General features: G+C 44.0%; 1 protein-coding gene and 1 long non-coding RNA gene across 8 annotated transcripts; one reads left to right on the forward strand and one right to left on the reverse strand.

Annotated features, from left to right (window-relative positions):
• Nucleotides 1–28,559: 28,559 nt before the first annotated feature.
• LOC102547718 (uncharacterized) lies at nt 28,560–34,040 on the forward strand. Of its 7 annotated transcripts, XR_015674354.1 has the most exons (8): nt 28,560–28,854; nt 28,938–28,998; nt 29,287–29,394; nt 29,862–30,026; nt 30,338–30,443; nt 30,686–30,812; nt 31,148–31,330; nt 32,620–34,040. It is a non-coding gene; the product is annotated as an uncharacterized LOC102547718 (long non-coding RNA). The 7 variants fall into 7 exon arrangements; XR_015674353.1 differs by lacking the exons at nt 30,686–30,812; nt 32,620–34,040 and having other exon boundaries at nt 31,148–31,432; XR_015674359.1 differs by lacking the exons at nt 28,560–28,854; nt 28,938–28,998 and having other exon boundaries at nt 29,925–30,026; nt 31,148–31,432; nt 32,620–33,297.
• An 8,325-nt stretch (nt 34,041–42,365) lies between these two features.
• Prkci (protein kinase C, iota) lies at nt 42,366–109,454 on the reverse strand. Its single transcript, NM_032059.1, is given in 18 exon segments — nt 42,366–45,004; nt 48,572–48,687; nt 49,014–49,103; nt 50,637–50,716; nt 51,707–51,832; nt 53,174–53,261; nt 55,157–55,292; nt 55,533–55,619; nt 56,108–56,205; nt 56,723–56,899; nt 59,087–59,145; nt 60,687–60,741; nt 62,869–63,009; nt 64,531–64,616; nt 67,623–67,673; nt 68,798–68,887; nt 83,371–83,492; nt 109,213–109,454. Coding segments are annotated over 18 exon segments (1,791 nt in total). The 5' UTR covers nt 109,314–109,454; the 3' UTR covers nt 42,366–44,916.
• Between the last annotated feature and the right edge of the window lie 25,478 nt (nt 109,455–134,932).

Genomic DNA, 134,932 nt, shown 5'->3' on the forward strand with positions numbered 1-134,932 from the left:
AATTCAAAAAAGGAAGAAAGGGCCCTTAGATAAACATCTTAATGTGTCCCCTCCAGAGCTCATCTAACAAACCTTTCTTGTGTCCCCTCTGGAGCTGTTCTTGCTACCAAAGCCCTGCTTGATGTCTGACATCTTTCTTCTTTAGGCTTTTCTCTGTAATAAAAAGTGCTTTTTAAACTCACTCGCCTTAATCTCTGAATTTCATTCTTTGACTTGGGGAGTCAAGAACTCTAACCACTGACTCAAAGGAAGTTTTGTCTGACCCTGAGTGCAGAACTCTAAACCCTGAGTAATGCACACCTGAGAAAGCAAGTCTCACGGAGACTCAAGGACAGCCCTTCTCCCTGCTTCACTGTGACTCGTTCAGTAGTTTGGGGCCAAGGCTTTCCTTTGTCATCATTAGTTCATCTATTGTCACTTTTCTTGGCCTTTCAGCTGAAGTCAAGCCTGCTGATCCATCAGTGCTGTAGATGAGGAACTGAGCCCAAAGGGGCACTCACTGAAACTCCCAGAATTTCGTATTCAAGAACAAAAATTTGGATCAGGGACTCACATGGGTATTGGCAGAAACCATATTAAATAAGAGAAAAGTTTTCCCCAAAATGGAAGTGAGCTAGAGAGGAAGGAAAGGTCCTTTTAGATCATTTGCATGGCACCTCCTCCTCCAGATGCCAAGGGCTCTAGATTACCCTGAGACATATAACCAGAGGGCTGTGGTTTCCAGTTGTCTGTCGGTCTGTCATAACTCTTGATGCCTCCCTCTACCTGCACTGCCCCACCACTTTAATATCCGCCTAGTAATGTTAGTTACCAGGAATAGGAAGTTGAGAAAGGACAGGGACGTGTGACATAAATCATTTTTATAATTGGGGGGGGGGGATTTAGCTCAGTGGTAGAGCGCTTGCCTAGCAAGTGCAAGGCCCTGGGTTCGGTCCTCAGCTCTGAAAAAAAAAATAAGAAAAGAAAGGAAAAAGAAAGTGACAGTGTACTCACATACATAAATAAATCTTTAAAAAATGAATGAATAATGGTGGGGGAAGAGAAGTAAATATTCACAACATAAACATTAATGAAGGTATATTTAAAAACATACCTTCTGCTCTTTTCCAAAAGAGAAGTCTGTTGAGGTTTGGTGTGTTGCTGTGTATTGTAATGCTAAGTTCTGTACCCAAAGTTCTAGGGGCCTACGAGTGAATTCTCACATTTACCAACTTCTGTTGTGCAAACCTTGTTCCTTAATTGAAAGCTATTGGTTACAACCAAGTACTGGAGGATTAGAGGTAGGTGGGTTTTGAGTTACCTGGTTGGAGGTGGAGAAGAGAGAGGGAGGAGTGAGGAGAGACCAGCAGGAGAAGGGGAGATGGACCATGAGCACATGGCCAGGAGAAGCAGCAATTATCTGGGGTACACCGGTGGTGAGGTACCTGCGCCGACAATTAGAAGAGTAGATTAGGGGTGACCCCCCAGTAATCATCAAAGCCAAATAAAATAAGCATAGTCTGAGTCTCATTTATTTGCAAGCTAGTCAGAGACAAGTTTAAATTGTTTCTACTACAGAAGTCAGCTGTGGCCTTGAATCCTCTTCCTCTTTCCTTGCTCCCCAAGGACAGCAGAACCCATTTGAAAGACTTGTTGGCAACAGGACATACCTGGGAGGTCCTCCATCATGGCCTTTGCCATCAACTTGATTTTCCTGTATCTTTTCCCTGATGACTTCCTTAGAAGAAAGAAGGAGGAGGGGGAGGGGAAGGAGAGGAGGGAGAGGGAGAAGAGGAGGAGGGGGGAGGGGAATGGGAGAAGGGGGAGGGGAAGGCAAGGGGAGGAGGGGGAGGATGGAGAGGAAGAAAAGGAGAGAAGGAGGGGGAGGGGGAGGAAGAAGAGGGGGATGTGCTCTGCCTCCTTTGCACATCCCCCACCCTTTTCCTTGCACGATCTTCTCTCCCATATTTGTACAGTGCTGCAATCCTCAGCAGCAAGAGATTCCCTCCTGTACCTGCCCAGGCTTTCTTCCCTTCATGGCCTCTCCCTCTGACCTGCCAAGTCAGTACTGGATTAACAAGCTCCCAGTCCTTACTTTCACGCCTTAAAAACAAGCAAATGATTGAAAAGTTAACCTCCTCCCCTGGATAGTGCCACAACGTGCTTTTTACTTTTTTGTTTCCAGGTTTTAACTAGACCTTATAAAACTGTATCGGAAAGAGAAGAAAACAAAGAAGGGATAGCCAAAAAGCAAAAAAGTCTTATTAGGCATTACTTCCCATTATTTTTTTTAAAAAGAAAAATTATTTTATGCGTATAAGTGTTTTGCCTGCATGTGTATCTGTGCATGCCACGCAAGCCCAGTGCCTGGGGAAGTCAGAAGAGGGTATCAGTTCCCTGGGACTGAATTAACACATGGTTGCAAGTGGTTTTGTTGGTGCCAGGACTCAAACTCCCCTTCCTCTAGAGTGAGCAGCCAGTGCTCTTGACTACTGAGCCATTTCTCCAGCCTCCAAGTTCTCAGTTTTTAAATTGAAGGGGGAAAAAAATCTAAAAGTGGTGTCACAGTCACATTAAACATATGTCAATTATAGGAGTTGCAAAAGAGATTAAGAAATTCGGCAAGGTGTACGTGCCTGTGTGCAGGCACATATGTGTGTGCCTGTGTGTAGAAGCCTGAGGTCAGCTTATTTATTTATTTTTTGAAGCAGGGATTCTCCATTGGCCTAGAGTTCACACATCACCACACCAGTGTTTGTCGTTGTACATTCAAGTCTTTCTGTTTGTAAGGAAAGCACTTCACCGACCTAACATGTAAATCAAACACATATCCCTGACTTGTGTTATCTGAAAAAGAGGGGGAGGGGTTGGGGATTTAGCTCAGTGGTAGAGCGCTTGCCTAGCAAGCGCAAGGCCCTGGGTTCGGTCCCCAGCTCCGAAAAAAAGAACCAAAAAAAAAAAAAAAAAGAGGAGGAATCACACTGAGCCCTATGCCAGTGCCGCATCTTACCATGCCACCTGCAGGCTGGGCAACGCCTTCTAGTTAATGGAGCAGGGCTCATAGCTCAAAATGCCGCACACATTGGTTTACTCCTCACACCACGAGGAAGGTGAGGGCGAGGTTAGGTCTTCTGCTGAGCCTCATTACTCCATGCTGGTGGCAAAGCAGGAGTTAGAGCCATGGGCTCTCAACCAACAGCAGGGCCGGCTCTGTTTCTCCTCCCTGTCCTCTTGGTGAGTGTTCAAATATGTGATAAGGACTGAGTCGGATTCGGCAAAAAGGCAAACACTGAAACTCCTGGGTCGCGCTCAGGTTTCATCGCCGTGGAGAGATGTACCCTTATTGTGTATTATGTATCAGCATTGCACTTTTTTTGTTTGAGCTCCTTTTTGCATTTTTTTTCCTCCCTGTATAGCTGGATGCTCACCAGGATGTGTAGACCCTGGGTGTGAGTGCTTGTTTGAAGAACCAGGTTAATCTACTGTGATAGTTTAGTCGCGATTATTTTACAATAAAAAAAATAGATTAAAAACAGTAGATTAAAAAGTTAAAATGAAAGACAGTTTCTCACTGTGGTGCCCCAGCTGGAAGGTGAGTTGCTGTGTAGACGAGGGTGGCCTTGAAATAATCCTCCTGCCTCTAACTCCCTAAGATCTGGAGTTACTGCAGGCCACTCGGAATGCTGCTCCGATCCATGCTTTGCGGCTGTGTTCGTCGTTTTAGTCTGCCTCTTTGTGTTTCATTGCATCACCACTTGAAACTTAAGAAAGCACACACCGAAAACTGATACTCATTAACGTTTATATGGTGTGCACTCCTGCTAGGCTGTATCCTAAGCATGTTACATTTAGGAACAAATCTAACTGCCATGACAACCCCACGAAGTAGTCGCTATTATTATCCCATTTTACAGGTCAGGAAAGTGGCAGGGTTGTAATCAAGATTGTAGAGTTTGGGGGTTGGGGATTTAGCTCAGTGGTAGAGCACTTGCCTAGCAAGCGCAAGGCCCTGGGTTCGGTCGCCAGCTTGGGGGAAAAAAAAAAAAAGATTGTAGAGTTTGGTAAATTTTTACCCTTGAAGTACAAAAATGGTTGAACCTTGCTTTTCCTTCTCTTGTTTTTAAGAACTACTGGTTTATTTATTATATATATTTATATAAATATGTTTATTTATTTACTTATTATTTATAAGTACACTGTAGCTGTCTTCAGACACACCCGAAGAGGGCATCAGATCTCACTACAGTGGTCATGAGCCACCATGTAATTGCTGGGATTTGAACTCAGGACCTCTGAAAGAGCAGTCAGTGATCTTAACCACTGAGCCACCTCTCCAGCCTGACCCTTTTCAAATATGGCTTCTAGGCAAGATAAATTTGGTTATATTTTCAAAAATGATACAGGGCTGGTGAGATTACTCAGGAGATAAAGACACTTAACCATGTACACCCATTGACCTGAGTTCAATCCCTGCAACCCATGTGAAGGTCAAAGGGGGACCAGCACCACAAGGCTGGCCTCTTGACCTCTTCATGTGTGTGTGGTACATACACACACACACATACACACACACACACACACACACACACACACACACACTATACATTCACATAATAACACATTAGATGAAGAGGACGTGGATCTCTATTCTCATAGCATCGCATGTCAGTTTCATTGCTATATAGATTAAAGTGAAACGTGTTTATTAGAAGGAAGTTAGTGTTCTTGGTAGTAACTTTTACTACTAGTCTCTAACCCCTCGTCAATAAGCCATTTTACCCTCACTTGTTCAGTGAGGAAACGGATGCTCTCTGCTCCTGAAGTGAGTTCTTCGTGTAGTCTGTTGCCTACAGCAGACTAATTAGTCACTGGGCAGCAGAGTCCTGCTGTAATGGAACGAAAGGTAAGCAAGCTTCTATCAAAGGAGGCTATGCAGACGGACTATATAACCTAGAGAAGGGGGACTCTAAAGGGCCAGGTCCCAAGGGTCAGAGTGAGAACGGTGGTTGCCCCCCTTGGGCTTCTCTACCCCTGCCCCTTGTTTTGTTTTGACTTGATTTTTCTTTTGTTTTTCGAGACAGGGTTTCTCTGTGTAGCAGCCCTGGCTGTCCTGTAACTCACTTTGTAGACCAGGCTGGCCTCAAACTCTCCACCTGCCTCTCTCTCTCTCTCTCTCTCTCTCTCTCTCTCTCTCTCTCTCTCTCTCGCTGGAGTTAAAGCCTTGTGCTACCATGCCCAGGTCCCAATTATTAGCCTGTCCCTTTCCCACCACCCTCTTTAGTCCCATGGCCATTCAAAACAAAACAACAACCACAGAGCTTCATACAGCTAAAGCTGACCTTGTTCTCAGTCCCAGGGAATCGTAGGAAGACTGCACACCTAAGCCACCTTAGGCCAGTGAGTACCTTGCCAGGAGAGTTGGGAATGAACACTGAGGAACGCAGCCTCGGCCTGGCTGGTGTGCTGAATGAAGGAAATAAGTCTCAAGGGCTTTCGGTGGTCAAGTTTGTTCTTGGGAGGTAGAAAGTAGTACGCTAGTTTGCCACAGACAACCACTGAGCAAGATGAGGGATAGAAACAGTAAAATCAGCATTCGTAAAGCGTAAATCTATCACGTGCCCAGGAGTGGAGCTGATTTTATGCATTTGGATGTTCCTGCTGCCTCAGACTGAATTCAAGTGACTTCCTGCTCTCTGCAGTCTGTAAAGTCCCAAGGGGCCAGCATCTGAGAAGGACCTGGAAGGCAGGGGTAATGACACAGTCCCCCCGCCCCACGTGGGTACTTTGGACCAAATGCAGGGTCTCCGGTGTGTTCAACAAGCAAGCCTACTGTGGCACTACTCCCCAACAGTGCCATTTGCTTCTGGTCACAGAAGAAACCTGTTAGCAATGACACCCAATGCCACCCAAAAACAGCTGCTTCAATTGAAATGAATGAAAGTGAAAAACCAAGTCTCTTCACCACACACCTGGAGTATTTAATGCCACACTTGGGCAAGCGGCTCTGGCTGATCAACACATAGGACACATTGTTATTCCAGGAAGTTCTATTGGATAGTGTTGGTTTGAAGATGTCTATATTTAAGAAGAAGCATGAGGGTTAACCAGAGAGCTTACAGCTAAAAGCACTTGCCGCCCTTGCAAAGGACTGAGTTTGTCTCCCAGTGCTGGTGCTGGGTAGCCCACAACCACCTGCAACTCCAACTCTAATGGCCTCTCCTGGCTTCCACGGTCACCTGCACGCATGTGCACACACAAATGCCGATATACACACATTAAAAAAAAATAGAACCTTTAAAGAAAAAAACACGAATATCCTGAAATATCCTGAATATGTTATATTCTATGCCAAAGGCAGAAGAAATGGGATACTATATTTTATTTGGTCTCCTTTTGTTTTTTTTTGTAAAGTGCGTATTTTGGAAATGCTACAGGATGACTGTGCACTTAATTGACCCAGTACCATTAGCTATGTTCCCAACTCTTAATCCATGTGGTAGCTTAGAAAAATGAATATTATAATGACCTCTCAAACACCTGGTGCAGTTCTCATCCATTGTGAGGTATTAAGAACATTACAATGTTTATGGTACTTTTGGGAGGGGGTTATTAGGCTTTTGTAATCTCCACTAGGGATGGGGTCTCCTGGGTGTGAATACTGATGGCTTTGTAAGAAGAGAAGGAGAAGCCAGGGGACACAAATGTATGCACTCTTGTCTCTTCCCATGTAGTTTTCTGAGTTGCCTAAGAACTCTGCCATTGTCTTAGTTAGGCTTCTACTGCTGTGAACAGACACTATGACCAAGGCAAATCTTATAAGGACAACATTTAATTGGGGCTGGCTTACAGGTTCAGGGGTTCAGTTCATTATCATCAAGGTGGGAACATGGCATCATCGAGGTAGGCAGGCATGGTGCAGGAGCAGCTTAGAGTTCTACATCTTCATCTGAAGGCTGCTAGCAGAATACTGGCTTCCAGGCATCTAGGATAGGGTCTTAAAGCCCACACCTACTCCAACAAGGCCACACCTACTCCAACAGAGCCACTACTCCTAACAGTGCCACTCCCTGGGCGGAGCATATATAAACCATTACAGCCATCATGAAGACCATCTCAACTAGATGCCCTTGACTGGAACTAAGAGCCAAAATAGATAAGTCCACTCCCCTCTGTTTCTCCTCCTTCTGGCCTAGAATTTGCCATGGGGATCAGGTTGGTCTCAAGCCTGCTGCAGTACCCTTACCCCTGCTCCAGAGGGCTAGATTTAAGTGTGTGCTATTTTGTTCAACTGAAACCCCCTTTTTTTAAAAATGATGTATCCAACCCGTGGTGTTGTGTTGTTAGTAACAGGGAATATGTTAAAAGATATGGCTCTCCAAGAAGTATCAGTAAAACTAGGAAAAAGAGAGAGGAAGCAGGAGAAAAAAAGGGGAGGAAATCAGAGAAGAAGGGTATGGGGGCGGTAAAGTCACTTTTTTATGTGTGTACCACCGTGCGCAGGTGTGAGATTAACTTTGGGCATAGCTCCTCAGGGGCCAAGCATCTTGGTTTTGACACAGGGTTCCATATGTATCTGAAACTTGCTGTGTGGGCTAGCCTAGCTGGGCAGGGGCCCTAGTGATCACCTCTCCCTCCCTCCCTCCCTCCCAGTACTGGGATTACAAGTGAGTAGTACCATGCCCATCTTTTTTATATGAGTTCTAAGGTTTGAACTCTGATCCTAAGGCCTCTCTCCTGGGCCCTGCAAAAATCACTTTGAAGAAAGAAGATGATAATGGGGTTGGGGACTTAGCTCAGTGGTAGAGCACTTGCCTAGCAAGCGCAAGGCCCTGGGTTCGGTCCTCAGCTCCAAAAAAGAAAGAAAAAGAAAGAAAGAAAGAAAGAAAGAAAGAAAGAAAGAAAGAAGATGATTTTCTTTTCTCAGTGAAATCTTACTCCTTTGCTTTAACACATTCACAAGATGAGTGAACTGTTCAGAAGGCTTAAGTCAGTCAGCAAAATCAGGAGTGTCATCTCACTCGTGGAAATTTATGAACCAGGCCCAATCTCCTCAGAAAGCAAATATTTAACTTCCCTTTCCTAACTTCTTGACCACAAAGTAGGCTCTGATTGTAATGGGGCTTCCCAAACCTCTAGTGTGCGGGGAGATTCCGTGTTAATGGCCGTAACTGCTTCTCTGATTCTGTGGTGAGTCTTGTGTAGTCGTGATGCTTCTTTTGAATTTGGTTAATGTGAACCTGGTCACAGACCAGATCCAATCTTGTTTGTTGACAGAGTTGGGTGTCAGAACCTAACAGGCAATGAGCCAGGTCCCAATAAACTCATAGAATGCTGGTTTTGTCAACCCCTGGACCTGTCTCTCAGGGACATACCCTCAAATCAATGCTTCCTAATGTGCTAGAGGGGGAAACTGGAGATTCTAGATGTATTCTGGAAGATCCTAAAAGAATTTAAGAGGAAGGGACTAGAAACGGAAAACTACCAGATCCACGGGCTAAGTAAAACGGGTGGCCGCCGTGGACATGCCCGTTATTCCAGCTACTCAGAGGGCTGAGGCTGGGGGTTTGCTGAGGCCAGAAAGTTGTGGCCAACTGGGATAACATAGGTAACAGAGGTGGAGGAGAAAGACAAGAAGGAGGAGAAGGAAGAGAGAAAGATGAAAGGAAGGAAGGAGAGAGAGAGAGAAAGAGAGAGAGAGAGAGAGAGAGAGAGCGCCAATGTATTACAGTCAATGTTTAAATTTGTGTGTGCTTACACATGTGTGCATGTTTGAGGACAACCTCAGGAGCCACCCACCTTGAATTTCTGAGGCAGATTTCTCAGTGGCTTTGTACTCCCCCAAGTAGTCAGTGAGCCTCAAGGACTGTCCTCGCCTCCCCAGAGCTGGGGTTGCCAGCCCAGGTCAGCACAACCTACTACTTACTTTAACCTGGAGTCTGGAGGTAGGACGCAAGTCCTCATGCTTCCAAGGCAAGTACTTCACTGACTGAGCCAACTTGGTGCCCCTTTTAAATATTTTGAGACAAAGTCTCACTATGTTGCCTGGGTAGCCCACAAACTCCTGAACTCAACTCTTAGAGACCTCAGCTTCCTGAGTAGCAGAGAGCACAGGTGTGCACTACCACACCCAGTGTTTAAAAGTAGAATTTAAAACTGGATGGAAAAAAAAACTATTGAGTTTCCAAACCAACATTTCTCAAAATGAGGTTTTCCAAGGACCCCCATCAAAACCCTCAGACGCCAGAAGTTCCAGATTAGAACCTCCAGAGTCAGGATGCAGGAATCTGCACATTCTGTTAGCTTCAGAGGCTCAGCACCAAGGGAAGGAACCTATAATAAAGAATATAATAAAATACGCACTGAGGAAAAAGCAGAGAAAGTTCTCGACCTGAAGTCTGATGGAAGAGGCTGCAGCACAGGACCACTCTCAGACAGGCGTCCTGGGCGGGCAAAACAGAAGTACAGAAACACTTACCTGAGGGTAGGGTGGGCTCTACAGCCGTGCTTCTGTCAAGTTGAGTTGCCTCAGTAGCATCTGCTGCACTTCTTCACAGAACCGGACAGTTAAGTAAGAAGAGGGCCTGGAATGGTCATGCTTCCCCCTGCCCTGAATGGATTCTTACCATCTTCCCAGTAGTCAAGCCGCTCTAACCTTTTCTTGGAATAGAAATGTTCTAGATACAAGAATATTTTTCCAAATATTATGAAACTTCTTTCCTAAACAAGTCCATAGAAAAACAAAGAACAATCCAGAGTGGTGGGGCACGTCTTTAATCCCAGTGGATCTTTGAGTTGGAAGCCAGCCTGGTCTACAGAGTGAGCTCCAGGACAGCCAGGAGACCCAGTCTCAAAACATCAAACAAACAAGCAAACAAAAACAAACTTAGATCCTAAGGTTTAACTACTATGTATGCAAATTGATTACCAAAGTGAAACTTTTGGTGTAGTTACAAAGTATTAACTTCGCTTATGTGACATCAGGGGTTTGATTCCCAGTACAGAAAGGAGGGCATAGGGAGAGGAGGAGGAAGGAAGGAAAGATAAAACTTCATTTTCTGCATGTTTTCTCACGTGGATAAAAGGGAATTGCCATCTTCATAGTATTTGATAAGTGGAACATGAATAGAAAATCAAGCAAACTTGGAGGGCTGGACAGACAGCACAGTGGGTAAGAGTAGCTTCCTATACACACACTGACTCTGGTCCCGCAGCGTCTGAAAAGTCACTCAACTCTCTGTATTCAGTGCTGGGGTATGGGGCAGGAGGATCCTGGGGCTTGTTGGCTACTTCCAGGTTCAGTGAGAGACCCTGCCTCAAAAGATTGGAGAGTGATGAAGCAGAACACTGATGTCCTCTTCTGACTCCTGTGTCTGCACACACGTGTGTATACACTACACATAACACACACACACACACACACACACACACACACACACGTAATTTAGAAAAATATGATGGTAAAAATCTAACTGAGTAGGTATCACAATTAGCATGTTTCCATAGCCTTTGTCCAATGGTCGCTCTTTTAGGACTCATCCTAACAACGTTAGTGGTGAGCAGAAACACTGGTGGACATCCCCCTGACTGCTCACTCCACTCGAGGAAACCAGCCTGGCCACAGTCCCTTGCCGAGTAAAGAATGGGAATTGAGGGGTTAGGGATTTAGCTCAGTGGTAGAGCGCTTGCCTAGGAAGCGCAAGGCCCTGGGTTCGGTCCCCAGCTCCGAAAAAAAGAACCAAAAAAAAAAAAAAAAGAATGGGAATTGAAAAGATCAGGGAAAGGGACCTGAACCCTAGGCTGGCCAGCAACCAGGGCTTAGTCTGACCCAGAAAGCCTGGCCAAAGGGTTCAGTCAGCCAACTAGACTTGCTCTTTATGACCTAATTACAGGAAATGATCTCCCCCCTCCCCTCTCCTCCCTTCTCCCCCTCCCCCATTCTTACTCTTTTCTCTCCTTTCTTTCCCTATGTGGGTGTACTTTTGAGTCTGTACTCTTGTGGGCACACATGCGAGGGTATGCACACGAAGGTCAGAGGTCAACCTCAAAATCGTTCTTTCTTCAGGAGCTGTCCACCAGCTCTCTCACTGAACCCGGATTACCCAACTAGCCTGGGCTGGCTGCCCAGGGAACCCAAAGGGATCCTACCTGTCTCCAACTCTCCAGTGGCAAGATTACAAGTTCTAACATTTTGATATCCATGCTGGGGTTTGAACTCAGTCTTGTGCTTACCCACTGAGCCATCTCCCTAGCGTAAAGCATACCTTTTATTTTTTTAAAAAAAAAATAACTTGTATGTTTATTAATGTCCAAGTAAAATAGTTACTTGTAAATATGTATATCTAATATATGTTTAAAACTTACTGAGGAAGATGCTAACAGCTCTGTTATTTTATCCGCCAACCTTGCATCTATCCCTTTCTAGCAATGGTGGGTGCTCAGCTTATGTTTTTGATGGACATTGTGGAAAATATGCGTGGGAAACGTGGTTCTTCTACTCATGAAGTTAACTGCACTGGATTTGTACCCTCGCTCAGCTTGGCCTTTGTAGGAAATGAATGTTGGCTCTGTACTCAAGTCAGAAGCCCAGTTTCCAATGAATAGGCTTCTTTACATAGGTAATATAGATTTTTAAAGAAACCACATGGGCTCATTAAAACTTAATAAAAATGTGAAATTAATATTCTGAAGATCCCCAGCCGCTTCGTTGATTTTTTTAAATAAATCTGTCTGTCAAATAAAGCTCTAGATGATGTTTTCCTCATTTGCTTCAGTCACCCTCTCTTGGAGGGACAAAAGACGACGGTCATTCAGTATTCAATATTTAAATCTCCATGTCAAAAATAGAATAAACACTGCATTGCTGTACTTTTAAGAGTGTGGAGAACTTTCTAATAAGTGTTAACATTTACTTAGCTGTAAACAGTGGTCTGCACTGAGAAACAACGCTCCCCACCCCCAGGGCCATGCATGAAATGTACACAGCAGAGATCACACCAGCCAAAGTAAATAGTAAAGAAGTGTCCGGTTCTCAACAGGCCTCTGTGACCTCACCAGCAGTGCCACACCTGCTCAGTGTCCACTGAGACCTTTTTCCTAACATGAAGTCCCTCTGCCATCACCTCTCCAAGTTTGCTGTCTTGCTTCCAGAAAAATGCCAGCCAGAGCGACTGCTACACTCAGTGTCCAGATCGCAAGCTACTAGAAACATGCAGCTGCCACCTATCAGCTGGGTCCATCTCTGGCCTTTCAGAATTGGTGGGTGCCGTGTGTGTGTGTGTGTGTGTGTGTGTGTGTGTGTGTGTGTGTGTGTGTGTGACTGCTGGAGCCAATGGGGGGCTGAAGTGAAATCAATATCAAATATCTTCCTCAGTCACTTCTCCAAGGTATGTTTGCTTGCTTGCTTGCTTTTCAGACAGAGCCTTACTACCAGAACTTGCTGACAGAACTCTCTCTGTAGACCAGGCTAGCCTCCAATGCATGGAGATCCTTTTGCCTCTGCCTCCTTGTAGGGTAAAAGGTCCAAACCCATTTCCAGGCTCAAAAACGTACTCAAACCCACCAATCCCTAAGCCCCAGTACCCACTAATCCCTGAGCACAAAAAACTCCTCAATCCCTGAGCCCCAAAACCTACCAGTCCCTGGACTTGGCTTAACATCTTACCAATCACCCTGGAAATCTCCACCCTAGAAAACTCCTCTCCTGAGAAACTCATGTATAAGCCCATCTCTGCCCCAGCTCCCAACTAGAGGCAGCCACTCTCTGTGCCTTTAATAATAAATCTCTAGTGTGAGGTTCATTGTGCAGTATGACTTTGTGGTATCCCTCTGCTCAACTGCCAGGAAACCTCTCCCCTCAAAGCTGTGACACTTCAATTGGGGATTCCCCCTCAGAGGTACAACACTCTTATGGGGGCAAACTGTCCCCTTAGAGCTGCAACTCTTACACTCCTGGGGCTTGAGGTGTGTTGCAGCATTTGGATTCCGCCTCACTTTTGAAGCAGAGTTGCTCACTGAATCTGGAGCTCACTGATCAGCTTGATTGATTGGCTAGCAAGTCCAGGAATCCTCCTGTCTCTGTCTCCCTAGTGTTGAGACTGTAGGCACTCACCTTGGTGCCCAGCTTTTTTACAATCTTTCTGGGGACCTGACTTTGAGGGCTTCACACTTTTGTGGCAAGAACTTTACCCACTGAACCATCTCCCCTGCCCTTGCTTTTGAAATCTTATAACACACATTTGTGGAGAAACGCTATTTGATTCATCAAGAATGCCCTGAAGAAAGGCCAGCTGGCCCTCCAGGCACAATTGTTTCCTGGCTGGAGTCTTTTCTCAGAACATCCAAGAGGTTCTTACTTAAAACCGAGAGCAAGAGAATCCGAGTCTTTGTATTCACTGTCTGGTGAGGGGCTTCCCAAGGGACTTCTGCCTATAACTCCATAGTTAGCCCCTTTTTGAGAGCTTGTGGGAATGTTTCCTTTGGTTTTTCAGTTACTTTGTTTCTGTCCTACACCTTCCTCAAAGGGTTGTCACTAAGCATATTTCTACCAAGTTCCACAGCTGTATGGTTCCCTTCTTGGATCGTCTCCCACCAACAGTTAAGTGTTCACTTCACCCAGGGAAGGTTGTATTCCCTACAAATAAAATTTCTGTTGCTCATTGTATCCACAGAGAGTAAAGAGGGAAAGGATGAAGAGGGGGAGGGGTGGGGAGGGAGGGAGGAAGGGAGAGGAAAGTCCAAGGTAGAAGAAAGGACAGCTTGAAATGCTGGTTAATGTATTATTTTGTTGGACCCTCTCACATGTAAATGGAGGACAATGTCCACCTTGTAAAGGCTAAGATGATTTTCCAGGCAGGGGTATCTCTCAAGAATGTCAAAGGAAGTCTTGTGGCATAAGGGTCTCAGAAGCAAACAAACAAAAAGTTTATTACCATTTCCGATCATGATCTCCATATCATGCAATGAGATAATCTGGTCAAAGTCACTTCAGGGTGGGGAATCATAAAGAGACTTGTAACTGGAACCAGAAAGTCTGCAGGCTCGCCGTGGCCTAGTACAACCTTCTGTTCTTTTTTTTTTTTTTTTTTTTTGGTTTTTTTTTTTTTTTTTTTTTTTTTTCCGGAGCTGGGGACCGAACCCAGGGCCTTGCGCTTCCTAGGCAAGCGCTCTACCAGTGAGCTAAATCCCCAACCCCCCTTCTGTTCTTCATTTATGTGTGGTATCTTTGGAACTGAATTCTGTCTGTGTCCCTAAATTTAAACTGTCACAGAGAGAGACTCTGATTGGATTGGAATGTAACTTGCTATGTCAGACCATTGTTATGGTAGAGATTGGTAGACTCTGGGTCACTCTTGCCTAACTCCTTGGGATTAATAGGGTATGGGCATTGAAAATGTGGTAGTGCCCAGCTAAGGACGTGATTCAACCATAGACCATTTGCTTAACTTGTACAGAGCCCTGAATTTGACCCCCAGCTTGGCAAGAAAACATTTTTTTTTATTATATAGACTGTAGCTGTCTTCAGACACACCAGAAGAGGGCATCAGATCCCATTACAGATGGTTGTGAGCCACCATGTGGTTGCTGGGAATTGAACTCAGGACCTCTGGAAAAGCAGTCAGTGCTCTCAACCACTGAGCCATCTCTCCAGCCCTTGAAACATTTTTTTGAAGGGGTTTCTCTGGAGGAAACAAAGGTGAGGAAGGCACTGGACATGCCCAATTACCATGAAGGAATTAAACAGGGGGGAGGGGGATTCCCCAACTTGGGGTTGGGGATTTAGATCAGTGGTAGAGGGCTTGCCTAGCAAGCGCAAGGCCCTGGGTTCGGTCCCCAGCTCTGAAAAAAAGAAAAAAAAAAAGAATTCCCCAACTTTAAATTTGCATGCTACCTTGCAAGGCTATAGTTAGCTCTCCCAGCCTGATCACCTTGAGCATCTTAAGACCCTATGTTAAAAAGGGGGGGAGAGGTATGTAACTAATATAAGTTATTTATGTAATTCTTCAGGGGCTATGGTATAAAAATTTACCAGAGCAAAAGTTAAATCTTCCCCACAACCAGGCCCTCCACAGGCTTGGCCTGGTTCCTTCACAGGCAGGCTACTCTCAATAATGTATTTGGTCTTGATAATGCAAAATTTAATGCAGTCAGCTTCTGTGCAAATCCAACACATAACTAACAATTCCTATCCGGTCAGACAGCAAAAGTCCTAATTTGTTGGTAGTGGTTCCAGGCTGCTTTCTGCTGTTTGGAATGTTTGAAAGAGTCTCATCCTCCTGGTAGATTTGAGAGATTCAGTTTGGGTTGTCAGGCTTGACGGTGAGCAAACACCCTTACCTGCTGAGCCGCCTTGCAGGCCCAGAACCGTCTTAAACGAAACAAAAACCAACCGCTCGTAGGCACGAAGAACTAAGGTTCCAGCCTCTTTCTTCCACTTTTAGTCCTTGCCCTTCGCTCCCATTCGGAAGTCAGGAAGGCCTTCTGTGACCCAGACAATCTAGATAGGCCGCCCTTTGCCTGTGTCTAAGAGATGCCCTTTGGAATCAATCAATGCGGCCGGAGGCCATCCGTCCCGACTGAGAAGCCTGCTCTCCACCAGGAGACATTTCCTGTGTTAGCTGACAACCTTAGTGTACAGATTCTTATCACTAGATCAACATAGCCAGGCTCCCCAAGGGGCGGCTTTTTTCCTGGTAGAGCGTTTCCAACCGGTTCTTACTCTCACATTGGTAAGTGTGCTAATTCTTTTTTATGCCACCTTGACTAGGAACTGGAGCGTTCTAGCAACTGTCAAAGGTGCATGTGTGCAACCGCTGTACTTCAAAAAAAATATGGATTTAATTCAAGTATAATTTTATCTCTAAGTAGGGATCGTGAATCCTGCTAGAAGGCATAACCTGGGGCTGTGTTATCTCCAGCCTAGCTGTACCTGACTCTCTCTGTCCTTCTCTTTCCTTCTCTTCCTTTTCCTCTTTGTCTCTGTTCTCTTCCCCCTCATTCTTCCATTAACCCTGAATGCTTTCACATGGAGATTGTTTTTGATTTGCCCTGGCCCCACCAATCCCTGTCACTGGCCCAGGCAGACATGTTCATACCCAGCAATTAGCACAAACCATAATAGCCAACCACTCTGGATCTTCTTGGCTCTGCAGGCCTAAGGCTGAGCCTCTATCTTTGCAGGCCAACAAAGCGAACTCTCTGACAGGTCAGAGGGGCCTGAGGCTCAAGACAGCTTTCTGGTTCCGTTGTGACACTTGGGACCAGAGTGCCAGGTCACACAAGCTTCTCTGTACTCTGGGATATCCAGAGTGCAGGAAGTGTCCATGAACACATGCACAATGCCAGTGCTACCTACAGTGGTTGATAGGGACTCCGTAATATCTTCGTGTTTCTTCTCAGAGTTCAGTGTTTGAGCTGTCTCTAGAAGACTTCCTTACTCGTTCGTGTGGTTTGTGTGTTCGAATCAAACACACACACTACCTACCCACACGTTCCTTAAAGATCTTTATCTATCTACCCACCTTCTTTTCCTTACATTTTCTTTACGGGAAGAGTCACCGTTGTCCTGTAGAAGTCCCTGTATTCTGGGCTGGAGAGACGGCTCAGAGGTTAAGAGCGCTGACTGCTCTTCCAGAGGTCCTGAGTTCAATTCCCAGCAACCACATGGTGGCTCACAACCATCTGTAATGGGATCCGACGCCCTCTTCTGGTGTGTCTGGATTTACAGTGTACTCATACATAATAAATAAATGAATATATCTTAGAAGTCCCTGTGTTCTGAGCCTGGATAGCTCTGTGGGTTGCTCCTTGTGATATCAGGAGCCATTGCATCTGCCTCAGCCGTCGAGTGCTTGCCTAACACCCAAGAACTCTGGGCTCCATCCTCGGCAAGGCCGATACAGGACTTGGTGGTATACACTAATAACCCCAGCAATTGGAACATGGAGGCAGTGGGGTCAGAAGCACAAGGTCATCCTTGGGTACATGTTTTTGGTGCCAGCCCAGGATCTCTTACAGTACTGTTTTCAGAAAAGGTTAGAAACTTTGTCAGATTACCTGCCATTTGAAGAGCAAGAAAATTCAACTTGAGTATGTTTACTTCCTCACTGTTACAAAAGACACACAGTGGCTCCTGCCTCCCTCTCTGTTCTGTGCTTCTGAGATTGATCAGTATGCTCAGGCGTGGTCAGGCTGAATCCATTAGAAAATGCCATCGGAGCCAGATGGTGGTGGCACATGCCTTTAATCCCAGGAGGCAAAGGCAGGCCGATCTCTGTGAGTTTGAAGAGAGTCTGGTCTGCAGAACAAGTTCCTGGATAGCCAGGGATACACAGAGAAATCCTATTTAAAAAATATAATAATAATAATAATAATAATAATAATAATAATAATAATAATAATAACAACAAGAACAACAACCATCATCATCATCATCATTGCCATCATCACCATCTCCCATTGGCTTTTCAGCTGCAGGTTCAATAGCCACTGATGGTCATAACCTGGATTCAACTGATATTTTCCCCAAGTTGGCAACATCATCTGTTCCCACTTCACCGATTAACTAGAACTCGTTTTTTCTTCTTTTTTCTCTTAATCTTTTTCTTTTATTGGATATTTTTATTTACATTTCAAATGTTATCCCCTTCCTTGGTTTCCCTCCAGAAACCGGCTATCTCCCCCTGCTTCTATGAGGCTGCTCTCCCACCTACACATCCACACCTTCCCACCTCCTCCCTCCCCCCGCGCTGACATTCCCCTACACTGGGGCATCGAGCCTTGACAGGACCAAGGGCCTCTCCTCCCATTGATACCCAACAAGGTCATCCTCTGCTACATAGGAGGTTGGAGCCATGGGTCCATTCCTGTGTACTCTTGGGATGGTGGTTGGTTGGTGGTTTAGTCCCTGGGAGCTCTGGGGTGTCTGGTTAGCTGATATTGTTGTTCTTCTTATGGGGTTGCAAACCCCTTCAGCTCCTTCAGTCCTTTCTCTTAACTCTACCTCATTCTCAGTTCAGTGGTTGGCTGCTAGCATCCACCTCTGCATTTGTCAGACTCTGACAGAGCCTCTCAGGAGAGATCCACACAAGGCTCCTGGCAGCATGCACTTCTTGGCATCTGCAATATTGACTGGGTTTGGTGGCTGTATGTATATGGGTTGAATCCTCAGGTGGGGCAGTCTCTGGATGGCCTTTCCTTCAGTCTCTGCTCCACACTTTATCTCCATAGTTCCTCCTGTGAGTATTTTGTTCCCCCTCCTAAGAAGGACTGAAGCATCCATACTTTGGTATCCCTTCTTCTTGAGCTTCATGTGGTCTGTGAATTGTATCTTGGGTATTCAGAGCTTTTGGGCTAATATCCACTTTTTTTTTTTATTAACTTGAGTATTTCTTATTTACATTTTGAGTGTTATTCCCTTTCCCGGTTTCCGGGCAAACATCTCCCTAATCCCTCCCCCTCCCCTTCTTTATGGGTGTTCCCCTTCTCATCCTCCCCCCATTGCCACCCTCCCCCCAACAATCTAGTTCACTGGGGGTTCAGTCTTAGCAGGACCCAGGGCTTCCCCTTCCACTGGTGCTCTTACTAGGATATTCATTGCTACCTATGAAGTCAGAGTCCAGGGTCAGTCCATGTATAGTCTTTAGGTAGTGGCTTAGTCCCTGGAAGCTCTGGTTGCTTGGCATTGTTGTTCATAAGGGGTCTCGAGCCCCTTCAAGCTCTTCCAGTTCTTTCTCTGATTCCTTCAATGGGGTCCTATTCTCACTTCAGTGGTTTGCTGCTGGCATTCGCCTCTGTATTTGCTGTATTCTGGCTATGTCTCTCAGGAGAGATCTACATCCGGTTCCTGTCAGTCTGCCCTTCTTTGCTTCATCCATCTTGTCTAATTGGATGGCTGTATATGTATGGGCCACATGTGGGGCAGGCTCTGAATGGGTGTTCCTTCTGTGTCGGTTTTAATCTTTTCCTCTCTATTCCCTGCCAAGGGTATTCTTGTTCCCCTTTTAAAGAAGGAGTGAAGCATTCACATTTTGATCATCCGTCTTGAGTTTCATTTGTTCTAGGCATCTAGGGTAATTCAAGCATTTGGGCAAATAGTCACTTATCAATGAGTGCATACCATGTGTGTTTTTCTGTGATTGGGTTACCTCACTCAGGATGATATTTTCCAGTTCCAACCATTTGCCTACGAATTTCATAAAGTCATTGTTTTTGATAGCTGAGTAATATTCCATTGTGTAGATGTACCACATTTTCTGTATCCATTCCTCTGTTGAAGGGCATCTGGGTTCTTTCCAGCTTCTGGCTATTATAATAATATCCACTTTTTAGTGAGCGCAAACTATATGTATTCTTTTGTGATTGGATTACCTCACTTAGGATGATATTTTCTAGTTCCATCCATTTGCCTATGAATTTCATGAAGTCATTGTTTTTGATAGCTGAGTAATATTCCATTGTGTAGATGTACCACATTTTCTGTATCCATTCCTCTGTTGAAGGACATCTGGGTTGTTTCCAGTTTCTGCCTATTATAAATAAGGCTGCTATGAACATAGTGAAGCATGTGTCTTTGGTATATGTTGGAGCACATTTGAGTATATGCCCAGGAATGGTATCGCTCAGTCCTCAGGTAGAACTATTTTCAATTTTCTCAGGAACTGCTGAATTGATTCCAAAGTGTTTTATCAGCTTGCAATCCCACCAGCAATGGAGGGATGTTCCTCTTTCTCCACATCCTTGCCAGCATCTGCTGTTACCTCAGTTTTTGATCTTAGCTATTCTGACTGGTGTGAGGTAGACTCTCAGGGTTGTTTTGATTTGCATTTTCTGTTGACCAAGGATGTTGAACATTTCTTTAGGTGCTTCTCAACCATTTGATATTCCTCAGCTGTGAATTCTATGATTAACTCTGTACCCCATTTTTAATAGGGTTATTTGATTCTCTGGAGTCTAACTTCCTGAGTTCTTTGGATATGTTGGATATTAGTCCTTTATTGGGTATAGGATTGGTAAAGATCTTTTCCCAATTTCTTGGTTGCCGTTTTGTCTTATTGACAGTGTCCTTTGCCTTACAGAAGCTATGCAATTTTATGAGGTCCCATTTGTCGATTCTTGATCTTAGAGCATAAGCCATTGGTGTTCTGTTCAGGAAAATTTCCCCTATGCCCATGTGTTCAAGGTTCTTCCCCACTTTCGCTTCTATTAGTTTCAGTGTATCTGGTTTTATGTGGAGGTCCTTGATCCACTTGGACTTAACCTTTTTACAAGGCAATAAGAATGGATTGATTTGCATTCTTCTACATGCTGACTGCCAGTTGAACCAGCACTATTTGTTGAAAATGCTGCCTTTTTTCCATTGGATAGTTTTAGTTCCTTTGTCAAAGATTAAGTGACAATTCTGGTGTGGGTTCATTTCTGGGTCTTCAATTCTTTTCCACTGATCTACCAGCCTGTCTCTGTACCAATACCATACAGTTTTTATCACTATTGCTCTGTAATATGGTTTGAGGTCAGGGATGGTGATTCCCCCAAAAGTTCTTTCATTGTTGAGAATAGTTTTTGCTATCCTGGCTTGTTGTTGTTGTTGTTACTCCAAATAAATTTGCTAATTGCTCTTTCTAATTCTGTGAAGAGTTGAGTTGGAATTATAATGAAGATTGCATTGAGTCTGTAGATTGCTTTTGGCAAGATGGTCATTTTTACTATATTAATCCTGTCAATCCATGAGCATGGGAGATCTTTCCATCCGAAATCTTCTTGAATTTCTTTCTTCAGAGACTTGAAGTTCTTGTCATATAGTTCTTTCACTTGCTTGGTTAGAGTCACACTGAGGTATTTTATATTATCTGGGACTATTTTGAAGGGTGTCGTTTCCCTAATTTCTTTCTCAGCCTGTTTATCCTTTGAGTAGAGGAAGGCTACTGATTTCTTTGAGTTAATTTTATATCCAGCCACTTTGCTGAAGTTGTTTATCAGGTTTTGGAGTTCTTTGGTGGAATTTTTGGGCTCACTTAAATATACTATCATATCATCTACAAATAGTGATATTTTGACTTCTTCCTTTTCAATTGGTAACCCTTTGACCTCCATTTGTTGTTTAATTGCTCTGGCTAGGATTTCAAGTACTATATTGAATAAGTGGGGAGAGAGTGGGCAGCCTTGTCTAGTCCCTGATTTTAGTGGGATTGCTTCAAATTTCTCTCCATTTAGTTTGATGTTGGCTATTGATTTGCTATATATTGTTTTTACTATGTTTAGGTATGGGCCTATAATTCCTGATATTTCCAAGACTTTTACCATGAAGGGGTGTTTTCTTTGAGTTTGTTTACATAGTAAATTATGTTGATGGATTTCTGTACATTGAACTATCCCGGCATCCTTAGGATGAAGCCTACTTGATCATGATGGATGATCGTTCTTGGATTTGGTTTGCGAGAATTTTATTAAGTACTTTTACATTGATATTCATAAGGTGAATTGGTCTGAAGTTCTCTTTGTTGGGTTTTTGTGTGGTTTAGGTATAAGCATAATTGTGGCTACATAGAAGGAATTGGGTAGTGTTCCTTCGTTGCTCTAAAATTATATATAAGCTTTCTTTTTACCCCGCACTAGATCCAGCACTGCAGTGCCCCAAGATATCTGGTAGATATCTTCATCTCAGTCATCAAAGCATCTCACAAACTCTGCTCAATCCCATATCACACTGCTGATGGCTTCTCTCTGAGCCTGGCAGCAATATCTCTACCCGTCCAGTTCCCAAGGCAGGCTGCCACCATGCCAGAAACACATCCAAATTCCGTGGCGGCCCAGTGTCTCCAGCCACCACAGATTCTCTTAAACTTGAATCGCAACATGAAAGAACACACAACACAATCACCTCTGATCCAATTGATAAGATGTAATTGCCCACCTAAACATACAAAGCCCTGTACACATCCATCCCTTAAGAACATTCATAACAACCTGTAAATGTGCAGAGAGGAATCTTAACATCAGCCTCCATGTTCTCTTGCCTGCTTCTTCTGCCTCCTCTAGTCTCCTCCTCTCTCTAAAACTTTTCTCCCACCCTTCCTTCCTTCTTGTCCAATGACAGGCCTCGTTCTATCTTGTACCTGCCTTACCTGTAGGACATCCTACACTCCTTCTGTTTATATTTTGTGGAATAGTTTGGACAGTATTGGTATTAGGTCTTCTATGAAGGTCTGATAGAATTCTGCACTGAACCCATCTGGTCCTGGACTTTTTTTTGGGGGGGAGGGGACTTTTAAAGACTGATTCTATAGGGGTTATGGGAGAGTTTAGATGGTTTATCTGATCCTGATTTAACTTTGGTACCTGATATCTGTCTAGAAAATTATTCATTTCCTCCAGATTTTCCAATTTTGTTGAATATAGGCTTTTGTAGGATTTTTTTTATTTTCCTCAGTTTCTGTTGTTATGTTTCCCTTTTCATTTCTTTTTTTTTTTTTTTTTTTTTTTTTTTTTTTGGTTCTTTTTTTCAGAGCTGGGGACCGAACCCAGGGCCTTGCGCTTCCTAGGTAAGCGCTCTACCACTGAGCTAAATCCCCAGCCCCTCCCTTTTCATTTCTTATTTTGTTAATTTGGATACTGTCTCTGTGCCCTCTAGTTAGTCTGGCTAAGGGTTTATCTATCTTTTTGATTTTCTCAAAGAACCAGCTCCTGGTTTTGTTGATTCTTTGTATAGTGCTTTTTGCTTCTATTTGGTTGATTTCAGACCTAAGTTTGATTATTTCCTGCCTTCTACTCCTCTTGGGTGTATTTGCTTCTTTTTGTTCTAGAGCTTTTAGGTGTGCTGTCAAGCTACTAATGTATGCTCTCTCCAGTTTCTTTCTGCAGGCACTCAGAGCTATGAGTTTTCCTCTTAGTACAGCTTTCATCATGTCCCATAAGTTTGGGTACGTTGTGCCTTCATTTTCATTAAATTCTAAAGTCTTTAGTTTCTCTATTTCTTCCTTGATTAGGTTATTATTGAGTAGAGCATTGTTCAACTTCCATGTGTATGTGGACTTTCTGTCATTTTTATTGTTATTAAATACCAGCCTTAGTCCACAGTGATCTGATAGGATGCATGGAATTAATGCAATCTTCTTGTATCAGTTGCTGCTTGTTTTGTAACTGACTATATGGTCAATTTTGGAGAAGGTACCGTGAGGTGCTGAGAAGAAGGTATATCCTTTTGTTTTAGAATGAAATGTTCTATAGATATCTGTTAAATCCATTTGGTTCATAACTTCTGTTAGTTTCACTGTGTCTCTGTTTAGTTTCTGTTTCCATGATCTGCCCTTTGATGAGCAGAAATGGTGGTCTTACATGTGCTCTCAGGTGTGTCAGCACTCCTGGGGGAGCAGCTCTCTCCCAGTGGATTCTGGGTACAGAGAGCTGTGGCACAGGGTCAGCTGGAGGTGCAGATGGTAACCGGAAGGATCTAGAATTCATTTTTTTTCAAAGTATGCTTCCTTATCATCTACTGGTTGCCATAAAATATAATTGTTCCTATTTCAGGAGAGGAAGAAAGTTTGGCTTTTCCCCTTTGTTTATTGGTTTCCAAAGTCTCCGAGGATGACCAAAGCACTTTTTAATTTTTTGTTGTTGTTGATATGGGTTTTCTTTGCTTGTTTTTTTTTTTTTTTTTCCAGAGCTGGGGACCAAACCCAGGGCCTTGCGCTTGCTAGGCAAGCGCTCTACCACTGAGCTAAATCCCCAACCCCTCTTTGCTTGTTTTGAGCTTTTTTGTGTGTGTTTTTTGTTTTTGTGTCTGTCTGTGTGTGCCTGTGTGTGTCTGTGGTGTGTGTCTATGGTGTGTATTTGTGTGTGTCTGTGGTGTGTGTCTATGGTGTGTATTTGTGTGTGTCTGTGGTGTGTGTCTATGGTGTGTATTTGTGTGTGTCTGTGGTGTGTGTTTATGGTGTGTATCTGTGTGTGACTATGGTGTGTGTCTGTAGTGTGTGTCTATGGTGTGTGTATCTGTAGTGTGTATGTAACAATTAAGCAGGAATGTTTGCCCTTCTATCATGTGGATTCTGGGGACCATGCCAGTGATCCCAGCTGCTTGGGAGGGTGTGCCAGTCTGTCTGGTTTATATAATGAGACCCGGTCCACAGAGGGAAAGGGAGCTGGTGAGAGAGGGATGGAAGATGAGGAAGGGTGGGAGAGATGGAAGGAAAAAGGGAGGAAGAAACATGAAAGAAAGGAAGCAGGAAGGAAGTCCTGTCACCCGGGGGACCCAGCTTTTCTCCTCAGGCTCTGGTCACTTTTTCCTCAGCCCCTCCCCATCTTACCTTCATCCATGGAGATCCAGGTCCCCATCTACCTGGAGAGACTCAGAACAAACCTATCTCTGAAATTTCAGAGACCCAGAACTCACATCATTTTACTACAAGAAAGTGAGGGAAAGCAAACGGTACTGTGGGCTTACCCTTGCCCTTGTCCCACATGGCCACTTCTTGATCCTCTGCAGGGCTGTGTTTACAGAGGTGAGAGTGGCTTCCCTGTGCAGTCCTTGCTCATTGCCACAGCCAAGTGCCACGGAGGGAACTCTAGGGACTCCAGTCCTCTCATCCGGTTACTTCTGTAAAGTTTGGCTTCTGCTGTACCTGACTGATCTATATGCTGTCACACTTAATTTTTTTTAAGTTTATTTATTTATTGAGGAGCATGCCACACACACAAATGGTAGTCAGATGACAACTTGTGAGAGTCGGTTCTCTCCTTTCAGTCTGAGGGTGTCTGACATGGAACTCAGGTCATCGGCCTGGAGCTTGGTGCTTAACCTGCTGGGCAACCTACAAGTCTCTTACAGTCGTTACTAAGTTGTAAGTGCTTCTCCAGGTACAATCACTGAATCACAGAAACAGAGTGTGACAAACAGGGTGTTGGCCTCCTCCAGAGTCATTTCTAAGGGAGCAGTCTCCAAGGTGGTCTGTATACACCCCAGGGGTACACATGAAGATTCTGGAGAGGGTAGGGAGAGAGGAGGCCTAGTTGTGTATTTTCTTTCATTCTTGTTCTTGATTCCAGGTTTTCTGATTACGTAAGATATATTTCCAAACATAAAATCATGTAGCAGTGAGTGTGTTTTCAGACTTTTTGAAGATCAGAGATATTTGAGGGCAGTACGTGTCAACAAACACATGGGCTATCACCTGAGCTGCATGTGCATGTAACTTTAAACCTTCCATAGGCACACGTGCACAGCACTGTGCATGCTAAGCAAGCCCTTTACCGAGTGAGCTGCAACTCCATCCGAAAGTTGCAAAATGTAAATTACATGGAGAGTAGTGTGTTTAAATCCTTTTCATTTGTTACTTTTGTTTTGATGAGGGTGCGTTTGCTTGCGCGTACCCTGAGGTTGGCAGGTAATCTCAGATGACATCCCTTTGAAGAGATCCACCTTGGGCTTTGAGATAGGATCCCTGTTTGTCCAGAGCCTATTAGGCTAAACTGGCTGGCTAGCCCCAGGGATCTGCCTGCCTCTGTCTCCCCAGAGCCGGGTTTACAGGTGACAATGCCCTGGGGATTGGACTGGGTTCTTGTGCTTGCATGGTAGCACTTTACTAAGGAAACTATCCCCCATCATCCTATTTTATTTCCTTTTAACGACAGGGCTTTGATTCTTCGTGAAAACCAGCATCAGACAAACGTGGCCAGTACTTTATTTCTTTGCTACCAAAAAAACCCTAAAAGTTGATGAACATGAAGTGTGAAAATATGAACATTGTACCTTAAACTGGTGTTTATTGGGTAGCTAATGGCTAAGTGCAGAATCTTCTGAGCGACGTCTGTTGCCTCGTTTAGAAGCTACAGGACTCAGTTTACTGACCACCGTGTGTCAGCAGCACTCTATTAAGAACACTTCTAAAGAAAGGTCCAAGGAAGTCTGTGCAGTCAGAACCGGGGAGGTCACTTTGTCCTCATCTATGCCCTGGCCTCCTAGAAGAACAATCAATCAATCAATCAATTGATTGATAAAGATTATCCTTGGACTTCTTTTTTTTTGGGGGGTTCTTTTTTTCGGAGCTGGGGACCGAACCCAGGGCCTTGCGCTTCCTAGGCAAGTGCTCTACCACTGAGCTAAATCCCCAACCCCTATCCTTGGACTTCTTACCTTCTCTTAAGTCTCACCTGTGCCTTGTCTGGTTTCCCAGCACGGCACTTTCCTACTTGGTCTTCTCTGCATGATGAAGTCCATCTGTAGTCGATTAATTAAACCCTGTATTGATTTTACATCCTCTGGGACTCCTTGAAGCCTCTAATACGAGTTAGTAGAACATTTCCCCCTTGCAAATGTGATACCTGGAATCATTCCGGTCCTCTGAGTTATCTCCATGCAGGCGACAGCACCCACCCACACAAACACACACCGTGACATAAAATAGAAAGTTAGGACTTTCCCCAAAGACCTCAGCGCAAGAAGAGAGAACGGCGCCTTAGGCCACGCTGCCTTAACCACGCACCGTTTGCGCGCCCTGGCTGTCTTGCTTGTAGAGTTTCATTTTTGCAACTTGCTAAGTAACTCGAAGAAGAATCGTTGCTCTTAATTACTTAGTGTTTATAAAGGCACCACGCAGAACTCTGTGCAGTGTCCGGCTAAGTGCGGACACTGTCTCTGTTCTTTATCTAGTTGCATCAGTACGTCACAAATCCTGAAATATCAGAGTTGGAGGAAAACTTTCGTGTCCCCCCTACTGGGCTAGACTGCTGACACACATGTTCTTGAGGATGAAGAGTACCGCTTTCTAACCCGGAAGAGTGGTTTTCTAACCAGATGAGGCAGGAAGTGAAAACGGTGCATCCCTTGGGAGGGTGTTATGTTTAAGGCTGGTCCTTACCCTTCCCAAAACACAGCAAACGGAATCTAGCTGATCTTCCTGTTGTGGTTTGTGTTTCTGCATGATGGATGGGTAGTGGGGTACAGCATAGCGACATTTCCGATGTGTCTGAGAAGGGGGAAAAGAGGTTCATTTTAAATTATAGTATGTTCAATTACATGTTGAATAATGCTTCACCAAGAAACATTTTAAATCCCAGTTTCATTTGCTTCTGCTAGCATGCTCACCAAGATTGGATTTATTAAATTTTCCAATGTGTAAAGAATTGTGTTATGCATCCTTAATAAGGGGTCTGATTTCAGTAGACTGTCTTTACAAATGTATGTGTTAAGCCTGGCTTTTTAAGAAGCCTTTTTATCCTTCCTTATTCTCCTATTTTCTAATAAAATTTCTAAACTAGGTTGACATTTAAAAAAAATAAGAAAACTGATTGAAATGAAGCAGAAAACACTCAGATTTTTTTTTTTTTTTGGTTCTTTTTTTCGGAGCTGGGGACCGAACCCAGGGCCTTGCGCTTCCTAGGTAAGCGCTCTACCACTGAGCTAAATCCCCAGCCCCACTCAGATTTTTTTATTATTATTATTTTACTTACCAACGAAGATCTATGAAAAATGTGAATTTGGTATATATTTATTTTTTCAACAAATAAAAATGTTAAATTTAAGCCCAAAAACCACTTGATATTTCTTGTCAATATCACAAAATGGCCCTTATCTGCAAAAAAAAAAAAAAAAAAAAAAGGAAAAAGAAAAAAGAAAAAAAAAGTACGGTGATGTGGTGTTACTTTGACCCATCCATATCTTGTTCTAAGACTGATAGCAAATTGTACTTCATCTTTTTTAACTACTTTTCAATGTAAGGAAATTCTCGTTTTATTTTGATAATCAAGATTCCTGTCCCAGCAGGATCCTCAGTCGATGTAGATTTACATAATTCATCTTCGGTTGCTTTTCTATAATGAGCGCAGCTGTCTCCAGGGAGCCACAGCCTTGTGGGCAGGTAGCTATGGGTACAGCATGCAAGCTCGACTCAAACATTTCCTTTTAAACCATTCTATTGGTTTTTCCTCTCATTTCAAATGGCTCAGGTTCTCTGAAGAGGAATTTTTTTTCTTTCCTAACAGGTTTCTCCTTACCAACTTAGGGTTTCTTCTCCAGGTCCTGTTTTCCAGGTGACATGAGGAATTTCTTTGACGGATCAAGGTTTAGGACGTATTTATGACGTGTCTCCTTAAAGCTTCCGTGTTTTAAGCGAGACAGGTTCTCGTTGTATGTGAGAGTTCAGAGCCTAAGGATCTGACCAAGTGCGCATGCTTGCCTAAGGTGTCCGAGGCTCTGGGTTCCAGCCCAGGACCAAATAAACAGGGTGTGGTAACGTGTACCTATAATCCCAGCACTTTGAACGTGGAGGCAGGAAGATCTAAAGTCCAAGGTCATCTTCAGCTAAGACTCAAGGAATTTATGGCCAACCTGGGCTACTCGAGACCTCATCTCAGAATATCAACAACAACAAAGAAGTGTAGTGATAATGCTATTAAAAAGCCCTGAACTGGGGTTGGGGATTTAGCTCAGTGGTAGAGCACTTGCCTAGCAAGCGCAAGGCCCTGGGTTCCTTCCTCAGCTCCCGGGGGGGGGGGGGTAGGTTGGGGGGTGAGGGGGGTGGGGGGCAGGGGACGGGGTGGGGTGGGGGGCAGGGGACGGGGGGGGTGTGGCAACCAACCAAAAACCCTGAACAGAGCAACAAGGGCTGGGGTGGAGCTCAGTTACTGAGAACTTGCCTAGCACATAGAAGGTTCTGGGTTCCATACCCAGCCCAAAGGATCTTCATAATAGGACAGTAAATATCTCGCTTTCTCTTTTTCTTCTATACCTAGTACATAAGTCTGGTATTATATTTAAAAGAAAAGAAAAAACAAGGCAGGCTTGATGGTGCAACCCTTTGATCCCAGCACACAGGAGGCAGAGGCAGAAAGATACCTGCAAATTCAAGAACAGCCTGGTTTACACACCAAGATCCAGGACAGCCAGAGGTACATAGTGAGACCCTATTTCAAAATAAATGAATAAATTAAATGAAAGAAAAACAAAATGTTTTTGTACTCTTAATACACAGTTAATACAGTACTCAACACAGATGTGTCTCCTCTGGGCACCAACGCGTGTGGTCCTTGCCAGTAAGTAGCCAGCCCGTGGGCATCGATAAGTCCTGGCCAGTATGTAGCCAGCCCTTGCTTCACGCCCCTCCTTGCCCCCTTACCCTTTATTCCGTCCCCAGTTCACACAAGATAAGGGCTCAGTCTAATAAGTTTGTTCCCACTTCAGACACCAGTAGCAAACTCCAGGTTGTGGACCAGGCTTCTGATAGACCGGCTACAAACTGGGTGTTCCCACTGGTTGACTAGGATCAGTGATATGTTATCATTAAGAACTCAGGCTGACACTTGTGCTTCCTCCTGTATCAGCAGGGACATTATCGGTGCCAGGGATGTGGCTCCGTTGGCAGAATGCGTGTTTAGCGCACACAAAAGCTTTTGTCTCATCCGCAGCTCTGCAGAACACCAGGCATAGAGGTACAGTAACCTCAGTAACCCCTGACGTAGAGGCAGGGGGATATGAAGTTTGAGTTTTTTTTATGGCTACATATGAGTTTGAGGCAAGTCTGGAATATCTGAAACCATGTGTCAACTCGATACATAGAAAAATAAATACGTAGGAAAGAATGGGCATTGCAAGGAGTACAGGTAAACAGCCGTGAGAGCATGGGAAGGCGGGCGGTCTGGGGCATATGGCTGATGACCCTCCTAGGCACCTTCACATGCTCAGCTCCTCAGATGGTCTTTGAGCCATTGGATTTTCTTGGAGGCTCCATTACTTAAGCAGGATTGATTTACTCTGGGCCACTGGCGATCAACTGAAGGGCAAGCTGAAGGCCCAGCCCCTGGACATGCTGCAGGAGTCCGAGCCAGGACAGATGTGATGGCTTGAATGCTTGGCCCAGAGAGTGGCACTATTTGGAGGTGTGGCCTTGTTGGAGCAGGTGTGATACTGTGGCTTTAAGACCCTCCTCCTAGCTGTCTGCCAGTCAGTATTCTGCTAGCAGCCTTCAGGTGAAGACGTGGAACTCTCAGCTCCGCCTGCAACGTGCCTGTCTGGATGCTGCCATGTTCCTGCCTTGAGGATAACGGACTGAACCTCTGAACCTGTAAGCCAGCCCCAATTAAATGCTGTCCTTTATAAGACTTGCTGTGGTCATGGTGTCTGTTCACAGCAGTAAAACCCTAAGACAATGGATCATAGAAGGGTTGTTCAAAATGAACAGAAACTGGTTCCTCATATTTCCCAAGGTCCAGACTTCCAAGATCCAAGGTGGCCTAGGCAGGGGTGGGGTGTGTGTGTGTGGGGGGGTGTTCTTGTTTAATGGTTACAGGGCTTACCGGATGGGGAGAGCTGGAGTTTGCATCCCCAGATTCTGAAAGAATCCCAGGTGCCAAGGAGACCTGCTTGTAATTCTAGCTTCAGAAGGCAGAGATGAAAGATCCCACAAGCAAGGTGGCCAGCAAGACTAAGCCGTATCTCGAAGCTCTGGGTTTGATTGAGAGGCCCTGCCTCAAAGAATAAGGTAAGAGAATGTGATAGTTTGCATATGCTTGGCTCAGGGAGTGGCACTATTGGAAGGTATGGTCTGGTTGGAGTAGGTGTGTCACTGTGGGGGGTGGGCTTTAAGACCCTCATGGGGGGAGGGAGTGGGGGTGAGGTATGAAATGTGGAACTCTGGGGGGAGGGGAAGGTGGACTGGGAGGGGAATAAAATCTGGAGTGTAAAAGTAAATAAATTAAAAAAAAAAAAAGACCCTCACCCTAGCTGCCAGGAAGCCAGTATTCTGCTAGCAGCCTTCAGATGAAGATGTAGAACTCTCGGCTCTCAACCATGCCTACCTGGATGCTGCCATACCCCCACCTTGATGATAATGGACTGAACCCCTGAACCTGTAAGCCAGCCCCAAGACTTGCCGTGGTCATGGTGTCTGTTCACAGCAGTACAACCTTAACAAAGAGTAAAGAATAAAACTGATTCCTGACACCAAGCTCAGGTCTCCATTTGCATGCACACATATGTCACCATTCACTTGCGTGCTACACACAAGCAACAAGCATGCATGCACGTACACACACACACACACACACACACACACACACACACACACGACAAAAGGCTTAGGGAATGTTACTCAATGGCAGAGAGCTTCCCCAGTTTATACAGGCCCTGTGTTCATTCCTTAGCATCCTAAAAGTTAAAACTAATCAAAGTCAAATCAAACCCCAGACAGGAAGAAGAAGAAGGTCAGATGGTGGTAAGAGAAATGGGAGACATTCTACGGATGCTCTAAAGAGACAGTCCTGAGTATGGAAAGAACAACCGTTCAGACTGAGCGCTGCGGTCAAAGGACAGATATGTGAGCCAAGAGTCAAGGAGGCCAGTGGAGGCTGAAGAGGACACCTGGAAATGGTTGGTGGATCCTGAGTAGCAGGAGGAGACTTCAGTCCAGGATGTAGTGCTGTGCTCACTGGGGCAGGCAAGGGAGGAGCTGCAGAAGGAAGCCAAACTGGGGTAAGGCAGAGAATAACAAGCAAGAGGGAGTCTGGTCTCTCCTTCCACTCCTTAGATCCAGGATCAACTAAAGGTGGTAGGAGTGAGTGGTAGCAACCTTTTACTTGATAAGCCAGTCATCTTGCTGTGCCCTTGTTTCTCTTGTCACTGGAATACTCAGAAGATCGTTGACCATGTAGCTGGTGTTAGATACGGCAGTGGGCTCCATTCTCCTGTTTCTGTGCCCCTGGCAGCTGTCCAGTACACTCTTCAGTACCTGTGTATCTTCCTGCGGCTTATGAGGAAATAAAGAAAACAGGAAAACGGGAAGGGACAAACAGAAGTAACTTCTGCCAAGTCAAAATGCTTCTCTTGGTTTTTGGTTTGTTTTGGCTTTTCCAAACAGAATTTCTCTGTGTAGCCCTGAACTCACTCTGTAGACCAAGCTGGCCTCAAACTCAGAGATCTGTCTGCCTTTGCCTCCTCGGTGCTGGGGTTAAAGGTGTGTGTCACCACTGCCTGGCATATTTCTCCCTGTGTAAAAGGAGGCAGCAAGAATCATGCAAGTGTGGATTTAAATTGTAAATACAGCCATGGCTCGAGCTAGCACAAGACGCACGTCCCAGTGATGCAAGGTGGTTTTAAAGAAATTTATGGGGTGACCAAAATTTCTTTTAAAAATCACAAATAAAACTAGGGCAATCCCATGATTCCTCCCTCCTTTTCAAGCTGACAGTTTACCCTACCTGCCCTGGAAGCAGAGCTGTGCGTTGTGGGAGATTAGACATGTTTGTAATGCCAGAACTTCAGGAGACTGAGACAGTACAATCACAAGCTCAGGGCTGGACAGGGTGCTAGGCTAGACCCTGAGAAGAAAGAAGAGGTGGGTAGGGAGAGAACAGAAAGTGTAGGCCATGGGTGGGGGCGTTCAGTGTGGAGGGGGTGGGTTCTGAACTGGATGCTGAGACTCTTTAATACAGCTCCTCATGTTGTGACTCCCAATCATAAAATTAGCTTCATCGCTACTTCATAACTGCAATTGCTTGCTACTGTAATGTAAGCATTGGTGATTTTTTGATGGCCTTCGGTGACCCTGGTGAAAGGGTCATTCCCCAAAGGGGGAACTGCTGGTCTAGGCTATCTTAGACAGCATCCCTGTGAGAACCGTAAGTCCTGGGTTAACACTCTGCCGTTTGCTTTGCTTCTAGAAACAAAAGATCCTGAACCAATGTGCAGAGCTTCCTTTCCAATGCCACCCCAGCCCTGGAGTAGAGACCAGGCAAATACTCTTCTGGCTCTGTGAACACTGGCCTGGAAGAACGACAGCCCCGCCCCCCCACGGCAATGTCTTTAGTGGGCTGTTGGCAGAGACCAAGGCTCTGCTTTTGAGACTAACCGTTGGAGGAAACGGGTGTCTGCTGGGTCAACATCTCCTCTCTGAGCAGAAATGAAGTCTGGGGGCTGAGACCAAGAGCAGGAGGCCTGGTTTACTTCCAGAAGTCGTCTCAAGAAGTCACAGGAGGGTGGAGGCCAGAGAGATGGTTTAGTGGTTAAGAGCACTGGCTGTGGGCTGGGGATTTAGCTCAGTGGTAGAGCGCTTACCTAGGAAGCGCAAGGCCCTGGGTTCGGTCCCCAGCTCCGAAAAAAAGAACCAAAAAAAAAAAAAAAAAAAAGCACTGGCTGCCATTCTAAAGGACCTGGGTTCAATCCTAGCACCCATATGGAAGCCCAACCCTTGTCTGTAACCTCAGTCCCTAGGATGGTCCGACGCCCTCTACAGGGACTGCACAGAAAGCCAGGCACCAGGCAGGCTAAGTACCCAAACACATAAAGTAAAACAAGAATTTAAAAATTAAAAAAAAATAAATATATATTTTTCAAAAGAAGCCACACAGGCGGGAGGGAGGAGGATTTATGTGCAACTTCCAAGAGCCAGTATTCCCGAGATGTTCTACCCACATCGGGTTCAGTCTGAGTGGCCTTGCAGACTTCTAAGAACTGCACCCACCGCTGACGGAGGAAACACCTGCCGCTGCGGGGTTTCAAGTGCACTGATCTGGTTAATATACCACAGGCAATCTCGATCCTGAAATAGCTCTGCTCCAATATTCATATTATAAAAGAAAACAGAAACTAATCGTCCCTAACGTGTCACAGCACAAGGCAAAACAGGAAGCTACCAAGAAGTGAGAATCAGGCTGCCCTTCAGCCAGGGGCTCCTTCCCCTTGGTTTCCCCTTTACCTGGGTCACCTCGGCTTGGCTGGGACATGCATTTGCCTCAGTGCTGCGGAATGCCACAGAAACCCACAATGACTCACTTTCCGGGCAGAGGCAGGTCTAGCCTAGGTCAGCACTTAGTGTGTGGGTGAAGGAAGGCCTTCTCTTTGTGCAGCGTTTCCCCAAGCATTATCAAATTATCCAAACCGTCTGGGTGGTCCGTCAAGGCTGCAGCTTCCGCAAGTTCAGCCCAGCTGGAGCAGTGAAGGCTTTCTGTGCTGAGCTCTGTTCCTGGCAGAAGCACAAGACGTGGGCTCTCTTCCCATGATGTATTTGGTGGGAATATGACACAGGAGGCTCAAACGACTTCAAGATCAGGTGTGGGACAAGACAGGCAGATCTGAGGCCATGCAGCTCCAAAAGAAGGACTGAGGTTGGAGCAACCCACAGGAATAGGCATCAGGAGTAAATGGGCTGGAGAGACGGCTCAGTGGTTAAGAGCACTGGCTGCTCTTCCAGAGGTTCCGAGTTCAAATCGCCACAACCACATGGTGACTCACAACCATCTGTAATGGGATCTGATGCCCTCTTCTGGTGTGTCTGAAGACAGCTACAGTGTACTTATAGATAACAAATAAATAAAACTTAAAAAATGAAAGAGTAAACAGGGCGAGAGTTTAAGACTGTGGTCCGATTGTGTGTTGCACTCTTGAAGAGGAAGACAAAATGGTCCATAGCGAACCTGATGTTCTTTTGAGAGCTACTGGGCATAGCTAGAGCCACATTGACCCCTGAGTCAGTTACAGCTTTCTGCTTCTCCATGTGTACAAGGAGAATAACAGGACATGTCAATGCCTGAGATGCTACAGCGCCCAGTGAAGACTCAGTAGTCCTGCAGCGAGGGATACTTGTCAGCATCTTTAAGGCTAAATGAAAAGTGTGTAAACTGTGTAAGAAGTCATTCAGCACCGCAAATTCTCTCAGAGGGTGACTAGGATCTGGCCTGCTTAGGACTTGGATGGAAAGATGTTATTCAGAATGGAATGAAATGCAAGGCACAGTGTTGTAATGACGAGGGCAAAGTAATTCTACAGAAAGCAAACCTAATAGGGGTAGAGATTTCTTCCTGAAGAGCATTTCAAATGGCACTTTGATTTAAAATATTCATTTTTAATATATCTCAGCATCCTGGTCATTAGTGTAGCTCCCAGGGCTCATAGCTGGGTAAGACTGTTGATGCTTCCCAACCCCATTAACCTACAAAACACCTTCCATTACTGTGAGAGCTAGCCACAGGGAGGAAGCTTCCCAGTCAGTACCAACTCCATGTTGTCATGTCCTGTGACCAAAGTGTAATGTCTTCAGCAATAGGGTCTCACCTTTACTGTTGAGTTCTGGTGGGCAACCAATACCAGTTGTAAGAGCTGGGGGAGAGGGGTCTCTAGGACACTGTTAAACAACAACTCAAAGAGCTATGGCCATCCCTGGCATTGAGTTTTTCATTCGGCAGCCGTGATTTCTGGGAGGAGCAATATCCCGTGTAGGGTAATTCAGCTTCCCTTCTGTAACTACGTCCTTAGTCGTCCCTCCCACCCTTCTGCCCACCCCTCACCACTCCTATGTGAATCCCCGTGTGGAGTCTTCAGATTGGTGTCTTTAACTAGGAGTAGTTTAGAATGCAGGGTCCTGGAAAGAGGTACTGGTGGGGAGGGAGAGGCACGATCACGGGGGTGGGGGACTAGTAACAGAACACAGGTGATATGACAGGGGTAACAGGATAATGGGGAGGGGGGTTTAGGTGGAAGTGGGATAAAAATTCTCCTTATTTTTTTTTTAAAGATTTATTTATTTATTATATGTAAGCACACTGTAGCTGTCTTCAGACACACCAGAAGAGGGCATCGGATCTCTTTACAGATGGTTGTGAGCCACCATGTGGTTGCTGGGAATTGAACTCATGACCTCTGGAAGAGCAGTCGGGGGCTCTTAACCACTGAGCCATCTCTCCAGCCCAAAATTCTCCTTATTATTCTTGGTTGCAGAGGGCCATCTTCTCTGTGCCTGGTTCACACTGGTTTTGAACAGTTGTTTAGAATGCTTACAGACAGCTAACACATGCGGGGTCCAGGTCAGCAGTCATCATCTATTGTAACATTTCTACTTGGGTGGCCCCGACGTGAGGCATGATATCCTTTGGGAAAGTCTTGCCTGTTTAGCATCTCTGAAAATCAAATATAAGCAAAAATTCCAGGCCTTGATAATAAAATACACGTGCTACCCTCTATTTTTAAAGGACAAAACCCTTTTATACTTTCAAGGATCCTCTGTAAGGGAACACGTGGTTCGTAGTTTTTCACTGACTCCTCACAGTGTGTGTCCGCAGCACAACAAACCTAAAGCTTTGTGACGAGAAACCCTTGAGAGAGGAGGAGTGCTGCTGTGTGCAGCGACTTGCAGCTCCTTTTGCAATCAGCCATTCTGGCCAACGAAGTAAGTTACCGCTTTAAGAGAAGCCGCAGAAATAATCAACAGGGTTAGGAAGAAAAGTATCATTTCTTGGCAGCTGCTTTAAGCCGTTCGCCTCCAGCCTCCACATCAGCATCTCACACTTAACAACTATTAACACAGCCATTGGCACGGCAGCCCAGTCAGCAAGTCACCAGGCAAGCAAGCCTGGTGGTTAGAGTTCCAGCCCTAAACGCTCAGTGAAGCAGGGAACCATCTCCTGCAGGTTGTCCTCTGGCTGCTGCACGTGCACCATGGAATGCTCACGCCCACACCCATGCTCACGCCCACACCCATGCTCACGCCCACACCCATGCCAACATGCCATCATGATTAAATGAAACTTTAAAACCCCAGTTGACGCTTCTGAAATCCTGTGGGATTTTTTTTCTTTAAGTTTTTACTTTTATTTTTACGTATATGACTGCTTTATGTATGTCCACCCCATGAATGCCAGGCGTGTAGGTGAGACGAGGGCATCAGTTCTCCTGGAAATGGGGCTGTGAACGGCCATGAGCCACCATGAGGGTGCCGGGAACTGAACCCAGGTCCTCTGTAAGAGCAATGAGTGCTCTTGATCATCTCTCCAGCTCAAACCTCATTGTTCCTCTTAGGCTGTTTGGTTGTTTTGGGGTTTTTTTTTACACCTATCAGTCCCAGGGATTCAAACTAGAGCCTCATGCAACCTATGGCCCTAGTTAAAATCATGTTTGCAAGGGACAATCTAAATGTCTTAATTATAGATTAAATCAATAAAGGACACCGCTTTAATGTCCTGTAACATTTGATACAGAAATAACTAAATTCCTGTGCACATTAATAACCATGTCAGCTTTAATTTTACTTGTATTTATTTCTATTTATTTGAGACAGGCTCTCCTTTAATGCAGACCGGGATTAGAGGTACCTGTCATGGCTGCCTCTGCTTTTAGTCTCACTATCAACTAGAAGTATTCTTCACAGGAGAAATGTGGCCTAATTAAACCCTCACATATATTTCCTCACTGCCTGACACAAAGGAGGTTCTCAGTCGCAGTCCATAAACATAGAAGTTACAGTACCTACAGAGGGAAAGAATCCTACTTAAGCCAAACTCCCAAATAACGCAGCTTTCACTCTGAAGAACAATTTGAATAATATGTTGACTTGATTAAAATCGAGACACAGGGGTTGGGGATTTACCTCAGTGGTAGAGCGCTTGCCTAGCAAGCGCAAGGCCCTGGGTTCGGTCCCCAGCTCCGAAAAAAAGAAAAAAGAAAAAATCGAGACACAGATGAACCCCAATAAAATCTTGAACTTCTTGGTCACTGGGTGCTTGCTGGTTAAGACTCTTCTGCAGGATATCTCTGACCATCCTTAGGCAAGAGACTGACCCCTGGTGGTGAAGCATAGCATCATCACTCAGCCAACCAAGACCAAAATTGTCAGCCCCACTTCCGATCTCCCACAAGCGCAAACCACACTGCGAGCTAGGGAGAGACCATTTTAACCCAGGAAATCTACATAAGCACATGCGTATGCTTTTTTTTTTTTTTTAATTCTAAGCCAACTTTTTCTGAAATACAGTTGTTCATAATATCAAACAGAAATTTCCTTAAAATTGCACTTTTCCAACTCCTGTAGAACTATGGTGCCTCCACTCGGCTTGCACCGCCACAGTGGAGTTCCGATTTACACACCCGCCCCTCCCTCCGCATACACACACACCAGAACCCCGGGAACCCTGCTGCTGCTGCTGCTGCTGCTGCTGCTGCTGCTGCTGCTGCTGCTGCTGCTGCTGCTGCTGCTGAGAAAAAAGTTCTCACTCTCCCCTCCCTACACAGTGCAACACGGAACCTGCTGAGAGCCGAGGGATCTTCCACCTTTCTGCTCAGCGCAGCCGTGCCAGCAACTCTCTCCGTAAATGTATCTGCTCTCTACTCTCCATCTTGGCTGAGAAACTTCTTTTTCCTACTGGGCAGCAGTTAATGTGAACTCCAAATCCATCATGCTAAGAATAAACAATAGGTGTGCTCAGCCATACGAATTTGACATCTATCCAGAGGATGAGCAAACACCTTAGAAGAGGACGTAAAGCCAGGGGATGGGGAGGAGAGCTGCGAAACGCTGTCTTTTGAACGTGACCGGGCTATTGTACCCATGCGCCCGGCTGCTGTGGTTGCCTGCCTGTACGAGTTGCACAAAATGAAGCCAAATTCCAAAATGAATTGAAGGCGCGGGTGGGGAGGTAGGGGGTTGGGGACGGACTAAAGGACTCACTCCTAGGGGAGGAGTTACTGGCAGCTGAGGGAAGTGGGGGCGGGGCGGGCGTGTCATCTTTCTTAAGGAGACTACGGGTAGGTTGCTCTGTGCTCCTGTGGAAGGCTCCGCAGCGTGCGCACATGGGCAGCTCTGATTGGCTGTGAGTTATGAAGACAAAACAACTGTCTGCTTCGAGGAGGGGGAGGGTCTAGAGCTGAAATGAAGAATGTTGGGTGGATGACCAAATACATTGTATACATGCACGAAATTCTCAAAAACATATTTCAGAATCTTCCAATCAACGCTTGAATTATACTCTTAAGCTTAAAATAAGGAAAGTTTAGAAAAACATCAAGGCTGACATACTGTTTCTCAGCCCTTGCCTTGTATGTATGAAGCTGTGGGCCCAATCCTTAACAAAAACCAAAACCAAACCAAACAGTAAAACGGAGCCAAACCAGCCACAAATACAGATCCTTCGGTTCACGGAAACATCTGTGCTAAGTAAAACCTCAGTGATGAGAAAAGTTGCTCACATTTTCTAGGATACAGCTCAGAATTAAGAAGCAAGCCCTGGTTTCGAGCCCCCTCCGACTCTGACTCTGGCTTTCCACCCTCCCTCCTTCCCTCTCTCTTTCTGTATTGAGTCCATTAAAATGTAAAGTTAAGGAGCTGGGGAAAATAGCCGTACAGCTATGCCTGAGTTTGATAAACATGCAGGGCAGGTGGTATGTGTCTGTGATCCCAGCTCGGGGAGATGGAGACAGGATGATCTTTGGGACTCACTGGCCAACTAGACCAGGCTACTCTAGTTTAACAACAAAAATAACAAACAAAAGATGGACCACTTGAGGCCGCCTGAGGCCCATGTACCCACAAGCACACCCAAAATTCCAAAGTTATGTTTCTGTAATATACATTTTATTCCTAAGTGTTAATATAAAGTCAGAAAACTACTCACAAACAGAAAGTTCTTATAACATTTTTCTTTAAAAACATATTTATTATATATGAGTGCACTGTAGCTGTCTTCAGATGCAACCAGAAGAGGGCATCGGATCCCATTACAGATGGTTGTGAGCCACCATGTGGTTGCTAGGGTTTGAACTCAGGACCTCTGGAAGAGCAGCCAGTGCTCCTAACCATTGAGCCATCTCTCCACCCATAAAAATTTTCAAATTGTTATTTATCAGGAGACAGTGCTGTTGCACTTGTGTGGCAGTCAAAGGACAACTTTCAGGAGTGGCTTCTCTATTTCTACCACGTGGGTCCCAGGGACCCCATTTATGTTGTCAGGACTGCTGACAAGGGCCTGCACTACTGAACCATCTCGCCCCCAACTTTCTTTCAAGACAAGCTTTGATCATGTTAATCTGGAATTCTCAGTACAGCCAAGGAGGATCTTGAACTCCTGATCCTCTGGTCCCCCATGTTAGGAGGTGGGATTTTGTGTTTGCCACCATACCCAACTGGTGTTAAGAGTTAAATCTAGCCCTGTGGTCCTAGCCATGCCTCCCTTATTTATTTTAAACCACATTACAGAACACTCTGCAAATAAAATACACCGTATGCTGAAACTAACTAGACCCAGCCCATGCCGCTGTAATGAACGTCTGTATTTGGAATAGCCATTTGGAACAGAAACAGTGGCGCTTTGAGCTGGATTTTGTTCGCTATCGAGTCTATTTTTATTCACGTACCCACCATCAAACATGAAAGAAACCCAGGGCAAAAGTGGAACTAGAAAAACAAGATTTCTATGCTTGCGTAACTCATCTTCATTACCTTCATCCCCTACGCCTTAACCTGTTCTCTTTCTACATGCCAGTCTCTACCAGAGACGCACTGTTTGCATCTGTGCACGGCATATTGGCTGGATTCCGCCTGAGGGAGAAGATGCCGTTCTTTTCTGAGATTGTGACTTCATTGCCTATCCATTCTCCGATAAATTTTGTGATTGCATGTTTCGTTAGAGCTGAATTGAATTTACCACTACCCCCAAGTTTTCATTATCATCTGTCGGTGGATGAATAGGTTGACTGATTCCAACCATGGGGTGCAAACCCCTAAAGTAGGGTATCGTGTTCTCTGGGTTGTATGCCCAGGACTGAAATAGTGGGGTCGCATGCTAATTCTATTACTTATTTGAGCAACCACAGAGCTGATCTCTGTAATGGCTAAGTGGCTTTGCACCTCCACTCACAGTGAATAAAGGTTCCCTTATCTAAACCTCCTCTCTACACTTGTAACAGCCATGCTGACTGGGATAAGTAGTTTTAATTTGCATTTCCCTGAGAGCTAGGGACATCGAACACTTCCCAAAATGGTTACTGGCCATTTGTTCCTTTTTCCAAAGACTACTGGCCAATTCGTCTGCCCATTTGTTGACTGGCAGCTTTATTATCTTTTCACAGGGAAAAACAGAAACCATGGCACTCAACTACTTCAAGGACGCTGTTAAATTTCCAGAAGCTCCTTCTCACATTTCCATTCCTACTGACAGGCTAGCCTGTGAGTGTAATGAGCTAACAAACTCTCAAGTTCAGTGGTTGCACCTGATAGTTTTCAATTCCCCACACTCTGGAAAACACCATACCAAACATCTCTTCATTAAATATACATTTATTTTCTCCAGTACTAAAAGCAACTGGAGTGAATGCATGCGAGTCTCAACAGGGCCTGGCCTTCCACGAGACGTTGTCCCTGTCACATTTCATCCCCAAATCTCATTCTGAGCTGCAAAAAACCAAAAAAACTGGTCCAGACAGAAGCATCTGACAGCTTGCTCTCAACTGCACTGGTGGAAGCCAAATGCCATTTCTCAGTGCAAACTGCAAAGCCAATCTTAGTGTGGGAGAGAACAGCCTTGCCTTGACCCCCCCCCCCCCCCCCCCCCCGGAGCTGAGGACCAAACCCAGGGCCTTGCGCTTGCCAAGCGCTCTACCACTGAGCTAAATCCCCAACCCCATGCCCTGACCTTTCTATGGATATTCAAAATACAGGAAACTTGTGGAACCTACTCTAAGTTTGAAAGTGCCAGTCATAAATCGTCATAAAAACTCATCTCTTCATTAAGACATGACAGCGGCATGGCCCCACTGTGTGTTTTTACTGCATTTCCTTGGTTGAGTCAAACACTGCCAGCTTGTCAGCTGCCTCTCCTGGGTGTAAATGGCAGAGGTCAGCTTTATCACCTGTATTTAGCATGATACACAATACACTGCAGTAGATTTGTGGCTGACTGCTGGGACTAAAGAAATGGACTCATTTGATTCCTCTTTCCTAGAGTAGATCTAGGAAAGATTCCAGCTCTACTCAGGGCTTGTTGTTGTTCAGAAACAAACTGCCAATGCTTCAAGGGCTGGAGACCTCTTTTACCTTTGGGGGAAGGAAGCTGGCTGTCCCAGGGACTCAATGATTTATATGCAAAATCCCCCTAAAACTCCAGGGTCCTTTCGACTGCCCGGAAATCTCACTAATGCTCAGATAGCTAAACTGATGCTGTGGAACTGCCTGGACGGCTCCTCACTGGCCCCACCTATAACTGTTCCGAGCAAGGGTGAAATCTGGGTAAATATAGGGAAGGGGTTTCCTATACAGTTCCCTGCTCTGCCCAGAGAGGCACTGAGGATGCAATGCCCAGGGGAGAAGGGGAAGCCATGGTGAAGACTGTATTTGTGGGATACCAGCTACTACCCAGAGAGGAAGCTCCAGCCTTTCAGAACACAATAAATCAACATGAGGCCTAACACAGGAACGACCTGCTCTGAAAGACTGAATAAACTTCAGTTTGATGCACAGTACAATGTTCTACGTTTAGCTGATTTCTTGTTTTTCACATGAAAAGACCCAAAGAGGAATAGGTTAAAATGTACTAGAATCTTTAGTCATCAGCACTAAAACATTGTCTGAGTTACAGAAATTCTGTAACGAATGCTGACAGTCTTGCTCTGGAACTTTTTTTTTTAAAGTTGAAAATGGTCCACTCCTCATAGGTATTAAACATTTTATTTTAAGATCTTAATGTAAAAAAATTATACAAATACAGTTACATTATAGTGAACAAGGCAGTGTTCTACATGACAAAAATCAAAACAAGTTTCTAAGGTGAGTACCGACAACAAGAACACAGGACTAGATATCCATCCAGCTACACGTGATAACCGATCCAACCACGAGCTTATGCAAGGTAAGTAATTTCTATGACACCAAGTGCCAATCACTGCCCGTCCACACTGCATTCCCCTGGCAGGATTCTGAGAACATTTCCATAACATACAGATTTGGCATGGCTCGGAAGGACAGAAAACGAGAACTGAACTAAAATCATTGTAATAATTCTGTATAAAGCATACATAGTACGTTGTCTTATTAGTTATCAACAACAACAGAAAGATTTAAAAACAAAGACCACCTTAATTATGGTGAGAACCTCATCATAGAAAAATGTTCATCATTTGTATGGTATTGGCAGAAACGGATAAGTTTTGTTGGGGATGAGGGCAGGGAAGACATATAACTTGAATTTATTCATCTAAATTTGTTGATAAATGCATGATAATTCACTGATTTCCCCTTCTTAAAATGTTTTATCACAAAAAACACAGACTCACACTCCAGTAAGAAATATGGCCACAAGATAAAGAATACCTTGACGAAAATGCTTCTCACGATGAAATATCAAGTCCCAGAAGACTCCCAGGCAGGCTCGGCACTGCACTTTAACAAGGCTCAGTCTGAAGTGCCCCAAGGGAGAAGCCCCACTTAGGTCATAGATATCTCAGAACTCCCCACAAGCTTAGGACGTGAACACTGCCTTTTGATTTAAGAATGTTCTAGATCTCAGGGAAACCCGCGCTTCTTAAACATGAAGTGTGCACAAACATCTGCCTCTAGGTGTGCATTCACTGCACTCCCTTGTCTGCTCCCTCACAGTTATGTCCTGCAGGGAGGGCCTCGTGCGTGCCACGGGTGCCAGCCTGTGGGAGCTGGTCTGTCCTTCCTCTCAGCTTGTGGGTTCCAGGCATCAGGTCATCAGGTGCTGAGCTGCCTCGACCGACTGATGGTCCCTGGTTGGCTTTCCTCAGTGGAGGTTTTCACGGCTCCCAGTCTTTCATTATTTAAGAAAATGCACGACCCAACTTGACACAACTTACACTTGTAATGAAATGTGGCATCCTCAGAGATGTCTTCAATGACTACGTGTTTGAAGCCTTATAAGCTCAACACCGTACAGCATTCATGAAACTAAGTCTACTGATTTGACAATGGTAGCTTGTTTAGGTGACCATTTTAAAGTCCTTTATATAAAAATATTTAAAATAAACAGCAGAATGGTGCTTAAAATGGTGCTTCTTTAAATAAAAGATTGCTAAATACTACTGTTAATAAAAATATTGTGGAGAACTGAAGACTCTGCCCTGAATGGACTGTACTGTATCACACTTGTTACCTAGACACAAAAACTCAGGAAGAGCCCGAACTGGGATGTGTTACACAGCTATCAAGTCACCAGTACTGGTCTGTACTGGATGTGTCACACAGCTATCAAGTCACCAGTACTGGTCTTGAGCTTCACTGCAGACTCCACGAAAAGCTCTCAAAGTACAGATAATGTACTCTGGGGAAGGAATCACAAGTAGTTAAGACATTCTACTTAGCAGATAAATTATTTTCCCATATACTAAATAATAAAAATATATTCACTCCGCCTCCCCTGAAGACATGGAATGCTTTTCTAAGTAGGGTAAGAAGCGAGAGCCTCCTCATTATTTACATCAAATCTTAACCACCAGCTACAGGACTCATTCTCCAGAAGAGACAGAATACTACCATTGTTCTTTCTGCAGCTACGGTACACTCCTCCTTTCTCCTTTACCTGAGCAGCTGCCTATTCCCATGCAGCCTGGGTCTCTGCACGTCAGGTATCATTATGCTAGTATTCACGGAAGAGGCAAGCTCAGAAGCTAACCCCTTATTGTAAAAAAAAAGAAAAAGAAAAATTAAAAACACAAAATAAATCACTGTGTTAGTTTTTGAAACACAGATAATAACTTAGAACCCAATTCTTAATAAAACAAGTCAATTGTGTATCAATTTGATAACTGCTTCTTTAAATTACCCAAAGTAATGAGAAGATTTATAGGAGGATTCAAACTGAGGGAACTCAGAAACCAGTAACACTAGCAGATATACTTAGCATGGCCCTCCACTCTACAATTAAGCCTTCCATGCCTTAACCCAAAGTGACAACTGTGGGAGACTGATGATGTCATCCCACTGAGTGTCACAACGCAGCAGAGGCTTTCTTTGACAAGCTAGGCTGTTTCCTTTACACAAAGACACTGTCCTTTCTCATTAGGAGCCTCTGGAGAGCAAGCATAACTGGAGTTTGACATGACTGTTTTTTTAGCTCTGCTTAGCTATATGATTCCTATAGTCGCTAACAGGATATTGAGAGAGATTTCTGTAGGGACAACATAAAATGCTAACTGTGACCGGGCTAACGGTTGATCCATGCACTAAATGGCAGTAAGCAGAATCAGACACACTCTTCTGCAGACATCAAGAGAGGGTTGATATACTCGAAACCTTCAAATTCAGACTGATCAATCTTCCTCACGATGTCACTGTTGAAAGACAAACACAAACATTCATCATAATCAGATGTCTTCACCCTTTAAACAATGAAATACAACCAAAAAAGAAAAAATAGTGCTAACTGACATTAACTCCGGAAAGACAAGTTCTTAGATTAATCAAGTTATTAGAATTAAATTGGTTCCAGAAGAAGCAGGGGGAAAAAAGCCTCACAGGAAGACTAAGAACCCCACAAGCAACCTTATCACCAAGATGTCCCAGAGTCACCAAGATGTCCCAGAATCAGATTGGGATTTTTTTTTTTTTTCCTTTTCTTTTTTTTCGGAGCTGGGGACCGAACCCAGGGCCTTGCACTTGCTAGGCAAGCGCTCTACCACTGAGCTAAATCCCCAACCCCCAGACTGGGATTTTTAAAAGGCAGAAATGATCACAATGTCAGTTATTTTAAGTTCTAACCTGAATAACTCTCTTGATTAAGGTAAAGTGGGGTCTAAATTAACATCTGGTTTGGTAATCACCTCAAGAGCCAGGCAGATGGTGAAGAGAAGGAAGCTAGGCAAATGAGAAAGCCCTAGTGTAAGTCCACTGAGACGGGAGCAAGGAGACCCTGAGTCACAGAGAGGGGAGGCTGGCACTGTGCTGCACTGCTCATCTAGTTTAAACACAGTAGGGCTGAACTATCAAACACTCCAGTACCCAAACGAAGGAGACATATGCTGAGCAGAATTACAGATGGCACAGCTCCCTCCTTACAGGAAAGCCCTAAGAGAAAGCAGCACACATACGTATGGATACAAGTACATCTGTGGACACAAACGTGTGGAGGCTGGAGGTCGACATCAGGGGTCTTCCTCGATCACTCTCCACCGTACTTTTGGGTAACGAGCGTCACAGGCACGCGCCATCACGTGTGGCTTTGCTATGGGTGCATATGCTGGCATGGCATCCCCCAAAGCCCACGGTCTGCCAAATCTCATACAGCGGGAGCTAAGCACACCTATGAAGGGAGGGTGACGTCTAGCTGCAGAAATCAAGGAAACCAGCATTCATTATACAAGTGGAATTTGAAAGACTGGTAGAAATGCAAGAAAATCATCAAAGAGCTCAGGAACAGAAGGGCCCTAAGCGGTAGGTGATACTGGGAGGAACGCCATGGTTAGGTTTAAAACTCTAGTGCTGTTTCCATGAAGGTATTTCACTGCCGCTAGTCAAAGATCTAGCTGCATTTCTGGTATGTCTGAAATAAATGCAATCATTTCAATTGATAAAACCGTTAGAGGAGAATAGACACAGACAGAGAGTGGCACCCGCTGTCAGGGAATGGGAAATGACAGGCTGCTCCAAACACCTTGGTCTCTTAGTGATATGGCTGAGAGTCTGGCAGAACAGTGCTGGCTGGGGTGGTGCTGGGGTGAGTGGGTTTAAAATGCCAGGCAAGAGGACAGCTGTTACCCGGAAGGTTTTTGATTTAGGGCTGAAGAACTGGAGCAGTCCTTTGTGAAGTATACCGTCTAGGATGTATACTTCCTAGGAGCACAGTAAAGGATGAAGCAATCAGCTGGCAGGCACTTTACTTTTGGTTTGATTTGCATGAGTCTGGATCTAGGGTTAATTCGACAGGATACGAAAAGGATCCAATAGTTAAATGAAAACCACACAAAGCTGCCCCCCACCCCCTATCAGCAGTGGGCACTGTAGAGTCTGAGGAATGAGAGACATCAACAAGTACAGACTGACTCTGTGACAGGAGTAGATGGCGGGACAACAGGCAGACATGAGGTGTCACAAGCACAGAAAAAGAGTCAAAGGTTACTACTACTTTGGTTCTTAGACTCCAGTTATCTGAGGGGTTTATCTGACAAACAGGGAGATGCTAAACAGATGGAAAGGCTCAGGAAAGCTGTGGAGGGGTGGTGGGAAGCTTCAGAAACCGTTATCTTGCACTAACTTCTTCACAGCACCTTAGGAGGTAGAGACAGTGAGAAGGAAGAGGCTGGGAGAAGTCATACGATTCTACAGAAGGGTGCAGAGCTGGTTAGAGTGACATGGATTTGAGCATCTCTCTTCTGATGAACTCCCTGTTCTTTCTAACACACAGCTCTGTGAGGAATGACTGCTATAGCTCTCCTATAGACAAAGCTTTGTGTGAAACCAGACTATTTTGACCATGAACGTCTAGCACTTAGCCATGCCTTTTGCTTTATCTGTCGACTTAGTAATCCCCTAAACAGCTAGTATCTCCATACAGGGCCTCCTGAATCTCTGCGGTACAAACTGAGTATTGCAAACAGAGGGTTGGCAGGTTCTGAGCCCAGGGCATCCTGGTGTCACACAAAGGGGAAAAGATGACAGGCAGTTTTTACAGAGATGAAACTGGCACTGCTCAGGATGTCAAACCTTCCACAGACGTCAGGGAGAAGAGGACTAGCCAAACAATGTTCTGAAACTTAGAAATTAAGAAATCAGCCTGACCTGCCAAAGCTTAAAAAGCAAACATCTGTGGTAAGAATACAGAAGGCAGTCAATGCTCACTGCCCTGACAAGAGTCTGGTAGACACCGCCTATCCCTCTATTACTAAGAACATCAGTAACCATTTCTTTACATGTCTGAAGATGAAAAGAAATAACAAAAAAGGGATACCTCAAAGAAGGGGTAACATTCTGTGGAAAAGCAAAACTAAGCAAGCTTTTAGGTAGGGGAAGTGTTGGAAAAAAATTCCAGAGGTGAAGCAATGAGATAGCTGGCAAGGGAGAAGGCAGACGCAGACCAGGGCTGTGTGGTCTTCCCTCCCAGAAGGCAAAATAAGGCCCAGAGTAGTAAGGCCCAGTCCTGAGAGTCCTGGGACACAAAGGTGCCTGAGGTCATCTGAAAGGGAGCAAGCTACATCAGGGAGGTCTCGATTCTTGCAGTTAAAATCAAGGACTGATTACATTAAATCCATTGAGAGAAGGCTTCCAACCCTGAGACCATAAGGGACAGCTTTGAAGGATGCCAGGACTAAGATCTGAGCAAAGTGAATGCCGGGAGCAAAGCCCCTAAGGATAAGAGAATGTATCTTTGGGGGGAGGGAGGGAGGGAGGGAGGGAGGGAGGGAGGGAGGGAGGGAGGGAGGAAGTGAACGAGTCAAAATAATCTCAAATCTCTCTAAACTATATTTTTAAAAGATGTGACACAGACATCATTCCAGCCCTGCTGGCTAGACTAGAAACTTGCTGTTTCTTCCAAAGAACACCCAGACACTCAGAGAGATGGCCTCATTAAAATGGAGTAGTGCAGCCCACAGGCCTTGGTCGGTCGGCCGGGGTGTGAGCTCTGACACCTGCATGACGCTTGCTCTCTCCCTGAGATGGTTCGTCTGTAAGGTGAGGATGACAACACCCACTTGACGAGGCTGTTGTGGGAACTGGGAGGACACATCCAAAGTCAGTAGACATAATCACTGCTAGAGAGACTTTAGCAGGTAATGGATGCTGATGCCCAGCAATGTAATAATTACACATACATCACAGAATATTTCCATAAACAGTTAAGTATCTTTACGGTAGGAGAGTTCAGAAGAAGCTTGGAAACGTGTTTAGCGTGTGGAATCACTTACTCATCATCTGGAGTGAGCTGGACTGGTTCGTTGGTAAACTGGGAGTCAAAGTTATCCAAACCAAATTCTCCAGAAATGTTTGGTTTAAAGGGCGGAACCACTTGCTTCTGCTCCATCTATAAAGACATGACAGTTGAGGTCTGCACACAGGAACTGCACCTCACACTTCCCTTTTCTCTTCCTCATCTCACCAGGTACGCTGCTGCGGCAGCCACCGCCACATCTTATAAAGGGGAACACTGCTATGGGCCCCAAGAATATCCCCACCTCCTCCGGTACACTAACTACTATTCTGTTTCTAAAGCTTTTTATAAGTGCTACACAGTAGTTTCCAGTTACTTAAGCTATAATTTATTCTTAGTTTTTCAATAACATATTAACATAATAAAAATTGGCCTTTGATTACACGAAAACCCAGGCTAGGAAAATAAAATTTACATACCATGTCCCAATCCACATTACGGAAGAATGGGTGTCCTTGGATGTCAGCAAATCCAGTTTGAGGGTGACAACCCAATCGTTCCTTTGGGTCCTATGGCAGAAGCAGTGTTTCAAGAACTAGGCAAGTATAATTCCTGTTTTATGATGGCTTCATTTGTCTAGCTATTTCTAGAAAGCATGCCCCAGACTCGGGTGAGCAATTAGAGGTCACAGCAGGTAAGGCTTCCTCCTGGCTCTTTATCAGCTCGCCCTGTCAGTACGAAGAGAACCTACAGCAGCCATGGTGGGGCACAGTACCCACAATCTCAGAACTCAAGGTAAGCCTAGGTTACAGAAGGCCCTGTCTGTAAAATGGTGGAGTGCTTCATCACTCTTTGCTAAAGGAGGAATGTGGAAATAAGAGCAGCGTTTAGTTATTTCTTTCTGTGGGTCAGAGTTTAGTAATTAAACGCAGAAACCTCTGAACGTTCCCACACACTTATGTTCAGCCATTGTTCCAGCCTCCGAAGCACAAACCTTAATTTGTCTGAGACAGTGACACAGCAATTGTCTGATCGCTGACTCATAAAGCCTTGGCTTTCGTTCCCACTAGAAATTACAATGCTTCCTTTTTGATAAAAGGCATTTTATTTTATACATTGGCATCTCTCAACTTCACTTTTCATACTACGAAACATAAGCCTCCAGTTTAAATATTTGCTGTTGTAAAATATCTGCAAATCTGCCTTTCCAAAATGACTGAAACGATAAGATTCAGTACATTTTTAGCTCTTATGTGGCTTGAATCTTTTACATTTTTTCTTTAAATCCCAAGATATTTAAGGCATCCTAGCAGGGTCAGCGAGATGCTCAGTGGTTAAGAGCACAGCAGAGGACTCAGGTTGGATCCCTAACACCCACGGCCGCTCACAGCCATCTCTACTCCAGGTCCAGGAGATGCGACGCCCTCTTCCACCTTCCTTGGGCACCAGGGATGCATGTGCTACAGATTGCATTCTGGCAAAACACCCGCACACGTAAGATAAAGACACAGCCATCTAAACTAGGTGCAATCTTCCAATTTTATAAAATTCATCCTCTGTGCCCACAGTGGTAAATTTTCTACCTTCATTTATTTGGAATAAATTTTATTCATCCCAAATTCACAATCTTAGAACCTAAATGCTGCTGGCTTACCAACTGCCACAAGCAATTGAATGATGCTTATATTTTTAAGATGTCATTTCATTTCTTCTGAATTTTATCTAAATATAGAATTCTTACTATGAAATGGATAGAAAACATTCTTGGCCACATGGTGAGAGAAGGGCTTTATAGATAATGACAGAAACACAGCTGAAAATGGCACCATAACGAATTACAGACTCCACTTCCCTCCGCTGGGGAGAGCGAGCGTGTGGACCATTCACATTCACACGCAGTGTCAGCTGGGGGTAAATAACTGACATTGGCCAAGGACAATCGGTCAGCATTTACTCTGGTCTCTGGTTCTGAAACACAAGTCCAGTTCTAACTGAAAAGCACACATCGCTCTCTGAAGCACTGCAGCATCCGAGCCTCCACCCGCAGGCTCTCTCCTCTTCTCTCAGGAGGGGGCGCAGGAGAGCTCGCAGGCAGCTCCTACCTTGTTGAGGAAACTCTTCAGCACACTTGCTGCTTTCACAGACAGGGAGCGCGGTATGCGAATCTGCTTCTCCAAAATGACTGAAAAGAACCACAGGGTCACAGGGTCACTTTGGTTTTGTGTGGCTTCATCACGTCTTCCTCTAGATCCCAAGGTATTTAAGGCATCCTCGCAGAATGCACACATCCACATAACTGAAGCACTCCATGCATTTTCCCTGGCTCTCCTCAGATCGGCCCCTTGCCTGAGTATTGTACTTATTATTTACAAGCATGTTTTATTTTTACCACCTTAGTGTGCCTCAGTTTCCTCCTCCGTAAAAAGAAATACAAACAATGCCTGCTTCACAGGGTTTATGAGGCATAAAAGTTAACACTGTAAAGCACCTGCATATATATGTAACACAGAACTGTACTGGAAAATGTGAAATTACTCTGCAAAGCTCCTGTCCACTTCACCCCACGAGCAGTCCTGAGGACCTGCCACTACTCCAAACCTTGTCAGCACCAGGCAGTTACTCTCAATCTCAATCTCTGTCAAGTGCACAGGCACGAAACGACAGCTCATTAACACTTAGTGTGTATTCTCTTTCCATAATCTTAATGGCGCTTTGGTTCCTTATTATATGGAATACTTCCTTGTATTCTGTGAGGGTCTGAATTACTAAGTGCAGAATTCTGTGGCCGCTGCATACTTTATGGGAGGGTCCTGTGCTTGGCCTCCTCCCTCTGTTCTGTTGACTCTCAGCACTCCTCACCGTGACACCCTCTTCCTGAGCCTTTAACACCTCTCTGATCTCTCTGATCACATCCACACTCCAGTCTTCCTGAACCCGGGCACTGGGTCTGGGGCTCATGTGCAAAGATTAGTCTCTCTAATAGATGCCTCCGGTCACTCCAGTAGATCCGTGTCTATATGTAAGACAGACATGCTTAGATGCTTGTTATGAGCTGAGGAGGGGAGGAAACTACAAAGGAAGCTACAGGCTAGAAATTACTCTGGCTCTTACTGAGAACAGTAATTTGAGAGCCCTTACTTTGCTCTAGATTTCCACAAAGTACTGTAATTACCTTGGAACAGATAATCCTCTGTGTTTTGGTCAGGATTGTCAGAGCTCCCAACGATATCAAATGGAGACCTTCCCGCCATCATCTCAAACATGAGTACTCCAAGAGCCCACCAGTCAACGCTGAAGCCTTTAGAGAGAAGTTTAAAATGATAAATCTTCTCTGCGCGCGTGAAAATCCAGCAAGCAGAAATTTATTTTATCATGAGATGGAAATATAAACATAATGGAAAAGCTAATTCTAATTAGATTATAAATAACACGGTAGGCACTAAAAACTACAGAAATACTTGGTCCAGCCAACCCTAAGGAGATATCTATACGATCCTCCTTCCAAGCACAGCGGTCACTGGAGAGAAGGGGGAGGACCGAAAAAACCAGAGGTGGAGGAGGAACACAAGCAACAAGTCTCCAGACATGTGGGGCAGTCGTACATATGAGCTCACAACAATGGGGACAGCATGCACAAGCCCGGTAAACAAGTCGGACCAAACCCCAGCACGGTAAGCGGACAGGAGGAGCTACGGCAGGCAGGTTAAGTGATAGCTACAGGAGAGGAGTGTTTCTCTAAAGGAGCTGTTCCTTACAGCTGACCATGCTCCCGTGGGTCCACAGACCCAGGACCATAAGCACGGACGAGCTGGGCAAAAGGGAAGAGGAGGCAAAGCTGGATGAGTGGAAGTCGGGGCAGGGGATCTGGGAGAACAGGAAATATGATCAAAATATATTGTAACGCAGCTTCAAACAACTAATAAAACTAGTAAAAATAAATGTAAAGAAAATTAACGGAAGCCAGGGGTAGTGGGGTATACTTTAAATCTCAGCACTAAGGAGGCAGAGACAGGAGGATCTAGTTCAAGGCCAACCTGGTTTACAGAGCAAGTTCCAGGACATCCAGGATTATGTAGAGACATCCTAACTCTATGGAAAGAAAGAAGGAAGGGAGGGAGGGAGGGAGGGAGGGAGGGAGGGAGGGAGGGAGGGAAGGTAGGTAGGTATTTCTAGCCTTTAGGACCGTCTAGAACACTAAGGGAAATAACCCAGGAATCTGAGCGATCTCCTGGAAGTCTGTGATAGTGGATTCATACAGCTGATGCGTTAAGAGCCTTCCTACCTGGGCACTTCCTTGGCTTTTGTGACCGAAGCGTATAGCTTAAGCTTTTCTGTATATTTCTTCCTGTCTTTGTTAACACTACGTACCTCAGAAGGTTTGTGGGGGAGCTTAGAGTGAATTGTTTACAACAGTTCTTGCCACCGCTTGTCAGTGTTTGTCACTAGTAAAGTATTTAAATGTAACTCTCCCAAATGCTGAACCTTTTTTGGGCTCAATTTCAGAATTTGAGGGTTTTCACGTAGATTAACAGAACGAAGAAAAGTTTATATATTAATGAATATTAAGATGATATAGTATATTATGTTATAGTTGGCACCAATTATAGTAATTGCTAAAATATCACCTATTAATTATTACCATAGTCTTCTCCTCTTAAGATCTCAGGAGCAATGTAATTGGGAGTCCCACAGAAGGTGCTGGTTGTATCTCCGGGCCGTAATCCTTCCTTTCATGGGGGAAAAAGGGAAGGAGAAGGGGAAAGATCAGAGGCAAAACTACATTTACTGCTTCCACTTCATGTGTGTAAACTCAGCGTGTATAATAGGTTAACCCTGAACAGCATCACTAGGACAGTGATTATTACTAAATATCTTATTCACACTAGATGTTGCTGAAGTCAATTCAATTAAGATAAAACTGCCTTTAAAATAACATTTATTAAACTTTACTACAAAAATAGAGATTGTGTGACTCCAGTGAATATCTCATGGCTGTGAGACTGCACTGCTGTGCTTCTGGCCATTTTTCCTGTGGAGCGTGTCTTCTGCTTTGCTGTTTAATAATCGTAGGAAGGTGAACTATGAAGGCACAATGCACAAAAAAGCTAAGTAGAGAAGATTCCCAATAATAAATGGAGCAGCCAACAAGAGCTGTAGCAAATATAAGTTTCTGTACACCTGGTAACATATTTTCTAAAAAAGAGTAAAAAATGGAGAACACATTAGGAAATTTTCATGGTCTCTGATTATGAGACTTTAATATTCAGAAAAGATCAGTAACTAATAAACAGGGAAATTTTAGATTAAAAAGCATGGTAGTCCATATGTAATCCCAGCACTTGGAAGACTGAGGCAGAATTGTTAATTCAGGGTCACCCTCAGATACAAACCAAGATTTTGTTTCAAAGGGATAAAACCAAGCCAAACAGAAACACCAACCAAAACAAAGACAAAGTAAAACCATGACAACCACCAAATGTGCCACATATACCCATATCGCAGTATAAATATGGCCATATATGTTTGGGGGACACAGGAAGGACAGAAAGTCATAAAAGAAAGGCTCCTTCCTGTGCTGGGGGGATGGCTCGGTGGGTAAACTCTTGTGGTCTAGCCCAGATTGGCCTTGAATTCATGACCACCTTCTCCCCACAAAGGTGCCTCTGCCTCTCACGCTACCCATAATTTTAACCAATATTCAGATACTGACTCAAAAAAACAAAACAAAACAAAACACAAAACCCCAAAACCAACCACTGTTGTAATTTGCAGATTACTCCGCATACTTTCATTTGCTCTTAGACCTTGTAAGAATCTATTATTATTGTGATTAGTTTTAAAACCAGAGAGAAAACACTATAGGAAAAACCATGGCAGAGCAAAAAGGTATCCTGAATATAAACGAAGCATGCAGGGGACCCAGTGACTAACTCTTCACCATTAAATAAATAAACTCTTCACAAATAAAATTCACATAGGGAATGATTTAAGGTGCATCATAGGAAAAATGGTCTTGAGTTTTATACACTGCATGACGACTTTACTGTTAAAACCTCGATAACATTTCGGTGTTTATGGTACTCCTCCTGATGGATGGGGACAGAGTGCACATCATACACTTGTGGATGCTTTGTTAGGGCAAGGTTAATAAGTGGAATAGGTCTCTGAACGCTTTGTGGGGAAAGATCAGACCTCTAAATAAACACCGTTGCCAAAGGAATAAATCACCACTGAAAAGACATATTCTGAGATAAAGTAAAATGCTTACTTGATTTTTACAATATTGTATGTAAGAGATTTGACATTTCAATATAAAAATACTCCTAGGAAAAATTTAAAAGTAGGTTCAGGTCTAGCAAATGGTAAACTTGGACAGTGATATGCAAATACTGTTAACAGAATGGGACTGTAAGATTTATTTCCAAATTCTCTTCAAAAGTATAACAAAAAAAAAGTTACAACTAATTTAAAAAAAAAAGTAACCCATAAAACACAGGTCACAGAAGACATGGAGTTCTGCAAATGGCCGGGTGGCCAGGGAATATACACACTTGTCTTCAGACTAGAATTCGAAGACATCCTGAACAAGGCAGTGGTCTTTCCCGTCTGGAGGTTCTCTCACCTTACACATGCCGTAGTCAGTGAGTTTGATGTGTCCTTCAGAGTCCAGCAGTACATTGTCCAACTTCAAATCTCTATAAATTATCCCTCGCTCATGAAGATAATTTAGTGCTAGACTGATTTCTGCTGAGTAAAACCTTAAATTGAAAAAAATACGGCTTTGCTATGAATAATAACCACCTGAAAAACCCTAAATATATAATAAACACAAACAAAAGATTATAAAAGATCTACTATAATTTATTATGTAACTTAACCACCTCATGACTTAGAATGAATAAACTATAACAAGATAATTTATGTTAACTTGTTTTTAACGTCAACATAAAAGGTCAGGGAGCCCTGAGAAAAAAATCCAACTCAAACAAAACACTTACCTGGCATGTTCTTCAGGAAGTTTTCTTTGCCGCTGCATATGAAACATGAGATCCCCTCCATTCACATATTCTATGACAAAAAACAGCCTGCAACAGTCGCAAGAGTCACATGTCACAGTGAGTCGTCGCACAGGTTTTGGCCATTTCCCACAGCAACAGCAACAGCATAAAGGCCTTTTACCTTATCGGACACAAGCGACCCAGTGTGACCCAACTTCTACACCGATTCCCCTCTAGAGTGGTGCCAGTGCAGTCCAGAGCTACTCACGCTGGTGCAATCTTATGAACTGGTTAGTCATGTTTAAATGTCACTCCAGGTAAAGAGACATTATGTCTTAAGATGAGAATACCGAGGATATTTAAAGGGCTGGCTAGCTACTGCTGTTTCTGAAGAGCCCTTCTCTCTCCCTTTGTCTTCCTTGTATGTCTGAGTGACAGGTGTTAAATTGGTATCACTGACTACAGCAGGAAATTATAAGTAGTCCTCCTACTTCAAGAATTATGGAACAGATTCTTCTTATAGAACATGCCAAAAAGTTGGAAGCCCAGAGACCCTTGTCATCCTTTCACCTTACCTGCTTTCTGTCTGGAAGCAGGAATGCAGACCAACAAGGAAAGGGTGATTGGACGCCTGCTCAAACACATGCTTCTCTGTCTGTACCCAATCAATATCCTATTTAAAATATCAAAGACACCTACGTCAGATGAAATGAGCAAAACCAGTAATAGCTCGTTCTTAGCAAGTCAATAATCATAAATGTTAACTAAACAGACCAAAAACCACTCAACAGATCAAAACCACTCCAAGAAAAACAAAAAAAAAAAACAAAAAAACCCACTCATTGTCACAAAACAACTCTTACACAAAGAGAAAATACCATTAACAAAATGTCCAGTATTATGAGATAGTCTAGAAAACAAGGAAAGCTCAGTACTTCCTTTGATAATAATAGCTTTGACTTAAAGCATCTGCTTAGAAAAGTAGATCAAAATAACCCACAAACACTGAAATAACATGATTTGTGTGTGTGTGCACCTGTACGCATGCCTGTGCATGTGTGTACATGTATGTGTGGCACTCTGAATTACACCTGTGTGTGTGTGTGTGCGCGCGCGTGTGTATGTGTATATGTGCATACTCTGCATTACTACACTCGGAGCCTCGTGCATGTGAAGTCTGTCTAGCTTACCTCATCGTCATTGACGAGCTCTTTCTTCACAACCTTCATTGCATAAATGCGATCTGTCTTTTTTAATCGAACCAGCAGTACTTTGGCGTAACTTCCTCTCCCTATAACTCGAAGCAAATCGAAATCCTGGAGACCTAAGCTTGATGACGCCTTCCCACTCTCCCTGGTGTTCATTGCCTGTGGAGAGCATTTACAGCAGCAACATCTCAATATTTTTTATTTCTAACCGTTATCTAATGATAATGATTTTAAAGCATTTTCTTAACATAAAATAGTTTAAGTTCTTAACTCTTTTCTTATATATATATATTCTAAAACATTCCATCTTTAAGAGACACCATGAGCCTGTGAGTAAAGAAACTGTAAGGACCAAGTTGAAATCTGTGGGCTGTTAGGACCTGACCAATTTTAAGTTAAGCACCATAGAGATACATGAATGTAAGGGACGTTGACTGTCATGACTGCAGAACAGAGGTAGCACTGATAAAGAAATAAAACACGTGGACAGGATAACACTGTAGTTGTGTAGATCTCTGGTTTTCCAAATGGAATTTAAGTTAAAATAGATGAAGAGTCTGCTAGGATCTGGTAGAACCTACATGAGTGAAATCTAAGCTGCTGAGAGGACACACACTCCAGGGTCTACGAGATGCTACAGGCAGCAAAGAGACATGAAGCAACATGTGGGCCCAGGACAGAGGTCTCAGGCTTTATTATTAGGGCTTTCTTCCTTTGTCTGATTCATTTAGCTATGAACAAAACAAGGAAGGTTTGGCTACAGTGGCAGAGTGGCCTACAATGTTAACAACCCTGGCAATGTAAAAGTAAACATGTGGTCTTAGAAAGAAGGAAAAAGAAAGGAAGGAAGGAAAAGGAAAATAAAAAAAAAAGAAAAGAGGGAAGGAGGGAGGGAGGGAGGGAGGGAGGGAGGGAGGGAGGGAGGTGGGGAGGAATAAAAAGCAGAGTGGAGATATGTGTGCAGCTGGCTGGGCAAGGTGCTGCACATCTGTAATCCCACATCTGGGAGGTGGAGTGAGAAGGATCAGGAGACTGAGCCATCTTCAGATATGCATGGAGCTCCAGGCCAGCCTGGGCTACATAAGAACTTGTCCCAAAAAAAAAAAAAAAAAAAAAACAAAAACCCAGAAGAAAACAAACAGAAAGCAACTGACTATATTAGAAAAGAGAATGTAATTGTCATATTAAAAATTTGGGATCAACAAATTTACTTCACAACTGTGCTGGAGTAAAGCAAGTGGGTAGACCGATTAAGCAGTATGTGCTCAGAATGAATTTAACTGGGCAGTGCATAATGCTTTGCTACAATATTCTGTCCATAATTTCCATAATAAAAAGTTGGAGTTAAACAAGAGAAGCCCAAAATAACAAGACCCATCAAACACTAGAAAGAGATAAGAAAAAAGGTAAGGAATAATCTTCCATGGCCGGAAATACACACCTTGGAAAAGCAGAGCCTTAAGTAACCACTAGAAATGGCTAAGAAGGTTGCCTCCCTGCCAATAGGTAACAAATGACTTCTTCACCAAACGCTTTTCTAAAACTGGTTCCTGTTTTAAATAATTTCTGTCTCAGAAATAAACAGACTGGGCTGGAGGAGCAGCTCAGCATTATGAACTCACTGCCCTTGCAGGGGATCGGAGCTCAGCGCCCACAGGCAACTCAGAGCAGCCTGACTGCCCCTCTCTAACTGATCGGACACACCTCTGCTCCTGGCATCCATGACTGCCCGCACATACATGGCATTTTCTTACACAGATACACATAAAAGTACACATTAAAACCCAGAACACTGCCTAGTAGGAAAGAAAACAAAAAGCAGGCGGCCTTAGAGCAGTGGAATCAATAGTGTCTGGCACACAGGCCTTGCAACCTAATTTGGACCCCAGGAGCCAGTTCCAAGTGGACTGAGAGTAGCTACTCCACAAAACTGTCCTTTGACCTCCACAAGCACAGAGCAGCATGCCTACCCACCCCTGCACACCTACACAGATACTAGTGAACACATTTAATCATTTATACTTAAAATACACAATCAAGCCACAAAATGCAAGAGTCTACAATATGTTTCAAATAATATTATCAATTACTAAATGCTATGCATATTATATATATTGTAATTTTGTTTACGCTATCTTAAAGTGAATATAAAATTTCAGTTTATTTCATAATTAAAATTATTTCATTAAAAACTTAAATCGAAATAAAACTGTACAATCATCAGACACATTCCTTATATTTACCATTATGATATAATACATAAGCAGGTCAAAGTGTTATATTCTTAAAGATTATACCTTTTGAAAAAGCTAAAGACTTTGTATATAGTAAGACAAATTATCTTACCTCCTTTTCTTCACCAACTTGGTCCAAACTCTCATGACTTGAAGGATTATATGGAATTACTGAAAATTCAAACCCAAATATTAAAAAAAGAAAAATAACAATGACGAATTTTACTTAAAATTTTTCTTTTGCTGGCTTTTCTTAGCTTTTACATGTGAGTTGGTTAATTAAAGTTTAATATTTGTCCTAAATTATATATTAAGAGTTGTGGCCCAGGCAATGGTGGTTCACTCCATTAATCCCAGTACTTGGAGAGGCAGAGGCAGGTAGATCTGAGTTCCAGACCAGCCTGGTCTATGGAGCAAGTTCCAGGCCAGCCCCAAAGGCAGAGAGGAAGTCCCACTTGGCGGCCAGCTCCTGCCCTTCCTCTTTATGATTAACTTGTTCTGTGCATGTAACTACAAGTCCTATGTAAACGCTTTCATACCCTAAGACAGATGGTGGGCCTATGGTTTTCAGTTCTTGTCTCCAGTTTAAAAGCACCTGACTATCAGAGATGAAGAACTGACAAAGCTGGGCTCTACTCCTCAAGGCTGCTGGTACTGGGGAGTAACAAGGCCTTAGCTCAGCTCAGACTTTTCAAGTTTCTTTTATGACCAATGGATGGACCCATCTGCCCTTCCAGAAAGATTGTTTTAGCTTCAGAATTTCCCAAGTACACGCTTAAGATTTCGTTCCTGTTTCACACTAACCTCATCTCACACAGTCAGTCTGCTGCGCTGTACCTCCTTATTTCCAGAATAAAGATTTGAATAAGTCCAAGATGCCTCAACACTCACCATGGCTCCAAACACCTTTGTACTTTCTCACTAGGAAAAACAAACTAGGCTTGCTGAAGTTAAAGGATTCTCAAAAGAATGTATTTGAACTGGGAAAGCCAACTGTTAGTTTACACAGTTGGTTTTTCAAGTGCTAAATATGCATATTAAAATATTGTGACAAATTTTACCATCACAAAGTTTCTTAGGTATGTTAGGCTTTTAAATGTAGACTTAAAAAAAGTTACCACTGGGGTTGGGGATTTAGCTCAGTGGTAGAGCGCTTGCCTAGCAAGCACAAACAAGGCCCTGGGTTCGGTCCCCAGCTCTGAAAAAAAGAAAAAAGAAAAAAAAAATGTTACCACACAACAGTGGAAAGGAGGCTCCTGGAGGCAGAAGGGCTTAAGATAGGGGAAATGCAGGAGAAAACAGCAGATTATAATGAAATCTAACATTCTGTATGCTAATTCAAAAGAAGAAGAAAGAATGAGCCAGGGGGTGCTAGTACACACCTTTGGTCCCAGCACTTGGGAGGCAGAGGCAGGTCTTAAGCCAGCCTGGTCTACAAAGTGAGTTCGAGGACAGCCAGCGCTACACAGAGAAACCCTGTCACAAAAAATGAAAGAATGAAAGAAAAGAACAAAAGAAAGAAGAAAGAAAGGAAGAAAGGAAGAGAGGAGAGAGGGAGGGAAACAGAGGAAGGAAGGAAGGAAGGAAGGAAGGAAGGAAGGAAGGAAGGAAGGAAGAAGGAAGGAGGGAGGGAATGAAGGAAGGAAGTCGCCCTACTATGAGAAAGGACCCTTTAAGAAAGCGCCCACAGTCTGTCTGCTACTTGCACTCACCTGTCTGTGTGTGGTCTGGGTGCATGGATGACTGGTCCATTGGCATCATGGGTTCCTACAAACATTTCCAAAGACAGTAACTTAGAAGATTTTTTTTCTTAAGTTCCCAAAACTTCTATAAATCCAGAAATGACAGTATGTCAATGATATGTCGCATACTAAGACGTAAATGTGAATTACCTTATTGTTATAATAGTTAACTGTATAAAGTCATACAATCCTATGAAAAAAAGGTCAACTGAAAACAAAACTGAACTATATACTGTGATTCCCCTTTCTAAATTTTCCTTTTTCTCTCTGAGGTGCATTTTAAACCTTTAGGAGGAAGGTTTTAGAATAGCTATAATCCAGAGGTTGACTTTAAGATTCTGTAAACCTCTTAAATATATAAGCAATATTTTATAGGTTTCCTATTTTTCTGTATATTCTCACAAATATCAATGGGCCAGAAAACAAGAACAAATATCTCTGGGACAGGGACTCAACCAAGTCCCTGCCAGCACCCTAGGCAATAAGGCTTGACCAGCCCAGCTGTCCCCAGTCCTAAGGTGCAGGATTAGGAAGCTTCAGGAACACGCCAACTAGAGGCAGAGCATCAGACATGACTTCTAGCTTTAGGATGCCTTAGTGCCAACCATGCGTTCGGTACCCCGACATCTCATACCCTTGCTCACTCTGGACACCTCCTTCCTTCCACACCTGTGCACACCAACTAAGACTATTCAGAAAACAGAGTTTCATTTTTGTTGCTGTGATAAAATATACTGACAAACGCAGCTCAGCTGAGAAAGGTGACAATGAAGTTCAGTCTGCTGTCCACCATTGAGGAGAAAGTCAAAGGAAGGCACTAAGTGGCTAGCGACACGACAGTCACTGTGCAAAGCAGAAGAGGAATGAACGCAGGCGGGCCTGCGGCCTTCTTCTCGTATGCACCCAGGCCCGCTGCTTGGTGGGTCGTCCTGCTTCAATTACCAGGCAAACAACTCGTCACCTAAAACTCCATCTACACAGATCCTCACTGAGACTTCCAGGTAGTTCTACTTTGTGTCAATTGACAGCTAGTAACCAGAACAAACAGAAAGTGGGTAAATTATGTTTACAATTTTTAGTATTTCTTTTCTTCCCTAACCTGGAGCTCCCCCAAACTATAAATACATTCTTAAAACATGAAAAAATTAGCCAAATGATCCTCACAAAAATGAGCCACCCATAATAATGACCTATTTTTACAAACAGGCTGGTTGTCCACTTGAAACTGGGAAGACGGAACCTCTGATAAAGAGCTGCCTCCATCAGCGTGGACATTACCTGCGCAGGTTCTTCAGGAGAGCCACCCCGCTGTACGCGGCACTCTCCTGGCCAAGTGGGCCTGGCTGTGTAAGAAAGGAGGCTGAGCACCCACACAGAGGGGGCGGCGAAGAGCTTGGCTCTATAGTTGCTGAGTTCTTACTCCTGCCTGGCTTCCCTTACTGATGGACTGTTGCCTGTTAGCGCAGGCCGAGTAAGTCCTCTCCCCCCAAAAGCATCTGCTAGTCATGGTGTTTAGCACAACAGAAAGGTTCCAAGAACAAGGTTCTATGATAAACATGGGATAATCATTTGACTGGACAATATAAAACACACCCTGATTTTTCTAAAATGTATACCTTTTTAAAAAAGATTTATTTACTTATTTTATGTACAGATGAGTACACTGTAGCTGTCTTCAGACATGCCACAAGAGGGCATCGGATCCCATTGCAGATGGTTGTGAGCCACCATGTGGTTGTTGAGAACTGAACTCAGGACCTCTGGAAGAACAGTCAGTGCTCTTAACCACTAAGCCATCTCTCCAGCCCAAATGTGTATCTTTTAATCTAGTAACTCTACTACTGGACCTTTAAGGAATTAAATTTATTTGCCAGAAGTTCACTGTAATTTTGTTTATAGGAACACCTAGAAAACGATCCAAATGTTGTCATAAGAACAGAATAAACAATGTATGGCCAAGATATATACTATTATGCTAAAAATGCTAAGGCTGTAGACAGTTCCAAGACTTGCTTGGCTTCCTTAAGTGGAATGTAGAGGATTCCTGCACACTGTATTTTCTGAGATGTAGTTCTATAATACCTTCCTGTCTCAGCCTGGTTAAATGAAGCACATGGCACACATATATAACAAACAAAGCCCCAAGCCTTACCGGTGGCAAAGAATGCCGCCCACACTCAATTGTGACAAGCTTGTGGCACTTCTTATGAACCAGCAGTTTGCAGTTGATGCATTTATATCCTTGTCGTCCAAGTCCCCAGATCCTGTCTGTGCAGATGGCACAGTGGGCACGCTGCAAAGAGTAAATTCAAGATTATTTTATCACAGCCAGGCGTGCTGGCCCTCACCTTCAATCCCAGGACTCAGGAGGTGGAGGCAAGTGGATCACTGGGAGTTCCAGGCCAGCCAGGGTTACATAACCTGTCTCCCAGTTATTTCCTAACAGTTTCCTCATTCTGCCTTTGATCCCAGCATTCATGAGGCAGAGGCATACAGAACTCAAGGCCAGCCTGGTCTACACAGTGATCCCAGGATGGTCAGGGCTATAGATTGAGACTCTGTCTCAAGAAAAGCCAAACAAATAAACCTAAGATATTAAAAATAAGTGGATTTTCTTCTCTAACTAAATGTCTCTCATCATTACATTAGTTGTCAGCCTATGGCAAAAATCAGACAAAACAAAATTTTTTCATGCGTAATTTTTCTTCAAAGACTTGAAGAAGACGAGTGAAAAATAAGCAAGATTGTGGGTTTCAAAGAGATAGTGAACACACAATCACGCTGCTTCCCAATGTCACACTCAAGAAATTCTCATCGTCACAGAAATGTCGCAGTAATGAACAGAGAAAGCGTGGCTAATAAAGCCTGCAGCCTTGCAGACTGCAGAGGGCAAAGCGAGTCCTGTTCTCCTGACAGCTTGGTACCCAAAGCCATGGGCAGTGAGAGTGGGGGCTCCCAGGCATTCACTGCGTTGGCACTGATGAGTTTAGGACACGATGTTCATTGTGGAAATGAAATCTACAATGAATGGCTATCAGAGATGTTCGCCAGGCTCCCAGCACTGAGGGACACAGGAACGACTGCCAGAGTTCTAGGCTGGCTCCAGTGCTATACTAAGTATCAGGCCAACTGCAGCAACAGAGTAAAGGACCTGTATTGGAAAAGGGCTGGGGTGGGGTGGTTCTAACACAGGCCGTGTCAGCCGACTGCTTGCTCTCAAGCCCCAGTTTTGCACTTACTGGCTGAAACTCCTAAGGCAAGACTCAACCTCATTTTTCTCTTCTGTAAACTGGGAGTACATAGCACCTCTATCGCAGGGTTGTTTCGAGGATTCAGTGAATCAATACAGGTAAAGCCCTCAGGAAACGGACTGATACAGAGTAGGAGCTGGGCAAGTGCCGGACTACCACTGTTCTGAACAGTGAGAGTAAAGGCTTACATGATAAACTTTGATCATTTCTGCCTGTTTTGAATGTATTTAAACATGGTTTTCTTGTAAGTTTAAAAACCTACTTTTTTTCAGACTCATTTGACAATAAGGAGCGGACATTAGGAGTTTAATCTAAGACTAATGACATTCATTCGCAGAACTTAAAAAGGTCCTGAGTGCAGCAGAGTGAAGCACCGTGCTGGGCACTGAGAGGAAGTGCTATGAAAACTGGAGGCCCTGCCACAGGACTGGCGAGAAAGGCCCTGCTGCTTACTGCTGTTAAAAGGGCTATCAAGACCTAATAACAAACTACCTTTCCCTCATAGAAAGGAAAAAACAAAAATAGACATCTCAGAATATTAGAATCCAACAAAGTAAGTTTACCCTGTTAAAGCGTTTGGCTTGAAAAGTGTGGCCATTTGCACAATACAGCTTTCTCCACCTGCGCGCCCCTCTGCGGTAAATGGACTCTGAGGAGAGATTGAAAGTTTAAAAAGAACATGTTTGAATAAAAGCCACTTAAGCAACTCTGGGTTCTCCATGATGCTTATTGCTGGGAAAAATACAGTAACACAACTAGAAACTGAAACTGGAAAACGGGTCCGCTAAAGGACTGCATGGGACAAGCGCCAGGGCTCCGACGCTGCAGGAGTGGTACTGCTTTCATAGAGACTCCCTTCTGAGGACACTGGACTCACGGGCAAGCTGGAGGAGGAAGTGGCTGCTCGCATCTTCACCTGATTTTACAGCTACTGCTCTTCTGTCCAACCACCTTCTCAACACATAAGTACCAGGAAAGGCCAACAAAAGCCCCTTTTCCCCTCAGAAAAGTAAGATCTCAGGGCATCCACTCTAGCCATCCACAATGACAATGTAACTGCTGTTTTAGAAAATTAATTTCAGTATCACTCTAGCTGTTTCAAATGTGCCTTTCAAAGCGGCTGCTTTTCTAGTCAAGAGTAAGTGTCTCAGTCCAGGCACTGCCCGTGGACTCTCGCCTGTCTCCACATAACCAAAGCCCTCGCTCCACTCCCTTTTCTTCACACCTTAGACAGTGCGTTTAAGTTCCACATCCAGGTTTGATCACAGTCTCCCTTCGTGATCACAGTCAGTGCTAAATACTTTTGCCACAAATAATACAGAGATATCTTTAAAGGGAAGAGGGGCTAGAGAAATATCTCTGCTGTTAAGTGCTCCTCAGGCAGAGGACCTGAGTCTGCTTCCTAGACCCGAGACAAAAGCAGTTCACAACTGTCTGTAACTCCAGTTACGGCACGCAGAGAGGGAGATTACGGATCTAATGCTCTCAAATTCTCAGACATTGATCTATACACACACACACACACACACACACACACACACACACACACACACACTTAAAAATAAAATATATCCTAAAAATACAAATAATAAGATAGTTATATTTTTCTTATGGTATTACATCAAAGCGCCACACCAATGTCAGAATGTTAGAGCCCACTACAGATAATTATCTTTACAAGTAGTGAGGTACATTTTACTTCATGTGAGTTATTAGTAAGTGATATTTTACGTAACTTCATCTACAACAAACTTTTATCCTTTTGGTTCATTTCTGGTACCATACTAGGTGTTGAACCCAAGACCTCACATGTGTTAAGTAACCATTCTACCTCTGAGCCACACCTAGCCCACTCCTAAGGTTTTATATGAATGGCATTATTCCTGTTTCTTTTTTTTTTTTTTTTTTTTGGGAGCTGGGGACCAAACCCAGGGCCTTGCACTTGTTAGGCAAGTGCTCTACCACTGAGCTAAATCCCCAACCCCTGTTTATTTTTTATGTGCATTAGTGTTTTATCTGGATGTGTATAAGTATACCTAATGTGCATGCCTAGTACTCTGGAGGCGAGGAAAGGAAATTGGGTCCCCTGGAACTACAAATAGCTGTCATCCATCACGTGGGTCCTCTGGAAGAGCAATGTGGGCTCTTAAGCTGAGGCAGGTCTCATTCCTAAGCACACAGGCAGATCTACTCCATCTGCAGTCTGGCTCTCCAGCACTAGGACGTGCACTGCCTACCAGACACTGTGGACACAGTAGTGTGCACAGTGAGATTCCTCAGTGGTAGGTAAGAGTAGGAATGTTTCTAAACGACTCACAGCAGATGCAGCACTGAATTCCCTACTTCACGTTGGAGTAGAACGTCCCAGCTACAACGCTCTTAGAACTCTTTTGTCTCGTTGCAGAGCTGGGGGAGAAAGTCTTGAACTAGAGGCCTTGTGCAAAGCTGCTAACACTCAACACGCTTTTGCAAAAACCAACACTTCCTACCGCGAGCCAGCACATGTTAGCTCACCACACACACTACGAACTAGCTTATATACCCCAATTAAACATTTTACTGCTGTCTAAGAATTTAAATGACCAAGAGACCTCAGTCATAGTTATCAATTTTCCTCTATACTTTAGTCTAATATTTATTTTGTTGGGGAAAAGGTGATACTGGACCTCCACCACTAAATTTTAAAAGGTAAATAACACTCAAAATGTATATAAGAAATACTCAAGTTAATAAAATAAAAAAAAATTTTAAAAGGTAGAAGAAGGGTGAAGTATAGTGGAAGGTCTAGGAACTGTACTTTACATGGGAAGTATGCCATGAACCTAAAATGGACTGAAATGGACATGGAACTCAGAGAGGATAGGCTACAAGGTCAAATCTTTCACCACTCTGGCTCTAGGCAGAGAAGACAGCCACTGTGTCCAGCAGCTCTGTAAAGACGCCAATGTGGCTTTTACTCTCCTTCCACTAGAACCAGCAGGATTCAACACTGATTCAAAGCACTTCCTAGCTTTCCTTCTGTAGTCGTGGATGTGTGCTGAAACCATAATAACAATACACAAGCATTCCTAACAGTGTGGCGTCTCCAGTCCACTTTCTCACATGATGTAGTAAGCATAGGCAGTGACGGAGTGTTTGCTGAGTGAGTTCGAGGTGTCGAATGCAAGCACATGTGCACACGCAACAGGCACGTGGAAAACGCTAAGTACTGTTATCTGGACAAGTGATATGCAGGCATGTTTTTTTTCAAAGATGTTTCAACATTCCACAGATTTGAAAACATCCCAAATTTAAAATCATGAAGCCACATGCCCTCATATACGCACAACAGACCATTATGTAATATATAGCTAGGCGCGTTCCATTTGTCAAAAGGATAGCTTAGGCAGTTGTAATATATTCTAAAGCAGAGTGAAGGAACAGAATAAATCAAACAAACTAAAAGTTCTATTTCTTAAGTCAGGTGTGGAAGTACACGCCTAACACTTAGGAGGCAGAGGCAGGCAGATCTCAGAGTTGGAGGCCAGCCTGGTCTTAGAGAGTTTCAAGACAGCCAGAAACCTTGTCCCAAAAAACAAAACAAAAGAAAACAAAAAGGTTTTATTTTTTTCACTGTGAGTAACTCTCCAAGTATACAGAGCACTAAAATACTCACTGTCTTCCCCTGGGCAAGGCATTCCAGGACGCTCTGGTACACACGGGAACACTGAAAGAAAGTAAACGAATTAATTAACAGCATATTTACAAAATACTCACTATATGGAATTAAAATTAAGGCAAATTCAAAGTGCTCTGAGACACCGGTGGCAGAATTTTAGCATATGGCCAATATTAGTGTCTTTTTTTTTTTTTTTTTTTTTTTGGTTCTTTTTTTCGGAGCTGGGGACCGATCCCAGGGCCTTGCACTTCCTAGGCAAGCGCTCTACCCCTGAGCTAAATCCCCAACCCCCCAACATTAGTGTCTTAAGGCTCCCACTTTTACCAAGTCTATATAAAGTACGTGTCTGTGAAAATAAGTGTGTCTATAGGTAACACATTAGAAGCTTGAATTACTAACTCTAGTCCCTTGTGAATAGTCACTTTTTAAATTCTGGTCCATAAGAAACTATTACTTGTAAATCTTCATTGTAGAGGATTTAATATATACAACACACAACAAAGCAGTAAGTGACGGAACCAGAGTGTTTAAAGATGTGCACTCAATCAGAGAATGAATTTGTACCAGGAATAGTGCAACCCCAAACATAAGTGTATATTCCAGGCTGGAAATTTATCAACACAGCAAATAAACCACTTCATTAGGAATAGCATCTTGTTAGCGAACATTCTCTGTGGTGAACTAAGGGCCACAACTGAGGAGAGTACCCAGAAGAGAATGGGTTATCAGTTCTACACTGCGCAGCAAGCACTCTACAGCTGAGGTAAAGCTCAGTCCCCTTTGTTTCAGATGTGGTCTCACTGTGTAGCTCAGGCTGTGGGACATCTTGGCTCCTTCTGTCTCTGCCTCCCAAGCTGTAAGACAACAGGGAGGTGCTACCTGCCTGCATAACTGATCATTTCTCTCAGCATTCTACAATTTTACACTAGAAAAGGGTAGCCACTCCCCGCACCCCAAATAGACTTCTAAAGCTGCGCAGGAATGTCTAAGTTGTGAAACAATGGGAGATTGCACTTTTTTTATCCTAAAAGACTACATATAGATATATATTCCTGCTAGAGTAAAGCATAATCATTTTACCTGCACTAATACAGGAATAAGAATCTGAAGGACAATCACATAGGGATGAGGGCACACACTAGAACTTTGGGAGTCAAGTGACATGATCTTACCGTGGATCAGGAGTTCAGAATCCTTGTTCAACTCATACAGCCTGAAAGCCTCTTCCAACTCCAACTGAGAAGACACTGTGCACGGGTCTCCTAACAACACAGAGTAAAGCTCAGTCTTCAAACTCTAAGTGCCGTAACAGTAAGCAAATTCTATAGATAGCAACTGAGGGAGCATGGACAAGGACAGATGCTTAGACACTGGCCTAGGCATCCCTTCCCTCTGTGCTAGAGGATTTCACAGCCACTTCTAGCTGCACAAGAGGGCACATAGGACTCAGACACACAATTTTCTACACACACACACACACACACACACACACACACACACACACACACACAGAGAGAGAGAGAGAGAGAGAGAGAGAGAGAGAGAGAGAGAGAGAGAGAGAGATATGGATAGAGGAAGGGAGGGAGAGAGGGAGGGAGGGGTACTCAGCCACTTTCAGACAGGCCTGGTTCACTCACGTTTCCCCAGTAATGTGGATGGAGCCCAGGACCAGGCCTGGCGTGCACTCCAACACTGAGTGCACAGAGCCAGCCCCAACCCTGTTGTATTCTAGATGTGCATAGGATCTCAGTAACTTACTCAGGCTGTTCTGGAACTCGTTCTATAGCTGGGCTGGCTTTAGACACACAATCCTCCTGCCTCAGTCTACCAAGTGCTGGTATTACAAGCTAATACCACCAGACCTGGCTGCTAGTTTCTTTAAAAAGGGAGTTAAGGCAGTTCCACTGCCACACTAATGGATGGGTAGGGTTTCCAGGTGAGAGGCCTGAGTTTGCCAGAGTCAGGCTGACTCTATGACTAGGCTGCAAACTGGGAGTTTGGGAGAGTAGGCCTAAGTTTGTGTTTCCCAGAAATGAGAACTCAGATCCAGGAACCTGTGGTCAGCCGGCCACAGCCACAGGCAGCCAATCTGAGGACACCTTGTCATTTGGCCTAAAGAAAGAATAGGTAGCTAGAATGAGTAAGTGACCACCCTGGGAAGTTTCCAGAGCCTAACCAATGTAGAATCAGTCAGAGCCCTAGAGACAGAGCTGACCAATCAAGGTAAAAGGGCACATACTGTTCCCTGGAATTCCCCTGACCATAAAAGCTGGGCCTGAGAGCCCACTGGGTGTCTCTATTCCCGAAGGGGGAGACCCCTGCATGCAGGAAATTCAGTTGAAAAAACGCTCTTTGCTTTTGTATACTATTTGAGTCTGGGTATCATTCTTCGGCCATTCTGGGACCCTAACACAGGCAGTGACTATCATAGATTTTCTTTCCCATTACAACCTTGGTCAATTAAGTCACAAGAAAGAAACCACTACAGTACTCTGGACTAAGAATAGTCCAGCTGAGCTACTAAACATTTCTTTTAGATTTACTTGATAAATGTTTTGCTCGCACATCTGTCTGTGGACTATGTGTGTGCCTATGACAGGTCAGAAGAAGGCATAGATCCCCTGGAACAGACGTTCCAGACAGTTGTGAGCTACCTTGTGGGATTGGGACTTGAACCTTTGCAAAAAAGAGCCACAGGTGCTCTTCACTGCTCACCCACCTCTCCATCCCCGAATTTGTTTCTTCTTCTTTCCTTAAACAAAGCATCTTGTTTTCTCTGATAACTGCATAGGTATAAACAATGCATCCTGATGGCGTGTACTCCAACCGCCACCACACCCCCACACTCCTCCGAAGCACCCCACAAGCCCTTCTCCCCCTCATGGCATCTGACTGATCTCACCGACTCGATCGCATGTATGTGATCACAGCTGCAAAGGCCACGACACAGCCCAAAGCCAGCATTCCACAGCACTCCCCGCCTTCCGCATCTCTTACACTCTTTGCACCCCTGTTCTGAGATGCCCTCCTCTGACCTGTTCCCTGAGTCTTTGGTGGAAAGGATGTCCTGCTTAGGGCTGGACCCCAGCTCGAGCTACTTTTAGATGTAAGTGGTTAACTTCAGTCGCACACACAGGGAGGAGGAAGACACACTTCTCTCAGTTAACCAGCCAAAGTGCAGAGTCATCCCTGGTCGAGAGGTGCATTCCTCAGTGAACAAGTCACTTAGAGCAAAGTTGGGGCCTGACCCGGATCCTCCCCTCTGCTACTCTACAGCTCATTCCTGCAGTTATGCGACACATTCCTGCATGCTAGGAGCCACTGACTCTGTCTAATCTTCAATCACACCATGCACACAACCCAGCTTACTACTTGAGAGGAACTGTGAGATCATTTCCTATCTACATGGTCTCAAAGAAAACAGTGTCTGTTCTCTTCTCCAACTCAGCTGCCGAATCCTCACTCCCTCTTCTGTGCACATTTATTTATTTATTTATTTATTTTGGTTCTTTTTTTCGGAGCTGGGGACCGAACCCAGGGCCTTGCGCTTCCTAGGTAAGTGCTCTACCACTGAGCTAAATCCCCAGCCCCTTCTGTGCACATTTATAACATAAGCTCTGATAAGTCACAGAGCTGTGAAAGTAAGTTTTCAAATCAGTAAATTATAAGGCAGGGTTGCACAGAAATAGATAACCAAACCAGAAACTGGCACAAAAGGAGGAAGACTTGTAGAAGATGGCAGTCACGGACTGCTTGTGAAGGACAGAGGACAGAGAAAACGGTTTGGACAATGGACAAAATGAGGGAACGAGGCAGCAGCCCCTCACTTAAGGGAACACAGCAAACAGAGAACACACCTACAGAACCAGTGGCCGCAAATACAAAGATCAGAAGACTGGGTAGGAGGTTCAAAGTAGCAAATGGATCTTTTTCTAAAATAATTTATGTTTACTTTATGTTCACTGGTGTGCGGCCTCCTTGAATGTGTATATGTGAAAGTGTCGATCCCCTGGAACTGGAGCTACAGACAATGTGAGATGCCATGAAGGTGCTGGGAACTGAACCTGGGTCCTCTGTAAGGACGGTCGGTGACCTCAACTGATGAGCCATCTCTCTAGCCCCCAAATGGTTTCTTTCAACAACCTATATAGATGTGGACACAGAGAAATGTTAAAATGGAATCATTTTTTTAAAACTTGGTTTTCAAAAAGTGTCTAGAAGAACATTTCCCTGCCAAATCTTACATGCCTCTCTCTTCCATTTCCACCTATAAGTCAAAAAAATAAGAAACACACTAAGGCCACAAATCAATGCATGGAGTTCCTAGTAAACACCAAAACTTAAAGAAATGAATATGAAGGGCTAGGTCTGTGCGTTTACAGTGCAGGCTATTGATTGCCCTAGGGTTGGAGGTCCAGGCAGTCATAAACTGCCCCATATAGGCCCTGAACTTGGTACAAGCTGAATCCACTATTACCTATGAGCCATCCCCCACCCCCACACCAGGACCTTAAGTAACCAGAAGAGTCCCCCAAACCTCAGGCACCAGTAGACCTTGTCTAGAAGAGATTGATGTGGGTCTGGCTTTTATCTAGTGTAACAAATATAACTTGATGCATAGGTCTACAGTGTGCAAAATGAAGTCTTACAACTTTCAACTATGGGAGAGAAACCAGGCAAGTTACTGAACTACAAAACATTACCTAGGAAGAGAGAAGGATGAATCAGAAGCAACAATGTTAAGAGTCATGGGAACCACGCCCAGAGAGCAGCAGTGAGCCTTCCTGAGGGAATGACAACATATACCACTATAGTTCAGAATCAGCACCTTCCCCTCTTTGTGAGTAGGAGTAGCTGCTATACTTCTACTGTCTCTAGTTTATTATTCCGTCAGCATTTCACAGGTTCTCAGAAATAGCAGAGAGGCAGTCAGGAACCTAAACCATAGTCGGGAAGACACAGGATCGGATGATCATCTTTGGACTGTGAACCTAATGTCATAATGGGTTAGGCTCTGGGTGGTTTGTGAGAGTATATGCCCTTCTGTATAATCCTAAGGAAGCAGGAAGGTGAGTTAGTCATATTAACTTACTCATGCATAGACACTACATACATTCAATCTCTTTTGTTTTTTTTGGACTGCATGCCTGAGTGACAAATGTGACCTTTTTTGACCGTATGTTTGATGCATGTAAGTCATCATAAAACAAAAATGGCCAGGAAAGCTATTTTCAAAGCTAACTCTATTAACAAATTCTAAATGTCTAGAATAAAACTCAAATACATTTTGAGTATTTGCTCACTGCAGTTAATTTTGAGGTAATTAAATAATTAATAAAATCTGAATATTAACCAGTAGCCTTGTTCTTGTTTTCAATACACCCCTGTTTTTTGTTTGTTTTTACCTATAAAAGGAAGCAAATAATGTTAAATATGAAAGATCCAACTGTGTGTAACCTGACAAGATGCAGAAACAAAACTTAGGTCACAGTTCATTATATTTAAATCCACTTTCCTCTCCCTGGCCCCCTTGGGTCCATGGCCATATCATAAGGCAAATGCATTTAACCCAACTTCAAAGGTCCCCAAAGTCTTTCAGTCTCAACCTTGTTTAAAGGTTGAGAGTCTTGAGTCTTCTGAGACTCAAGTCAACCTCCTAACTGAAACCCTCTGGGAAAAAAAAATCAACAAATTTGCATATTTCTAATACACAATAGCACAGAATATATATTATCATTCAAAAAGGGAATAATCAAGGCATAGAGAGGAACCACTAGACCAAAACACAGCAGGGCAAACTGCAAGTCTTGAATGGGTCAGCCCTTCTAGCTTTGTTGCCTACAAGATACTCTTGGGCTGGCTCCACTCCCTGTGTGCATTTCTCCTGGCAGACATCCCATGGCTCAGGCACTTCTCACATCAAGGGGTCTCTAACAATCCAGTCACTTTTACAACCTCACACAATGACATCTTGTGGCTTCCATGCAGGAACACCCCTGCCATGGTGGCCTCAAAGGTTCTCCTTAACTGTGGAGAAGATTCCATAACCCTTTCCTCAGGTATTTTTCATTACTCTAAAGCTGGAACCACAAGGACAACAGTGAAGTCCACTTGCCGCGCCCCCGCCCCCCAAATCATATTTGCAGAAATGCTCCTTTCTTTTTTTTTTTTTTTTTGGTTCTTTTTTTCGGAGCTGGGGACCGAACCCAGGGCCTTGCGCTTCCTAGGTAAGCGCTCTACCACTGAGCTAAATCCCCAGCCCCGAAATGCTCCTTTCTTATAGCTTTTTTTTTTCCCCCCCGGAGCTGGGGACCGAACCCAGGGCCTCACTGAGCAGAAAAGAGCAGAAAATTCCTCAGATCTTTCTTTTCGGTAGAAAGCTTAACTGGGTGGGGTCTTGCTCTGACCCCTGGTACCAGGGAAGATGAGGCCTCTTTTTAATCCAATCCCCTTTCAGCACACGCCTTGGCCTGAACATTTCCTCCTGCTTTTCTCTTCACACAGTAGTTTTGTATCTCTCTTGCCCCACTTGCTATTTTTTTTTAAAGATTTATTCATTTATTATATATAAGTACACTGTAGCTGTCTTCAGATACACCAGAAGAGGGAATCGGATCTCTTTACAGATGGTTGTGAGCCACCATGTGGTTGCTGGGAATTGAACTCATGACCTCTGGAAGAGCAGTCGGGTGCTCTTAACCACTGAGCCATCTCTCCAGCCCCCCACTTGCTATTTTTCACTACAGACCTGCACAAAAGCAGTTACTAATAACCACATGACAGCCGATATTAGGTCGGGCTACAATCTCATCCTCCAAGAAGTTTTCTTTTCAAGTTAGCCCCAGGTAAATTCTTAAAACTACAGAACAGGCCACATTCTTTGCCAAAATAGGCACAGGAATAGTCTAGCCCAGTTGTTAATATTGCTTCCCTCTGGGGTTGGAAAGATGGCTCAGTGGTTAAGTGCACTGACTGCTCATCCAGAGGTCCTGAGTTCAAATCCCAGCAACCACATGGTGGCTCACAATCATCTGTAATGAGATCTGATGCCCTCTTCTGGTTTGTCTGAAGACAGCTACAGTGTACTTATATATAATAAATAAATAAATCTTAAAAAAAAAATACTGCTTCCCTCTGGACCGTTTTGAGTTGGGTCTACACAGTTCACAATGCTCTGAGCACTACTGTCTTCCAAGCTCCTACTAGGATGGCCTCTTTAACCCTGCTTACGGCATTCAAATGTAACTTTTCTAGTGCAAAATTCCAAAGTCTCTTACAATTCTTCACAAAACAGGTCAAGTTTGTCCCAGAACCAGCCCCATTCTGGGAGGACCTAGGCTCTATGTCCAGTAACCACATAGTGGCTGAAAACTTTAACTCCAGTTCCATGGGACTAAAAACCTTCTTCTGGCTTGCTCAGACACGGTATGCACATAGAGATACAGGTAAGCAAGACATCTATATACATTAAAAACACACACATACAAAACAAAGAAAAGGCAACATACTGCACCTTGGAATCATACATACTTTCAGTTTAAAATAACTTTAAAACTATACAGAGAACTAAAATAAGATACTCACATCCATCATTCCCTGCTCTGTGCAAGAATGAATGCAGTGATGGTTACAGAATACTGTGCACCTTTGCTACTGTGGCTTACTAGCTCACTCACATCACCAAAGAAGCAGGGTCAGGGTGGGGTTATCACTCCAAGTTCCAGGTCAGTCAGGACCACATAACAAGACTTGCTTTTACTAAACAAATGAACAAGCCAACTTAGGGGCTGGCAAGATGGCTCAGCAGTTAAAAGCACTCACGATTGCTCTTACACAGGTTTAGCCCCCCTGACAGAACTGGTTACAGATGGTTGTGATCTACCATGTGGGTGCTGTCATTTGATTAGACTTAAAAAGTGCTAACTATGGGGTTTACATCTCTCAGGACCTTCTTCTGTGGTTATCAATTTCTAATATCCCCATAACTTAGTGGGGATGTTGCTAAAACAGACTGAGTGAGTAGACGGGTAGGAACTGAGTATCTCTGAAAAGTCCTGAAGGGTTAAAATTTCTAAAAGTTAGTCATGAACAAAGTCCAGACATGCCTGAGAGAATTTGAGATAGGGCTCACTGGCCCGACTATCAACTCCCAAGGACACTGGCCATCTGGAGCCACCCCCTCCCCTTCCTTCACTCCCTGAGGATGGGTCATCCCCCTGCTGCAGTGAGATGAGTTGCCCTGCCCACATTGCTGAGATGCTAGATTACACGTATGCTTTGTTGATGTAACTCCGTGCCAAAAGTAACTGTGCACCCTTTGTATTAGCCAATTATGTGTATCCACACGAAACCCCTGGTTTTCCCTATATAAGCTCCTGCCTAGAGAGGCTCGGGGCTGGACTCAATCTCCTGTGTGAGATACGTGTCAGCCCGAGATCTCGTAAATAAAACTGCCTCTTGTTGATTACATCAAGACCGGCTTCTCGTGTTTCCTGGGGGTACCTCAACCCGTGACTGGAGCGAGAGTCTCCCCAAAATCTGGGGGTCTTTCATTGGGGGCTCGTCCGGGATAGGAGCGTAACCCCCGGAGATCCGAATGCCTCTTGGAGGTACGTTAGTGTGAGTGCTGGAAAGCGGCCGCTGTGTGAGTGTGAGAGTAGTGTGTGTGTGAATTAAGTCCTGTAGTCTGTGTTTTTCAGTACCGGTTTAAGGTCTTGGTGCACTGTCTGGGCAGAAGAAGATTCCCCACTCCGTTGTTTTTGAGTGCACTCGAGTGGATGGGCTTCCCACTCTGTTGTTTTTGAGTGTACTCGGGTGGATGGGCTTCCCACCCTGTTGTTGTTGAGTGCACTCGGGTGGATGGGCTTCCCACCCCGTTGTTTTTGAGTGCACTCGAGTGGATGGGCTTCCCACCCCGTCGTTTTTAAGTACACTTGGGTAGATGGGCTTCCTACCCCGTATTTAAGTGTGCTTGGATGGAAGGGCTTCCCACCCTGGACAGACACCTGTGAGTAGGTACTGGGTTTCTACTTCGAATAGCTGTTTTCTTTTTGTTCTTTTTTTAGATAGTGGAAGTGAGGACGCCCCAGCTCTGGGAGACGTCCCACGAGCCGACTTTTGTCGGGAGGACCCGGCAGGTGACAGTCAAAGAGATCTGACTGTGACTTGACTTCGGAGGTTGTGTTCGGCTGCCTATTTAAGTATAGGCATGGACAAGTGTGCTTAGATGTGTTAGTGTCTGTTGTCTGTATTCTGTTTCTGTGTTTGGTATCCCAGAAGCAGCTAAGGTTAAGCTGCAGTTTGGGCCAGGTACTGAAGGTACCAGGCATCTGTGGAAATTGGTTATAGGATGCTTTGTCTTGGTCTTGTTTGTCTGGTTTGTTTTCTGTGGTATTGTCGAGTGTCTTTTTGGCTTTTGTTTCGTTTTTGAATTTGGACTGACGACTGTGTTTGAAATCTTGGACTGACTGTGTTTGAAATCATGAAACTGCTTTGTTCGTCATAGAGTTTTACTTGGTCCTCTTGGTGCTTAACTTAAAAGTTAAAAATAATTTGCTTGAGAGAAATTGTTTTCTGCCGGGGAGTTTTGTCTTTCTCTCTTGAGCCTCCTCCCCAAGGAGAGCTGCCCCTTTCTTTACTCCCATTGTCCAGCCCAGCTGCTGTTAACCGTTGTGTATGAAGGATTCCAGGTTAGCGAGTGATCCGTCTGAAGCAGGCATTAACAAGAACCTGAAAACTTTACCTTAGATCCTGAAGAAAAATTCTCCCTGTTGCTTAAACATTCACAGCTTCTAAGGAAGGGACAGCACAGAGTAGGAAAATGTAGGGGCTGAGGGTGGCAAGCATGCAGGCCTACTAGCAAGCTACAGGCTGCGAGTGGGCAACAGCGCAGCTCTGGCCAAGTCAGCGCAAGAGGAGTTTCAAGGTAAGGAGGCTGGCTGGGGTTGGCACTTTGACAACAAAGATAGCGTAGAGTTAGTGGTTGTATTTTGGCCCTGAAAAAAAAAAAATTCCAGTTGCTGCCTTCAGTGGCCAGACCTTCAACACTTGCTCACAAAAGGAGAGTGTTCATTAAGAGAAGTTCTTTAAGGGAGCCTGCCTTATCTGCTGGCCCTATTCCAAGAGAGGAGTTGATCTCCAACACTAAGTAACCTTCCCTGTTAGTCATCATTGACATGGAGAGTGCCTTTGATCCTATCCCCACAGCAGCCAGTTCCTGCCCCTGTGGTCAAAATGCCCCAGGTTGGGGGGCAGAGAAGCCCCTAAAATAGTTTTAAAGAATCTGCAACAAACTGTGAAGAACTTTGTTTTGCCAGTCAAAATTTAGAATTCAGTCTTTGGCTGTGGCCAAGGTCAGGATTAATGTTTTCTTTTCCATGGGCCTTTAACCCAGTGAGACAGCTTGGTAAAGGACTACTACTACAGTCCTGATAGCCCCAGGTGAACTGGTTACAATTCTTTTGTCAGCCACTTAGTATCTAACACCCAGGTTCTAACGTCTCTCCATCCTTTTGTTATTGTTACTGGAAGCCTAGTGCCATTTAGAGGATGGGTCTCTTGAGCGATAAAGCCACTGAGCTGGCACTAAAGGAAGGTACTCCTTAAGGGAAAATCTAAGTCCAGAGAGATAGTCGATAACAGATCAGCTGCCTCTCTGCTTGCCTTTCTGTTTCACAGGAACAAAGCTTGTGCTTATTTCTACAACGGCCTTTTTGTCCCAAGAAGGCCTCCTGGTTTAGCTGTGTGACTAAATGCTATTTGTCCTCTTCAGTGGACCTCTATTCTCAAGATTCCCTTGTTTTCTCACCATCCCATTTGAGATGCTTGTTAGTAACTGTTACAGGTCTTCTTTATCACCGAGGAAAGACAGAATCCTACTAGAGGCCAGACACGGATGGAAGGCCCTCACTTCTGCCTGTTGACTTCAAAACGCCTAAAGGTAGGGAGTGCCAGGTCTGCCGCCAGGCTCCAAGGGTGGGTCTCAGAGGGGCTAGAAAATGCCCCACCAATTTGGCTAAAGTAAGAAAAAAATATAAAGAAAAAGTTACAGAAACTTGAAGGGTTAAGCTAAGTCACTGAGAGAGTTGTTGTAAGTTGCAGAGAAAATAAGGTTGATATATGGTTCAGGGTCAGTGCACAAAAGTAGACAGCAACTAATAGCTGTAGAAGAAGATACAGACAGAGAGACTGAGGAAGAGAAAGAGACAAGAGAGGAACATATACTGGCCACAGTAGTTAGGGAACCTAGGAAGATAGTACCTGGCAACAGAAGAGAATTCCTGGCTAAAGATCGGTGTGCCTAATACGAAGAAAAAGGACACTGGGTCAGGGACTGCCCAAGAAAGAACAAGAGGGGACACTGGAGAGCTTCTTGGTCCTAGAGTGCTGGCTATGTACAGAGATAGAAGGGAAGTGTGGATACAGGGACCCAATGCTCTGTGCTCCTATGCCCCCACCCCCCAGTGGGTCAATATCCAAAGACCTTGAGTGCAAGGGGTTACTGGCAACGAACAATACTTATGGACTGCCCGAAGAACAGTGGACCTTGGCGTGGGCCGGGTAACCCACCCACTAGTTCATGGTCATCCCTGACTGCCCCTATCCCTTGCTCATTAGAAAATTGCTCTCCAAAATGGCTTGTGTGGGCTAAAATGGCTGGGTGAGGCCATGTGTATGCATATCTACAGACTGTGTATGTGGAGCTTAAGACCTGTCTCAGTGCACCAGTACCTGATGCTGGGAGATGTGTGTGTGTGGCTTAGTGCCGTTCTGCCTGGAACACATCATTCCTGCCAGCCGGGCTCTGACAATTATCACCCAATCCAGGACTTAAACTGTGATAGAGTGGCTGATAGAGTGTCCCAAAAGATGGGACCACTGGTCAGCGCCATGGACTAGATTCTCCACCTGTTGGGGGCAATCTGGTCACCTTGCTGCCCAATCCTGACCTGGAGCCACCACAGCACAAGTGTCAAGCACTGGCAGAAGCCCATGGGTGGAGGAAAGACCTCTGCGACTGGCTGATTGACCCCTGCTGAAAGCCGAGGACCTTGTCCACAGACGGGAACAGTTCTCTTCATGAAGGTCAGAGATAAGTGGGTGCTGCCGTGGTGGACAACACAATGTCATCTGGGATGGCTGAACTTCTACCCCCCAGCACATCAGTGCTGCAGATGCCTTTACCATCTCTTGGATGCCCTGGTGAAGCCAACAACTGCCTACAAGAGACAGCCACTGGGAACTGGGATTGGACTAAGAGACGGCCTCTACAATCATCAAGAAGATACTGGAAGAAACTTTCCCCCGATTTGGAATGCCCAAGGTAATCTGGTCAGACAATGGCCCTACTTTCGTTGCCAAGGTAAGCCAGGGTGTGGCCAAGTATTTAGAGGTTGATTGAAAATTACATTATATTTACAGACCTCAAAGTTCAGGACAGGTAGAGTAAATAAATAAAACTCTAAAAGAGACCCTGACCAAATTAAATTGACCATGGAGACTGGCGCAGACTGGGTGACACTCCTTCCCTCTTGCTCTCTTCAGAGCAAGAAATATCCCTTCCAGATTCAGCTTTACCCCCTTTGAGATCTTATATGGGGCCTCAGATCCTCTGACTGTATTAGATGATGTTACTGAACCAACACGTCATAGTAATAATGATTTATGTGTCAGGCTAAAAGACCTACAGGTGATACAGAAAGAAATCTGCTCACAGCTGGCAGCAGCCTATGCCCCAGGGACCTCCGAGACATCTCATCCGTTCCAGGTCAGAGACTGTAGGTACATACAATGACACGGAGCCCAGACACTCGAGCCTCGCTGGAAAGGACCGTACCTGGTGCTGCTGACCACCCTGACAGCCGTCCATTCTCAGCCCTCACCAGCCGCATACTAGCCGTTGGGGCTGAGAGCTGGGACCTAGAGGGACACTCAGATCTTCAAAAAGCTCCCTAGACTTGCACATCAGATAAGTGGATACATCAGAGACGTGACTGGGATGTTGCTATAATGCTCACTTGAGGAGTGTGCTTTAGAAACAAGAATTTCATGTTTGCCCTGGGTTCCATCGAGAAAAATATAGAGATAGGCTTGATTTCTATTACAAATGATGTAACATTACATATGTTAATACTCCTAACACTTCTTGGGACTGTGCCTCAGGGACCATAAGTTTAAAAGTTCTAAGATAGTCATGACCTTGGTGTATAGGTTTAGATAGTGTTCAGATTGGAATCCTAAAGACTTTTTAGCTGACCTCCAAGAATACCTAACCTCCCTCTCAGAGGTAGTCCTTCAAAATAGGAGAAGATTAGACCTGATATTCCTTAAAGAAAGAGGGCTATGTGCTGCTTTGAGAGAAGAATGTTGTTTTTACCTCGATCACTCCGGGACCATTAAAGATTCTATGGCTAAACTTAGGGAGAGGTTGGACAAGAGACGACGAGAACGAGAAACCACTGATAACTGGTTTCAGAGCTGGTTCGATAGGTCCCCATGGCTTACCACCCTGCTGTCAGCCTTAGCTGGTCCCTTGATTATCCTCCTCCTTTTGCTCACTTTTGGGCCCTACATCATTAATCGCCTTCTAGCTTTTGTCAGGGAGCGGATTACTGCTATACATGTCCTTATGTTGAGACAACAGTATCGGGCTGTATCGGGCTATACGGGGTGAAGAGCCTCTAGACGCTAGACTCGTAGTCCTAAGATTAGGACTATTCACAAGGAGTAGAGGGGAATGAAGGGTTAAAATTTCTAAAAGTTAGTCATGAACAAAGTCCAGACATGCCTGAGAGAATTTGAGATAGGGCTCACTGGCCCGACTATCAACTCCCAAGGACACTGGCCATCTGGAGCCACCCCCTCCCCTTCCTTCACTCCCTGAGGATGGGTCATCCCCCTGCTGCAGTGAGATGAGTTGCCCTGCCCACATTGCTGAGATGCTAGATTACACGTATGCTTTGTTGATGTAACTCCGTGCCAAAAGTAACTGTGCACCCTTTGTATTAGCCAATTATGTGTATCCACACGAAACCCCTGGTTTTCCCTATATAAGCTCCTGCCTAGAGAGGCTCGGGGCTGGACTCAATCTCCTGTGTGAGATACGTGTCAGCCCGAGATCTCGTAAATAAAACTGCCTCTTGTTGATTACATCAAGACCGGCTTCTCGTGTTTCCTGGGGGTACCTCAACCCGTGACTGGAGCGAGAGTCTCCCCAAAATCTGGGGGTCTTTCAGTCCCACACTCCCAACAATGGGTAACAAGGCCCCAGCCAAGTTCACAGCTCACCACAGTCTACTTCAGCTTCATGGATGAGTTCATGGTCTACTCTCAAGGTTCTTCATATGGTCTGCACCTTTTTCTTTTTTAGACAGGGTCTTACTGTGGCGTTCTGGCTGTCCTGGAACTTGCTCTGTAGATCAGGCTGGCCTCAAACTCACAGAGCTTGGCCCCACTTTTGGAGTGCTGGAATCAATGTGTATGTACCATGCCTGGGCCACCAGTGCCTTTCCATCTTGCTCTTTAGTCTGTATAGTTTTCTCTTTATGTTCACCACCTCAAAAACTTTACTCTTTGTTGACAGGGTTAGGTCATTTCAGGCAGACATGGATGCTGCTTCCTTCATTACCTGGGGCCTGAGTTTTTGCATTCTAGAACTCACACATCTGGTACACACACGATGGCCAATCTCAGTTGTCATGTAGCCAATGCCGGCTACATCTGGAATAAACAAAACCCCAAGCAGCTGGTACAGCTGTGTGGGATTTTTCTTGACTGATCATCTGAGATGGGAAGGCCGAGCTTACATCTAGAAGATGCTCCCACGTCTTCTGGTGGCAGCCAACATGAAAGAACATACAAGTAGGAAGCGTTTGCTTTTTTGCCTACCTGCCTTCATTCTTGTTAGCAAATTCGCCTACCGTGCTGCTGAGGCATTCCTTCGCTAGCACTAGAATCTTCAGGATTCTAACTACATTGAAGACCAGCAGCTCTCTAAGAATTCTCCAGGACTCGAGAACCAGATTGGCACTGCTCAGACACCCAGTTCTATGGACTCAGCAACTAGCAGATCCAACTAGCTTTCTGCCATTGCTGGACTACCCAGTCCACAGCCCGTGAGCCACTCTAACAAACTCCTTTTGCATGTGTGTATATACCAAAATTAAAATACCAGTGAATTTATAATATGAAATGAACTGAAAAGAAAAACAGTGGACTGTGAGAAGCCTTCAGTCGATGTCTCCACACTGAGGAGGCCGCCCATTCTATCATTGTTAGTCCTGGTCCTTAAAGGAACACGGACAAGCGTACACGCCCAGTTGTGATGAGCTTCTGGAGTGTGGGTACAGGCACTGTCTATCCTCAGACAGCTCATAGTGCTTTGTGAGTACATGTCACTAGGTGATATCATTAAGGCTCTGACATCACCCTAAAAGAACACAGTCACTAGGACTGGTCTACAATTCAGTCAAGAACAGGAAAACTCTTATATTAAAATGTCACATTGATAAAATATTCACCCTAACTGCCCAGGGCTGGGGGGTGGGGTGGGGTTAGTTTTGCTTCATTTTGAAGAGGCGAAAATAAAAGATTATATGCTCTGATTTAAATTTTCTATCTTGATATATGTGCATGGCATTAAGTTTGTGCCTTACCCCTCCTTCTTGAATTTCCTAGAAGTCCTGCTTTATCTTAAAGCACTTGTTCACGAGCACCCGCCCCTCTCCCACCCGGCCCAGTCACTCACCTTCCTCATCTATCCATTTCATGGTGAATGGCTGCTCATTGTCAAAAGAACACATATCTCGAACCTCACTGCAAAGTCCTTCAAAGGAGATGGAAGGCTCGAAGTGTGTTATCATAATATCCCTGAAAAAGAAAGTGTTTCATGTTTAAAGCCATACTGATCTGCACGTGACTAAATGCCTGATGTGACAGACTAGCTGCATGAACAACGTTAATGAAATAAAGTTGCAGCATGAAATAAGCTGGAGACAAAATCAACGGGTTCATGAGGAGCCCTAACTCCATGTCCTCACTGAGGAAGCTGCCTTCACTGCTCTCTCTCCTCTGGGAGGACTTGCAACCCACAACCACTCCCTGCAAGCATTTGCCTTGTACTCCTCCAAAATCTGTTTCAATCCCCATCCCAGGTTTTCCCGCCCTCAATCTACCATTCATCTAAGACACTGTCCTCCTGTACCCTGGCTCCAGCAATCTGTCACTCACTCCTTGTAGAGCATAGTTCCACATCTCTTTTCTCACTTTTGGCTTTCTCCCAAAGAACTAGTTTTCCAAAAATTGCTTTAAAGTAGCTTCCTTTAGTATAAATTGTCCTCCCCAAACACAGGAATACGTTTGTTTTTTTTTTTTTTCCGGGGCTGGGGATCGAACCCAGGACCTTGCGCTTCCTAGGCAAGCATTCTACCACTGAGCCAAATCCCCAACCCCAGGAATACATTTTTATTAATGGGCATGATAATAGAGAATATAAAATAGTAAGTAATACATATCGGTGCACACTTCCTTTGACTTAGCATTAGATGAACAAACTAAATACATCCAATAAGCAGATATTCAGTGTAACCTCTACTGCTGTTCAGTGTTTTCTAGTAGATGCCTGGTGTTCCGTCTAAGCTACCCTGCAAAGGCTGTCAGAGCTCTAACCTCTACACAGAATCCACTTTTACACAGCACTCCACTGCTGGACTATCAGAATCAACATAATTTATGCCCTTCCTGTTGTAAACCCACATGCTTCTATCATGCAGAGTAAGCATTAATGTCCCTAGGCCGGTGGGACGGTTTTCTATCTAGTGGATGTGATGACATCTGGAATCACCAGGGAAGAGTGGCAATGAGCGAGTCCAGCTTAGGCTGGTCTGTGGATATGCCTGTGTGACATTTTCTTTTAAGTTAATAGAGATGCAAGAAATCGAGGTGGGAATATTCACCCTCCACATGCCCCCCTCTACAATGAACTGTACCTGAAACAGTGAGCTAAAATAAGCCCCTTCTCCTCTAGATTGCTTTTATTGGGGTGTTTGACCACAGCAACTGGGAAGAAAACTAGAACATCGGAGTGTACAGGTTCCTCACGAACTGTCCCAGGCCTACTTCTTCAGTGGCAGACAAACATGTGCTTGTATTTTACCCCCTGTCCCAACTGGAACACAATGAAACTTGGGGAAAGTGAAGGCAGAGACTGGGTTCTTTCATTATACTCCTAGAGGTCAATGCAGTTCCTAGCACAGAATGATACTTTACTGTCAAAACACAGCTCTCACAGCAAAATAGGTAAGAGATGCTTATTCTGGAGCTAAATATGAGTGCCATGCCCAGGGTCAGAGATTCAAGTTACCCCAAATTCCATGTTCCAACATGGGAACATTTTTGTCAAGTTCTCATAGTAAAAGAAGAAAGAAAATCTTCAATGTAATGCACGTTTCAAATACAGCAGAGGACCATCAAAGAAGGAGTTTATAACAAAATGGGGAAACCCCTTCTCTCGGCCTCAGATGCCAGCTGAGGACATTCTTAGCCTCCCGGATGATCAAAGTTAGTTAGTGGTCATCAAGTTAATATGTTCCAAAATGTTTTGCTTGCTAGACACAGGATGTGAGGTCAGACAAAGAAATGGACAAGGAATTGTTGTTTAGGGAGCTAAAAAGAGCCCAAGATAAAGTGTTATTAGGCTCAATGCTCCAACCTCTCCACCACTGGAGGCTTCATCAGTTAACAGAGGCTTGCAGAAGGCGAGGTGGAAGGTACTGTTCTTTCCAGGAACTCTCTCTCACACAATAGGTAAGTGTTCACGGTGAAAGGAAGGAAATGGCAACAAAAAGGAACCATGAAAACAGACTTGGGTAGTCGAGATACAGAACACAAAGGGCCTTTTTTATTAAGAAAAAAGTTAGAGGCCTGCTGTTGCCTCCAAGGAACCACAGAGAGCCACGTGTCATCTGCCAAAAGAAGCTATAGCTCGGTCTTCAGGAGCACAGAGGGGAAGCAGAGAGCCGAGGAGACACAGGAACGGGATGGCCACTCTGTGGACTCCATGACCGTCTCTCACCACGACCTTCCTAACAATACGCTTGCTTTTTGGCACTCCAGGTAGTAGTCTAAACACTCTTGTCCTTTTCTTTTTACTCACAAAACACTATTTTTATTAAAATATTTTAAATATATTTTGATCATGTTTCCCCTCCCCCACGTCCGTCCCACCTAATTTCATGTTCTTTCCGTTTCCCATCCATGCCCCCCTCAAACAACATGAAAAAACGAAACCAGTAAGACAAAACACCAAAACCAAGCTGCACACAGATAATCATGGAGTCCATCTTATTCCTCCAGCTATCGTAAGCATGGGGCCGGCCTGGAGTGTGGTTGGTCTGCTGATAATCCACTGGAGAAACTAATTTCCCTTTCCCAGTTGTCAGCTGCAAACAGCTTCTCAGTTACGGCTGGGACTGTGCATCCACTCCCCATCTCAGTGTTGAGATTTTTGTCTAGTGTAACCCTGGGGTGCAGGTCTTAGGCATGCTACCACAGTCTCAGTATCTGTGTGGCTGTGTCTGAAAAAAAGAATGTCCTTGGATTCATCCACCACCTCTGGAAGGGGTCTGATAAAGACATTTTGGAAGGGTACGCTCCAAAGCCTCCTCTTCTCTGCATTTTGACACAAAACCATCTCAGTGATATTGTTATGGTATTCTCCTCCTCCTCCTCCTCCTCCTCCTCCTCCTCCTCCTCCTCCTCCTCCTCCTCCTCCTCCTCCTCCTCCTCCTTTTCCTCCTCCTCTTCCTCCTCCTCCTCCTCCTCTTCCTCCTCCTCCCCCTCCTCCTCCCTTCCTCCCCGCACCACCTCTGAAATTTAGTTCAGATTCTATATTTACTCTTTATCTCCATATGCATGTCTCCTGTGGTTATAACTATGATATTTAAGACTCTAGATCTTGAGGGGTGGTTATGGTGCACACTTTTAACTCTGGCACTCGGGAGGAGGCAGATGGATCCCTGTGAGTTTGAGGCCATCCTGGTCTACAGAGTGAATTTGAGGATAGCCTGAGTTACACAGAGAAACCCTGTCTCAGAAGAGATGGATGGATGGATGGATGGATGGATGGATGGATGGATGGATGGATGGATAGATCTGGATCTCATTCTAACTTCTTTTTTTCAACTTGATCATACCACCAAATACAAATAATCTACTATAGACTCTAGTCTACTCACAACCTCACAGACCTAAGGTCTTGATTACACAAGTCTACTCCTGACAGTCCCTCAAATTAAGGCTCAGTTTACGCAGAAAGAGAGAAGTACCACCAACATCACATTCCATTCAGTTTGCCACACACAGTGTCTTCTAATTCTAAACCTCTTTTTTATTCTATTAATTAATTAGTATATCAATAACACATCTACAAGTTATAAACAACTAAAAGCTAAATTTCTTAGACATGTAAATACATTCATATTACTATTAACACAACAGGGGCTCAAGATTGTTGTACTATAGAAATGCAGAAAGAAGTTTCTATAGAAAGTCATTTTCCATCAAATACAATTTTGACAAGGAAATCTTTTTATTATTATTATAAACATTCATAGAATTGCTTCATTTTTTTATAATAGGGTCTCAAAATGTAGCTCTGCCTGCCTGGAACTTACTATGTAAAACAGGCTGGCTTAGAGATGTGCCTGCTTGCCTCCTGGGTGCTTGGTGTGTCCCACTATATCCTATGTCCAGCTTTATAGGACAATGTGTCACAAGTATTTAAGCAGTCATATCTTATTCAAACTTTATAATTGTCTATGTAAACATTATATCTCACCTGACAGAATTTAAAAGGCAAACCACAGGGCCATAACAGTGTTCTTGACAATAGCAAAGAATTCAAATCTAAAGGATCCTGAGAGTCTGTGCTGGCCCGCTGTCTCCTCAGTCACCAGCAGATGCCCCCACAGCAATGGAGGACGGAGGATTTGAGCGCTGCTGGTGCTTCCATCCAACCATCTCCTGTTATCAGCCCCTTCAAAGATCTGACTCCTTGACTGCAGACACGCAGACCAACCCCCATTCTTGGAGCAGCCTTATGGAATATGAAGGCCCTAGATCCAACTCAGAAGACCTCTCCAGGGCCAACTCATCCTGGAAAGGTCCTGGAGAATGCTGGGATTTCAGTTCAGGGCAGCTTGATTTTTTTTCTACCCATGCCTGCTCTGACTTGACTGTATGTCCCCTCCAAAATTCATAGTGGAACTTAATCTCCAATGTGGTGGTTCTAAGAAGAGAGAACATGCTAGGTGTGGTGTTGAATGCTTTTCATCCCACTCAGAACTCTGTGAGTTCAATACTAGCCTAATCTATATAGTAAGTTCCAAGCAAGCCAGAGCTACATAGTGAGACCTAGTCAAAATGAAAAGAACAGAAAAGGAAGAGAAGGGGTTGGGGATTTAGCTCAGTGGTAGAGCGCTTGCCTAGCAAGCGCAAGGCCCTGGGTTCAGTCCCCAGCTCCGAAAAAAAAAGTACCAAAAAAAAAAAAAAAAAAAAAGAAAAAGAAAAAAAAAGAAAAGGAAGAGAAGTGCCTTCAGGAAAAGTGATTAGGATACAGTTTGATTAAGGTTTGTTCAGTCCTCATGAATTAGTTAGTGCCTTTAAAAGGCTGGAGGCAACTACTGTGGGCCCTGTTGTGCCCTCTGTGCCTACCACTAATGTGAGGACATCACCTTCACTGGAAAAAAGAGAAAAACAGTGCTATCCTGGACAGAGAAATAAGAGCTTTAACTAGACAGCAAATCTGTTTGTGCCATACCTTCCGGCTTCTGAACTGAGACATTACTGTCCTGTGTAGGTTATGCTTTCTGTAGCACAGACAGACTCTCAAAGCCTCCTTCCTTCACCCTTCTCCAGAACTGCCCATCATAGGAGCACTCCTCATCCATGCTCATACCCTGAGCTATGTCTTTCCACAGCAGATGCCAGGCAATGTTCAGTTCTCTCTGACTTAATAAACTCTACACACGCGATACTCACAAACAACAAGAATGAGTTTATTATGTCTCTCTGTCTGGAGATAGAAGTCCAAGGTGAAAGCACCTTAGCTTTATTGTCTGGTCAGCTCCAACTTCTGTTTCAAAGACTTGCAGTTTCTCGTTGTGTGACAGGCCTAACCGCGTCACTTCACACAGGTATTAATCCCATTCACGAGAGCCAATGCAACTTCCAATAGATCCCTCACCTTCTAAGGCCTTTTGTGTCAATTTCAACAATAAATTCTAGGGGGGTGTGGAAACAAATATTCAGACCACTACAGTATATAAAAGATTTATATTTATATTTTTCAACAAAAAGTGTAATTGACACAGCTCTGTTTTTAAGAGCCTGGCTAGTGAACAATTCTGGGTTTAAACCTTAGTTTTGGGCATGAAGAGATGGCTCAGTGGTTAGGAACACTTGTTGCTCTTCCAGAGGACTCAGGTTGGTTTCCCAGGACTCAAAACTGCCGGTAAGTAATTCTAGGCAATCTGATGCCTCTGGTCTCTTCATGGGCACAGATAAACTCATTAGGCATGTACACATACATAAATAATCAAATAAATATTAGGGCTCAGAGAGCGGTCAGCAGTGAGCACTTGCTGCTCTTGCAAAGGACTTGGGTTCAGTTCTCAGCAACCACGTGATCATCTCTAACTCTAGTTCCAGGTGAATCTGATGTCTTCTTTGACCTCCAGGCATTCACACAGTACATATACATACACACACACACACACATACATACATACACACACACAGGCAAATATACTTTTACACATATAAAATAATCTAAGTGTTTTAAATAAATCTTTTAAAAAATAATTTAGTCCATTTAAATACATGATGCTAATCTTTATGCTTAAGGTAAAATAAATCACACACACACACACACACACACACACACACACACACACACACACACACAGTTTCTAGTGTCTTCTCTAACTAAACATACTATCCAGGAGGACAGGCATCTTGTCCTATATTACCAACACCCAAAGCAATGTCTGCCTGCAGCAGATCCCCAGTGAATGTATGCTGAGCAAACAGGCCTCCATAGTGACCGAATAGAACACAGTAAGTAGTCACTGTAAGCAGGTAAGACCCTGACATGCAAACCCAGGATACTATGTTTAAGTCTAAACTCTATTATTTTCCATATTGCTGTGTGACCTGAAATGAGTTATCTGCCTTCCTTGTGCCTTGTCTCATCCATAAAATGGGATAATACCTCAGATGCTGTTATAGATTTAATAGATTAAATTAATGAATATTTTTCATTGTTTATTGTGCTGGGCTTTGAACCCAGGGTCTCAAACATGTTGAACAAGCACTCTGTCACTCAGGTATAAATTTCGACCTATAATTAATATGTTAGTAGTTAAAATAGTACTAAGATATAATACACTATGTATGTATTTAATTTTAATTACAGATTCATACAGTACTTTAAACAGAGGTGAAATGTCATTAGAAAAAGTACCGCATCTTCAGAAAGGTAAAACAGGAATGCACCTACTTAAGTTAGTAGAATGCAAACGTATTTATTCCCCACTTTCTCCTTCAGAGCCCACCTGTGTGACAGAAATAGGAGACAATAATTAGCAAGGTTGCAGTAAACTAAAAAGCATCAGCATTAGACCCGAGTATGAGACAGGTCTGATGACTCATGGCAGCCGGAACTCATTTAACCCAGATTTAGACCAGGCCAACCCATCCAGGTAAGAAGAATCAGAGAGGCTTCACTGACACAGAAGTACTCCTTCCTCTCAGTAAGTCCAATACACTCAGAACACAGAACACAATTGTTCAATATACTTTAAAAATCATGTTAAAAAAACCCAAGCTGGCTTGAATTCCTGACCCACCTGCCTTAGCCTGCAGTGAAAGGTTACAGGTGGGGATAACCACAGTCTTACATACTTTCTGTGTAATATTTAAAAAGCCTAAGTACGCATTTCCTTAAGAGACTAAATGAAGGCTGTGGTTTATCAACTATCATTCCTTAAGTTCCGGGAACTAAAACATTTAAGGAACGTTTGTGTAAACACTGCTCCGCTTGGGAAAGCACCATGTTTACAACACTCCACAATTACCAGATCACGATTACAATAACCAAGCTAAAAATAAGCCAAGGATGAAGACACTGCATACAGAAGGTGGAAAACAAATTATACACACGCGATTTGTCTGTCTCTACTCTGTCATTAGCATAAATTATTTTATTGTTGGCCAACAGATCAGTGTTTTACTGCAAAGAATCCCTAAATGGCAAATTTAGGCATAGTTTGACTTAATTTTTAAAGGAAAATAGGGGGGGACATCGTTAACTGTGTTAGTGGGCATCAGAAGACTAACTGGTCAGGAGCTCGACAAACTATTTTGTAAACTCTACAGTCTGAAGCTTTCCTGGGGGCTGATTTTAAAGAAAATGTAAGAAGAAGCAACATGGAGTTCTGCAACCTAAACATAAACTTTTCTTCTGAAATAGAAGTTACTTAGAAAATGTTTTATTTGAACTTATCAATAATAATTGGCCTCACAGGATTGCCCACAGAGGTAAAACCATTGGATAAAAGGGTCAGAGGTAGGGAAGAGTCACATAATCTCAAGTTAGTAATTATTTTAAGTCATTGATGCCTTCTAAGTAAGACAACAGAGTAGGGCTGGGGAGATGGCTCAGATAAAGACCCAAGTTCAAATCTCCAGAAAGCAGGCTTCCTAAAGCAGGTCATGGTAACCTATATCAAGACTGGAAATGGGAGAAACCTTGGAAGCTGGCAGGATCCAGGAGTACACAGGAGTGATGAAGAGACTCTGTCTCTCTAAGTGTGGCAATGCACCACTTTAATCCCAGCACTTGGGACAGAGGAAGATGGATCTCTTGTCAGTTCAAGACCAGCATGGGGGCACCTGTCACCAATGAAGTTGAAATTTAATACTAACACCCAATGCTGTCCAAAGGAGCATTGTAGAATATACCCACTTATATGCAACCGCACACAGATTAAAAAATAGTAAGAGTCTGGCAGAAAAGCTCAGGAGTTAAAAGTACTTGCTGCTCTTGCAGAAGACCCAGAGCCGCTCTTTAGCACCCATATGGTGGAGGCTCATGGCCAACCAAAATTCCAGCTCCAGGACATCTAATGATGCCCTTTTCTGACCTCTGTAGGCAGAAGGCACGCATGTGGTGTGCTTCCATAATACATGCAGGCAAAATATACATACAAAGTAAAATTAAATAAATCTTTAAAGCAAACAAACAAAACAGACAAACTAAAAGCTGCCTTCGTAGGACGTGACTAAGAAGAATCAGTAGGAAAAAAGACTGTTCAACAGTAGAAAAGGCTCTTCAAACATTCAAATAGTGACAGAATAGCAGAAAGGTATGGAAGTTAGTGCCACCCTTAACAGGAAGCAAGGAAACAGAAGCCCCATTCAGAAAACACTGGCTGTTTGCCCACAGGCTTCACTCACAAGCCTCAAATGCACTTGCAGGTTTTGGTGAAACAGGTAAGACTATGGCAGACAGGTTGGCTGTGGAAAGAAATCCCACTTCTCACTCTAGAGTTTGCGTGATTTAGAGGGCAGAGGCAAGATGCTACATTAAGAGGGAATTTGCTGATTGAAGCTCAGTTACCGTGGTGATCTAGACCAGAGAACTGGGAACAACCACAGTCAGAAAGCCTGGGTTTAACCTGTTACAACTCAGGACTCATTAGTGGAAAGCGAGTGTGTGTAACTGTCCCGATATCAGATAAGTAGACTTCAGAGCAAAGTTAAAGATAAACAAGGCCACTACATATTAATAAAAGGACTACCTCATCAAAAGGATAAAACAAGGTTGGTGTGTAGTTGAGTTGGTAGTGTTTAATTAACACGCACTAAACCTTGAGTGGAGAGCTGGCTCTGCCCTAAGAGCATTTGCTGCTCTTTCAGAGGAGCAGATTTCAGTTCTCAACACCCATACCAGGTGACTCACAGATCTAGAGGATCTGACACTACCCTGTTCTGGCCTCCCTTGGGACAACAGGCACACATGTGGTGTGTGTGTATATACAAAGGAGGCAAAATACTCATACACATAAAACTTAAAAACATACTTTTCAAAGCCCTAGATGTAGTACCCATACCACACAAACCAAGGCAAGGTGGGTGAGGTAGAGACAGGAAGGTCAGAGTCAAGGTCACCTTCAGCTTCAGCAAGTTTCCAGATCACCCTGGGATACCTGAAACTGGGTTTAGATGGATGCATGGATGGCTGTATGGATGGCTGGCTGTATGGGTGGCTGGCTGTATGGGTGGATGGCTGTATGGGTGGCTGGCTGTATGGGTGGCTGGCTGTATGGGTAGATGGCTGTATGGATGGATGGCTGTATGGGTGGCTGGCTGTATGGGTGGCTGGCTGTATGGGTGGATGGCTGTATGGGTGGCTGGCTGTATGGGTGGCTGGCTGTATGGGTGGCTGGCTGTATGGGTGGCTGGCTGTATGGATGGATGGCTGTATGGGTGGATGGCTGTATAGGTGGCTGGCTGTATGGGTGGATGGCTGTATGGGTGGATGGCTGTATGGGTGGATGGCTGTATGGGTGGATGGCTGTATGGGTGGATGGCTGTATGGGTGGCTGGCTGTATGGGTGGCTGGCTGTATGGGTGGCTGGCTGTATGGATGGATGGCTGTATGGGTGAATGGCTGTATAGGTGGCTGGCTGTATGGGTGGCTGGCTGTATGGGTGGATGGCTGTATGGGTGGATGGCTGTATGGGTGGATGGCTGTATGGGTGGATGGCTGTATGGGTGGATGGCTGTATGCATGGATGGCTGTATGGATGGATGGACAGGTGTAAAAATTGTAGCCACATATGCACTAAATACCAGAGTTCCCAACTTTATAAATAATACTGTTGGGTGTGAAAGGTCCCAGAAGTCTTGATATAATAATAGACTTCATTACTCCAATGGCATCTTTAGAGAGCTCATCCAAATTAAAAATCACCAATACACTTCAATTAAACTAGACTACAAAACAAATGGCCTTCACAGATGTATAGACTAACCCATCAAACAGAAAACATTCTCAGAAATGGACTACGACCTAGACCACCAGCAAGTGTTTGGGTTTTTTTTTTTTTTTCCATATCATAGTGAAATAAAGTAGAAATCAGTAGCAAGAGAAACTACAAAAAGTACTCAATTATTTGAAAACTGAACAATATACTCTTGTATGACCAGTGAGATACTGAGGAAATCTAGGTGATGTTAAAAATTACTAGAATCAAATAAAAATAAAAGCAATGATTTACCAGAACATCCAGGAAAGACATAAGAAAGTCTATAGCTATGAATACTTACATTAAAAATTAGAACTATCTGCTAGACAATGGTGGTGCACACCTTTGATCCGAGCACTCAGGAGGCAAAGGCAGGCAGATCTCTGTGAGTTCAAGGCCAGCCAGATCTACTGTTCCAGGACAGTCAGAGCTACAGAAAGAACTGTCTCAACAAAAACCAAACCAAGGGGTTGGGGATTTGGCTCAGTGGTAGAGCGCTTGCCTAGCAAGCACAAGGCCCTGGGTTCGGTCCCCAGCTCCGAAAAAAAGAATAGGAAAAAAAAAAAAAACCAAACCAAACAAACAAATGAAAAATCAGAGCAATCAGAAAAAATAAATAAGACTGACAACAAATCAACCAAGTCTCAAATTAATAAAACTGAGATAAAACAGGGCAATGTTAAAAAAAAAAAACAGCTTTCCTAGAAATCTAGATAAAGGATGGAAAACCTACAAGAAATGGATAACTAGGCACACATGACCTATCAAAATTAAATCAAGGAGATACAAACAGATTAAGCAACCAGACTGAAGCAGTAATAAACATTCTCCAGCAAAGAAAAGCTCAGGAGTGGGTGGACTCCCTGCTCAGTTCTATCAAACCTCGGAGCCGGCTCCCTCCATGCTCTCAGAACCTGCTCACATCTGGAAACATTTGGCCCGCTACCATACTCACTCACGCTAGGAGGCTGGTCGTGTAGTACCACCCTGACAAGTGCGCCACAGTGCAACAGTGAAGACTGTAAACCACTTTCCTTGATGAACACACATAAGAATTCCCAACAAAACAGCTGTATACTAAATCTAAGGACACATTAAGATCAGATGCTGTGAATCTGGTTTAATCCCAAGGATGCAATGTTGGTTCAGCACACCCAAACTATTAACTAATACAACACATAAGTCACACGATCACTTCAATAGATGCGGAAAAAGGCCCTCAACAAAGTTCAACACACCTTGATGATACAAGGCCTGAGGAAACTAGGAGTAAAAGAAACGAATCCTAACATAATAAGCCTGTAAATGGGGTCTGTGAAGATGGCTCAGTGGTGTCTGCTCGCAAGTAAGAGGACCTGAAATTTAGTACCCAGCACCCACATTAACAAAACAAAACAAAAGCCTGCTAATGACAGTAAACACCTGTCACTCAACCATCATGGAGAAGAGGACCAAGTACCGACAGGAAGTCCACGGGTCTGCTGCTCTACCACTCTACCAAAATGACATGCTTCTAGGTTAAGTAAGACCCTGTCTCAAAAATGAGGTGGCAAGCAATCAAGAAAGCTACTTGACCTCATCCAAACCATATACATATGCATAGGTGAACATACTCTCACATATACACATTTACACACACACACACACACACACACACACACACACACACACGAATAAGAAACGAATGAATGAAAGGGGGCTGTGTATTACAAATCACCCAATATTATACTAAATGGGGAAAAACTGAGAGCATTTCCGCTAAAATTAAGAACAACATATATGCTCTTATTTCTATTCAGTAGTATTCGATCTTTAAGCTAGAGCTGTAATGATAACTTTAATATAAATGCATGCAATAAGTTAATACAGCGGCTGTTTTTCTTTATCCTAGCTAGTTCCCCAATAACGGCACTGATTTATTTTCAATGACCAATATTTATTTTCAAATTAAAAGCCCAATAACTAGGTATTATGACTCTATTATAATCTTCTAATCTAATCTGGCTACCTCCCAGCCAAAATCTTCAGGATACTGGCATTTTTGTATTGGTCTGTTCCTTTGAGCTTCAGGTGTGTTCTGCCTTGATGTCTCCCTGGACCCCTTCTTCATGGTGACATCCCTCTTCCTCTCTTTCTCTCCCACCTCCCTTGGCTAGCAGAAGTCCTGCCCTATTCTCTTTATTGCATAGTTATTGGCTTTTCTAGCTTTTATTGACAAGGCAGAGAATGATGAGAATTGTTTACACAAAGTAGAGACAGGGGATTCTTGATATGAGCATTACAATGGTGTGTCCAGACTGCAGCAAGGCATGAGGGCAGAGAAATCAGCATTTGAGAATGCAATGCTAAACTTTACACAGTGCACAATAACATTATACCTACATAGAAGCCATAACAGAAAAAAGTGACCCAACCAGGAGTCAAAATCCTATCAATTATAGCATTTCCACAACAAAATAGCAGAAATTTAACTACAAACCACAAAATCAGCTGTTTTTCTACATATCAGAAATAAATCAGGAGGGGGATCCCATTCTCAGTATCTTCTAAGTGAGTAAACAAGTAAATAATCCTAATAGTAATTTTAGGCAAGGACGTGAAAGCCTTCTACAGTCAACACTGAAGGTGGCCTGAGAAGACGGGAAGCCTCCCATCCTCACAGACCTGCAGAATTAATAACTGGAAATGACTGCATCACCAAGAATAATCTCCAGATCCAACAGAATTCCATCAACTTCCAGTTACACTTCTTCACACAACTAGAATCCACAGTCCTGAAATCCACGCTTGCTCAGCAAGTAAAGGGGCGTGCTGCAAAGCCTAAGTCTAAAGAATTACACGACAGGGAGAACTAACTCCTGAGAGCAGTCCTCCACCTGCACACACCCACAACAGCATGTGTGCCCCGCTCCCACACACACACCAAGAATTGATAGGCAGGGATACACGAAATAAAACCCTTCTCCTTAACAACGGAAACAATCACCAGAGTAGAGACGCAACCCACAGAATGGAAAACAACAGCCTTTGCTGACAACACATCGGACAGGACAGGAGATTAATATCTAGAATATATGAGGATAAACAAGAATTAAACTTCAAAAAAACCAGCCCATCAAGAAAAGGGCTAATGGGGGCTGGAGAGATGGCTCAGAGGTTAAGAGCACTGTCTGCTCTACCAGAGGTCCTGAGTTCAATTCCCAGCAACCACATGGTGGCTCACAACCATCTATAATCAGGTCTGGTGCCCTCTTCTGGCCTGCAGGCATACATGCAGGCAGAAAAGCTGTATGATGTATGCATAATAAATAAATGTTTAAAAAAAAAGAAAAGAAAAGGGCTAATGATCTGAACAAAGTTCTCAGAAGAAATCAAGATGACCAGTAAGCACATAGAAAATGCACAGCATGCTTAGCCATCAAGGAAAATGCAAATTAAAGCTGCTTTGAGATCCCAGTCACCCTAGTCAGCAATGCCACCATCAAGAAACAAGCAACAGGGCTAGAGAGATAGCTCAGTGATTATGAGCACTTATTGAGCTTACAGAGTTCCTGGGATCCCATCAAAGTACCCACATGGTGGCTCGCAACTAACCTAACTAACTAACTAACTAACTAACTAACTCATCTTCCAGTTATCTGACCTCTTCTGACCTCTATGGGCCCATACAGGCAAGACACTCACACACATAAAATAAAAATAAATAATTTACATATTTATATATAAATAATAAATATGCCACACCCAGAACTTGGGAGGTGGAGCCAGGCAGTGTCAAGGTTAACCTGGTCGACAGAACCCTGTCTCAAAAACAACAATGATTTAATTAAAAAAAAAAAATCATGATTCAGTAGGCTTCATTCCAGGGATGCAGGGATGGTTCAATATACAGAAATCCATCAATGCGTTTCACTATATAAACAAACTCAAAGAAAAAAACACATGATCATTTCATTAGATGCTGAGAAAGCATTTGACAAAATTCAACACCCCTTCATGGTAAAAGTCTTGGAAAGATCAGGAATTCAAGGCCCATACATAAACATAGTAAAAGCCATATACAGCAAACCAGTAGTCAACATCAAACTAAATGGAGAGAAACGAGAAGCAATCCCACTAAAATCAGGGACTAGACAAGGCTGCCCACTCTCTCCCTACTTATTCAATATAGTTCTTGAAGTTCTAGCCAGAGCAATCAGACAACAAAAGGAGATCAAAGGGATAAAGATTGGAAAGGAAGATCAAAATATCACTATTTGCAGACGATATGATTGTATACCTAAGTGACCCCAAAAATTCTACCGGAGAACTCCTAAACCTGATGAACTTCAACAAAGTGGCTGGGTATAAAATTAACGCATACAAATTAGTAGCCTTCCTCTACTCAAAGGATAAACAGGTAAGAAAGAAATTAGAGAAATGACACCCTTCACAATAGTTACAAATAATATAAAATACCTTAGTGTGACTCTAACCAAACAAGTGAAAGATCTTCAAGTCTCTGAAGAAATCGAAGAAGATCTCAGAAGATGGAAAGATCTCCCAAGCTCATGATTGGCAGGACCAATATAGTAAAAATGGCCATCTTGCCCAAAGCAATCTACAGATCCAATGCAATCCCCATCAAAATTACAACTCAACTCTTCACAGGGTTAAAAAGAGCAATCTGCAAATTCATTTGGAATAACAACAAATCCGGATATCGGGGCTGGGGATTTAGCTCAGTGGTAGAGCGCTTAGTAAGCGCAAGGCCCTGGGTTCGGTCCCCAGCTCCGAAAAAAAGAACCAAAAAAAAAAAAAAAAAAAAATCCGGATATCGAAAACTATTCTTAACGATAAAAGAACTTCTGGGTAAATCACCATCCGTGACCTCAAGTTGTATTACAGAGCAATAGTGATAAAAGCTGTATGGTGTTGGTACACAGACAGGCAGGTAGATCAATGGAATAGAATTGAAGACTCAAAAAGGAACCCACATAACTATAGTCACTTGATCTTTGACACAGGAGCTAAAATCATCCAATGGAAAAGAGACAGCATTTTCAACAAACGGTGGTCAGCATGTAGAAGAATGCAGATCGATCCATTCTTATCACTTTGTACAAAGCTCAAGTCCAAGTAGATCAAGGATCTCCACATAAAACCAGACACACTGAAACTAATAGAAGAAAAAGTGGGGAAGAGCCTCAAACATATGGCACTGGGGAAAATTACCTGAACAAAACACCAATGACTTATGCTCTAAGATCAAGAATTGACAAATGGGACCTCATAAAATTGCAAAGTTTCTGTAAGGCAAAGGACACTGTCATTAGGACAAAATGGCAACCAACAGACTGGGGAAATATCTTTACCAATCCTACATCTGATAGAGGGCTAATATACAAAGAACTCAAGAAGTTAGACTCCAGAGAGCCAAATAACCCTATTGAAAAATTAGGTACAGAGCTAACCCTAGAATTCTCAACTGAGGAATACTGAATGGCTGAGAAGCACCTAAAGAAATGTTCAACATCCTTAGTCATCAGGGAAATGTAAATCAAAACATCCCTGAGATTCTACCTCATACCAGTCAGAATAGCTAAGATCAAAAAACTCATGTGACAGGACATGCTGACAAGGATGTGGAGAAAGAGGAACACTTCTCCATTGTTGGTGGGAGTGCACACTGGTATAACCACTCTGGAAATTAGTCTGAAAGTTCCTTGGATAATTGGACATAGTACTACCTGAGGACACAGCTACACCATTCCTGGGCATATACCCAAAATGTGTTCCACCGTACATGCTCCACTATGCTCTCAGCAGCCTTATTTATAATAGTCAGAAGCTGGAAACAACCCAGATGTCCTTCAACAGAGGAATGAATACAGAAAATGTGGTACATCTACACAATGGAATATTACTCAGCTATTAAAAACAATGACTTCATGAAATTTATAGGCAAATGGATGGAACTAGAAAATATCCTGAGTGAGGTAATCCACTCACAGAAGAACACACATTAGCCCAAAAGCTCAGAATACCCAAGATACAATTCACAGACCATATGAAGCTCAAGAAGGAAGACCAAAGTGTGGATGCTTCAGTCCTTCTTAGAAGGGGGAACAAACTACTCACAGGAGGAAATATGGACATAAAGTGTGGAGCAGAGACTAAAGGAAAGGCCATCCAGAGACTGCCCCACCTGGGGATCCATCCTATATACAGTCATCAAACCCAGACACTATTGTGGATGCCAAGAAGTGTTTGTTGACAGGAACCTGATATAGTGGTCTCCTGAGTGGTAGAGCTTGGCAAATACAAAGGCAGATGCTCCCAGTTAAACCACTGGACTGAGAACGAGGTCCCCAATGGAGGAGTTAGAGAAAGGACTGAAGGAGCTGAAGGGATTTGCAACTCCATAAGAAGAACAACAATATCAACCAACCAGAACCCCTCAGAGCTCCCAGGGACTAAACCATAATCCCATGAGTACACAGGAATGAACCTATGGCTCCATCTGCATAGATAGCAGAGGATGACATTGTCGGGCATCGATGATGGGAGGAGAGGTTTTTGATCCTGTCAAGGCTCGATGCCCAGTGTAGGGGAATGTCATGATGGGGAGGTGGGAGGGAGTGGATGGGTAGGTGGGGGAGCACCCTCATAGAAACAGGGAGATAACAGATTTCTGGAGGGGAAACCAGGAAAGGTGATAACATTTGAAATGTAAATAAAAATATCCAATTAAAATAAAGAAAAAGAAAAGCAACAACTGCTGTCAGAGTGTGGGGGAAAATGAAGCCTTGTATACTACTGGTAAGACCGTCAGGTGGTGTGCTTCAACAGGCATCAATGTGTATGTTCCTCAAAAACTCAAGAGGAAAGTAGGGTCTGATCTAGCTCTATCACACCTGAGCACATACCTACAGGTCTAGATCAGCACACCACAGAAACAGCAGCACACACATATTCACTAGCATACTACTTGTAAAGGTTTTGAACCAGAAGAAGAAAGGCAGAGAGAGGGGGAAGCAGCCAAACGTCCACTCTCTTTGTCACTGTTCTACTGCTTTCAAAAGACACCATGGCCAAGGCAACTCTTATGAGGAAAAGGACTTAATAGGGGCTGGCTTACAGGTTCAGAGGTTTAGTGCATTATCAGCATGGTGAGCAACATGGAGGCAGGCAGGCAGACATGGTATAGAAGGAGCTAAGAATTCTCTAACTGGATCCACAGGTAGCAGGAAAAGAGACACTAGGCCTGGCTTGTGCTTTTGAAACCCCAAAGCCTACCTCCAGTGACACACTTCCTCCAATAAGGCCACCTGTAGTGATGAGTTTGGGCTACACGACTCTGTGTGAGCAACCACCCTAGACCTTCCCCTGGTGCTACCCAAGGCCCAATTGGGTAAGTGGCCACTTACCTGAATTCTTACATGGCTCATTGGCTCTCTCTCCTGCAGCTCTAAACCTCACCGGTCACACCACATGATGGCAATCCTCTTTTTTCTCTCCAGTTGTGTCCTAGCCCGTGCAACTCTAAGAGTCCCACCCCATGCCCAGCCATTGGCCACTGGCATCTTTATTGATCAATCAAAAGCCAATTTTGGACAAGGACCTTCAGGGTTTGGACACACGGATTCCCGATTGAATCAAAGCATTAGAACCAATATCCAACACACACTTCCTAATCCTTCTCCGGTAGTGCCACTCCCTAATGGCAGTGTATTTTTTAAGCCTGTGGTGGTTTGAATAGATAAGGCTCCCATAGAGTCATGTAATTGAGTGCTTGGCCCATAGGGAGTGGCACTATTAGAAGGTGTGGTCTTGTTAGAGGACCTGTACAACTGTGGAGGCGAGCTTTGAGGTTATATATGGTTCAGCTATACCCAGTGGGGCTCACAGTCCCCTTGTGCTGCCTGCTGATCGAGATGTAGAACTCTCAGCTCCTCTAGCACCATATCTGCCTGCACGTTTCCATGCTTCCCACCATGATGATGAAAATGCACTAAACCTCTGAAACTAAGTCAGCTCCAATTAAATGTTTTCCTTTATAAGAGTTGCCTTGGTCATGATGTCTCAGAAGTTGGTACCAGGAGCTGGAGAACTGTGTGACAGGCCTGACCGTGCCTTTTTTTTTTTTCTTTTTTTCGGAGCTGGGGACCGAACCCAGGGCCTTGCGCTTGCTAGGCAAGCGCTCTACCACTGAGCTAAATCCCCAACCCCCCCCCTTTTTTTAAATAAAGATTTACTTATTTTATATATGTGAGTACACTCTCAATGTCTTCAGACACACCAGAAGAGGGCATAAGATCCCTTTACAGACGGTTGTGAGCCACCATGTGGTTGCTGGGATTTGAACTCAGGACCTCTGGAAGAGTAGTCTGTGCTTTTAACCTCTAAGTCATTTCTCCAGCCCCCTGACCATGCTTTTGTTAGGAGGAATAAGTACTTTGGATTAGGAACGTGGCACTCCCTAAAGACAGTGCATTTGAGCCTATAGAGGCCACTTCTATTCCAACCACCACATCCAGTAACAGGCGAATGGATAAAGAAAGCATGGGACATGCACATAATGGAACTTTACTCAGCCATAAAGAAAAAGGAAGTCATAACATCTGCAGGGAATAGACAGAACTAGAAATCACTACACTGAGGGAAAGAAGTCAGACTCTGACAAGTACCTCATAGTTTCTCCCATACGAAGAATTTACTTTCTAACCTATATAGTCTGTGGGGTGGGGTGTGTCATATTAGTCGAGATCGATGAGAAGCAAGGCAGTGACTTTCGGAGGGGAATCAGCCGGAAGGAGAAGAAGAATGGCAGAGGGTAGGAGGGACACCAATGAGGAAGATCAAAGGCAGCATTTGTATGAAATTGCCATAACAGAGCCACTCTGTTAAATCTTAATTTTAAAAATTAAGCAAAGGAGTCTGGAGCGAAGGCTCAGTGGGTAAAAGCACCAGCTGCTCTTCCAGAGGACCAGGATTCAGTTCCCAGCACCCACATGACCATCTGTAACTCCAGTTCTGGGGCATCCAACAGACTCTGGCTCCCACAGGCACCAGACATGAACATGGTACAAATACTTACATGTAGGCATACATCTTACACAGAAAATAAAGATAAACCCATCTTAAAAAGAAATAAAAATTAAGTAAAAACTCACAAAGCAATTTCCATTTCCATAAAACAGAGAATGAACATAAAAGCACAAGCACGTAAAAGGGAAAGGAGTTCTCAACATCATGCTCAACTCTGTATCAGTGCCTTCCAAACTTCAATCCTGTCTCTGACATGGACATCACAATCACCTCCCTGAGCACTGCTGTGACTATTAAAAGCAGTGAGTACAGCGGCCTTGCAATCCTTCAAAGGTGTAGGTAACATGATGTGTTTAAAGTAGCTGGTGAAAGTTCTCAGTAGCAATCATAGTTCATTAGGATAAAGGCATTACTATAACCCAACACAGTCTACAAAACCCCAGCAAGACTGTCAGTCAGAGACGTCATTATCCTATAAACTCCAGGGAGGTTAACCAAGAAGTGTTAATAAATGACAATTCAGTTTAAGCATACAAAAACTGATAGCAGGCCAGGCCGAGTGGTGCACCTCTCTAACTCCAGCACTCAGGAGGCAGATGTAGGTAGGCAGATCTCTGTGAGTTTGAGGCCAGCACTAAGACCCTGTCTTTAAAACTACAGAACAGAACAGAAAGCTGGTGACATAAAGCCAGGCACAACAGCATGCCCTGCAGTTCCAGCTGCTTACGGAGGTGAGGGAAGAAAACGACAGGCGGCTAGGAGGGCCAAGCAGTCAAGGCAACACAGCACAACTGTAACTGAAAGAAGAAAGGATACAGTAACTGTGAGAAAGTAAGTTTGAACAGCAATGCCCCCCACAGGATGGCTGCCAGAATGGTTAGTACACAGCAGGAGGCACCATTTTGAACAGTTCTGGGAACACTGGACGGTGAGGCCTACCCAGAGGAAGCAGGTCACTGAGGAAGAGGATCTGTGGCACTTTATCTATGGCCACTCCCAGCCTTGCTCTCTGCTAGGATGCGAGCAGCTACCCTCAGTCTTCTGCCTCCATGATGTTTCACTCAAGTGTGGGGCCAAGAAACCATGAGCTGCACCCTCCGAGACCAGGAGCCTAAACAGTGTATCCCTAGAGCTGCTTTTGTTAGACATTTTGGCCACAGTGATACAAATAACAGGAAACAAAAGTTCCCATTTGTAAAAGCAAGAAATTCTTGGTGAAATGCACAATATCTAACCAAAACAAAAAACCCTGGGAACAGAAGATTAAATAAATGAGACTTCCCACAGTACATCAAAACTATACACTGTAATAATGAAATTGTGGCATGTACTAAACAGATCTCTCTCCAAACAATGGCACGGAATGGACAGTTATCTGTATACATTAAGAGAAATGCAGTGTGTAAAAGTTATTTCAAACAAATAGAGAAAGGAAGACCTCTTTTTAAAAATATTAGTAGAATTTTAAAACATAAGTTATATCAGAAAACTGCTAATGACTATACCTCAAAATATAATATTGAGAAGATGATTATTTAAAACTCTGCACAGTACAGAACTGTAGGCTACTTGTGAATGAGAAACTTATTCACCTAAGGCAACAAACCAAGGAGCCACATATACAGAAAAAAGGGCAGATTTAATTACACAAATCTTAAAATCCTCAGGTAAACAGTAGACTGAGAAATGCCTGCCAATTTTAATAGACAAAATGTCAATGTTTCATCAACAAATTTAAAGGGGAAATAGCTAAGCTGGTGAAATGACTGCCTGGCATGCGTGAGATCCTGGGTTAGTGCACCAGCACAGCATAAAACCAAGGCCTGGTGGGTGGCTCTCTGATACCCAGTATGTTACATGTCAGTGTCAGCATTTGACATGGACCCTGTGTAAGAAAAGAAGGGGTAGAGGGAGGGAAGAGGGGAGAAAAGGGGGGAGGGAAAGAGGGAAGGAGAGAAAACACAGACGAAGAATGTGACCAAATACCTCATAACCCCAAGCACTCAGGCATCACAGCCAGGAGGATGGAGAGCCCAAGGCCAGCCTAGGTTATGAGTGAGTTCGAGGCCAGTTCACCACCCAGAGACCAGCAAGGAGGGGAGGGGTAGGGGGGAAGGGAAGGCCCTCTCCTTCTGCGGAGAGTTTCTAAGCGGCCGCTGCCTTCCGCTGCTTCTTCAGCCCTTCAGTGTGCATGTGCGCATCTCAGGCCTCACCAGTTCCTCAGTGCCGACAAGTTGCTGATCTCAGCATTACAAATTCAAGATTTCTGAGGGTGCTTTTCTCTTTGGTCTGGCTATGGGCCAGCTATCCCTTGGAGCTGGCTGCCACTCTACCCGCCCACCCCCACCCCTTGAGGGTCTGTGGTCCATTCTGTCCTCTAAATGACTAACCAAGAATGAGCTTGAGAAGTCCTGGCCCTCCTGCTTCTTCCACCTGCGTACTGGGATTCCAGGCAGGCAGCACCACACTTGATTTAATGTGGTGTTTGGACTGAACCCAGGGCTTTGTGCACACCAGGCGAGACCTGCACCAGCGGAACTACACTCAACTCCAACAACAGAAAGCACACAACTGAACTAATTTTGCAATACTTTAAAAAACAAGACCTGACAGGACTTGTTCACTGTAAGGGGAAAAAATACAAACAGCTCTACATTCCAAATATGCAGAGTCAATCCTGGGCCATGGACATAGCTCAGCAGCAGAGCGGGATCCCTTGCACTGCCAAAAACCAATTATTGTTCACAGAAGGAATTCTCTGGGCTGCGATCACTGTTCAACAACAATGGCTTATAACTTGCTTTTTACCAGCTTTCTGCCAAATCCCTGTACACATGCGATGTAAAGATATGAGTGGTCCAGTCATTACCTGGTTAAATCCTATCCCGCAAGTACCTTTATACAAGGATTAGCACACAATGGCTACCTATCACCAACCAAAAAAACCTGTTTCTCTTCCTCCAACCCAAGAGCACTTTAAGGGCTGAAAAGGGCTACAGACTCATGAGTTCCCATGTTGGGGAAAAGAGGGTGCAGGCCACACTCAAACCAGAAACTAGAAAATCCTTCTACTTTTAAAACCAGAAAAAAGTCAAATTGCACACCTCTTATATCTAGGAGGGTATACACTTTCCGTAAAAACAAAACATATTTAAAGGAGAGGATAATTGATTCACTGAGAATATTCGAAGATTCATCCTTCCCTGGGAAGAAATACAGTGAGGAGGAGGAAGGGTAAAGTTCAGAATAGTGTTCTTTCGAAAGAGCAAATGAAAAGAAACTTCTCTTTGTGGGGCTGTTTTTGTCGCTGAGATTAAAAACCTCATGTAGCCCAGGCTGGTTCCAAACTCACACTTCTGACCTAGCTATTTCCACCTCCTGAGTGGGGGGATTCCAGTGCCCCACGCACCAGGTTTATGCAGTGCTGGAGATGAAGCCTGGGTGCTCGCGCACTGTAAGCAAGCTCTCCTCCAGCTATGTCCCCAGGCTAACACACCTTTTCCAACTCAAGCCCTCTGTCATTTCAGTGTAAGGGAAAGGGAATCTGCTTAGGAATCATGTACGGGATTTGTTAGCCAACATATTTACTAGCTATCCTTGCTAGTGACTCACTGTAGTCCCATCAATGCTAATAAGCAGCTGGCTGTAAAATAACTACCAGTTTAGATTACTGTTAATAAACATATAATCTTAATGTCTAACTCGGAAAAAAGAAAATGGCACGGTTGAGAGTGCTGAGATGGTCCTCAGAGGAGGCTTGGAAAAAAAGGAGTATTAAGATGCTTTCATTGATCACTAAGGACATGGGGTTCTGTGTGCCTTTCTTTGGTAAAATTTCCTAGACTTCAAAAGATAATATTAGTTAAAGTGCCTTGAGAAATTTTTAGACAAAAAAAATCATATATCCATATTCTCATTTTCTTTATTTTAATAATCAGAGCGATAAATAACTAAAATCCATATGGAATACCTGCATTTCTAGAGTCCAACATACTAATTTCCTTCCAAAGAAATTTTGGAAATGATTTACATGGTATGCCTGTTTACACTTGTCAAACTAATAAAATATGGGAAAAATGAAAAAGCATTAATTCCTCAGTCTTTCACCAAGTCACTGGAGGCTAAGTACAGTAAGTAAAAAACTAAAAACAACCCCTGAAAAACCAAAATTTAAGACACACAGAATTCAGGAGACAGGAGGTACTATACACCTTAATGTTCATCTTTCAGTGGAAGCAATCGATAAATGCTATCTAAAGATGATCCCTCAAAAAACAGAAATGAGGGCTGGAGAGACGGCTCAGCGGTTAAGAGCACTGACTGCTCCTTCAGAGGTCCTGAGTTCAATTCCCAGCAACCACATGGTGACTCACAACCATGTATAAGGGGATCTGATGCCCTCCTCTGGTGTGTCTGAAGACAGCTACAGAAACATTAATGCAACTTTCTAGAGACTTATTTGTGTGTGTGCACGTGTGACGTGTGGGTGTGAAGTGGCCAGAAGAGGGTATTGGGTCCTGGAACTAGAGTTGCAGGAAGTTGTGAGCCACCTAACACAGGTTCTTCAAACACAATTTGGATACTTTGGAAGAGCAGCAAGTGCTCTTAATGGCAGAGCCATCTCTCCAGCTTCATAAACACAACCTTTAAAACAATAAATGCAACCTGCAGAAGAACCACACGTTAACCACTAACAGTAGAGCCTGTGGAGACCGGAGGGCGAGAAGCCACACTCTTACACCTGTACACAATATGCACTTTCTTACCATGTGCATGGATTTATACTGAACTCGTTTGTAGACCTGTCAACTAGACAGCTTCTTAAAAATCCACTGTATTTTCTCCTCTACACCTAAAAAGCCACAGGCTGTTAACTTTGCAAAATGGAACCTTCTCCAAACAATGTTCCTAAACCCGTGGATCTAGATCCCTTTGGGGGGGGTCCAACAGGAGTAGCCTAAGAGCATCTGAAAACACAGATACTTACATTACAATTCATGACAGTAGCAAAATTACAGTTATAAGGTAGCAACAAAAATAACGTTGGGTCACCACAACATGAGGAACGGTATTAAACAGTTGCAGCATTGAGAACCACTGCTCTAAAATAAGTAAGTATCGCTCAAATTATCAGAAAGTTGTGTGTCTGTCCTTGGAAGTGGGGCTGTGGCTCTTTCAATCCTGCAAAGTTTGTTCATGGCTGACCATGAACCAAAATGGCTAAAGTAGCTATTATGGCAACTACCAACTGTAAAGAAAAAAAAATTCAAAGAAAAAAATTGTAATGCGTTTGTTTGCAGAGACTATTTTAAAGTCAAACCCTCTTTTTTTTCCTTTTTGTTTTGAGTAAAAAGAACATTGACTACTGCAAATTCTACAAAGTAGTCCCAAATCAGTCAATGTCTGAGGCTGGAAGATAACACGCAAACCGAGGTAAGGCCTTACATGTACACATTAAGACATGTGGAACTCCAGTTCTCTTGAAAGGAAAACAAGAAAGACATGTGAAGGTCTGCTATCTTCGCTGATCCCCTCAGGAATGTGAAAGCACGCACAGCTCTTTTAACCTTGCAGTACTCGGAGGCTCTTAAAAGCAATTTATGGGGCTGGGGATTTAGCTCAGTGGTAGAGCGCTTACCTAGGAAGCGCAAGGCCCTGGGTTCGGTCCCCAGCTCCGAAAAAAAGAACCAAAAAAAAAAAAAAAAAAAAAAGCAATTTATTTCTGCCTAGACAAGTAGTGAGGTCTTCTGTTAATCCCCACTCTCCAGCCTTTATGCTAACACTAGTCTTTCACCTCAGCAGAGATCCTAAATTATCTCAAACCACAAACTGAATTCAAAGGAGAGGTAGAACTTTATGACAAGTCATACTAGAAAATGAGTTGGCTGTAACCTCAGAACTGGATTACTTTTGGCAGAGACATTAGTTTAAACGTTTGGTAATCAAGTGGGGTAAAGATCGTTTCTAGAATTTAAAGCCTTGGCTTCTCACCTTTCGATATCTCGCCCTAACTTCCAAAATGTGGGTCAGCACACTTGCCCTGTAATTCTGACCACTACTAAGGGGCCAGTGCACATCCTTTTAAAAAGTATCGAGTTTGGTACTAACTCTAACACATATATCAGCTCTCTGACCATAGTCCAGACTTGAACTCTCCCACGGCGAAGGATAGATATAAACCTGATTTATGAAACAGAGGCTTCAGGCCTGTCTGTAATGAAAGGAGCCAGCTAACGAAGCAGTCCAGGCTTGCGAACCCATAGTGGTGAGCGAACAGAGGCTTCCCTGGAAATCCACCCTGTCCCGAAACAGTAGCAAATTTCTCCGTCAGCTGATTTGTCCTCCCCTCCGGTTGCACCCACTCTCCTCTGCCGACTCCTGGGCGACCTACACTCATTCGTCCCGGGTGCCACCAACCGCGCCCTTCGCCGCCCCCACGATCGCTCAGGCCCCTGACCACCGACACTCACCCGCGGTAGTAGGCTTTCACCCGGACCTGGTGGGAATGGTCCCCGCCGCCGCCGCACGCGACCGTGTGAGACATGGTGCTGCTGTCCCTCTGGGTCGGCATCTCCTCACTCCCCCGCCTCTCCGCTGGAGGCTGAGGGGATCCGGGCAGCGCCGGGCGCCGCGAGGGTCTCGGCCTCCCGAGCCTGTCGGGAAGCCGTGGCCGCCCGCCTCCCGGACCAACACGCCTAACCCGCCAGAGCGAGCGAAGGGTCGCTTCGCCGCCACAGCCCGAGCCCCGGCGCTCCTCCCTCCGCTCTGCACAACACGCCTCCCGCCACGGCCCCTCCCACCACGTTCGCTCCTAGGGCTGCATTCCGCGGCAGGGCGGGCTCAGGAGCCTCCGAGTCCCGGCGCTCTCATCCTCATGGGGGCGGAAAGGCTAGCAGAGGGAACGAGATCCACTGGCCTACCATCAGTCGGTCTGAAATGGTGACATCCTTGGCTATTCATCCTAACAGTTATAAAACGCGCACTTTAAACGGAAAGTTTTCTGCAAAAAAGACGGACAGGGAACCCACGCTCAAAGTTGTTTCCCCTATTCTTCTATTTGGTCTCATCCCAGTCAACCCGCCACGCTTCCGGGATGTATTTGCTGCGCGGGATTCTGGGATTTGGAGTCCCGGTGGGATTCTGGGATTTGTTCCTTAGGTACTGGGTGCCGCGTTTTCTGTCTTGCGCTTCCCGGGACTTGTAGGCATAGAAGTCCTGAGAACAGCTTGAGTATCTGAGGGCACTGGAAACATGGCTTCGTCAAGACATAGACTCTGTTTCCAGTTAAATTCTCCATGTCAGCTTCATCGATCATTGAAATTAAACAGTGCCCTATTGGGGGAACAAGATTTGATTACCTGCCCAGCAAATTCTTTTATGGAGAGAATTTAATAACATAGGTAGCAAAACGTTAATGAGTGCAACGAAAGAAGAAACTCAATTGGGAGATACCACAGAAGAGAGACTTTTTCAAGACACCCCCCCCCATACCCAGGCTTCTCTGTATATTGCCATTCTACAGAACAAAGTGTCCAGTGTAAACTGGTTTATTAGTTCATTAGCATTTATTTTACTTACACTAGCTAGTCGAGAATGAAAAATAATCCGTCCTTGTAACTTACTTTCAGACTTCCTTGGATCTTGGCTGTGTCGCTTAACTTACTCTACCCTTAAGTTAGTAGCTCGAACCCAGCCCCAGGTCAGTCTAGATAGCAACCTGTGCACTGAGTTGTAATAAGCAACAATACAGCTTTCTTGTTGTTTGCTTTTGGTTGGTGAGAGATTTTCTTTGTGCAACTGTCCTGGAATTCATTCTGTAGATCAGGCTGGACTCGAACTCAGAGATTCGCCTGCCTCTGCCTCCTGAATCCTGGGAATAAGAGTATGCGTCATCACTACCCAGCGGCTTTCTTTATAATCATAAATTAGATTTGGTTGCTTGCCTCATCAGAGCTAATATATACGACACTTAGCCTGGTATAGCTTCATCCAACATCCACAACTTTGGAATATATGAAAATTCCCACTAAATAACATACCTTTCAATTTTAACAATTAGAGGCTGCTTCATCATGTTAAATATGGATTGATTGCTATCAACTGTAATATCAAAAATAAGATGGCCATTTTTAAAATAAGTATGTATGAGCACCACACATGTGCCTAGTTCCTGCAGAGGCCAGAAGAGGGCGCCAGATCCCCTGGAACTGGAGTTTCAGAAGGTTGTGAGTTGTGGTTCAGGGCTGGGAATCAAACTCAGCATCCCAGGAGCAACAGCCAATGGCTTTAACTACTGAACCATCTCTCCAGTCTGAAATGGTCAATTTTAATTGCATTATTGAAACGTTTTATGCCTTGTGACAAGTTTAGAAGTATATAAAGCTCTAGAAAAGCTGGCATATAAGGAACAGATATTTATAAAGAAAAAAAAGGTTATTCACAGAAAATTCTTTTTTAAAAAAATTATTCTTATTCTTACAACTTTTGGAAAAATCTGTCATTATTGGCTTCATAATATGGCTTTAAAGGTGTCACCTGAGAATTTTTTAACTACTTACTGTGTTAGCTATATGAATCTATAACTATAATTTGTATAAACAGCACCACACACACACCAAAAAAAAATCCCTTTTCCTAAAGATGCTAGCTTTAGAAATAATCATTACAGAGGTTGGAGAGATGGCTCAATAGTTTAGAGAACTCAATGTTTTTCTAGAGGACCTGGGGATCAAGTCCCAGCAACCACATAGCAGCACACGATGGTTTGTAACTCATATTTCAGGGGATCTGATGCCCTCTTCCGGCTTTTGTGGGCCCTGGGCACAGATATGATACATACATATATACAGTCAAAACAGCCATATGTGTAAGAGTAAATTAAACTAAAGGAAATTACATTCCTTTTATTGGGGGTGAGGCACATGGGGAGACCATAGGACTATTTAGAAGAGTTGGTTCTCTCTTCTCACCCTATGGGTCTTGGGGATTAAACTTGGGTCTGGGACCTTGACAGCAGCTGTCAGTTGACCTATTATCTTGGTTAGGGTCGCACTGCTGTGAAGAAACACCACAAGCAAGGCAAACATTATGAGGGCAAACATTTAATTGGAGCTGGCTTATAGTTTCAGGGCTTCAGTCCATTATTATGCTGAGAAGCATGGCAGTGTGCAGGCCAGCATGGCCCTGGAGAACACAGCCTGGAGAAGGAGCTGAGAGTTTTGCTTCTTGACCTGAAGGCAGCCAGGATACTGTCTTCCTCAAGCAGTCAGGAGGAGTCTCTTCCATACTGGGCAGTGCTCCAGCACACTTCCTCCAACAATGCCACATGTACTCCAACAAGGCCACACCTCCTAATGGTGCTACTGCTTCCCCGGGGCCAAGCATATACAAACCACCACAACTATTTTGCCTGCCCAAGATAACAGCCTTAAGAACAGGTGGCATAGGGCTGGGAGCCTAGCTACTGCAGAGGATGAGGTAGAAGGATCATTTGAAACCATGAGTTCAAGACCAACTTACCTCTAAATCTGTAGAGACAGAAGAATGTAAGAGAGGGGTCGACCAGCTAGAACAGGAAAAGGCTGCCTGTTGTGATGATCCCAAAAAAGCGTAACATTCACATTTTTGGAACTCAACTGAGCTATACTTTACGTATCTTACAAATCACACATTTAAAGCAGGTAGTTCAATTTTCCAGTGGGTTCACAACATTGGATGGCAGTCACTGCTCTTGAAATCCAAAATACCTTCATCATACCCCCCAAAAACAGCATACCCACTAACAATAGCTTGGATCCATTCTCCTCAGCCTCTCAGGACCACTAGTATCTTTTGTGCAGCTGTGGATTTTTCCTGTTCTGTGTATTTCATACAAAGGGACTCAGAGACTATGTAGGGTTTTTGTATCCTTTACTTAGTTTAATATTTTTGAGGCTTGTTGACATTGTATCGAGTACCTGTGCTTCCTTTATATGGTTAAATCACATTCGACAGAGTACAATGCGTAAATGTTTATGTGCACATTTGTGTATTCTCTTGTCATTTTCTTGATGCTATCACTGTTTTTAAGACTGGTGAGGCCCTAACTCCCTATTCTGCTGTTGCTTATGTTTTCTTGCAGATGCACTTTTAATTCTGTTGGGCAACGCCCTAAGCGAACTCCCTGGTCACATGATCACTGTTTAACATCTTGAGAGAATGCCAAGTTGTGTTGCAAAGTGCGCAGTTTTATATCCAATTCTCTAAACCCTTTTCACCCTGGCTATTCTACCCTTCTTTTTATTGCATCTTATTTATTGAGAGAGAGAGAGAGAGAGAGAGTGTGTGTGTGTGTGTGTGTGTGTGTGTGTATTAGTGTGAGTGTGTGTATTTGTGTGCGTATGTGGATGTATTTGTATGTGTATGTGTGTGTATTTGTGTGTGTATGTGTGTATTTGTTGTGTGTATTTGTGTGTGTATGTGTGTATTTGTGTGTGTGTATTTGTGTGTGTATGTGTGTATTTGTGTGTGTGTGTGTATTTGTGTGTGTGTATTAGTGTGTGTGTGTATTAGTGTGTGTGTGTGTTTTAGTGTGTGTTTTAGTGTGTGTGTTTTAGTGTGTGTGTGTATTAGTGTGTGTGTGTATTAGTGTGTGTGTGTTTTAGTGTGTGTGTGTGTGCGTGCATACCACATGGAGTGGAGTGTGGAAGTCAAAGTACCACTTCCTTGAGTTGGTTTCTTCTTCCACCTTGGGGTCCCAGAGGTTGAATCGCTGTCCCACAGCTTGGCAAGAAACACCTTTACCAGGAGAGCCATCTTGGCAGCCTTTTTCTTCCTTCTTTTATTTATTTATTTATTTATTTATTTATTTATTTATTTATTTTTATTAACTTGAGTATTTCTTATTTACATTTCGAATGTTGTTCCCTTTCCCGGTTTCCGGGCAAACATCCCCCTAATCCCTCCCCCCTCCCCTTCCTTATGAGTGTTCCCCTCCCCATCCTCCCCCCATAGCCACCCTCCCCCCACCAGTCTAGTTCACTGGGGGTTCAGTCTTAGCAGGACCCAGGGCTTCCCCTTCCACTGGTGCTCTTACCAGGATATTCATTAGTATAACCAGTGTTGTGGTTGTGAAGTAGCATCTTACTATGATTTTGAAATCATCAATACAATTATGTTTATTATCTTTTCATGCTTTTATATGCATACACACACACACACACACACACACACACACACATATTGTCTTGGGTTGATTCAGATCTTGTAGCCACTTCAAAATCAAATTATCCCTTTGCATTGAACTGTAAGATTGTTTTTAATATATTCTACAATTTTTTCTTGATTGGATGATTTTCAAATATTAAATTCTATACACTCCTCTCATTGTACTCGGTATCTTTATTTTTTGGTGGTTTCATTTACCACACAAATGATTTAAACACTGGATAGAGTCATAGTTGCCTATCTGTTGTTATTGTTGCTTATGCTTTGCTTTTTGTTTGTTTTGTTTGGGGGGGTAGTTTGGTTTTTCCAGACAGGGTTTCTCTGTGTATCCCTGGCTGTACTGGCACTCAGGCTTACTTCAAACTCAGAGATCCACCTGCCTCAGCTTCCCAAATGCTGGGATCAAAGGTATGCAGCACTGTCACCACCAGGCAAATGTTTAGCCCAGGCTAGCCTGGAACTTGAGATCCTCTTGTATCTGCCTCTTTCAGCAACTCCTACTGGCAAGTGCCACCACAACCAGCTCAGTTACTTAAAAGAGAGGAAAATATGAATCTTACAACTTAGTCAGTTGGGCTATTCTAGGTCCCATTGTATTTTCCTATGAATTGTAAGATTAACTTGTCAGATGGGATCCTGATGGTGATTTCACTATACATATTAGTTTGTGGGATTCTTTTTTTAAAAAAGACTTATTTATTTTGTGTATGTGAGTACACTGTAGCTGTCTTCAGAAACACCAGAAGAGGGTGTCAGGTGCCCATTTCAGATGGTTGTGAACCACCATTTGTTGCTAGGAATTGAACTCAGGACCTCTGGAAGAGCAGTCAGTGCCATTAACCACTGAGCCATCTCTCCAGCCAGTTTGTGGGATCTTGTCAGCAAGAAAACCCTCTCAATCAATAAACATGATGTGGGTTTCCATTCTTGACCCCTTTGATTTGTTTCAACACTCTGCATTTTTCAGAATATGTATTTTGCACTCCTTTTTAATTTGTTTTTTCAAGACAGGGTTTCTCTGTGTAGCCCTGACTATCCTAGAACTCACAGAGATCTGCCTGGCCCTGCCTCCTGAGTACTGGGACTAAAGTTGTGCGTGTGCCGCCAGTCCCAGATGTTTTGCACTTCTTTTGTTTAATTTATCCTTAAGTATTTTAATCTCTCTAATACCATTATAAATAGAATGGCTTCACGCCAGCTTGGGAGTATCCATTGCTAATACTTAGAAATGCAATTAAGTATTGCATATTGATCATCAGTTTTACAAGCTTATATCAATTACTTATTAGGTAGAGGCACAGTTAATCTTGATTATCAACTAGACTGAATTTAGAATCATTATGGAACCATGCCTCTGATGGTACCTGTGAGGGTATTTCCAGAAAGCTCTAACTGAGGAGGATGGAAAAGATCACCCATAATAAGGGTGGCACAACCCTGTGGTCCAGGGTCCCAAGCGGAACACAAAGGAAAAGCGAGCTGAGCACTAACGTTCATCTCCCTCTGCTTTCTGACTGCGGATGCAACAGTGGCTTTACCCATGCTCAATGATGGTTGCATGTGGTTAATCCCAGCAGGGAAGCAGCAGCGAAGCTCTGTGAGTTCAAGGCCAGCCTGCTCTACAGAGCCCATGCTGACACTCATGCCTCAGCTTCCCACGGGCTGGTATTACAGATATGAACCACCAGGGATGGTTTGTTTGTTTGTTTGTTTGTTTCATCCTTCCTTCATTTATTTGTCTATTTTTATTTATATTTTTTGCTCCCACTTGTGGGAAGCATGCCCACCAGGTTTCCTTTATGTGCATTGAAACACTCAGGTGCTGGTTTTATATGTGCAATGCGCTTGTGCATAGATACTGTAATGTACAGGCAGATGCGTGGGGCACTGGAACGTCATTTTCAGTAGCAAAGCAATGGAAAATGCTGAGACAAGTCTTTGTTATTTTCAACCTCTTTAGTTAAAGGATCTAAGACTGAGAAGAGAGGTTTTGGTTGGTTGGTTTTAAGACAATATCTTATCATGTAACCTCAGCTGGCCTGAAACTTACTATGTAGATCAGGCTAGGCACAAATTCACAGAGATTCACCTGCCTAGATATTGTTTTCCTTAAGCTTTGCATGTGGGGGTGGGGTGTGGGTGTACATAATTGTATGTGCATGTTCATATATGTAGGATCTAAAAGCCAACCAACGTCAGGTATTATCTGCCACTCAGGAACCCTCCACCTTGTATTTTGAGACAAGATCTCTCATTGGAAGCTGAGTCCCATCAGTTAGCCTAAGCTGGCTGGCCAGTGAACCCCAAGGGTCCACCTCTATCTCCAACTGCCTAGGGCTGGTAATATAAGTAGGTACCACCACACCTGGCTCTTTTTTTTTTTTTTTTTTTAGATTTTATTTATTCATTTTGTAATGACAAGTACACTGTCACTGTCTTCAGACACACCAGAAGAGGGCATTAGATCTCATTACAGATGGTTGTGAGCCACCATGTGGTTGCTGGGATTTGAACTCAGGACCTCTGGAAGAGCAGTCAGTGCTCTTAACCACTGAGCCATCTCTCCAGCCCCACACCTGGCTCTTTACATAAATTCTAGGACCTGTATACCAGTCCTTACACCTGTAGGGAAGCATTTTACCAAGTGAGCTTGTCAAACCACTTGTTACTTAACCCTTAAAAGAAAGCCATACTTGGCGGATAGAGGCAATAAGGTCTCTGTGAGTTCGAAGCCAACCTGATCATATAGGGAGCTGTGGGGCAGCCAGGACCACATACAGAGACCCTGTCTTAAAACAAGCAAAAGTCATGAGCAATGGCCAAGACTCCTCCCTGGAGTCTGATAGTCAGGCTAATGCATTTAGTTTTTATTCTGATGATTAATCTTTTTAAATAAACGTAGATAGCTAAGGAGAGCTAACGCCCCTTTGGCTTTCTTGTCTCCTTTTCTTGCTTCTCCCATATCCCGAATTCCATTCCCTACTCTATTGACATGGCAAACTTCATGTCAGATGACTTCTGGGTTCTCCCTTCACCCCAGTCACACACACCTATTTACACGTGGTTTCCCAATCTCCTGCCCCCCCCACTAATAGATAGCATTTAAACCTTAATATAGTTTTACTTTGAAATACAGTTGCTTTCTTTTGAGTTTAAACAATATTAAAATATTTTGGGTTTTGGTAATCATGGAAAAGAAAGATAATTTATTGATTCCAGCACACACTCACATGCACACACACACACACACACACACAGAGAGAGAGAGAGAGAGAGAGAGAGAGAGAGAGAGAGAGAGAGAGGTGCATACACAAAATAAAAATAAAATCTATTAATGATTGTAAAACACTTATCTAATGAAGACAGTCCAATACTCAGAGTGGTCTAAGAAAGCTCAACATAATTGCCTTTTTAGGGCTAAAGTGGTGCCAGGCACTGGTGCACACTCTCCTCTCCTCCAAGCAAAGTGTGGTCCAGATGTGCTCTTAGGACCTGAACGAATAAAACAAAAAATGCAGAGCACTGCCTGTTGCAAACAGTAACAAGACTTAGAGTGGCACTTAGTGTCTTTGAGAATCAAACAACATATTTGTTTCTAGTTCGACCAAATGGCCCAAAGTTGACTGTAAAATGACATGTTGGAGCTGGAGAGGTAGTTCAGTAGTTAGGGGTGTTTGCTGTTCCTGCAGAGGGCCCACATTCGATTCCCAGAATCCACTTCTGGTAAGGCACAACTTCCTGTGACTCCAGCTTTTGGGAACCTAACACCCTCTTCGAGATTCCAAGGATAGTGAATTTATACGCGGGTGCACACACATACATACAATTAAGAATAAAATGAGTTTTAGGTGACATGCCTCAAGAGCCTCTGTCAAAATACATTAATTTCTTCTGAAACATTTTTTCCCTTTGAATTGGAGTACTGGCAGTTGAACTCGGTTCCCTACACATGCTAAGCCCACGCTGAGCCAATAACCTTAGAGCCCAGAGAAGTTGCAGTTTAATGCTATTTAATGATATTTGCACAGCAAGCAGACTATTACTAACTTAAAATACATGTTACCTTCCAGTTTAGAAGAGCAGACCTTTCCTCGAAGATAGCCTACAGCACTGTAAATGTAAACATTCTGATAAAGTCTCTGAGCCGGCAGCGTGGACCCAGCCGGCCTCAGGAAACCAGTTCTCTGCCCCGATGAAGCCTGAAGCCGAAGCCGCGGGAATTTCCCTGCCTTCCAGAAGACTGGCTCAGCTCCCTGTCACCTCTGCTTGCTTTCTTTTAGACTCCAGGATTTCCGTATTGATTTTCTACCTCTCTTGAGTGGGACTAAACCATATCCTATTTCTGGCCGCAGGTAAATCAAGGAAGAGATGGAGCTCCCAGTCCAGGATGGCGTCTGGCTGCGTGCCCCCTACATAGTGCAAGGGCACTGGGAGATAAGGCCACTCGAGCCATCCCCACACTCTGCTTTTCAACCCGGGACTCAAGCTTGTGACTGCTACTGAATGGCTTCCTACTCCAGAAAGTAACCAACTAGGAAGGAGCCTATAATTAAATCACCCAGAGCTGCACGCTCAGCCTTTTGGAGCAAGCTGCCATTTTCTCTAGGTGCCTCATGGAGCAGAAATGTTATGTAGAAAATTATTGGGCCTCCCACTGGAGGCTGTGTCTAGTCAGCTCTTGGACCTCCCAGCCCCTCAAATTAAGACTTGCTTTGCGTGTGGTGGCTACACAAAATCAACCTATATTTAATTACACTGTGGATGCTGTGGACACCATTTGAACTACAGAAAGAAAGTTGAGGAGGCTTAGGAACCTTCAAAGAAAAGGAGATCGCTGGTCTGAATAGGAGTGGCCCCCAGAGACTCATGTGTTTGAATGCTTAGCCCACAGGGAGTGACACTATTACAAGGTGTGGCCTTGCTGGAAGCAGTGTGTCACTGTGGGTGCTGGCTCTGAGTTCTAGGAAGCTCAAGTCAGCACGCTCCCTACTGCCTACAGATCAAGATGGAGAACTCTCGGCTCCTCCTCCTGCACCGTGTCTGCATGCATGCTGCCGTGCTTCCCGTCATGACTAAACCTCTGAACTGTAAGCCAGCCTCAATTAAAGGTTTTCCTTCGTAAAAGTTGCTGTGGTCATGGTCTCTTCACAGCAACAAAACTCTTACAAGACAGAAGGCTAAGCTCTCACATAAACTGTGTCCATGCTGGACTGGGGATGTAGCTCTTTGGTAGTGTGCTTGCCTGGTATGTAGGGTCTCTTTAATTGGAACCCATCTGAATTTCTTTTGGGGTTGCTAAGATAAAATACTCTGAAAAAATAAAGTTAGGCGAGAAAGGGATCATTCTGGCTGTAGTTCTAGATTATGGTCCACCATTTTGGGGGAACCACAGCAGCAGGAGCTCCACGTGGTTAGTCATACTGCACCCACAGTCAGAAAGCAGAGAGACATGGATGCTGCCTGCCCCCCTCCTTACTCAGCCTTGAACCCAGCCTCTGAAACAGTACCACCCATATTTCAGCTTCAGCTTTGTCTTCCCACCAAAATAAAGCCAACTAAGCAAAACCCACACAGGCCCACCTGAACTAGCTAACCCTCTAGTGGACTCCAACCCCCCCAGCCCCTGCCAAGCTGACACTTGAGATTAACTATTACAGACCCTCAGCACCAAGTAAGCCAAGTGTGGAGGGGGGCCAGGAATCTCAGCACGTGGGAGATAGAGCCAGGAGGATCCGAAGCTAAAGGCCAGCCTTGGCTACATAGGAGTTTGAGGCCATCCTGAGCTTCCTAGAACTCTGTTTTAAAAACAAAGTGGGCTAGTGGGTGCAGGAGGGATGTCTCAGGGATGAACTGTACTTGGAGAGGACCCAGGTTTGGTTCCCAGCACCTATACCACGCAGCACACAACTGCCTGTAATGCAGTTACTACTGTAATCCAGGTCCAGGGCATCTGCGGCTTGCAGGCACCTGAATGTACCTGGTGTGCATACATATGTACATTCAGGCATGCACGCATACACATAAAATTTAAAAAATTAAGTCCTTAGGAAAACATGACATGTTGAAAAATGTAAATAAAACTACCAAGCTACAAAGAGAGAAAACTAGAAACACTAAACAGAAAAATTGGATAAGACTGCACATATATGTGAACATGGGTGTGCACACATACATGTAAACATGCTTGCACGTACTCACATGTACACATAGATTCAAACAAGAAAGAGAGAGGAGAAGGCACGGATGGGAGTGGTTGCTAAAATCTGCTTTCTTGGAAGTAACTTTATTAGGAACCCCACTACATGTGGAAGATTTACTAGGGGGAGGCCCTTGCTTTTCTCGAGGGTCCATGGGTGAGTCTTGAGCTGAAAGCATCATTTCGCTGCTGGTACCCGGTATGAAAACTCATCACCTTTCCTCACTACACGAACCCTGGGTCATCGTATGCAGAGGTACAGTTACGGGAGTGCGTGTGGATGAGCTGGGGCACAGCAGGCAAGGTTCCCCCGGGGGAAGCATGTTCAGGCCACCAACTGTCCTGCATATGGTGAATGCAAACATGTGGGCTTGCTGATCTGATGTGGGGGTGGGGGAGGGGTCACATCAGTAATTCCTGATAATCACAGACCAAGCAGGAGAAACATTATTACTGTGACATAGTGCCAGTGAAGTGTTGGAGAACCCCCAAAACACACAGGAGCCAATCAGATGTAAATCTCAACAGGGCCTTTTTCTTAGAGGTAGCTCTGGCCCCTCAGCTCACCGCCAACACACAGGACAGTTTTTGGTAGAGAGGAGCCCGGAACATCTGTCGGGACAAGATTTATAGAAGCAGCAAGCGCGGGGTGAGTGGGCAAGCATGTGATTGGAAAGCCACTGTGGCCTTCAGCATAACTGGCTGATGTTGGGGATCAAATCACAAACTTAATTTCTATTTCCCTCTGCATTGGTGGTTGCTAGGCAAAGGGGTGGGCTTGTAACCTGGGGCTGCAGGTTTGTTGGGGGAATGACCTGGAGACACTGGTCTTGTTGGGGGTTAGCCTAGAGACTGGAGCTAGGCTCGGGTTTTGTTGGGGGGTAACTTGGGAACTAATGCTAGGTACTGGCCTTTGTCTGAGTTCAAGTTCTCTAAAATGGAGTCTAATTAAAAGGTTTGGCCTCTCAGTGATATTTCTGAATACTACCAAATCTGCCATTATCAAGAGAAATAGTTAGGACTAACAAGACAGCTGAATAGGTTAAGGCACCTGCGCCAAGCTTGGGACCCGGATAGTAGAAGAAAACCGACTACCACAGGCTGCTTCTCACAGCCACATGAAGGCCTCCCCACACCTATACAAACATACACAAATAAATAAGACAAATGCAAATTTTACAAACAAAACTTTCCTCACTGTTTTTAAAAACTTCCTTTAGGGGGCTGGAGAGATGACCCAGCGGTTAAGAGCACTGACTGCTCTTCCAGAGGTCCCTGAGTTCGATTCCCAGCAACCACATGGTGGCTCACAACTGTCTGTCATGGAATCCAATGCCGTCTTCTGGTGTGTCTGAAGACAGCTACAGTGTACTCACATACATAAAATAAATAAATCTTTAAAAAAAACTTTCTTTAGTGTATTACTTCCCAACTTTTTATTGAACCTTTGTGAATTTAACATCCCAGTCCCCCTCATCTCCCTGACCCTCATATCTATCTACCCTCCACCTTGGAAACTTGCCCCCCAAGAGAAAACAAAAAGTAATAATAATAATAATAATAATAATAATAATAATAATGGGGCTGGGGATTTAGCTCAGTAGTAGAGCGCTTACCTAGGAAGCGCAAGGCCCTGGGTTCGGTCCCCAGCTCCGAAAAAAAGAACCAAAATAATAATAATAATAATAATAATAAGTCAAACAGACAAGATCTCACCATGGAAACTGTGGTGTGTTACAGTGTGTCCCACAGCACACCCTTTTGCCCAAATAGCTTTACTTGCAAATGTTCATTGGAATGAGTCATTGGTCTGGTATGAAGCCTCTGGCTTCTGCTATGCTCTCAATACTGGATCTTCACTGGGATTCTGTGACTCCTCTGATATCCTATTGTTGCCCTGTGCCATGCAGATCCTACAGTTTTGGATCTGCAAGACAGACTCCTTCAGGAGCTCCAGCAGTTCACAGATGGGGTAAATGTTGGGGTGGGCCAACTGAGAGCCCTGGATCTGTCCCTGGGAAGCAGCTGAGCTCCAGCCGCCAGCCCGTCCTATGCCCACACCACCAGGGAGAGCTCTCCTGTTCTCACTCCCTCAGGGCTGACTCCTGCCTGTGTGCACGTGGAGATCAGAGGACCAGGCTGTGGGAGTCAGTTCTCTCCTCCCACCTTGAGGATTGTGGAGATCCAACTCAGGTGGTCAGGCTTGGCTGCGACCTTTCACCAGGCCTTTTTAAGCCAATTTAAAATGTTGACTAGAAGAGAGAGCTGACAGTCCTTTTCTGTGGGATAGTGGACTGGGTGTGTCAGGAAATTCGGTCCTCAGGCAAATCCCACTGAGAGGGGAGAATTTACCTAACTCACTTTACCTCGTGCAGAGTCTGCCTATCCACTTGTGTGTGTGTGAGGTTGCTCCTGTGCACAGGGAGGTAAGAGGATGCCCTCAAGAGCTCCTCCTCCGGCCAGCCTTCAACCTTTCCTCTTGGAGACAGTTTCCCACTGAACTGGAACTTGCCTAGGCTAGCTGTCCTGTAAACCCCAGGGATCTGATGGTTTCTGTTTTCCTAGAATTAGAATTACAACTTTCTCATATTGGTGCTGAGTATTGAACTCAGGCCCACATGCTTGCAAAACAGCTACTTTATTGTCTGAGCTGTCTCCCAGCTGTTGTCTGGAGTCTTTCAAACAAAGCCGAAAGTTATTTTGTATTATTTAGGTCACTTCCTCAACTTTAGTATGCATCTCAGCCTAGAGGGTTTAGACTTGGGTCTCCATTTCAAACCAGTTTCATGTGATGCTAATTTGCTGGTCTACACATTATGGTTGGAGGGATTTTTTTAAAAAAAGATCCTCTATAAAGTCCAGTGCTGCCAGATGGCTAATCTTTTGTAAAATAGTGGATTTTCATTCTTCGATACAATTTAAACACAGTTAAATACATAAGCTCTTCCTTAGGGTTTTGAAAACAGAAACCAAATAATGAAAAGAAGTAACAATAAAGTGGGGTGTGGCTTCGCAGGCCTTTAGTTCCAGCACTCAGGAGGTAAAGACAGGCTAATGTCTGAGTTGGAGGCTAGCCTGGTCTACAGAGTGAATTCCAGGACAGCCAGGGCTACACGAAGAAACCATGTCTTTAAAAAAACAACAAACAAAAGAAGAAAATAAATAAAAGTGGCATAAATTTAAAATTGAGACTTTACTCGGCTTCTGAAATCAGAAAACAAGCCTGTTTAAGGAAGAACTTAGAAGCCTTCTGTATACTAGGGTAGGAAAGAAATGGTAGCTCCCTCCCCTCCCCTCCCCTCCCCTCCCCTCCCCTCCCCTCCCCTCCCCTTCTTTTCTCTCCCCTTCTTTTCCCTTCCCTTCCCTTCTTTCTTCCTTTCTTTCCTGTGCTGGGGATTGAACTCAGGGCCTTGCTTATGCAGTGTCTACCATTGAGAGTCCCAAGGGTTGAAGTTAGTTGGCTCTGTTGGTCTTCCTGTGGAGTGCCTATTCCCTTTGGGGCCTGCAGTCCTTCCTCCTATTCTTCCATAAGAGTCCCTAATCTTCATCCATTATTTGGCTGTGGGTGTCCTCATCTGTCTGAGTTAGTTGGTGGGTGGAGCCTCTCAGAAGACAATGGTGCTAGGCTCTTGTCTACAAGAATAACAGAGTATCATTAATAGTGTCAGGGATTGGTGCTTGCCCATGGGATGGGTCTCAAGGCTGGCCCGTTATTAGTTGGCTGTTCCCTCAGTCTCTGTTTCATCCCCTATCTCTGAATTTCTTGTAGACAGGATGAGTTTTGGGTTGAAAGTTTTATGGATGGGTTAGTGTCTCTATTGCTCTATTGGGGTCCTGCCTAGCTACAGGAGGTGGCCTCTTCAAGTGCCATTTCTCTATTACTGTGAATCACAGCTAAGGTCATCCCACTGATTCTTGGGTGCCTTCCTTCTCCTAAGTGTCTTGTCCTGGAGATGCTCCCATTTCCCCACCCCTGTCAGTTGCAGATTTCCATTCATTCTCAGGGCCATCTGGCCATCTCTTCTGTCCTCCCACACCTGATCCTGAACTCCCCATTCTCCTCTCCCATCCAGTTCCCTCCCTCCATCTGCCTCCTGTGACATTTTAGTCTCCTTTCCAAGTGAGATTCAAGGATCCTGGCTTGTGCCTTCCCTCTTGTTGAGCTTCTTTGGGTCTGTGGAGCGTATCATGGGCATCCTGTGCTTTATGGCTCATATCCACTTATAAGCGAGTACAGACCATGCATGTCCTTTAGGGACTGGGTTACCTCACTCAGGATGATATTCTCAAGTCCATCCATTTGCCTACAAAATTCATGGTGTCTTTGTTTTTTAAATAGCTGAATAGTATTCCATTGCATAGATGTACCACCTTTTCTTTATCCATTCTTCAGTTGAGGGACATCTAGGTTGTTTCTAGTTTTTGGCTATTATGAATACAGCTGCTAAGAACATAACTGAGCAAGTGACTTTGTGGGATGGCAGAGTATCTTTTGTGTATATGCCCAGGCATGGTATAACTGAATTTTTTTTTATCTTTAATAACTTGAGTATTTCTTATTTACATTTCTTTTTTTTTTTTTTTTTTTTGGAGCTGGAGACCGAACCCAGGGCCTTGTGCTTGCTAGGCAAGCGCTCTACCACTGAGCTAAATCCCCAACCCCCCTTATTTACATTTCGATTGTTATTCCCCTTCCCGGTTTCCGGGTCAACATTCCCCTAACCCCTCCCCCTTCCCTTCTGTATGAGTGTTCCCCTCCCCATCCTCCCCCCATTACCACCCTCCCCCCAACAGTCATGTTCACTAGGTGTTCAGTCTTGGCAGGACCAAGGGCTTCCCCTTCCACTGGTGATCTTACTAGGCTATTCATTGCTACCTATGAGGTTGGAGCCCAGGGTCAGTCCATGTATAGTCTTTGGGTAGAGGCTTAGTCCCTGGAAGCTCTGGTTGCTTGGCGTTGTTGTTCATATGGGGTCTCGAGCCCCTTCAAGCTCTTCCAGTTCTTTCTCTGATTCCTTCAATGGGGGTCCCGTTCTCAGTTCAGTGGATTGCTGCTGGCATTTGCCTATGTATTTGCTGTATTCTGGCTGTGTCTCTAAGGAGAGATCTACATCTGGCTCCTGTCGGCCTGCACTTCTTTGCTTCATCCATCTTATCTAGTTTGGTGGCTGTATATGTATGGGCCACATGTGTGGAAAGCTCTGAATGGGTGTTCCTTCTGCCTCTGTTCTAAACTTTGCCTCCCTATTCCCTGCCAAGGGTATTCTTGTTCCCCTTTTAAAGAAGGAGTGAAGCATTCACATTTTGGTCATCCTTCTTGAGTTTCATGTGTTCTGTGCATCTAGGTAATTCAAGCATTTGGGCTAATAGTCACTTATCAATGAGTGCATACCATGTGTGTTTTTCTGTGATTGGGTTACCTCACTCAGGATGATACTTTCCAGCTCCATCCACTTGCCTATGAATTTCATAAAGGCATTGTTTTTTTTTTCTTTTCTTTTCTTTTTTTCGGGGCTGGGGATTGAACCAGGACCTTGCGCTTCCTAGGCAAGCGCTCTACCACTGAGCCAAATCCCCAACCCAAAGGCATTGTTTTTGATAGCTGAGTAATATTCCATTGTGTAGATTTACCACATTGTCTATATTCATTCCTCTGTTGAAGGGCATCTGGGTTCTTTCCAGTTTCTGGCTATTATAGATAAGGCTGCTATGCACATAGTGGAGCATGTGTCTTTGTTATATGTCGGGGCATCTTTTGGGTATATGCCCAAGAGAGGTATAGCTGGGTCCTCAGGCAGTTCAATGTCCAATTTTCTGAGGAACCTGTAGACTGATTTCCAGAATGGTTGTACCAGTCTGTAATCCCACCAAAAATGGAGGAGTGTTTCTCTTTGTCCACTTCCTTGCCAGCATCTGCTGTCGCCGGAGTTTTTGATCTTAGCCATTCTCACTGGTGTGAGGTGAAATCTCAGGGTTGTTTTGATTTTCATTTCCCTTATGACTAAAGATGTTGAACATTTCTTTAGATGCTTTTCAGCCATTAGGCATTCCTCAGCTGTGAATTTCTTATTTAGCTCTGAACCCCCATTTTTTAATAGAGTTATTTGTCTCCCTGCAGTCTAACTTTGTGAGTTCTTTGTATATTTTGGATATAAGGCCTCTATCTGTTGTAGGATTGGTAAAGATCTTTTCCCAATCTGGGTATAACTGCATCTGGAGGTAGAACTATTCCCAGTTTTCTGAGAAACCACCAGATGATTTCTAAAGTGGCTGAACAAGTTTGCATTCTCACCGGCAATGCAGGAGTGTTGCCCTTGCTCCACATCCTCGCCAGCATGGGCTGTCACTTGAGTTTTCGATCTTAGCCATTCTGATGGGGGTAAGATGAACTCTCAGAGTTGTTTTGATGTGGATTTCCCCGAAGACTAAAGACTTTGAACATTTCTTTAAGTACTTCTTGGCCAATCGAGATTCCTCTGTTGAGAATTCTCTGTTTAACTCTCTACCCCATTATTTAACCACCCCATTGGGTTGTTGGTGTCTAACTTCGTGAGTTCCTTATTCATTTTGGGCATTAGTCCTCTGTCAGAGACACACCTTTCTTTTAATAAACTGAGAAGCAATGTATCTGTCCCCAGTGGATGCAGTCCCTTTGGAAAGGTCACACATCAGAACAACAGTTGAGATTATGTAACAGTGCAAAGCAGTCGACCAACACCAAGCCGCCACCTGTTCATCTGTGTGGAAAGGGGGAGGTAACTACGCACAGCTAGGGTAGAGAAGTAAAACAGAAAACGAAACAGCGAACTCTTTGATAAGTAATCTCAGGAGATAGGTATATGTGGCCTGAAACAGAAGCAGTCTGCTTCATTTAAAAGAGAGACGTTCATCCGGACTAACATAAAAACTCCTTATCAAACACCTTATCGGGAGCCTACTGAAAGAGCCAGAAGCCTTCTTGAAATGCAATGGTCCTTACCTAAGTTCAAAGACCGCCAGGACCCTCATTTCACACGTGATAGGGTAAGGGCTGTTACTGGCTTTTCCACTTCGCTTTTCCTCAGCAGAAGGCAGGATTGATGATCTCCAGGACCCACAGCAGTTTAGAATTATAGGATTCTGTGCCCCTCCTCCCACACTGGGAACCTTTGATTTGAGAAATTCAATTAATGTTCTGCTCCTTGTACAAAGCCTTCCTTGCATTTCACACAGCCTATCCTTTGTTGGTTGGCGATAAAAATCCTGAATCAGCCCTTTACCCATAGAGTACATTTATTGAAGGTGCACACACACACACACACACACACACACACACACACACACACACACATTCCTGAGGTGGAGATCAAGGTAGGAAAACAGAAACCTTGAGCTTAAGTAGCAGCAGAGCTCTGTCAATATTTGCTTAAAAGCTTGTGATAAAGTTCAAGGTAATTCAATGTGGGGAAAGAATCATTTCACTGTTGCTTTTAGACAAATGGTTCTGAGACAATTAGCTACCCATGCACCCACAAAGAAGTGAAGTTAGACCTCTTTATAAGCTGTTTATAAAAATTAACTTAAAACAGGTCAAAGACCTAGATATAAGAGTTTAAATTATAAAATACTTAGCATAGAATGTGGTTAGTCTTTAAATAGAGGTCTTGAAATAGAGAATGGTTTCTTAGCTATGATTCCAAAAAAATAAGAAATAAAAGAAACAAGAAGGCCTGGGCTTGGTGGTGAGTGTCTTTAATCCCAGCAGAGGCAGGCAGATCTCTGAGTTTGAGATCAGCCTGGTCTACCGAGTGAGTTCTAGGACAGCCAGGACTACACAGAGAAACACTGCCTCAAAAAGCCAAAAACAAATGAAGGGATGAACAGATAAATGAACAGCAACAAAGCCAACCAATTAAAAAAAACTTAGGGACAAAGGATTTGAACAGACAGTTCTCAAAAAAAAAAAAAAAGTACACGAAGGAAAATTCGTTAGTCATTAGTGAAATGGCAGTAAAATCCGGATGAAATACCTCGTCACACCCATTGGTTTGAGCTGTAATAAAAGAAGAGGGTGGGAGCGGTGGCTTGTCTGGCTAAGATACTTACCGTCAGGTCTGAGGACCTGCACTGGATCCCCAAGATCCTCAGGTGGAAGGACAGAATCAAGTCATGCGAGCTCTCCACTGACCTCCAGGCACGTGGAAAGTTCACACAAATAAACAGATAAATAAATGCAATTTTAAAAAGTTGAGGGTGAGAGATATCTCGGTGATTAAGGAGTTTGCTATGCAGGTCAGAGGGCCAGAGTTTGGACTCCCTGCACCCCTGTGAATGCCAGGAAGGCATGACGGCCCCTTCTGTAATTCCGGCCGTGGGAAGGCGGATTGCTCACATACAAAGCTTCCAAACTCCCGAACAACAAAAACAATAACAAAACCCCCCAAATGTTCTTCAAATGATGAGTAGGATAAACAGAAATCTAGTGCATCGGTATAATAGTATTCAGTAGCAAAAAGGAATGAATGGCTGACATACATTAATAGCACACAAATCTTGAAAACACTACATAAAAGAGATCTGACACTCTAGGCTATATATATATATGGTATATTATTCTTTTTATGTTAAATGTCCAGAGAAGGCACTCCATAGGGACAGAAAGCACGTTAGCTGTTACCTGGAGTAGCAGGAAAGGCGGAGAGAGGAAGGATACATAATCATCATCGGGTCACTAGTGGGGGCGTGCTAACAAAGTTTTTGAGATTATAAAATGTTAATGATCATATAAAAGTGTGTATGTACTCACATATACATTCTTGAGCATATGCTTTAAATAAATCATTTTTGTGCTATGTGAATTATGTTTCAGTTATAGAAAACACTTGGGGAGTACTATAAATATTGAATGCCACAGAAACAACTGATTCCATCCGGAAGAGGCTGAGAGCTGAAGAAGGTGGTGTGCAGAATTTGAAAAGCAATACCAAAAGAAGCCGATAGGTGGAGACCTGCGCTGGCTCAGTGGGTCAAGGCCTGAGTCTGATCCCTGGACCCCAGAGAGGTAGAAGAGAACTGATGGCTGAGGGTTAACCCCTGACCTCCACATGCAGTCTGTGGCACCTGTAAGCTCACACTCACGCGCGTCATGAGCGTGCGTGCACACACAAATAATAAAATAAATTTTAAAAACATTGAGTAACTGTGTGGCCTTGTTCAGGCGACTTAATCTTACTATCGTGACTACCCTCGTCTGCAAGATGAAGACTAAGATCTACTTCGCAGACTGTTGCGTGGATTCGATGCTATGACACATGTCCTCAACTGGAGCTCAACACATGCTGCCTTTCTTCCTCTTCAGTCTTTTCTTTTCTTTTTTTCGAGTTAGAGACAGATCTTTATTTTAAACTCTGATCTACCAGATTAGCGTTTTCCACAGACTCGGGGAACAGAGACTGTCACGGGCTTCACAGTATTTTGTTTAGGTGCTGCCTTTGTAGGGCCCCTGACAGCAGCCACTGCTGTCTTCTTTGATGCCTGCTTAGCCCTGTTTTGCTCCCTTGACAGCCCTTCTACCCTGCTTTCACTGAAGTTTCCTAACCTCTAGTTTCTGATTCCTCTCGGCGATTATATTAGCAAGAGATGCACCAGTGACATCTCGCTGGAATTTAACTGCGCAGCGGTCCTTTCGAATTTCTTCCGACCGTCCTTTCTTGGGTTTTCCTCTGTAGAGGACAGTTCAGTTTTTCTGCCGAGGACTCCTTTGGGAAAGGAATGCAGACTCGCATTTTGCACTGAGAAACCGGAAAACAGTCTAGTCAGTTCTGGAGTAGCACCGTCCGTGTCCGGGCTAGATCTTAACGCTGAAACTGCACGGCTTGACCTTCACCGTGATGGTTGTCTGCCTGCGGGGGAAAGAGCCTCTTCAGTATTTTCTAGCTGCTAATTTCGGTGAAGCTGATGGTAACTGTGAAGGCAGAATAACCGGAGGGCATTCTTTGTGTCTGAATGGTGAGAAATTTGATGAGAGGGAAGTCTAAGGCAGCAAGAAGCAGACGCTGGAAGATGTTTTTGAATAAAAAGACTGTGACAGAAAAAGTCTTCTAGGATTTGTTCCTGAAAGATGCAGAAATCAGCTGACATTTGGGGGAGGAATAGAGAGTCGATTCTTCAGATGAAAGCTGAAGAGGTAGCCCAGGACGAACCGTTTCCATATGACCTCATGAGAGGATGTGGTTTCATAACCTTACTCAGTACAAGTCAGTGCTGGCATTTTTGTTTGTTTAAATTTTTATTTTTTTTAAAGACTTGTTTATTTGTGTATATATGAGTACACAGTAGCTGTCTTCAGACACACCAGAAGTGGACATCAGATCCCATTACAGAGGGTTATAAACCACCATGTGGTTGCTCGGAATTGAACTCAGGACCTCTGGAAGAGAAGTCAGTGCTCTTAACTGCTGAGCCATCATCTCTCCAGCCCTTTATTTTTTTATTTTTTGATACATGCTGGCTGAAGATGACCCTGAATTTCTGGTCCTTCCACTTCTTGGTGAGTTATGGGAATGCCACGCCCTGCTACCCCTTTTCCAAATATTGAGTTACCTGGAACATATTCTATTCCTGTTACAAAGAGTGCTTTGCTTCTGGGCTCTAACAAAACTACCTTGGGCCTAGAATCTGTTGTAGAATGAATAGGCTGGTTAAGCCAGTTTTCTGTTACAGTAACAAAGTAGCTGAGATAATTATCTTATACAGGAGGAAGTGTCTCATGATTTCAGATTTTAAACTAGGCTTACTTGGGACATATGCTTTCAGGCCTGTGTGAGGAGGAGTATCATGACAGAAGTGTGAAGGTCCTGATTGGCACAGAGTGAGGAGAAAGACACACAGACACAGACACACAGACACACACAGACACACACACAGAGAGAGAGAGAGAGAGAGAGAGAGAGAGAGAGAGAGAGAGAGAGAGAAGACATGGAGATAAGAGAGGCTTCAAGCATTCAAGTTGTAAGGCAATGGTGAAACCCAAGGCTCAGACTGAGGAGCAGGCTAGAAATACCCTTGCTGAGTCTTAACAGGGCAGTGCCACACTGGTTTATGTTTCTTCTTTGAGCTACTGTGTGAGCAACAGAGTACAGAGGAGCAAGGTTTGAAGCAGGGTGACTGCCAGGTATGGACTCCTGCAGTCTGGGAGAATGAGAACAGTGGCCTGATCTAGGCTGGTGAATGTTCCCTTTCCATCGCTGTGCTAAAATACTTAATGGAGAAATGGCTTTATTTTAGCTTACAATTCAAGGTTATCGTCTGTCATATGGGTAAGTCAAGGCAACATAAGAAACAGCTAGTCATATCATGTCCACAGTTGAGAGCCAAGAGACATTAATACACACCTGCTTGCTTGCACTCAGTTTTCTGCTTGCTTGCACTCAGTTTCATTTCTCCACTTGTATGTAGCTCTGGAGTCCTTGCCTAGAAATGGCGCTGCCCATGGTGGACTGGGCCTTCCACATCAATTAATTTAATTAAGACAGCCAACGGACATACCCACAGGCCAACCTAAAGTAGACGATTCTTACTGGAGCTCTCTGACCACAATTTAGATTGTGTCAAGTGGACAATTAGCTATCACAGCTGGTGATGGGGAGGAGGTATACAATGACAGCTGATGGACTGGAGAGATGGCTCAGCGGTTAAGAGCACTGACTGCTCTTCCAGAGGTCCTGAGTTCAATTCCCAGCAACCACAGGGTGGCTCACAACCATCTGTAATAGGATCTGATGCCCTCTTCTGGTGTGCATGAAGACAGCTACAGTGTACACATAAAATAAATAAGCCTTAAAAAAAAAAAAAGAAAAGAAAAGACAACTGACTTGCATTTTGGCAAATCCATTGTGCCCTTGGTGGCGGAGCCAGAGGTGATGGTAGTAGTTGAAGGTGGAGTGGAATGGATTTCAGGGGTTCGCAGGTGACGGTACGACAGAATGAGAACCGAAATTGGCTTCATTCTAAAGCCACGCTGCTCAAAACTTTTCTGGGATGTTACAATGATAAATGCACACCGTGTAAAAAGACGGAGTAGAAACATGGCTTCACAGCATCTTCAAGAGCCTCTTGAGCATTTTTTTTTTTTTTTGGTTCTTTTTTTCGGAGCTGGGGACCGAACCCAGGGCCTTGCGCTTCCTAGGTAAGCGCTCTACCACTGAGCTAAATCCCCAGCCCCCCTCTTGAGCATTTTACCTCAAGAGAAAAGCACCTCTGAAGGGGTCAAGGAAGGTAACCGAAGAAATTCTTCATTTACCACAGATCTTTCGCTCTAGGGATCACATGACATCTAAGTGCCCTTGCTGCTTTAATGCTCTGTGCTGTTATTATTCAGCGCCCGGGGAGACACAGTTAACGTGTGTACTGCCACCCACACGTGTACAGGGGAGATAAGACTGAGAAGCATGTGACCGACAGGCTGATCATTCGAAGAGCAGGCGAGAGGTGGCAGGCTGTGGAAACATTCTGTAGTATCTGGTTTAGTAAAAGTGTTTGTGATAGCACGTTCCTTTCAAGTAAGAGAAGGCAATTCTACACGCTTTTAGTCTAACTTACATACTGACCTTTTATGCTGCATTCACTCAAAAATACAGTTATTCATTCTACTTAACTAGTACATAAAGTTTCCCAAAGGGTCTTAAGGAGTTTTAGTAGACCTGAGACAGATACAACATGACTTTTAAAAATTGCTATCAGATTTGAAAAGGATGAAAAGGGACATTTTAAGCCCACGTGGGAAATGATATGCTAACTCCTGAGGTTAAACATAGTTCTCATTCAACCACATCGAGCTTTAGGGTGTGTTTATAGTAGCACTGCATTTCTCGATTACTGAGTGTGATGGCTACTCTTGGTTGTCAGCTTAACCACATCTGGGATTAACTAAAACCCAGTGACTGAGTACACCTCTGAGGGAGTTTTTTTCTTCTTACTTAAGCCATTTGAAGTGGGAAGACCCACTTTTAATCTGGGACTTTGAGGTGGGAAGACCCACTCTTAATCTGGGCCACACCCCCTGCTGGAGGTTCATATAAAGGACTTGGAAAGAGAAAGCTATTTGTCCGAGTTGTCCTCTGACTGGCCAGTCCATTCCTTCTCTGGGATTAGTGCCTACTTCTTTGGGATTCCGGTGTATACTGGTGATCAGCCTTGTGGACTGATCAACTACTGGACTCTTGGAACCTCTGTTAGTAGATAACATTGTTGGGCCACAGCTTGTAAGCCACACTAAGAAATCCCCTTTCTCTTTCACATAGAAGCTGTGTTCCTGAGGTCACGAAGGTTGTACCTCATGTGGATCGCTGAACGTGGTAGTATATGGTTCACCCAGGTGGTATGGGTTTTGAGGCATGAAGGGGTCACGGCACTGGGAGAGGCCAGGAGAGGCCATTGGTGAAGGTGTAGCCTCAGCAGCTACAGAAGGTGAAGGCTCAGGTCTGAAGGGGTCAAGCCGAGAAGTTGAGGCTTGTCACCAAGAAGAGAATTTCAGAAAGGCTATTGGTGAAAGCACAGCCCAGCTGCAGCAGAAGATGCCAGCATTTTGGAGATGGCAGTACCATGAGATGATCGGCAAGAACAGCAGTAGCCATGGAGTCAGCTGGATACTTGAAGACCGGTTGTGTTGCTGCTGAAGGTGGAGCCAGAGTCCCGAGCCAGGCCATTAGGAGGAGCTCGGAAGATTGTGGGTGCATCTGAGACATCGGACACGGTATTATTTATACAGTTGGAGTTTGGTTTTGGTTTGATTTGATTATGACTGTGCTCTGGTTCTTCCTCTTGAAGTAAGGAGGTTTTAAACTTATTTCTGACTTTATAGGAGCCCACAGTTGAGAGACATTTGATTTTAAGAGACTGGATATATATATATATATATATATATATATATATATATATATATATATATATTTTTGAGACTGGATATTTTAAAGAGCCTGGATTTGTAAGTGTTTGAATTTTAAAGACTACGGGACTTTTTAAGTTCATAAAATGTTTTATATTGTGATGTCTTTATGTGTGATCTCGGGGATGGAAAAGGAAGAAAAAAGTTGTGGCTTAACAGTGAAGTGTTTCTATGTCAAATTGCCAAGGGGTCAGTTGTACTATTTAGTTTTATGTCAACTTGACACAAGGCTAAGGTCATTGGGTAGGAGGGAGTGGAGCCCCAACTGAGAAAATATGTCCATGTGTATCAGTTTGTAGGCATTTTCTTAATGAGCGATCAATGTGGGCAGGCCCAGCCCATTGTGGTTGGGGCCATCCCTGGGCTGGTGGTCCTGGGTTCTAGGAGAAAGCCGGCTGAGCAAGCCAGAAAGCAGCACCCTCCATGGCCTCTGTACCAGCTTCTGTCTCCAGGTTCCTGTCCTGCTTGAGTCCCTGTTCTAACTTCCTGTGATAACGCACTGTGTAGAAGTGTAAGCCAAATAAACGCTTTCCCCCATGACCTGCTCTGGGGATGGTGTTCATCACAACAACAGAACCTGAAGACACTGAGATCAGTGCACTTCATCTCAGGGAAGAGGAGGCATTGCTTATGGCATTGCTTACTTCTCTTTCTGTCAAGGGCAGCACGGATTTACTTGCTTCTTGGATCCATGAAGCAAAGCCATACTGTGTATGAATGTCTACAAAATCCTCTCTTCAGATCGAGACGATTTTGGATACATGTCTTTAAAGTTTTACAGTTGTAGTCAATTTTTGCTTTCTCTTTTCTTTCTTTCTTTCTTTTTTTTTTTCTGAAACAGTCTTACATATCCCAGGCTAGCCTT

This window comes from Rattus norvegicus, chromosome 2 (assembly GCF_021556685.1).
Source record: "Rattus norvegicus strain SHRSP/BbbUtx chromosome 2, alternate assembly SHRSP_T2T, whole genome shotgun sequence".
Classification (NCBI taxonomy): domain Eukaryota; kingdom Metazoa; phylum Chordata; class Mammalia; order Rodentia; family Muridae; genus Rattus; species Rattus norvegicus.